Here is a 141,534-nt window from a genome sequence, read left to right as displayed (position 1 = left end):
GCTATTTTTTCTTACATTAAAATTTTTTTTAATTATTTTTGATATAAAAATATTCTTTTATTCATCAAAATAGAAAATAATGTTAATATTTTAACTGAAGAGAAGACTTCTTTGAACCAAAGATATAAGTTGAGGTTTAGTTTGTCTAAAAATACTTCTTTTAATTGTTCTTGATATTGGAAACAAGTTGGAGGGCCAAAAAGTTATAGAGCGTGCAATTCACGCAAGAAGATTGGAGAGGGGGAAAGGAATGAGGAGGTGTCAAAAACAGAAGAGGAAGTGATGCTATCGGGTGGCCTGCGCCTTTGGCGCTGCATCGTAGGCCCACCACATACATTCTTCTCTCTCTCACGCCTCGATTTCCCCGACCTTTTTAACCCTTATAGTTTACAATATTTACAAATCATACCCCTCCCTTAACATAATTTTATACTGACACATGCAATGCACGAGCATTTACAAAGCTGTCTCCTCTTCTACTTTACCCTTACTCCAGAAATCAGAGATGGAAAATCGGCAAAAAGAAAAGATAATAAATTGCTATTTTATCAGGAGAAAAACTATTATTTTGACAAATATTACTTTAAGAAAAAAAAAAAAAGAAATTTAAGAAAATATTTCACTGTAAAAAACCATATTTGAAAAATCACAGTGCCTATAAAAAAAAATAAGGTTAAAGTTTTCTTTTTTTCTGCCATTCCATTCTTATAATATTTCGTTTATATTAAAAATATATTATAATATTGCCCTATTTTTATAAGTGAATTATTATTATTTTTATTTTCTTTAAAAAATATTTCTGTTATGGAAATAGAAATCTAACGGACAAAAGGAATCAAAACAGTTGAAATAAAGATTTATATAAAGCAGTTAGAAATAAAATAAATTTTCTCCTTTTCTTTATCTTTTTTTTTTCTTTCAATATTATTATACATCTTACTGTAATTGTATTTCTTTCTTAATTTCTTTTAGCTTCCATTAAACAATACCGATAGTAGCCACTCTTGCTATTTATTTGTTCTATCTATTTTTACTATTTAATTTTATATATAAAAATAAGTATTAAGTGATTTTACTGTTTTATAATTTTTAATATATAATTTTTTAAAAAATAAAAAATTATTTATAGTTATAAATTATAATAAAAAAATTTTAATTTAACAATCTAGTAGCGAAATTAGAAATTGCTAAATTTTAAATTCACATTATCAAACATAAACCATATAATAATGGTAGCTGCTCGATAGTTAAGACATTGCGAATTAAATTTTTTAACAATTATATACTTTTTTATGTATCAAAATTTATAGTTATGTATTTTTTTTATCTAAAAAAAACATAGTAAAAATTTTATACAATAAAACTTTATATTACTTTTTATACTTATCCCAAAAATATATCTTAGGATATGTTTTATGGTTGATGGTTTTTATTAAATTGTTTATATTGAGCTTCTTTAACGGAGTATTTTCAACTCCAATATGAAATTATAAAAAAAAAAAATAATTTATTGATACATTTCATACATTTGGGCACATAAGAAAAAAGAAGTCAATTGAGTAGAGCTTGAAGAAAACTGGCAAGTATTTTTTTTTTTTTTTTTTGTATTTCTTGTAATTGTAGTTAGTAATGTTTATAAATATTGAAAACATATGATTTAATTTTTTTTTTATTTAAGAAGAATCTGTATTTTCTTCTAAAATACAGACAAAAGAAATCAATGAAGCAATTTGAGATTATAAATTAGAAAAACAATACTTTTAAACTATTCTAGAAACAAAAAGAATAGCAATTTCACTGTAACCATTGCCTTATGTTTATTTTTCTTTTGACGGTATATTCTAATAGCAATGAATCATTGAATCAATAGATTTTGTGGACACAAGAAAAAATAAAGTTAAAAAAATTTATGTAAATTGGTTTCTCAACAAACACTTTAGTTTGTCAATAAACTAGTTTTCTATTTAAATAATAATTAGTTTTCTAATTAGATAATAATTATTTTAAAAAATAGCATATTAATTATATTTTAATATTATAATTAACTAATAAATTAATTTTTAAAATTAGATAATATAAATATAGAAAATAATATTTTAAATATTATGTTTATTAATAAATTAATTATTAATTGTTATAATAATTTCTATTTTAAAAAATAGTAATATCAAATTATATTGGTACTATTAATTTATATAATATTAGAATTAATAAATAAATTTTTATATTATTGCTAATAAATTTTTTTAAAAATAAAAAATATTTAAAAATAGTTAGTTTGCTATTATTTTTTAAAATATTATAAATCAATTATTAAATATTAAAAAAATTATCGAATTGTATCTATAAACTTGATTTTATAATCGAAATAATAATAACGATCGTATAACACACGAGTAAACGACTAGTTAGATTTTTAAATCAGATAAGTGTTAAATTTGAATTTTTATCTATTATATATCAAGATTATTATTTGGTTTCACATGATATCAGTATTATAAAAAAAATTAATAAAAATAGAGTTGTTAACTTTTTTCAAAGAAAATTGTATAATTGTTAGAACAAAATATAAAATTTGTTAAATTTTACATTTATATTGTATGTAATCATTAAAAAATATTCTATTATTCTGTTAGAAAGTTTTTTTATCAAATGGTTATAATTAAATATAATAAATTTAATAACTTAAAATATATATAACACAGGTATCATGTGATACCGGATCAATTGCCCATATATCAATATTGATGGCAATTTATAATATTGATAAGTAATAAATGGTAGATTTATATAAAAGTCATCTACGATCTCGAATTCAAATATTTGATATACAACTTTTGAGATAATATTTTACTACTCGTAAGAATTCTATCAAATGCTCTATAAATTAACTCTAAATATAAATGATTTATATATATAATTTGACTTATCATTTTATATTATATTTTTATTTATTTTTTAAATAGAAAATATATTTATTAGAATTGTTTTTGTTTTATCTTTCCAAAACGTTTATAAACTATAAAATATAATTTTAATTTCCTATTTTTCTCTTCACATCCTTTTACATTTATCAATTTTTTTCATTTCGATTTTTTCTCCACTTCTTTCTCCCCACATTTTATATTCTTTTCTTATTCTTTTTTCTGTCTCATTACATTATATAAGATTAAATAAAATCTATTTCGAAAAGAATTAAACATTTCTTAATTTCTTATAAAAAAGAACAAAAGACTATTAGTTTAAAATTTTATGCTGCCGAATTTCTTTCTTTTGCATATGAACTGCAAAGATTAATTTGGACTGCTTATGCACAAGTGGTTGGTAATTTGTAAGCAAGATTCAGCTAAATTATTCTATTTATTTACTTTCTCTTTTGAATAGAAAATCTTTTTAACTTGCTTGAGGTCTAGTTTGCTGCCATTACATTATTAACTTCATCTTCTCAGTGATTTTTCTTGGTTGGCAAGACAAGTAAAAGGATTCAGATCTTCAAACTTTAAATTATAAAATGAAAGAGGTGTATTAAACAATTAGGTCTTTTTTTGTATAAATAGTATATTTTCTAAAAATTAGAAATTAAAAATATTTAGTTTATAATTTGACTTTATCGAAAATAAATTTTTTACTATTTTGTCATAACTTTTAAACAGATAGTGATATCTAAAATAAAATTAATATTAACTTTTTTTTTTAGATATTTAAATGATGATATATTAATCAATTGAGTTTTACGTAATTGAATTGTCTATTTTTCAAAAAATTATTTTGAATTTAATTGATTATATATCAGTCAATTAAAAGATATTTTTCACCTTAGCTCCACTAGATAAATAAACATGAAAAATATTTTCTAATCCAACTTCTGCTTTAGACGAGGAACTGCACAGAAATATTTCAAGCAATCTTCCACTCTTCAAGGTCGGTCAAGATCTAATCCTCTCTATTAGGTTTAAGTGAATGAAAGAAGTATAAAGCATACTAATTTAATTAAATTTGAGTCCAACTAATATCAAAATGACTATAAATAACTACTTAATTAATTAGATCTTAGCATTTATATATAATTTATATTTTTTATTCTTTAGTTACATAGAATTTTTGATAAAGTAAGAGTCTGTTTGATTCGATTGATCAATGCAACTGGTAACTGGTGGCTGTTGATAGCTGGTAACTGTTTGGTAAAATTTTACTAGTAATGGATATTAGTATGTTAAATGAGGGTATGATTTATTTTTATATATATTCTATTTTACTATACTTTTTCAATGATACAAATTAATAAAAATAGCTTATAAATATTTATAAATTTATTTTTAAAATAGAAATTAAAATTTAAATACAACTGATAAAAATGTATACTTTTAAATTTTATAATTATAAATATTATACTATTGAGTATAATCTTAAAATAATAATTTTATATTACGATTTATAAAAAGATTAATTATATAAAATTAATTCAAAATAAGTTATTATTAAAAAAAATTAATAAAAAAAATATTATTTAAATAAATTAATTAATTAGATGAGCTACCAACCAATAAAAAAAGACCATAAAATAGAACCGATATAGTCAATAAATAATTAAAAATAAATCATTAAATAAACAATTATTAGCGGAATAAAATCTATAATGTAGAAATCTTTGTCGATATCATTCAACTAGCAAAAGCTAAGAGGCAGTCACTGGCTCCTAGTTTTAGTGATATTCGTAACCTTGGCAAATACTTCTACAGGACAATTTTCTTTTCTTTAACATCCCTTAGAGCTTTTAATGAGCTTTGCATATAATGCTACTTTAGTCGCTTTCTTGTTCTATTTTTAGAGAAAAAAATGGACAAAATTATTAGAAAGACAAACAAATATTATTTAAAGAATTTGTCTTCCTCCAAATCTTCAAATGAAGAAGAACATCCCTCAGTTAAAATTAAATAGATTCAATCGCTTTATTTTAATTTTTCTTTAAAGTTATGATTGTTGCCCATTTTCTTCTTTACTGCCAATTATAACTCATTTTTCTTAGACAAAAAAAAACAATAACGATTGGATTTTCTTGCTTTGTCAAATTGATAATCAGTAGAAAACACAGCAAATAGAATCAGTGTTGATGTTAATGATCCACGACAATCTTGTAAAAGGAAAAAAGACTTGGAATCACCTCTCCCTTCACGAACGGCAGCGTGACTCCCAGTTTTCTCTTCCATTTTCAGTAGTCCTGGTACAAGGAGGAGTAAAAAGGAAATGGAAAATCACGAAAGCTTTTACTTTTAATTCCTTTTCTACAAATTTACATTAGAATGTTTTAACTATATATTTTTATATTTTAATTTTTTTTGAAATAAAATAGGTCTTACATTAAAAATGATTACTAAGTAAATTTGTAAGAGACGTATAAATAATGACCGTATTTAAGAACTACGTACTAATATTATTATAAAAAATGGGTTTATTATTAATCGTGTTGACAGAATAATTGTATAGAATATATTGACTGTGTTTGGCGCATCGACAGAAAACTTTGGAGAAAGTATAAAATTTATTTATGTGGTTTAATCTTTTGATATAAGGAGTTTGAGATTCTTTTGACACTTTAGTTACTATAGAGTTAAACCGTTAATAATTTACATCTAAATTTTCACTAACATCATTAATTTAATAGTTATATCTCATTCAATCTGTATCAATTACTTGTGAGTCCATCATTTCATTCCTTACAAGTTTAGATTTCATCTAAAATTATATATGTCAATTTTTATAGAGTTTAGAGATAAAAATCAAAGAGATAAAAAATAATCTGACAATTTAAAATACTTTTTTTAATTCTAATCATTTCCTACGAATTTTAGATGATTTAATAAAACTAAAAGAATACATTCATCATCTACACGACAATACTGATTATGGAGCAAACGAATTTTATCTCAAAACTCAATAGCCCAAACTATTAACAATATTAATAAATTTAGACACAAATTGTTATCCCAAGATACTAAAGTGTTATAAAAAAAAAATCATAATATTGCTTGCATAAAATGATAAAAATCATAAATTTTATATTTTTCCCTCAAATTTATCCATGCGATTAGATTCTACACCTTTATAAAATTATACAATTAAACTCTAATTACTAACACAGTTAAAATGTTCTTTTAGAATCACTTAAAATGAAGCTAAATGTTTTTAATTTTTCTCTTAAAACTAATAATTAAAACTATATCAAAATCATTAATTAATATTTAATTTAACCCACTACGATTAAAAAATTTAATTTAAAGATTGTATTATGATAAAAATATTACTAATTTAAATATCTTATTTATTGCCCTTCTTTTCCTTTCTTTCTTTTATCACTCTATAGCTATAACATAAAATTATTTATTGGAAATACATTTTAATTTTAATATAAAGCTTATTGAAATATCAAGAATTTATTTGCAAATTCATAGTAAATAAATGAATTTTATATAAATTTTAGACCAAACATAATCTTAGTACCTAAACGAGTGGTTATAAAAAATCAAGAACCAGATCAAGCGCCTTGCGAATAAGTAATTCGCTTTACAATAAGTGAACGAAGCTGTGCACTTTAAATTATAATAAGCATATTTTCCTATTACTAAAAATAATTTAAGATATTATAAATATTTCAATAGCGAGTCTTCACAGAAAGATATAAATTAGAATGTCACTATTTAATTTGAAATAAAGAAATTACTACATTAAATTAGGTCGATTAATTCTTGTTCATCTGATATGATATATAATATTTTTATACAATTATCTTTAATTTGAAGATATTAAGAGATAATTTAATAAAAGTGTTATATATTATATTAGATGAGTAAAAAATGAAATGTTTAACATTTTTTTTCTTTAACAGTCTTAATTATTAGCAAATAAAATCGTTATATTTTGACTATTATCAAAATCATTGTTAAGATATATATATAAAAAAATTATTAGCCCCTAAAAGTAGTAATTGTTTTTCTTTTTTAATCATCTTAGTTGTCTTATTAGTTTCTTTTGTCAAAAGGCTATCCTTTTATATAGATTATAGCTTTAAAGAGTAAAAGATTTAGTTGCCAATTTTTCCAAATGGAATTAAATTTTGCTAAGTGACCATCAATTGATTGTGATTACAAAACCTCAAGTGATAGCTAATGAGCAACCCAAGTCTAGCATAATTTTAGTTGCTAATTCTTTTTATATACAATAATTAAGAAAAAAGAACCCCAAAAAAAAGTATTTTATTATAATTCTTAATTTTCTTGATGAGTTAAATAATAGATTGTGGACGTTATGTAGAGTATTTAGCATAAATGGATTTAAAAATCATTTCGACCTTAAGGCTTTTACTGAGGTAAATTGGTTTGGGTCATCCTCACACTATTAACTTTTCTTCCTTATAGTAATAAAATACTAATTAACAAAATAATTATAAAAGGGGATAACTTTAAAAGAAGCACATTTCTCAACAAGAAACAAAAAAGAAAGTGGAATTATCTTAATTTCTCAGCAAAAGAAGGAATTATCATCTTTATCAAAAAACTAAAAAGAATGAATTATTTTAGTTTCTTAATTAATAATAACAAAAGAAAAGGGATCTTACTTTAAAAAAGAAGCACATTTATCGGCCAAGCCTGCATGTCATGGGAGTTAGGGGTGCGTGTGATTCCACGCCCTCCCGAGTGCACGTGGGGGTTTTGTAATATGATTATAAGATACTCTTTTTTATTTTTATTTTTCTGAGATGTCACACCACTGTTTGTCTCAAAATAAAAAAAAAAAAGCTTCAATATTAAAATATTACTTTTTCCCCTTATAAAAAAAGAAAAGAAAAAAACTCTTTGTTATATTAAAAAAACACTTTTTTTTTTTTTGTTTTTACTTTTTTAAAGCCACATGTGTCTGCTCCTGCAGAAAGCAAAGTACTGTTACTAGCTGAAACCATGCTGCTCTTCTCTTTTTAGAAGCAAAAAAAAAAAGAAAAGAAAACAAACTCTATTCTGAATACTCTTATCAAATCTTTTTAATCTATATAATATAATAATATTATTTTAATTAATAAATAATATTTCTGATAATTATTTATTAATTAATAATTAAATAAGTGAACTATAATTTAAGACCGATCTAAAAGACAAAAAACACAATTCTTTTGTATAAGTAAAACAAGTGCTATTTAATTGATTTTTTCCCTTGTCATTTATTACGGTATAAAAAATTAAAAGGTATTGAATCTTAAGATCCGATAAATTAGTCACTAATATTAACCAGTATGTGGTTAAGAAAATTTGATATTATTAAATATATTTGGACCGTTTAAATTAACTATTAATATTTGGGCTTTCAGTAGTGGCATAAGCAAATTCTCTATTTGTAAAACAATATTCTTTATTGTTTTTCATATGAGCATTTTGTCTTTATACATTTCTGTTTTGCTGTTTAATATTGGGTATTATTCTTTTGTTGTGTATAAGGTCATATATTTATTATCTGACTTATTAGCTTTTTATGATCATGATGATATTGTATCTGATCCTGTTGATGGACGATGATAAATTTGTGCATGTCTTCCTCTTTTTTCCTTTTTTCTTTTCTTGTGTTTTGGATGCTTTTATCGCCCGCATTTGTAGTACTCTTTCTCATCTGTCAATGTCTCCCTATCCCCAATGCCTTTTTCTACACTGACCTCTCCTCCCTCCCTCACTATATCCAATCCCTCTTCTCTTCTTTATTTCTGTTTTTCTATCCTAATTTGCCACTTTAATGTGTACCCATTAATTCAGTGTGTCTCTTCTGCTAATTAACCTCTTTTTTATTCGAATTTTGGGAAAATATTAAGAGGTTTTGTTTAATTTTTTATTGGACTTCAGTGTTAGCAATTTGTGTTTAAATTTATTAACATTGTTAATAATTTCGGTCATTGAATTTCAAATGAAGTCTGATTGCTGCAAAATCGATATTGTGGGAAAGACGAGGAAATATTGAATTTTCTAGTCTTGTCAAACTATCCAAAACTTGTAAGAATTAACTAAAATTAAAGAAAAAAATCTAACTATGAAACTATCTTTTCTCTGTTTGATTTTTCTCTCTAAACTTTATAAAAATTACATACCTAGTTTTTGATAAAAATTAAGTTGATAAAGAGTAAAATATATTGAATTAATAATATTAATAAGTTTGAATACAAATTGTTAACGTTTTATTCTCAAAATACTAAAATGTTACAAAAAAAAGTACATAAATTTTTAAGCCAAAAGGTTCAACCTAATTTTTCTATACAGAAATATATGCTAAACTCAAGCGAATCCTTTTATGCAGCAATATTAGTATGAAACTATCGAGAAAAGTTCTAATTAAGATAAGTAATAGGGGTTAAAAATAAAAGAATTATTTGTTGCTACCTCAAGTAGCAAAAGAATGATTGAATTTGAAAATGCTACAGCAGGAAGAAAGTGATAAATTTTATTGTAAGCATAGACAAAATCATAAACATTCACTACTATTTATTTAAAAAAATAAAATATTTTTTAAAATTTTTAAACTTTAAAATTTTATTTTATCTAGTCTTTTAATTAAAATAAAAATAAAAATATAAGCGCTCAACAGAACAAACAAAAGTCTAATGAAATATGTATAAGAAGTCTTCAATAAAATCAAAAACAAAAATACATAAGCTTAATAAAATAAATAAAATAAAATAATTCAAAAGTTTTATAACAAATTTTGCCTTTTAAAACAAGCTGGTAAATTATCCACATTTTTAAGGAAGAAAAAGAGAAGAATCTTTAGTCATGTAATATGGATTGTTTTCTTATTTATTTGAATATTGCATTGCATTTCACAAGCTGTCAAACAGACACAATTAGAGGATTATAGCTATAAAAAAAACAAAAACAAAAATAAAACAGAGCTTCAATGAAAAACAATAGAAACCCAGTTAAAACCCTAATATGAATCAATTTCAACTTCTAAAAGAATATAAGGGTATACCTCAATTGAACTCTTGGAAGAAATTGATATTCTAGGATATACTCCAACTAATAGGATTGACTTCAATTTCTAATTTGATTTTTTTCTTTTTAAGAAATGAGAAGAAAAAGCTTTAGATAAAACAGTTCTTTTAAGGTAGCATCATATTTGTTCTCCAAATAATATATACCGAGCATAATATATCGAAATAAATATATACTGAATATAATATTTTGGATAATTCAGATTTGACTCGAACACAATTATATTAGTACTATATATTTTATTGGAATAATTTTATTTGAACATTCTAACAAAATAAGTAAAAATCCTATAAATATAATATAATAATAATAAAAAAATCCAAGCAAGATTGAGAATTGCCTATTAAGAATTGTTCCATTTCGAATAGAATAAGGATGATCTCGAAGCCTATATAAAGACATGGTTATAAAATCACCGGATACCCAATTCTTATTATTAAGATCTCTTTGTTGGTTTAGTCATCAAAACGAGGAGCCAGAAACTCTTGTCTAATACTACTATTAATATTTTCATAAAAAATATCAAAATTAATTTATTTAAGAAATTGTCATTTATAACTGATCATTCATTAACCAATTATCACTATGATATACTCTATCTATCAAAATTCACTTTAAAATTTAATTTAATTATTATTATTTTTTTTTCAGAAAGAGAGATGGAAGAATTTTTAGATAAGGAAGTTCCTGTAAAGGTAGCATCATATCTATTATGTAAAGTCAACATAGAAGCCTAATTGGAGCTTCAACAGTATAACAGACTACTATTTTGTAAGCAATAGAACCTCTACAGTTTGAAGAAGGTGATGAAGTAGCAAATTCATCTACTATAAATAACAAAGGGAGAAGAACAAAAGACTCATAAAAGGGTACCCCCGGCCTCAGAAAATAGAACAAAGAAACCTTTCCTTTTCTTTTATCTTCAAGAAAAAAAGCACTGAGGAAGATAAGATTAACCAAAGCTTAGCAAAATAAACAAAAAAGAGAAGAACATAAATGGTTTCGAATTATGAGAGATAAATCTGGAAATAACATGTTTATTATTATTATTATTATTATAAAATGAACATGAATTTAGACTCAAAATTATATATAGATACTCCCAGTTGATAGTTGATAACAATTGACATATATATATTATATTTTCCTAATTAAGTGGCACCCTCAAAGATTCTAGACGGCTGTTCAAGATTTAAAAAGAAAATATAGCTACGATTAAAAGGTTTATACATCTTTCTTCTTTTTCTTTCTTTTTCTTTTTATATAGTTTAATTTTAAAACGTAAAGATTTGAAACAGTAATTAGATGAGCAGATTATAAAGATTTATAGATTAATTTAGATAAGCTTGAAAAGATTTATGGATTCTTTTTCAAGAGATTTATGGATTAACATGAATAAGCTTTTAACATTGTTGGCGATCATGTTGCAGTTTTGACACGATAAGCTCCCTCGTATCTCGGGAGCATGAACTGGTTCGAAATTGAAATTAAACGTAATTAAATTGGTAAATTATCAAACTGGATTAAAATAAAAGTTTTAAATTTAAATGGATATGGAATTGAAATTGTTACTTCATTCTGGTTTAAACCGGTAAAATTAAATATAAAATAATATATATTTTTTTATAATTTTTTACTTATTTTAATTTGTTTGTAATGGAGATAAGATCAGAATTGTTCTAATTCTAAACTGAAATAGGGCTAAATAATTTTTGGTAAATAAATGAAGATAGTTGCTTAATTATGGGTAGGAGAGATTAAAATTTATGCATAGGGCATTTGACATGATGCTATAGCTATACTGCAATTTGTGGCCTATCTATTTTGATTCTCAAAGGAGCCTTTTGTTTTTGTTTTTATATTATATTATTTATTATTTATTTAATTGATTCACAAAGGAAAGGAGCTCTCAATGCCTTGATTTAATCTGAAAATGGACAAAGTGGGTCCAATGTAGGGGACAAATGGTATCCCATAATTACAAACTTGCTGCTGGGCATCACAAAGCATGAATAGCTGCTTTTAACAAAGTTGGTAGTCATGAAATACCAAAAAAGTAAGGGTCACCTAAGTCAAGTAGCCATCATTTGTATTGGATGACACTAACCCTAAAAACATAATTATTATTGATTAGAGATTTTTAAGGTTTATCTTCAGAGGATTATTTATAACTTATCATAAGCACACACCCAATTATATAATTTTCTCTCTTTCAGGATTTATGCATCATATCTTGGAAAAGAAATTGGAATATAGTGATAAATTATATCCTTTTCATGCTTAAAAATATGATATATGTTAACCCAAAATATTAATAAATGTTGTTCTCACTAGTAATATGGCATGTTCAATAGCATTTTTCTTTTGATTATGACAATATCTATTATTGGACTAAATGACTAATACTTCTATCATGGAACCATTTTAATAAATGTAAATTTAGATTTCAGATTCAAACTTTACTAATCTCAAAAAAAATTGTCGATTTTATAGTACGAATAATTAAGAATTCGAAAATAAAAAAAAATTGGAAAACCTATTTTCCTAGGATGTCTCTGGAAGTACGAAAATGAATGTTTTAGTTTTTCTCCAGTATCATCTTGTAAAAGAGAAACACAAAAGTAGAAATAAGGACACCATTTATTTGTAAACCGACTTTTTCCATAAGTAAAAACAAAACTCAATTATTTGAAAGAAAATGGAAATGGGTATGAATGTTTGCAGATGAGGGATAAAGGGGGTTCTCTGCTATTTCAACTGAGGTAACCTGAGTGACTCAGGCCACCGGCAATGCAGAGCTGTGTTGGTTGATGTTGGGATAGTGATGGCCCTGTTATAAATTCCCAAGTCTTTTTCATCTTATTTTACCAAAAACAAATTTTTGTTCTTGTTTTGCATCCCAACATGGTGCCCAAAACCTAGAAAGTTTATGTGCTTGCCCCCTAACAAGTTACAATAATTTATATTCTTAGTCCCAGACATGTAGGAAACCTTTGACCCTTTTCATGTGACCATTGTTTGGTGTTACCGTATAATTCTTCCAAAAGATTAATTTCTCTCTTCTTATATTCATTCTTTTTTTTTTTTTAACCTTATGTTCATTCATTAATTTGGATTATAGAAATGAGAATAAAAAAGTTTTAATACATCATACTTGATGATGCAATGTATACATGAATTCTAATATACCATAATTTACAGTAGCTTAATTTCTTTTCAATACCTTTATGGATCTATTCAATAAAAATCTATAAAATGCATATCAAATTTACATAAAAAGTTTTCTTTAGCAATTTATATTAAAAAAATAATTAGTATTTAAAATTTATAAAGTTTTATATAAAAATTATATATTAATTTTATTTTATGAACTTGATCCGAATTTTATAAATTCTTATTGAATATATATAAAGAGATTAATCTATTTATACTATATAGTATTCAATTTGAAATTACTCCCAAAATATGGGATGGAATATTATGATGAACTTCTCTTCCATTTCTCCTCCTTCTAACCCAACCTCAAATCTCCTATATATTTCCTACTTTTCTAGCAAATGCAAAAGGATAAAAAGGAGACTAAGTTACTCCTAAAATAATTAACCCCAAATAGAATCAACCAAAAGCATTACTCACCATTCAGAAGTTACTTTAAGTAGTTCCATTTTCATCTCCCTTTTTATTGCCACCATGTATTCTGCCTTTCGCTTCTTATTGATAGTTATAAGAGTCCTAATTTTTTTTGAAATGAATAGACAAAAACCATTCATTCATTTTTCTATTGAACTATTTAATTTTTCTTTTTAAATTAAGAGCCGAGATAAGTCGAGTAAATTTGTGAGTTATTCAAAGTTCACTTGATAAATATTTTAATTAAGTCAAACTCAAATTTAAATTACTTGAATAAAGTTGAGTCGAGTCTGAACTTTTTATTCCTTTTCAACTTGAAAAATTTAAAAAATTAGTTGAATTTTACTATTTTACTTACTATATTATATATATTTAGAATTCGAATTCAATTGGATTTATTTAAAATTAGTTAAATGGATACTAAAATAGGATCAATCTCGTACATATATTCGAAAATAAGAGATTTCGGAATAAGTATAATCTTTCAGAAGGGATATTTAACGGTGGGATACTAGACTGTGTAGAGGAGCTTTCTGTAAATTTACTTATTTGATAGCTGGGCTCCGTTTGAGAGGGTGGTCGGGCAGTAGGGTCTCCGTTGCCGGAAAAAGGAAAATGGCTAGAAGGTGTAATTATTGTGTGTACGAAGGTGTGATTTGGATGCTAAGCAAAGAGAAGTGTAGACCCAGATTTAAACTATTTTTGTCCAATGTGACTGAACGGTTCATTTCTAACTACTCTTAATACCAATGGGCCGACATGTTTTTGAAAGATATCAGACTTGTGGGTCACCTAGTTTAACTGTGTTTTGTCGCATTTCACAACCAACTTGTTTCTGAATTTTGATGTGGCTTGGGCCTAACCTCTTTCTTTTCTTGAAAAATTTGTGGGTCTTTTGTCTTCTAAATGTCTCAATTTAGCATCACTTTTGTATTTGTCTCTTGTCTAGGGTTAGCCATTCTAACATGTTCCTTTGCTGCCACTAAATTTCCATCTTATTATTCATCCACGGACAACTTCCACCATGGAGATGACTGATTGTATCTTCATCATTAATTTTTTTTCCTTTTCTTTTATCTTTTTGTGTTTTCCATTTGGGAATGTCATTTTTGCTTATTTATGATTTATTCTTTTGTCTATATGGTTCAGGTGGTATGATGAGGCATTCTGTAGGGATGGGATATACATTCAATGTGCGAGGAAAACTTATTATTGGCTTCAAAGTTGAGAGAGTTACCCTATTTTGGTCAAAAGGAATTTATTCTTTTTATTTGACATCTCGATGTGTTGAAACTTTTAAGATAGTTCTTTACTATCTTAGATTAGTTAAACTAATCATGAATATATTACTTAGAAAAAAAAAACTAATTTTGAATATGTACACTAAACAAAATGCCTTGGTTGGATCGATGGGTAATATTTGCAAAAAGTAAATATTTTCAAATGTGCCGAGAGTTTGCTCTTAAGTCCAATTGATGATTAAAATAACCCAAAAAAATACTTCTACCATGTGAAAAGACAAGGAAAAGTTTTATTACATTCATTCTTAAAATTATGTGGAAGAAAGAAAACAAATATGGTTGTCAGAAGAATCCTTGATCTTCATGGACAGGGTTGAACCAATTGAATGCCGCTCTTGGGCCAACACGAAGGGCTTATTTAAGCAACAAAGCCACTCTCTGAACTAAAAGCTCAAATGTGGTTGAAGATACAGATTTTACAGATGTGGAAGTGTAAAATAAGTTCAGTCCAGTTATGCTTATTACCTAATGAAGGACATTTTAACTTCTGTTCTAATATCAAAAAAAGAAAGATGAGGCGATTCAAAGACAATGTAGTGTTACAAAAAAAGGCATATATTTTGATTAAAGAGTGTATTTTATTACTCAATTTAGTGTATAAAATAAAGAAGAGGTGGGCATGAATCATTTTACTTCTCTTGAAAAGAAAAGAATAATTTACATATTTTGGTTAAAAAGGGCTAGAAACCACACCTGCAATACTATTCTCATACACACTACTTTGACTACAATATAATAAGACAAAAGAAATAATGTATGAGAAGAATGGGATCTTGCTATTTGGATCCAATTATTATTCTTTACTTTATAATTGATTTTAATGTAACAAATGTTCGGCTGGGTTTTTTTCTTAATAAATTAATTCAGTGTGAGAACTTCAATTAAAATAAAATAAAATATCTAATAAATCAAATATTTAAAAGTCATAAAAGATCAAAATATAAAACAATAAAATTTTACGATTATTTTTTCATATGATAAACACTACATGCTAATCGATAATTATTAGATTTTAAAACATAGCTATCTATCATAAGTTAATAAAAGAATAACGTATAAAATAATAAAATACATGTAGTTATGAAATAGAAATATTAATATAATAAAAAGAATTGTATAAATAAAAAATTGAGAATTCTCTCTAAATAAGAAGCCAAAAAAATAAAAAATATATTATCTTCAAAAGAAAAGATAAAGGTATTTATCAAAATAGAAATCTAAATAAATAAATAAAAATTCTTTAAAAAGTTTCTCAAAATTTTTAAAACTAAATAAAAAAAAATATTTTTTTTTTCAGAAACTTTTCAATCAATGTTTCTAAAAGTTTTTTTAAAAAGTTGTAATGTTTGAAAAGTGTTCGACAGAGAAATATAAATCATTTTTAAAAATTCTGTTATACCATAAAATAGGTTTAGGAAGATCATTTACATAGTGTTTGGTTGAAATCCTTAAAATTTACGGAATTCATTTGTGAATTTAATATTTATATATTTTAGATGGAGTAAAAATTAATTTAGTATTCTACCTAATCAAATTTATATGGAACTGTTTATAGCTAATATAAACTAAATTCTAACAAAAAATTTAAAATTTCTAAATGAATTTCATATTATATATTCTATAATACATAAATATTTTGTTCAACTTTATTATTTTTATTTTATATTTTTTAATGTATTTTTCTCAAATAAAATGAATTTTATTATAAATTTCAACCAAATATAGTATTACCATGATTTCGTTTTTGGTCTAATCATAACCTCCTAATACATGGTTGGAAAATTGATGCTTTGGTCTTTGAACTCCTTGCAAGGCTCAAGTCTTGGAATCCATTTATTGGTTTATCATCATTCAACCATAAGCATCCAGCATTTATTTGCTTCCGACCACATTCTCTAGTATCTTGCTGTCAAATGATTATGTACTTATATTGATTGTGAATTTGCAAAAAAGAAAATTTAAAAGGTAACAGATCTTCTTAATTCTTCAAGAATGATTAGAAAATTTGAGCTATTAATGAACATTTGGTCTAATTCTAATTTACTAAATCTTTTGTAGGTCTTGAGTGCTGGTCATGTTAGGCATTTCTATTTCAACAACAGTGGATGGAAGAATCATGTCTTGGCTAATTTCTTGGTCATGTGGAACTATCTCAGTTTGAGATGGGAATCTGGGGATTTCTGAGAAAGTTGGTGATCTATTATAAGAAGAGAGATTTGGCGAGCTAAGTTGGTTCTTGGAATGGAACTCAGGGGAATCCATGGTTCTGTTGCTGGTTTTTGATATAGGAGATAATGGATAGAGGCTAATAGTTGGAGAGTATCCTTTCTTTTTCCTTTTCTGCTTTACTTCAGCATGCCAATGCCTTATTACTTTTGCTGTTTCCTCCTCTAGCACTGCACTCTTGTATTCTGATCCCATCTGCATGTAAAAGAAAAAAATATACATATATATTTCTTGTGTACTCACTAAGAGCTACTTGAGTAGCTGTGTTGAATGTATGCAATTTTAATAATCAAGTGAATTTAGATACTAATTTTTACCTAAAGTTCTATTTTTCTTTGTTCAAAATTTTTAGATTGTAAATATCCGTATTACTTAATTTTAATCAAAATTTAAAACAGATAGCTGAATCTTTTAGATGTAAAATCAAAATTTAGTATTTTTTAATAGATAAATTAAAACTTAGAAACATAATTAGAAAATGCATCAAAATTTAATGACTATAGATGAAATTATCTTTAATAATCGAATGCATAATTATGTCACTCTCTTATTTATTATGATATATGCACCAATACTGGCTAAAATTTTCCATTGGCATTCTACTTACCTGGGTTACTAAAGCATACAAGGGAAGAGTAATGTAGCTGCAGATAATTTGAACGGTCACCCTACAGAGATCGGCCACAGAAACCGTTTCATTAATGATAAAATGCAATCGAGATTTTATATTTATAAATATATACATAAGTAATTTAGAATAAATCATATATGCATGCACCCTTTGTATTCAATAAGTAAATCATTTTCTGTAGCAGATTCATGCATATTAATGAATATTTAGAAGATTAATGAAACTTACGCTAAAACCACCCTAACAGCAATGATTTCGGTGTGTTCATGGTAGCAAGAAGTTATCCCGAATTGGAACTGAAAGAGAATTCACAAAAAATACAATATAAAATATGGAGTCAGGATTAAATTAAATTAAAGTAAAAAAAAAAATGTATAAGGCCTTAATTAGGGTTTTAAGGATATGCATACCGTAACCCAAACAAAGAATGCGAGCTCAAACGCATTCTGAGAAGAATAAAAAACAAGAAGTTAAAAATTGCAGCAATGATAATTTTAAGTTTAGTTACTATATTTCAATTTGATTCTTGTCGGTCATTCAATATTTAATTTTATTAGTCGAATAAGATCGATAATTCAAAAAATAATTAAAAAAAAATGATGTATCAATAAATTAAAATAAAAATTGAAATTAAACAATTGAAATAAATAAAATTGAAATTCGGTAACCAAACAAAAATCAAATATGAAATTTAGTAATCATTAATAGAATTGCATCTTAATTGAGAAGGAGGGGAAGACTAATCGTACCATAAACAGAGTGTAATGAAGAAGCGTCAAGACGTATTTAGGGTGATGGAACCAAAAGAGATTGTCATTTGGTTGCACAAGTAATGCTCCCTTTATTACATTATTCTGATCTTGGAGTTGGAGTGCCATTTTTGCCACCACTACTTGTAGTTTTGTTCCAAGAACTAGCACTATCTACAACCACAGCAGAAGAATAAAAAATAAAAAATTAGAGCACTACAAGCTAATTAAGACAACATAAAAAGGTAAAGAAGAAGAAGAAGAAGAAGAAGAAGAAGCTTAAAACTCAGGTACTTACAGTCAATGGTAGAAATGATACCCAGAGATACACATGCCAACCTGTTTAAAAATCCGTGTATTTATCATTTAGCAAATGAAATGATTTAGCAAGATTGTGAATAGAAAATTGCACTTCATTTTATTTTATTTTTTTTACCTTCGTTTAACAAAATTCATTTAATTAGTTACTTACCATGCACATCCACAAGCATGAAGATAACAACCAAAAACCACATGAGAGGACTGTAAGGAAAAGAAAAAAAAAAACATTTTAATTAATTCATGCTAACCATGCTATTCGGTAAAAAGGAAAAAGAAATTATTAAAGAGCGCGTGCAGAGATTTCTTATTTTGCATATCGCAATGGAACTATTGAATTTTTTTATTGAAAACTATATACATTTATATATACAGGAATTAATTGGCAACCTTATGCCAACAACAGCTCTGAAATCATCATCTAGTGAACGTTGTATATACTTTTGGAAATTGAAAGAATTATTGTTGGACAAGTGAGCCTGCAAAATTAGCGACAATAATTTACTGTATTAGCGACATATGTATTATTGTCTATATGGTAGCCTTCTTCTTCTTCTTCTTTTTTTTTTTTTTTCCATCTACATAAAGCTAAATAACTTGCGATTATATATTGTCAGTAAGTAATAACTGATCATGAGAAATGATCACCGCAATGAAGCCATGGCGGAGGGTGAGATAGTCGACTTTCGCCACCGAGCTGAAGAATTGCCTGAAGAAGCATTTCTGTATAACAGATCAATCACAAAGCAAAAAATAAGATATTGTTCAAGCCAACAACTTTGCAAAGCTAAAAAGGGAAAATGGTATGTTGCAAAGTTATGTTTCGTTCAATACGAGAACTTACTCAAATTGATATATATGTATTTATCACCAGACTAAGACTGCAAGTGTAGTAGTGTATCTTTGTTTGTTGTTGGATGATATTGTTTTTTCTTTGGAATTTGTTATAATCTCCTTTAATGAAGTTTCTTTTCCACAAGTAAAAAAAAAAAGAAAAAGAAAAAGAAAAGCAAATTAAATGAAATGAACTACTCACAGTCCAAAGTTGGAAAGATGTTGTTGTGCAAGAAGTCATATGTCTGCGACCAAATGTGGTTTGCCTTGTGAATCTAAATCGATTTGGGTCTGCAAAAAATTGACTGAATTAGATATAATTATGACAGTAAAATGATACAGAGACCATGGAATTTGCAATAAGAAACTACTTATTTTAATCATTTGGTGAAATTTGAAGGCAGATGCCTCCTCTTAAAGTAGTATCACTTCACATTCATACTATGGTAATAGGAGTTCCTTTGGACACAAGGGAGTGCTTTTTTGTCCTATTTTTGTTAAAGCTCTTAGAAGAGTCAGTTCCCAATATATGGCCAAGACAAACTAATTGGACGCAGAATCGAGAATGTTCATACGCAATTATAGTATGGCTAGTGATGCAGTTGAATGAAATAGTCACGACAACACAGTTGGCAGGTATGAAAGTGCCAATATTAATTTAATAAACACTTAACTGCAAAAATGTCAAGTTATACAGTACCTTTTTTTTAAAAAAAATAAAATTACTTTCACTAAAATAAATAATTATTTTGTGCAAATTGACAGTTTACTTGAAGTGGTTTTTTAATTAAATGAATGGTTTTTGGAGATTAGGAGGGGAAGTAGTTAGATATAAGCCTATACCAGTTGCAGCTTGATATTCCACTGTCTGAGTCTCTTTCTCCCAAGTTTCCCAACGCCTCATCTACTTGCAATTAAACATATTAATATAGCCAACAATAATGATGTTAAATTCCAGCTTTTGAGGGAAGAATTCAAGAAAGACAATATTAATTTAATTTAGGTCATGCCAAAGTTCAGTATATAGACTTTGTTTCCTGTCAGTTTTTGTTAAGAGTAAACGTTTTGTTGCCAAGTTATTCAAGTTTGTATTAAACTTTTCATTTTTCCTTTTCTCTTCTTTTAAATTTTTTTTTTCCAGAGCATTTATAAGATCTTCTTTTCTTTTGTGACTTATGCATTCCAACATTACATTTTTATAATAATTAAAAAAAAGAGCTCTTTTTCGAATAAAAAAGATTCAAATTATTTATTATTTTTATATATCCAATATAACATTGATTTTTTTTTTAATTTTTATATTAGAATATGTGTAATAAATTTTGTAATATTTATAAAGAAATACTTTTACTAGTTTTTTTTAATAATTATATATTAATCTAAATTACTAAAAAGTGACTGTTAATGTGAAATAAAGAGAGTAATAAAGTACCTTTGCCCTTCCCAAGGCCATGGTAAGAACACTATACACAATTTGCATTACTGCCAATACAAATATGAAGTTGTTTAACTGATTCATCCCATCTTGTGAAATAACAGATGTCATTCCCTGAAAAGTGAAACCCATAAGAAAATCTCCACATTGCATTAAATTATAGAGAGGGCTGTTAATTTTAGCAGAAAAGAAATGGAATTAAACATAAACCTTAGAGGTACAGTAATCTGAGTATGCAGTGGCCTCAGCTGCCAGAATTCTTTCTTGTAATGATTTGGTGGTTTTTGTTTCACTGTGACGGCATGGTAACATTTTGAATGCTACTTTGTTGGGTATGCAGATTTTGATTATATATCTTGAAGTTACGTTCAGTGTAAGCGACATGAATCCTAGCACCATAAGCACTGCATCATAACACCAAACATGTTTTACTGATTTTATTTTCTAAATTAAACACTGTTTAATGTGCGTAATTAGCCTTGTTATGACCAATAAGGTTACAGAATGAGAAATCTTAAATTCGAATTTATTTAATTTAGCCTCTCCTATGAATGAATGAATGAAAAGAAGAATTCTTTTTTCTGAAAAAGTAAAATGTCAAATTTAATTACTAAAAAGAAACACCTCGAACCCACCAGATTTTAGCTTCTCCACAGCTTCATAAAGGGCATTCTTTCTACATTTCTTGAGCCACTGGACCCAGAATTTGCAAGCCAACAGAAATGGTTAAAAGCCGAAAAAGAATTCACTCTTTGAGAGCACTTTCCATTTGACATTAACTTGAAAAGCCATCTCAGTGTAAAAGGCCTGAGGCTTGAAAGACATATGCATATTTTTTGCTACTTACATGGCTAAGAAGATGGATCAACTGCTCGATACACAAGGAAAGAGAGATGAAAATGAAGCAAACTGTTGCCAAAGCCCAGGTGGGTGTTTCTTGAAGATTGCGTCCTGCAGCAGTAGTTGCTGTTCTACCAGCTGCCATTTTCTTGGAGACAAAATTGGACAGCACGGAGAGCAGAAGGAGAAGAAGGAGGCGAGACTAATTGTTTAATATATGTTATGCAAATTAAATAATCAAGAAACGAAGTATCTAAGAGATTATAATATTTAAAGAATTATAATACATACTTAAAGAAATACTAGAAGAAGAAGAAGAAAAGTTCAAATTTTCGGTTCTAGTGAGACTTTGGCCATTGAAAATCTTTGGTATATGCTTGGCTAGTGAAGGTCATATCTATATACTTTGACAAGGCATAAACAAACTGTTTTGCATAAAAATACATGGTCCAGGTACTAACTAACTTGAGGTAGGACTAGCAGTTTGTCTTTTCTCCATGAAAAAGTAAACAAGAATCATTGATCAATTTTGGGTAAAGAAATTCAGGACATAAAAAAAATGGGATCGTTGATCTTTCTTTTGTTTGTTTTGGCTACAGCCATTCTTTGACTTTCACTAGACTCATTCAAGACGCATAAGGTGCAATTTCCTTGTCTAGGGACACTCTTCCCGTTCAGTCCCCATCCGAGTTGAGTGCTTAGGGTTTCCTGTCTCTAATAACTCTTTTAAGACACGTACAGGCTTTCTAATTTTACTTTTACATTTTCTTATTTTCTAATTCTTAAAAATAATAATCTAATTACTTTCGTTTAAATCTCCTACTCTTTCATGTTCTGGATGGATGGAAGCTAATCTAAGAAGAAGGAAAGAAAATAAATTAAAAATTAGTTTCAGTACTTTTATATTTTTTAAAAATTAAAAGAAATTTGATTTAATTGGATTTCTTACCTTAAGAAGAACTTTCAACTTTTCTCTATTTATTTGTCTTTTTATTTATAGATGAAATATTTTTCATTTAATTTTATTATTTTTCTATTTATTTAGCTTCCTATTTATATTAATATATCTAATTCTTAATTATTTTACATTTAAAATCTCTCTCTATCATTCATTTGTTTATTAGATATTTATTTATTTATTTTTCCCTTAAAAATCATGAGCAGGCCAATAACAAAAGAGAAAAACACCAAAAAAATATGCTGAGAAGCAATTGATTAGAGAGTAATTGTGGCACGATTGGCTTCAATTGCTACCACACAAAGATTCTGAAAGCGGGCATAGCAAACCAAATAATTAAACAGCAAATTCAATTTTCACAATTAGTCCCCTATGGGACACTCTTAAGTTAAAGTTAAAAAAAAAAAGTTAGCAGGAGACGTGTTTACTGATTGTAAACTATTTCAATTTTCTAGTTCAAATGTGAACAAAAAATAAAAAATAAAAAATATTTTTTTATATTTTTAAATTCATTTATTTTTGGCGTAGTCTTTTTATTTAAAATATTATTTGATTAGAAAATAAACTTTTTAATAAAATAAATATTTCTAAAAAATTTTACATATTTTTTATGAAAATGAATTTTTTAAAAAAATTATAAAATAAAAATAGAAAATATTCTCTATAAGTAAACAAATCCAAAAGTTTCAAATTTAAATAATCTCTTCTACATTAGTAAGTTTTTAATTTTTATATCGAGTGTAATGAGCGAATAATTCAATGTTATGTAATCTATGATCTATTGCCCTCTTTTCTCGAATTATCCCCTTAATGGCAAATTATAATATGGATTTCGATGCATATAGGTATGTGGTCCAATCTAGAGATACATGTGTATAAGATGCTAATGCGACATGCATCAAAAGCTGATGCGTATTTTGAAAAAAAATTATATTCATTAAAATTATATTAAATATTTATTAACTTATGTTTATTAAATATGTGCTAAATGTTTATTTATTTAAACGTGATATGTTCATTTTTTGTTAACTTATTTTCGTTAAAAATATATATGTACTATAATATAAATATTTGTAGTATAACTTTAATATAATTTTCTTTTATTTACTATCTGAAAAGGCAATTTAGTTATGTTATGTTATATATATATATGTGTTTGAATGAATTCATTAATATAATTTTCATTAATGATGAATATCCATTAATAAACTAATGAATATTATACCTATAAATGATGAATGTTTATATCAATTATAAATAAATTTTAATATGCATCATAATAATAATAAAAACTTTCATATATAAAATATTAATGTATATTATATATACAAGCAATGAATGTGGCAATACCAGATAATGAATATTAATATTAACATTGATGAATAATACATGAAACAAAATGAACATGTACCTTAATCGTAATGAATATTAAGTTTCCAGATAATAAATATTTAAATATAAAAAATATTAATATTATAGAATATTACTTTAATGAACATTATATATATATATTGAAAATGAATACTTCAGTACATAAAAATGAATAAAAATTATTAATATATACTTGGTCTAATAAAAACTTTTTGATACATGTTACTATATTCAGACGCATAAAATTTTTATTTTAACACGTGTACTTATTATTTACATATAAAATTCAAATTTATATATAATTTCTAATTTTTCTATTAATTTATTGGTAATTTTTTTATTATATTAATAAGATCTTAAAATATTGAAAAACTAATAAAGACATTAAAGATACTTATTATTTTTAAATCTTATAATTAATTATAAAATATTAAAAATTCTATTTAATTATATATATATAAATTCAATGTATATAATTATTTATAATTAAAATAACTATGACTATTGCACAACATGCGGGTAAATGACTAGTTTTCATAAATATATAAATTTAATATAATATTAATTTATTAAATTATTTTATCATATAATTAAATTAATAAAAATTCCATATATTAAAAATAATACACATTAAAATAAAATCTTTCAAAATAGTAATACATGTTAAAATATTTTATTTCAGAATTTTTTGTATATATATAATTTAGAAATAATTATAGGATTTTATGAATCAAATCAAATTGAATTAAAATAGAAATAATAAAATAATGATATTAATTATTACTTATAATTAAAATAATTATGATAGTTATATAATTCGTAGATAGATAATTACTTTTTATGTCATATGTAAAAATTTATTTAATATATAAATTTTAAATATTTATGTTATTATAACATAAAAAATTAAATGAGCGGGATAAAAAGTCCCGCATGTATAATTCTTACAAGAAAAGTATAGAAACGGTGATAAAGTTTCCATTCGTGTATCATGACTTCTTGGTCTGCAATACACGTTATGAATGATATTAAATAATATATATAATTTAATTTATATATTTACTTTATATTAATATTTAAAATCAAAATAATTACGAATATACAGATAAAAACTTAACTTTTATAAATATAGAAAATTTTAGTTAACGCATATTTTTAGTATAATATTAATTTTATAATTTATTATATTATAATTAAAAAAATTTAAAATGAAACTGTTACCCAACCCGAATAAGCTGCATCCGGACCACATGAGAAAATGGTCCGGAATACACGTCATGAGAATTAAAAAAAAATAAATTTGGTATTCAACACCTTAAAGTGTCATCAAAACAAAATAAAAATAAAAATAAAAATAAGAATTCAGTAGTTGCTATTAATCCTATGCTAATTAATATAAATGGCTAATCCAAATTTGGAAGGTACACTAAATTAATTAAATAAAAAGGTCCCAATTGCTTATGTAGCTATTCTTTCCAAAAAATTGACCCTTTTTCTAGAAAAGAAAAAGAAAAGCTGGACCCTCCAAAATTGAAAGTCTAGAGCTTTCAAAACTTGGAGTATTCACTTGGGCTGAATTTATGTGGGGAAGTAATAGGGAGAAATTATATTTTAAGACCTGTTGAAAAAGCTGCCAGGAATTTAATGCCTCTGAAGAATTTCATGTGATTCACAGAGTTCATTTTTAAATTTTAATTCTAGTTTAATGGTTTTCAACAACTTTGAAAAGTTCTTGGAATGTTAATCCTGATTAGATACTATCCGGAGAAACAAATAAATTAATTGACTATGAACTATTCTATTTATAATGATATATAAAATATTGGATTACAATAAGGTTATATACATTGTGAAGATTAATGAATCATTATCAAGGACTTGAGGGAAAAAAGAGAAGAGAAAAAGATAGATAATTAAACAAGAGATGATGGGGCATATTTCTCTTTTCTTATGGGAATAAGATTCAGTTTGGCCCTTGAACTTTTTATTGAAGTTCATATCACTCCTTATGACATTTTTAGGTCAATTTAGCACACAACTTAGTAAGTTTAGCTCATTTAACTCTTTTTTTGGTCAAAAAATAAGAAAGTGAATTAGCAGTTTCCTAAAAAGTGCATGAATGCAATAAAAATAACAAACATTAATTAATCTTTATATCAAGTTTAATAAATTTATAATTGTTTCTATAATAAATTAATAAATTAATAAATAATAAATAATAAATTTTTAATATCATTACGCCACATTCAACATCATTACCCCATTAGCCATTGTTGCCAATCCATTCTGGTTGTTGACATCTCTGCATTGAACAAGGTCTTCTCATTAATATTACAATAAACAATAGCAACATCAACCACAACAATATCACCAGTAATAATAGTAATAACGAAATTTAGCAAAAGTAATAACAAAACCCAGCAAAAACACCATCATCAAGAAAACTGAATTTCACTTGGGCCTTTTGTCAAACACCTTGCTTACATTATTAAACTTTCAAATGGATAACTATTTGCAAGGCCCAATTACTTCCTATATTTTATTACTGCAGCAAGATGATAAACTCAAATCAGTACCACCTAAAATAAAGAAATAGAACAACGATACTTTGTACTTTTAGACAAAAAGAATCAATGATCGGTAGAAAACCAAACACTAAATTGTACTCAATAAGGGCTTTTATGACGCAATGAACAATTTTAACTTCTTCTACTAACAACAATGTTATGATTGGATTGATATATTTTTGCTATTGATTTCTTCATGCCATGCGAATCAGTTTGAGGCAAAAGTAATTGGACTCGTTCAATGCTGGTCCTCTTCGATCCTTTCATTGTGCTTGAATGGCATGGGAGTGGCGACGGAGACAAGTTAGATATTAGGTTCTTGTTGTTGATTGGTATTTGATTTTTTCTTTTTTAATTTGGATTTAATTTTGAGTGATGGAAATTTAGGAGAAAGAGATGACAAAAAAGGAATAAACTAATATAATTTTACTATTTTAGTAATTTTTATTGATTAATTAGGATTTGAAGCTCATTCTCTTCGCTTGGGTAAAAAAGGGGTAAAATGAGCTGAACTTGCTAAGTTGTGTGCTAAATTGGCCCAAAAAGGTTAAAAAGGGTGATTTGGACTTCCACAATAAGTCCAGGGGTCAAATTAAACCTTATTCCTTCCTTCCGCTTATCAAACCTCAGAATGACAAATATTTGCTCCAGCGCACACCAACTTTATCTTTGGCTGATTCCCTCCGCAAGCTTTCTTGCACTTAAATTTTTCGTTCACCTATTAACTATTATTATTATATTCGAGCTAAGCTAGATTAATCACTCGTTACTCTTTAGATAGTTTGATAAGGGCATTTCTAATGGTGAATCTGTTGTGTGACTCTCATGTTTTGTTTTTTAATAAACACCTATGCATTTCGATAATTAATATATTTTAATTCTATTTTTTATTGACAAAAAATTAAAATTAAAATAAATATTTTAATGCTTATGACAATAAATAAATAATTCGTAAGACTTACATAAATATTTTATTTTTAAATCTAAATATTCTTTAAAATAAAAAGTACTATTAGAAATGTTCTAATTGATTAATATATTAATCGTATTTATACACATTAATATTTAAAATTTAATAACAATGCTATTTCTTAGACATTATTTTGAATATGAATTGATGCAAATTTCATGGCATCTCAAAAATGTCTTAAGTGCAAATTCAAGAACTACTGAATATCTTGTTGGTTGAGGAAGTAAGCTTATATTAGCGGACTATTAAATATTATATTAGTTTAGGAAGTTAGGGTTATAAGTATCTAACTATCCTGATTCATATAGTATATGATTGTGAAGTGAGGGAAGTGTTGAAGTATGTCTGAGTTTCTTTTCATATAAAACAAAGGCAGACCATTAACTTGATTTAAATTATACTACTAATTAGGTCTAAATTAACTTGATTTGAGTATTACTTCCATCATGTAGATATCTCAATCTAACATTTCTTGTTTTCAGACTCTTTAAATGAGGACCCGACAAGACTAATGTTTCCATACGTAGGACCATCATTCAGTGTAACACTACACGAAGTTGAAACTTGAATCATCCTGTAATTTTCCCTGAACTCTTTCCATTCCTTGTTAGGTTCATTTCATACTACGCTCGTAGTTGGTAGAACAGTGAGAATCTGCTTTAGAGACCTACAAATCTCAATGTCATATTAATATCAATGAATAGATGTGTAATGGTCCTACTTATGGAACCAAGTATCATTCTCTTTTAATGATTGTTTTCTTTTCTTACGCACGTGTGAATTGAGAAGTTACAACCGGTGGTGGAGCCAAAAATACATTTAAACGGACCAAAGTTTTACAACATAATTTATAAAGAGTAATTTCAATGTACCGGGCTCTATAGTACCATGTAAATTTATAAATATTGATATTATTTTAATTTTAATAATTTATTAATATAATTAAATATGATATTAGTAAACTATATATGGTATTTAATTATTGATTAATTAAATATATAATTTTATTTATTAAAAGGTCTTATCTACTTTTATATTTTGAGATTTACCTATACAATTTTAGCTTGTATAAATAATTAAAAGTTAGATATGGATTCATTGATAATTTAAATTAGCAGAAAAACGTATAAAATTAATAAATTATTTGAAATACTTGTCTATAATTAAAAATAAACTTATAATAGTAGAGTGGCACAATAGTATTCTAGTAAAATCCTAAGCTATTTAATTTTCTTTTAATTGAGCAATTTCCTCCTATTTAAATTTTAGAAAGTATAAATTTTTCCTATTTAAAATATAAAAGGAGTAAACTCTTTGATTTATGGTTTCAGAAAAAATGTTATTTAACTTTGTTAAAATTAGAGTTTATTTGGTCAAATTAAAATAGTTCAATTCTATTTTAAGAAATTCCAACTCTAATGTATTTAGAATAAATACAATTTTATAAAATATACAATAGAAAACTATTTTTTAAATACCTAGGTGGGCCATGGCCCCTCTTGGTTTTCTTAGCTCCACCACTAGTTACAATTATCAAGTTTTAGTCTGATGACCAGAAATTTAGTGTCGGAAATTAAAGTCTCGAGTTCAAGATTTTTTCTTTTTAAATATAATAATTTAATTTATTTATTACTCTACAAAATAATTTCTCTCTCCTTAACATACTACTATATTAATCAGACGAGTGTCTATCTTACAGACCGTTTATTTTAATAATATTAAAATTATAAATTTACCATATAAAGTTGAATATCTTATATTCTATATAGGCGACTTGATAATATAAAAATTGCATCCTACATTCAATGATAAGAATATTATAATAGAACAATATCAAAACATCAAAAGAAAATAATATGCTACATATATAGATATTTAATTTCTCTAATTATTAATTTATTAATTTAAATATAATTAATATACAATTATTAATTAAAACAATTTAAATTAGTTAAATATTATTTGAAACTTTGATGAATAAGTAGTTTGAGATTCATACACATATCGAGTAATAAAATATAAATAAAAAAAGTGCATGAAAAATAATCAAATTTAATTAAAAAATTAAAATATTTTATTTAACTTATTAAAAATATAATAAAATATTATTTCACTTTGAATAGAAGTTTATATATATATATATATGTAATGGAAAAAACTTTATTCATCTTAAAGAAAAAAAAAAAAGCTTCACATGAAAAGTCATAGAAGATCAATACTGTAAGCCTTTTTCATAATTGTTGGAGCATGTAATAATAAAAGAATTAAAATATATTAAATTCATCACAATGCAAGAAAATTTATAAAAAATTAACAAGAAGTGAGAAAGCATGTTGAAATTTAAAGTTCGAACTTGAAATTTTAATTAAACTAAAAAATATTTTTACCATTCCATCTACACGCTTATGAGTGAGAATTTTGTATATAAATTGTTAGCATTGAACATTACACCTATTGCACCCAACATTATATCAAAAAACCCCCATCGAAGCTCAAACTTGCAGTAACCCTATATAGGGGACCATATCATCAATACAAAGCCTTTTCTGAACTCTCTTTTGTTCTCTATGGAAAATCAAGGCACATGGAACATAATTTCAGACTGAATCAACTTGGACCAGCAACTTGTGTATTATACATCTCAACATTAATGTCGAAAAGAGACAATTTCTTATTTTAAAACTATATATGTGCCATTTCAGACTCTTACACATGTAGATGGACCAATGGTAAGCATCACGGATGACTTTGCAGGAAAATTAAGGCTTCATTCTTCTTTCCTGGAAACTTCATCGAAGTTTAGGACATGTAAATGAGTCACATACGAATAGACCAGAAGACAATAATGGTTGACGATCTCTCTTTTAACAAACCACAATTATCTATCTTAATGTTGTAAATGATACAATTGTAAATTGAAATGGATGTGAAAAAGTATTGATACCTTTCTACATGCTTAGAGCACTTTCAATTAGTGGAAAATTAAATGAAATATAATTACTAGAAGATGGTGGGGGCGAACTTTGTCTGTCGCTATTTGATTTTAATTTGTATCTAACGAGTCAAATACTCTTCTAGCAAACTGATAGCAATTGGGATTGTAACATATTAATAGTAAAGGGGATTGTAAACATATTAAATAGAAAACCAAGTCTTTTAATTTAAAGATGTGATTAAATAATATGGAAGTAATTGGTATTTTCATTTATGAGAATTGAAAAAAAAAATTGAATTTAAACTTTCTTATTACTATTCACTGGTATCAGTAAGATATTATTATTTTTATAATGAAAAAAGAGCCTTTATGTCCCATCAAACTCCAACAAAAATGGTGAAAAAGATATTATTATTAAACCCTAAACATTACAATTAAGAAGATAGATGAATTGAAATAACCTCATGTATATAGAAACTTAAGACTAATTTACTTAAGACTAATTTGTTTGGATGGAGGTTTTTAAGATTTTCAAAGGTTTTAGAAAGTTTAGAAATTTTCAATTGCTATTCGGAGAGGAAATATTTTTAAAAATTTTTAAGAATCTTTCAAATCTCAGACCATCAAATCGGTGGATTAAAACAAAAATAAAATTATATTTTTCTTTCTAAAGTTTTACCCCAATTTACTTTATAAAACCTTATCTAACCTACTTTAATTATTACTTCATAAAAAGTCAAGTAGATGGTTCTATGAAGAAATAGAAAAAATAAAGATTAATTAATGTCTCAAAATTGGACTAAGTGTGTGGACTTGCAGTTAAAGCCTCCCCATTCTTTAAATTTATATAAAAAAAACTATATATTCATCCTTAATGTAAGTATTTTGTCATAATTCATCAACTTGGTTTTAGATAATTAAAGGCACGCCAGTACGAGAAGCCATAACTCAAGTTATTTAAGTTAACATGTGCAAGATTTATATCAGTGTCAAAAGTTTCAACACTCAAGTTGTTGGTATAATATGTGGAAACACAAAGGTTTTACAAGAAGACAGATTGGCTTACCAAAAGTTTTTGTTTGAACCTGACCATGACGATCCTCCATTCTGGGAATTTGAAGCTGTAGTAAAGAGACTTTTAGTCAAGCTCCCCAGATTTTCCTGTTGTTGCTATTTCTAGAAAGGAAGACCCATGCAGATTGAATTGCAAATCTTGTCTGTTTAAATTAATGTTTTAGCATGTACCTGAATTGTAAGCCCCTTCCTTTGAGAAACTCATTGTATTTGGATTTGTTTTTTAATGCAAGTTTTTCATATTAGGTTAACGTAAGGTTCTTTTAATGCTTTATTGCTAGTATTGAGTTTATCCACTTGCAATGCATTTAGATTTTGTTAATGAACCATAATAATAAAAAATATTATTTCAAAATTGCATAATCTTTAAATTAAAAATGGCTCGTCCAAATATTTATTTTTTTTTCTAAACAAATTGGCATATTCATGGTCCAAATCTAATTGTATCTAACCCTAACCATAATTTTGCTAGTTATATACAAAATTTTTAGTCAAATTAAACTAATTTAATTGAAAGTGTAAAATAAAATTTAAATACAACTCACAATTTGGTTTTAATTCTACAAAATTCTTAAAGTAAAAATACTTATATCATAATAAAGTAGCAATTCAAAGATACATATCAATACTACAGTTGACAATTTCTTTTTGTTTTTCTCTTCAGCTTTCTTTACTTTTTAATAGTAATCTTAACACCTATATGCAAATAAAGAACTAAAGTATTTAGGATATAGAATTATTGATCCTCTCCTTTTACAACACCTTATTATTTATAATCTTACTTATTCCTCTGTTTTTCATTTTTGTTTATAAACTTTATTAGAGAATCTTAATGTAAGAATATGAAGTAATAATTTCCTAGTATATATGTGAAAAAAGTGTAATTTATTTATTTAATTTATTAATAAATCTTGATTATGATTAGGTTTCGTGCTAGCATGCTTGTCTTTGTACTTTAATGATTGAGAATTCTAATATAGTTAGAGTTTTACCTAATGAGTTATTAATAAATTGAATTAGTTAAATGAAAATTATCTAATCTATATATATATTAATTTCTGAAATCTAATTTTTTTTGACACGTATGCTTAATTTTTGACATATATGATTTTTATTTTGACATGTGAACTTATTTTGACATATGTGATTCAAGCTTATGTGTAATTTTATAATTTTTTCTATTAATTTATTAATTATAAGTTACAATCCTAATTTAATATTATTCTAATCATAAGAAATAACATATTAATAATAAATTAATTTTGTAATTAGATAATAATTAATTTTCTAGATAATTATTTTTAAAAAATATCATATTAATTATATTTTAGTATTATATTAACTAATAAATTAATTTTGTAATTAGATAAAAATTCTAATTATAGAAAATAATACTTTTAAATATTATATTCACTAATAAATTAATATTTTTAATTATATAATAATATATAATTTTAAAAATAATAATAGTTATTATATTAATAGCATTAGTTTATAATATTAGAAGTAATTGAAAAATATTTTTAAAATAATTTTATGTACGGGTAAATGACTAATAAATTTTAAATCCAGAGTCATATTGAAATATAATATTTTTTCTTTTTGAATCATTAACCCGACCTATCATAATATTTATAAAAGTGCGAAGAGAAATGACAGATAACTCTACTAAACCGACCTTATGATTACTATTGTTAAGATTTGTTAATTTAGTCTTTTACTAATCTATATAATTTAATTAGTAAGTAATAAATGATAGTAGTATAAAAATAAAATTTGTATAAAGATAGGATACTAAAATATTGTAACTAATTTTTTTTTATTTCATCATAGGTAATAGAAAGATATTTAATATAAACCATATTAGGGTAAAAAAGAAAGACATGGATTAAATTAAAATAGAATAGTATTAAAAATACATTAAATTTTTTCAATGAAAGGGAATGGTTTTTTTTTTATTCTAAAAAGGGAAGGCATTGAGTTAAAAGAACATTGCACAGAATAACTAAGGTAATGCCACTCCCATGACATCTTGATGCTTAACAGCACTCAAACCATAGACGAGCACGATTTGCTTCTTTATAAGCATGTTGAAATTCAACTCAGTCCCCATAACAATACAATACAACTAGGTAGGAAAATCGGAGAAAGAGAATTGAAACGAGAGCCCAGTCTTGGAAGTGGAACCTGCAATCCCAAGCGGGTAGGGAAATCTGATTAAGTCTATTTTAACAGCAGGTCCTGCTTTTGCTATGGAACTCTTCAAATTCCCCAAGACATTTTGTAACAGGTCGAACAATATTCTTCCTAAGTCTTGGTGGGGTAGCGGTGGAGGTGAGAGTGGTGTTCATTGGGAAAGTTGGAAGAGGTTAACAACATCCAAGTTTAGTGGGGGTTATCGATAGAAAGACTTGGAGCTCCAAAATAAAGCCTCATTAGCCAGATTGGTGTGGAGAGCAGTTAGAGATCCTAGTGCGCTGTGGGTCAGTATTCTTTGGAGAAAGTATTTTCCCCATGATGATATTCTTACTGCTGGCAAGTGTCGAAGGGCATCTTGGGCATGGGACAACCTGTTCCACGGAAGGGAGGTCATATTGAAAGGAATGAGAGTGAACATTAGAGGTGAGGCCAACACTCTCATATGGCAGGATGCATGGGTGCTAGGGATTAAGGATTTCAAAGTTAGTCCTAGATTGACAAATAGGGGTAATGTTTTAGTGGTGAGTGACCTCTTTGTGGAACAACCTAGATCATGGAACGTAAACCTGGTGAATGAACTGTTTTTCATAGAATCGAGAGACGCCATCTTGAGAATTCCGATTGGTCCAAGAAAGATGACGGATAGGCTAGTTTGGCAGCCTGAAGCGAGGCGATAGTACTTTGTTAAAACAGGCTACAAATTGTTATCACAAGATCGGGAAGCTTTACTGTTCGAGAAATAGAGGTTAGTATCTTTACTGGATCACATAATGTACCTATGTTGGACAATTTGGAAGATGAGGAGTTCGATTGTTTTTAACCATGAGGAGCCGAACCCAGTTGATATTGCCTTATCAGCTGGCAGAAGCTACTGGAAGTTAGTTTGGTTAGAAACTCTTTGGGTAATCAAGCTATGAAGGAGTTATCTCAGCCTTCGTTATCAAAGTGGGTTCGCTGCATTTATTAATTGTAGTATTTTTACTTATTGGATTTTAAATTTGTTATTGCTAATAAATATATCAATCAATAAAAATATTATAATTAATAAATAAAACTACATGTCACTGTGTAATTAATTTAGTCTATAGATGACGTGGTAGACTGAATCTATCTAATAATTTCTCTTATTGCCCCTATAATTGGATTGTATCTCCTCCTCCTGAGTTGAGGAGTCTGTTGTATTATGATACCCAAGTCGGTATTCTTATGTAATACAAGTTTATTCTTTGATAAAACAAATACAACTAGGTTATTATTATAAATTTTGTAAATGGACAAATTCAAAATATTATTTTTAATGAGTTTGATAAGTGAAGAGTTGTATAATTTAAAAATTATATAATATACTTGTTATGTATGTTTAATTTAGAAAAGAACTTATTGTAATTAATATATTTATTAAATTTATTTAAATTAATTTTAAAATAAAATCATTGTCTAATTTGAATATTTGTAATATATTATTTATAAATAATTTATAATAGATTAATAAATTTTTAAAACAATAATTTTAATTTTAATAATTTAATTTGAAAGTTTTAAATGTAACGAGTCTCATGCAAATCTAATTTAAACTATAGATATTAAAATATCAAATAAGATGAAGATTTAAAATTATCAAAATCAAATCATGATCTAGAACTATGTAACTATTAAATATATTTTAGAATATTATTTTAATAAAGAGCTCATATTATTGAGGAAACATTTATTATCTTGAAATAGTAATCATGAATTATTATAACGAGTCATTTGTAAATTTTGCAATACATAATCACTAAATCTTGATACTATATTCTATTTAATTCTCATACAAATTTAATTAAATTGTATTATATGGCCATATACATTATATTTCATTTAATTATAAAAATATAATACTTATATACCATCTTTTTTACTTCTTAAATTTAGTATTTAATAATATAATTCTTAAATTTGATAAATATAACGAGCTTTCTACAATATTTAAAATATATATCTTTCATATTAAATAAATAATTTATTTTATTAGGTGAATAATAACGAGACTAGTTATAAAAATATGTTTTTATTATTTAAATAAAAAGACCAATAGTTATACAATGCACTAAAAGAAACTAAATTCAAGTCTATGAGAAAATGTACAATTAGGTAAAATATATTGATACAATCAGAATTGAGTTAAACTTATCAATTATTTAGTATGCGATTATTTAAACTATAATTTGATTATAATAATTAGAGTAACAAAAGAATAAGAAAAAATTAAACATAATTTTAAATTAATAATACTAAAAAGGAAATATAACTCAAGCTATTATAATTTTTGAGGTGTTGATATTGACAATAAATGTTAATAATATCAATAATTGTAAATGAGAATTTTAAGTATATCTCTTCATTTGATAAGGTAATTATTCTGAATTTTAATATTAGTAAAGATTAGTGATATAAAAAATATATATGCTAAATATATATTTATATTTTTAAATTTGTATTGAAAATATTTTTTATATAATATATATATATAGATATATTGAATGAAAATTATAAAAAAATTAAAAAATTAAATAAAAAATTAAAATATTTATTAAATTAAATAAAAAATTAAAATATTAAACTGATTAGATAATAGCGGAAGATATATATACTCACTTCTAAACCTGGAGAATTCACGTGATTTCAATTGTCAAACATTGCAGGTCGGTTGCAGGGAATAAAGAAAAGTCCTTGCAAAAAGAAAAAAAAAAATAAAAAAACAATTGTTTAGGACATGCATGTATGAAAACAAGAAGGTACAAAATATGCGATCAAGCTTATATAAGGCCCCTACTGCATTATATTATATGCATACGATATCATATCAGATTTTCAATTTATACACGTTACCTGATCCTCATACTACATTTCTGCCTGCCTGCCAATCTAATAATTATATCTTTGATAAGACTATCCAAATGCAACACAAACAACGAGAAAAATTAGGTCAAAAATTATTTGTTTGACAGAAATTATATCCTTCTTTGACAGAAATTTTCTTTTTCTTTTTCTATGCCCTAATTTCCCGAATTGGGTCATAACCAACGTACGGTTCGGCTTTAGGTGTGAACAGTCCTTTATACATTTTGCATTGCTCTCGCCATTCTTGATTAATCTCTATTTGAACTGTTTATATATATAATCTTCCATTTTGATGATGATAAGCGGAAATTATGTCATTTTGATGTGTAAAGTATCCATGTAATGATCACAAAATTAAGGAGACTTGAAAAGTAAAGATTGGTTTCAAAATATAGTCAAAATGTTTAATTAAAACGTTATACATAGACGAATGGATCATCATTCAATCTTCAACAATGTGTATTAAACTCTTAATTTTTCATAATACTTCCAGTTTAGGAGTTTGGTCAATGTTAACACAATCATCACTAGTTACGTACGGTGGTTTTTACATTTTGTCACTTGCGCCCTTAATCTTGGTCATGTCTAATTCACTAGATCAACAGCCTTTATAATTTGAGAAATTATTATATGATTATGATCCATTGCATTATTAAAAAAACTCTATAACAAAACTATAAAATTTTATTCTATTTTTTATATTAATCTTACTTCAAAAATTAATTAGAATTAATAAAATGATAGTTAATTTTTAGAGTGGGAATGATATAAAAAATAAAATAAAGTATCATTCTTTTATTAATTAGTTTTTTTAAATAATGCAGTAGTTCAAATTTAAATATTATAAATATTTTTTGGCTCTTTCTCTTCTGTTACCACGGCTCGGTTCTATAATTCTGCTAATACTTTATCTTTTTCATAGCTTAGAGCATTCCAATAGTGCTTTTTATTTTTTATTCTATATTTTACTTTTATTTCTATAAATATTAATAATTTTAATTTTTTTTAATTTTCTTTTTAACTTTTACTAATAGAAATACAAGAATTACAAATATCAATTAAATCAAATAAATAAAAACTTGCAGTGTATTTATTAAATATAGAATAGATGATGAATTTTTACTCTCCATATTTTGTGAACCAAATTAACTATTTACTTTATATTTAAAAAATAAAGAATGCATTGGAGTGTCGTTTTTATAGTATAACTCTTTAAAATAAAGAATCTGACGTATAAAAGAAGTACATTAGAAATATTCTTACTAACTTATTATAGTCGTATACCTAAAATTAAGGATATATTTAGGTGTAAAATTTTAATTAAAAAACATTCACTTGGTACTGTCTTAGAGGACTAGGAGTAACTAAATTCAAACTATACATGTATGCCATGCCAGTCTAATTAAGCTTATGGTTATATACAAAAAATAATTTATAAAATATCTATTCCTTCGATTTTTAGTGGTCGTGTATATTGTATAATGAAATATCGTTTTTAAGTAGGACAATATCTTAATGGTATAGTATAATCTTCTCATGTTATAATGCAGTCAGGCAATGGCATTTAACACCAATTGCATAAAATCATAGGTATCAATCTTCTCATGTTATTATTCTCTTATATGAGAATTGAGAATTGAAAAAGTTTTGTGCTTCAGTTTCTTCCTTTATTATCTATTAATATTAATAGGAGTCTATCATTTTATATAGTGAGAGATATGGATACTAGTGGCAGAGCCATACAAATTGTTTAAGAAATTCCTATTTTCATGATGTTTACGAAATTGCTCTCATTCAAAATTTGATTGTGACCCATTAAAAATTTAATTTTAACAATTTGATCTACTAAATTCTAGTCTAATTATTAGCATGTTGTAAAAGTTTGAGAAAGTCACCATATTTCATGAATATGTTTATAATTGTCAAATATTTCTAGCCTAAAGTTTAACATTTACAAAATATATATGTCATAATACATAGGCCAAATGATGGGAAAAACAGCCACAAACGGTAAATAAATAAATGCGGAATTAATCTCCGTTTGTCTAAACTTTCCCAACTTGAATGAACCCCTGAGGATGCAAACAAATAGGGTGTTCTTAATGCAATTAGAACACACACAATACCACTGCTATGCACCAAGATATTGAGCTAAAACAGTAAGCACACAACAACACAAAGACATCGAAATTTTAGCGTGGAAAATCCATAAACTAGGGAAAAACCACGGGACCATTTTGGCCGCTTAAATCTACTATCATCATCAAAGGAGCAATACAAAGTCTTCTCTAGATAATACTAGAGGCATACAAAATCATCATATCCTTGGAAGTAAGCACATCAAGATGTATGGAATCAAAATAGAGCCAAGATAAGAAATATATCACCAGAAAATTAGCTACTGTCCAGACCAATGAAACCCGACCTCCAGACCTCAAAACCCGATCTCCACCGTCCAAAATATTGGCCCAGATGCTGTGTAGTTGCTGTCCAAAAATCACGACGATCCAACGGTTCAATCTACGGGAAATGGAACTTTTCTACTGCTGTGTATTCTCTTCTCTTCTCCTCTCTCTTTTCTCTTTCTCTGTTATGTGTTTGTTATATACTTCTCCTCTCTTTTCTGTCCTTATATTTTAGATAGTGGCAGACCCGTTTTTTTAATAATATGCTCCCAAAATAGAAAGTCTAAATAAGACTTTAATGGGCTCAATAGTTGGGCTTTCCTCATGGGTCAAAAACAAAGAAAAAAAAAACCCAATTAACATGTATCTTCATATACATGTATCTTCATAGCAAAAGACTTGCTCAATTGTATCTTCAGCTGAGTAATTCTTCCTGCATTCTTGCCAACAATTAACATGTCATCAACATATAATAATAAAATGATGAAATCATCATCACCAAACCTCTGGAAGAAAACACAATGGTCTAAAGTAATCTTTCGGTAATTTTGCTCCCCCATAACTGACTCAAACTTCTTGTAACACTGTCTTGGTGCTTGCTTCAACCCATAAAGACTCTTTTGAAGTCTACACACATAGCCTTCTTTTCCCTTAACCTGAAAACCTTCAGGTTGCTCCATGTAGATTTCTTTATCCAAGTCACCATGAAGAAAAGCTGTTTTGACATCCATCTGTTCAACCTCAAGATCAAGGCTGGCTGCCAAACCAAGAACAACCCGAATAGATCCCATCTTCACGACCGGAGAGAAAATCTCATCAAAATCAATACCCTTTCTCTGACTGAACCCTTTGACCACCAATCTAGCCTTGTACCTAGGTTGTGTGGTGTGCTCTTCAGTCTTCACTTTGTAGACCCACTTGTTCTTCAAAGCTCTCTTGCCTTTAGGCAACTTCACCAACTCAAAAGTATTATTCTCATGTAAGGAATTCATCTCATCTTGCATGGCTTCAACCCACTCCCTTTTGTGCTCATCTTCCATGGCCTCTGCATAACACTCGTGCTCTCCCCATCGTTGAGTAAGACATACTCATTAGGCCGAAAAATGAGTGGAAGGATGACGATCTCTTGTAGACCGCCTAAGTGGGACAAATGGTGGCACGTCCGGTACCGGTATCTCCGAATGAAATTCTTCATCCACCTCTGGCTGTTCGGAGCATCAATATCATCGATCATGTTGTTCATCATTCGAACATCATCGTCAAGAGGTGGTTCTACATGCCGAGGAGGCACCGGATCCAAATCAAGAACATCATCATTATGTTGAGGAACTGTCTCTTTCTTCTCAACATCTTTCGTGGTCCGATCTTCAACAAACACAATATCTCGGCTTCAAATAAGTTTCTTGTGGACAGGGATCATATAATCATAACCAAACTCATCTTGGCCATAACCCAAGAAAACACATGGTTTTGACTTCACATCAAGCTTTGATCTTTCATCTTTAGGAATGTGCACAAAAGCTTTGCATCCAAAGACCCTTAAGTGACCGTAAGAAACATCTTTGCCACTCCAAACCCCCGCCGGTACATCAAAAGATAAAGGAACACAAGGAGTTAGATTAATAACATGTACCGTATTCAAAGCTTCTCCCGAATGAACTTGGCGTACCGCATGTGACAACAAACATCCCGACACGCTCCATCAAAGTTCTGTTCATCCGCTCGCTAATCCGTTCAACTGTGGTGTCTTGGGAGGACTCTTTTGATGTCGAATACCATGATCTCTACAATAAGCATCAAATGGGCCAATGTATTCACCTCCATTATCTGTCCGAATACACTTAAGCTTCTTTCCAGTCTGTCTCTCAATCAAGGCATGAAACTGCTTAAACACTTCAAATACTTGATCTTTAGATTTCAAGGTATAAACCCATACCTTTCTGGAGTGATCATCAATGAATGTGACAAAGTAGGAGCAACCACCAAGGGTCCTAGTCTTCATAGGACCACAAACATCAGAGTGCACCAGATCAAGTATACTCTCCTTCCTGGAAGGAGGATGGCTCTTAAAGGAAACCATGTTCTGTTTATCTGCCAAACAGTGAGAACACTTCTTTAGATGAATATCATGCACACCCGGTAACACATTTCTCTTCAACAAAAGAGATATCCCCTTTTCACTCATGTGACCAAGTCTCTTATGCCATAAATCAGTCATGTCAGTATTCACCACAACATTTACCCTATCCTTGAAGATCTTCGGATGTGTCATGTACAACTTTGAGCATCTTTTACCTCTAGCCACGATCAAAGAACCACGAGTGAGTTTCCATATTCCATTACCAAAGTTGTTGCTGTAACCATCATCATCAAGTAGGCCCACGGAGATCAAATTAAGTCTCATATCTGGAACATGTTTTACATTATGTAAAACCAACTCTATCCCAGTGTCAAACTTCAAACAAATATCTCCGATGCCTGCAATCTTTGATAGTCCATTATTACCCATCCTAACATTACCAAAGTTACCTGGAGTATAAGATGAATAAAATCATACTGTGATGTTACATGACATGTAGCACCACTATCAATAACCCAGCTCGAATCAACATGTGCAATGTTGATCATATCAAGATCAGAACAAATAAGGAACTCATCGGTAGTAGTGTTAACTTCAGCATTGCCATTACCACCCTCATCTTTCTTATGGTTCTTTTGATTGCTGTAATCGCTCTTCTTCTTCTCCTTTTCAATTGCACTGTATTGTGTGCCCTTTTCTACCACAATGATAGCACTCAAAATCAACAAACTTTCCTTTGGATTTACTTCGATGCTTCCCTTTGTTACCTGGACCTCTACTCTGACTTCTCCCCCTGCTTTCTGTAACTAAGACATCAGAATGTGAAGAAGAACTTTGTGACTTTCTTCTCATCTCTTCATTTAAAACACTGCCTTTAGCTAATTCCATGGTGATAATACCATCTACTGCAGAGTTGGACAATGATGTTCTAAAAGTTTCCCATGAGTCCGGTAAAGTGCCTAGGAGCCACAAGCCTTATATCTCATCTTCAAACTTGATACCCATTCCTGCAAGTTGATTTATGATTCCCTAAAAAGAATTCAAATGATCAGTGACAGGAGTTCCATCATGGTATTTCAAGCTCATCATCTGTTTTATTAAGAACAATTTATTGTTTCCGGTCTTTCTAGCATACAACTGTTCAAGCTTGTTCCACAAAGTGCGAGCATGAGTCTCTCCGCTGATATGGTTCAAAACATTATCATCAACCCATTGACGAGTATACCCACAAACCTGTCTATGCAAAATATTCCACTCTGCATCTGTTTTACTCTCAGGTTTATCAGTATTAAACACAGGCAAATAATAATCCTTCACATAAAGTAGGTCTTCCATCTTGCCTTTCCAAATATGATAATTAGAACCATTCAAATTGATCATCATACTTGTGTTAGCTTCCATCATTCAAACAAGTTTAACCCAATACAGAAGAACCAGGTTCTGATACCAATTTGATGGGAAAAACAGCCACAAACGGTAAACAAATAAATGCGGAATTAATCTCCGTTTGTCTAAACTTTCCCAACTTGAATGAACCCCTGAGGATGCAAACAAATAGGGTGTTCTTAATGCAATTAGAACACACACAATACCACTGCTATGCACCAAGATATTGAGCTAAAACAGTAAGCACACAACAACACAAAGACACCGAAATTTTAGCGTGAAAAACCCATAAACTAGGGAAAAACCACGGGACTATTTTGGCCGCTTAAATCCACTATCATCATCAAAGGAGCAATGCAAAGTCTTCTCTAGATAATACTAGAGGCATACAAAATCATCATATCATTGGAAGTAAGCACATCAAGGTGTATGGAATCAAAATAGAGCCAAGATAAGAAATATATCACCAGAAAATTAGCTACTGTCTAGACCAACGAAACCCGACCTCCGGACCTCAAAACCCGATCTCCACCGTCCAAAATATTGGCCCAGATGCTGTGTAGCTGCTGTCCAAAAATCACGACGATCCAACGGTTCAATCTACAGGAAACGAAACTTTTCTGCTGCTGTGTATTCTCTTCTCTTCTCCTCTCTCTTTTCTCTTTCTCTGTTATGTGTTTGTTATATACTTCTCATCTCTTTTCTGTCCTTATATTTTAGATAGTGGCAGACCCGTTTTTTTAATAATATGCTCCCAAAATAGAAAGTCTAAATAAGACTTTAATGGGCTCAATAGTTGGGCTTTCCTCATGGATCAAAAACAAAGAAAAAAAAAAACCAACAGCCAAATTCATATTTATGCCCCTTAATTTTTACCATTTAGTCAGTTTAACACTCCTAATTTTGATATAATCTAATAAATACCTTAACTTTTTTTTTGTGATATTTTAACACTTTTTGATGTGTGTTTTTATTTAATACATCCATGTATATTGTATTGAGGTGTTTAAATATTGTGAAAAAATAAAATTCAAGTGTAATTTAGGTTAAATTAAAAGTATTTAAATATTAAAAAAGAATAAAATTCAAGTGTCTATTATGTCAAACCGAAAATTGAAATGTTAAATTGACTAATCAATACAAATTCAGAGATATAAATATGCTATTATAAGAATTTTTAAAATTAATTAGGACTTTAAAAGTTATTAATTGACTGGGGGCCGTGACAACAATAGTAGTATGTCATATATTTATGAATTTAATTTAATTACTTTTTCAATTAATCAATTTTAGATTTTAATTGAATTTACTCATTTATATTATTTTTAATTAAAATTGATTAAATGAAATAAAATAAATTAAGAATTTAATAACTAAAATGAAAATTCAGTAATGCTGATTAAATTACCCGTCAAAATCTTGGCTTATATGATTCGTTAATTTGTACCAGTCAAGTCAATCAGCACTTCTGAAGCGTTCAAAGAAAGAAAAAAGAATCAGCAATTGTGCATTCTGATGGAGTGGCAATGTAATTAAAAGAAAATATTTATTCATAAAATTTGTTTTGTAATGAAAGCAATTAACAAGCCCAGTTTCTTCCACGTCCACAAATTAATGACAACCAATTAAAAGCTTAATGCGTATATAAATTGATGATAAATATTATATATATAATTTTTATTTTTTTTGGTAAGAATGGCATATATCAAATTTTGCCTACACAAAACACTTAAAATATAAAGGGTTGACTTGACATGAGCAACGAACGGCGATAAAATAATGATCAAGAAAATGGACCCTACTTTTCTATTTTCGATATCATTAGTCAAATTAATCTGTGCCTTTGAATTATTTGATCAAGTCAAGTGATCTCCTGTCAATTTTTTTTTATTTATTTCTTTTCTTTTTCTTTTTTGCCCTTTTTCTCTCTGTTTCTGTAACGCGTTCACAAAGTCAAAGTTTTCCACCTTTGCCCCTCTTATCTTTTCTCTTTTTCCTTTTCTTATTTTTCTTTCTTTCATGCTTCAAATAAATGATTTAATTTTTTGTTTCTTTCCTTAAATTCACCCACTTCCCTTTTCCTATATATCTCCAAACTGAAATGAATTTGCCTACTATACCTCTCTCTCTCTCTCTCTCTTAGTTAATTTTACGTAACTTCATCACTTCTTAGTGGACTCCTTGCACTAGCTCTTCTTGATAATACACAGAAGTGTTTGCTGGGTCTCTTGATCTTTTTCTTTCTGTCAAGAACGGGTAAAAAAGGTTGCTTCCATGGCAGGAGGTGGTGGAGGAAGATCTTTAGAGGAAACGCCAACATGGGCAGTTGCTATAGTTTGTTTTGTTTTAGTTTTAATCTCGATAATCATTGAATACATCATTCATCTTATAGGAAAGGTAAGATAATATATGTACATATATATATATAGTTCATGAATAGTATTTTAAATTAAAAGTCTTGGTATGAATTTTTGCAAAATTTTGCAGTGGTTAAAGAAGAAACACAAGAGAGCCCTTTATGAAGCACTTGAAAAGATCAAATCAGGTTAAAGAAAACAAAAAACAAAAAACAACTACATAATCTTTATGATCTTTTGAAATTTCGAAAACTATATATTAACTTGTTTGTTCTAACATCTTTTTGCTGTTTTTGGTGTGTAGAACTGATGTTATTAGGATTCATATCACTGCTCCTAACGGTGGGACAAGGTGTAATTTCGAAAATATGTATACCAGAAAGTGTTGGATCGACATGGCATCCATGCAGCAAGAAGGAAGAAGAAGAAATAGATAAGTCTGAAGAGACACAAACAAGTGAAGATTATGAAAACCGCAGGAGACTTCTCATGATATCGGATTCCGGCGGACGGTTTCGGCGGTTCTTGGCCGGTGAAACCACAGACCAATGTGGTGAGGTATGCATTTATACATTATTTATATACACACACACGCATATATCTTATCTAAAAATAAATGAATAGAAGATACATTGGAATCAAATTTTGCATAATGTGGAGGTAGAGTGGCACTAAAGAAATTCCCTTTTGCTTTGTATAGAAAAAGAGATGACTATAATCAAATTCAGTGGGCGAACAGTACATAACTATATACATATATAGGAATTTTCTTGAGTGAGAAGTAGAATTTTCTTGGCCAAGAAAATTATTGAAACGTAAGTGGAATTTTCTGGCTTACTAATTTTAATTATGAGTTTCTTTTCTATTTTTCCTTCTGGGGGATGCAGGGTAAAGTCCCGTTTATGTCGTCAGATGGGATTCATCAACTGCATATTTTCATATTCGTGTTGGCCGTCTTCCATGTGCTGTATTGTGTGTTCTCACAATGGCTTTGGGCAGAGCCAAGGTATCATCTTTATTTCCATCCAAATAATATATATATATTAATACTCATTATATGTCATCATTCATTGGAATTATTATTTTTGATTTTATTATCGGGGGAAATATTTTAGAAAATAAATTTTAAATGTACGTGTCGATTAATATGACATGTGAACGCATTCTTATTTTCTGATAAAGTGTATGTAGAACTAGAGTGGAAGTAATTAACATTTTTATAGAAATATATTAATGCTATTTGGGCACATTCATAGTGGATGAGAAATGGTAAGGCATTTGGTGTAGAAAAGGTTATTTTTAAAAATATTTTAAAATTAATAAAAGTATCATTTTTATTGTGTAGATTTTTTTTAAATACTGTTTTTTTTTTAATTTAGTTTTAAAATTTTCCTAGAAAATTTACAATATAATTATGTTTTAGTTATTTTTCAAAAACAACCAAAGAAAAACTATAATTAAAAAAAATAAAAAATATCATATAAATTTAATAAAAAAATATATATATTTTTAATATTTTTCTAATTTTTTCTTCTATTGAATCTGCTATGAATTATAGATGCGACGTTGGAAATCATGGGAAAAGGAAACAAGAACGGCTGAATACCAGTTCTCACACGGTAAGCTATAGGTCTAACCCAATTACTAACTATTTTATAGTCTTACAATCTCATAACTTCAAATTTATGTATTTTTTTTAAATAAAAATGGTATGATTACAAATAGTGCAATAAATAAAATAAATATTTCATCTTGAAAAGAGTTTATTTACTTTGATTAGTCATTATTATTGGATCACTTATTGTTTTGAAATTCGACGGTAAAATGATAAAATTTAAAATTGTTAAGGTCTAATATTATAAGCAGTATAATAATCGTAACAAAGACAATTGAATATTTGCAATTCTGACTTTTTAACGGTAAAATATTTTATTTTTGTGACGATTTATAATTATATATATTTTTACTTAAAATAAAAAAATTAAAAATTATGAAAGAACGAAACAATAGAGTATCTTTATACCTTTTGGCATATATACAGAGATGTGATTATGCTGATGATGTTTAATTATTGCATATGGAAATGTATGTATAACAGATCCAGAAAGATTCAGGTTTGCAAGAGAAACATCATTTGGGAGAAGGCACTTGAGCTTCTGGACCAAGACACCAGTCCTTATTTGGATAGTAAGACCACCTTTTCTAAGAATTTATATATTTTGAAAATGCACAAATTAATTAATTAATTAATTAATTAATAATAGGTCAATAAAGCAACTTAATAAAAAAAAAAAAAACTTTGATTGATTCTTTCTTTTGGTCCTTGCCTTTTAGCTGCGTGTCCACAATCATTGAACCGGTTTTCCTCAATCATTAAAGCCATTAATGTGCCTCAAGAAAAATAGAATTGAAAGACGAAAAATATCTTAGTTTAATTCTTTTTTTTTTTTTCTACACGAGTTTGCATTATTATTAGGCAGAAATTTAACCATGCCAACTTCAAATTGTAGCACTATTCAATCTTAAAACACTTTTTTTTCATATTCTAAGAATAATTTCCTCAAATATACATTAATTAATTAAATATTAATTATATAATATAATTATTTTAATATTAAGATAAAAAAAATTAATTTATTTATTGAAATGTATGGCAAGAGCAGGCAGAAATCACCCAATATAAAGTAGTCAATGCATATGTCAATTTGGTTGATTTCCTCCTTTTACATAACACGAAGGTTACACATGCATGCAAAGTAATTTCCACACTGTGAATCCATAAAATATTGAACAGACCCTAACAGTAATTAAGAAAATAATTCATATTTAGTAAATTAGATTAAAACATGAACTCCTAAATTTTATGGTCTAAAATAAATTTCAAACCTTAATCATATTATAAAAATCTTCTTTTAAATGGATTTAAAAATAAATAAATAAAATAAAGAAAAAAGAAAAATATAGACATGTAATATAATCTCGAAAAACAGAGGCAATGGTAATGGGTCGTTGTCGTTACCGGTAACACAAGAATCAGGTAACGGTCTTAAAATGCTAATCTAGAAAAAGACCGTGGCCGTCCTAAACGACATACACGTAACACAGAATCCTCTGTTTTGAGCTTTTCTGTTCAGATTGTTTTGACTTTTTCAATCCACATTTACTCTCTTTTCCTTTGTCGACTCAAAAGAAATTTAAATCTCACCATCATTTTAATTTATAAATATAAATACCTTATATTATTACTATTCTAAATTTTAATTTACTGTCTCTCCCCTCATTTTTGAATTATTATTACTTTATCTTTTAAGTTTTTTTTTTTTTAATATTGTGCCACCTATAGCACAATATAGTTACCGCTAGGTTAAATTTATTCATGCAACTATAATATTAAATTAATATGTTAATACATTGAAAATTTAATCAAACTTATTTAATAATAAAAATAACTGTTGATATACAAATGAAAATTGTTATTAATATATGGGTTTCGTTTACATTTAACTTCTTTTCAATCTTTCACACGATGACAATGTTCCTGCAGGTTTGTTTCTTTAGGCAATTTGTGAGGTCGGTTCCTAAAGTTGATTATTTGACCTTGAGACATGGTTTTATCATGGTAATTCTTTTACTTTTTCCCTCTTCAGAACTCATTTACATAATTCAAAATTCATACATTTCTTTCTTTTATTTTATTCTTTAGGGGTTTCTTTGTTTTGGGGTTCTTTTATATTTTTTTCTTCTTTTTTTCCAATTGGGTTCTAAATTTTTTGAAGCAGAGAAGTGTTTGCATATATATATATTTTTCTCCAATGGATTATACTAATGGGTTCATATATTTCCTTTGTGTTCATTTTAGGCACATTTGGCACCTCAAAGCCATATGAAATTTGATTTCCAAAAGTATATAAATAGGTCACTGGAAGAGGATTTCAAGGTTGTTGTTGGAATAAGGTTAGTCTTCAATCACTTAGTTTTCATTTGCTTTTATTTTAGATCCCATTTGTATACATTATTATTCTGTTTTATCTAATTATCATTCTTATTTTCTTTTCCATCCAGCCCACCAATCTGGTTCTTTGCTGTCTTTTTCTTACTCTTCAACACTCATGGTAGGTTACTATAGAATTACCCAATAACTCCATTTCTTATTTCTTTTAAGGTGATTTTATAAATTAAAATTCATCTGAAAATTAACATAAAGTCCCTCTTCCTTAAATTAATAATGCTAAATAGAGGGAGAATCAAGCAAATTGTTCTTATTTTCTTTTGCTTCAAAACTAGACATGGAAAAAACATGTCTACATAAAAAGAGAGAATTTTTATGGCTAAATATTGTTTGACCAAGCTCTGATATTTTCTTGACATTTCCATGTACAGGCTGGTATTCTTATCTATGGCTTCCATTTATTCCGCTAATTGTGAGTATAATTCACATGCTCAAACTTAAATTTTGACTTAGATATATATATATATATATATATATATATATATATATATATATATATATATATATATTAGATTAAAATTAATATTTAATTTAATTTTTAATGTAATAAAATATGTATAAATATATATTTTTAAAATTGGTCTTATCAGTAGATCTAATGGTGGATGATGCATGACAGATAATTCTGCTGGTGGGGACAAAGCTACAGGTGATTATAACAAAAATGGCACTTAGAATCCAAGAAAGAGGAGAGGTTGTGAAGGGAGTGCCAGTGGTTCAGCCTGGCGATGACCTCTTTTGGTTCAACCGTCCTCGCCTTATTCTTTACCTTATCAATTTTGTACTGTTTCAGGTAATTTTTCTTTTCTTTTTCTGGATTTCTTAAGTTAAGTTACGTATATAAATGTTAATGCATTGTTTGTCAATAATATGATGGATTTGATTATATGATTTTCCCACGAACTTACGGCCCTGATATTATTTTTGATATTTGCAGAATGCCTTTCAGCTTGCGTTCTTCGCATGGAGTTGGGTAAGCCAGCAAACCCCTTTGAGGCATAGTGTGAATTTAAACTTGTCTATATGAAATTATTTCTTAATTACTTCAATGGGTATAGCATAATCCACGAATTAACATCAGGTGTGGTCTAAATTTTTGAGTGGCACATTATCGACCAAGTTTGTTTTTCCACTTCTTTACAGAAGGAATTTGGGCTAAAATCCTGTTTCCATGAACATTCGGAGGATATAATCATCAGAATTTCAATGGGGTAAGTTTATTTTCTCATTTGCTGAACTAATTACAATTATAATCTTAATAAATTTCATTAACTTGTGGTGATATATTTCTCAGGGTCCTCATACAGATACTTTGCAGCTATGTCACCCTTCCTCTCTATGCCCTTGTGACACAGGTAAATAACAAATATAAACAATCAATAGATGTGCCAATAGGCAACGAATTAATTTTAAAATATTTTGCTTATGTCTTGCTCTGGATATTAACAGATGGGTTCATCAATGAAACCAACAATATTCAACGAAAGAGTAGCCGCAGCTCTAAGAAATTGGCACCACACTGCTAAGAAACACATTAAACAAAACAAAGGGTCCGTGACCCCTATGTCCAGTAGACCCGCCACACCATCTCATCACATGTCCCCGGTGCACCTACTCCGCCACTACCGGAGTGAAATGGATTCCCCTAGACGATCAAACTTTGGTTGGGAAACAGACTCCCCGTCTCCATCTCACCCAGTTTATGGTGATGGTTCGTCATCTCACAACCCAAATCACGGAGATGGTTCGTCATCATTTCGCCATCAAAACCAACAGCAAATCGAATTAGGTTACGTAGATTATGATAAGGATGATAATGAGCCAGGTCCAAGTCAAGTGGCACCAGCTCCTGAACCGGTTAGCACCCAGCATGAAATTAATATTGCGCCGACGTCGAAGGAATTCTCTTTCGATAAGAGACCGAGTATATAAGTAAAGGGGTAGAGCTATTTTCTTGGAGTAAAAAGCCACTTCCACGCATCAAAATACTCTTTGTTGATATGAACAATTTAGATGCGTTGAACTAAATTGCTATACAATTACAAGGGAGGATGAGGCCACAAATTTTGCATCGCCTTGTATATATATATATATTTCTTTTATTTATTTTATTTTATTTTCCTATTTGGAAAATATGGTAGGAACAAATATTAGATATAATGACAAAAATTTCCATTATTTTTTTATTAATTATATGCTAGCATACACTTTCTTGGATTGCAAAAAGAAAAATCTGTATTTGTACTCTAAAAAAGGGTTTGCTCTTGATTTTGAGCCTACTAAAAGGGTTTTTAAATTTGAACTATCAAGAATTTCAAAGGGTAAAGAAAGCTAAAGCTGGTGTCATATCAGTCATTGGCTTGGTTCCTTAATAACATATAGATTTACTTGCAAGCTTAGTGTGTGGAAACTGTAATTTCCATTTGTAGAAAGATTTGAGCCTTTTTCTTTTGTTTCTGGGTTGGTAGCAGAGAGGCAGTGTATATACCCATGATGTTTGGGATTGAGCTCTGTATTAATGGGACTCTTTTTGATGGTCGAAAATAAATCCATTTTGGCTGTCAATTTGACAATTTGTATAAAGCTTTTATTTTATATAAAGATTTAAATTTACATTTACATACAATTAAATTTTGGATATATATATATATATATATATATATATATATATATATAAAATGTTGAAAATTTCAGTTCTTCCATCTTTTCCCTATATATCTGATTTCCTCCTCTTTATGGATCAAGAGCTATCGTAATGGCTTTGGGCAGCTAAGCATCTAAATATCACAGTTTTTCGTTTTCCATTAAGAAAAATAATTATATATAAATAAAAGCAAATTTTAATATTATAAATAAAATGGCTGGAGTATCATTTAATTGGAATTATTGAATATTATAAGCTATTGGACCTCAAAAAAGAAATTAAATAGCTAATTCTCTGTGAAATTTTGATATTAAAAATTAAAAGTTACATTATATTATTTTTCTGTTGAAATATATGTGCAGTTTGGTTCGACTCGATTTGGAATACTGTTTAACTAACTAAATTTATATTCTAATCATTTATCCAAATTATATTGATTGATCATATTAGACATTTTTGACCGATTTTTCAAACACTTCAGTAGCTTTATATGAGAATGGAAAATGACTAACACAGCTAAGAGGCAGTTGTATATAATTAGAACTGTTCAGATTTCAGGTTGGGTTTGAAGTATTCAAGTTTAAGTTGGAACTCAGCCCGATTATATAGATTTAGATTTTTAATTAAATTTGACTTATTATAAAAAAAAAATATAATATATTTTTTAGAATTTTTAACCCTAGCAGATACCTAAATCTATAGACATGTATAAAGAAAATCTTTATATAAATAATAATAAGCTAAATTCATATTTGAGTTGGTTGTTAATTTTTTTTTATCCATAAAAAGTTTACACTTGCTATAAAAGTAAAATCTCAGTTAATGCAGAAATAGAGATTTGAACTCGAGACCTCCATCTTCAAAGAGTAATTACTTTTGCCACTTGTATTAGAACTGGCTTAGGTTTAGGGATTCGACAAATTATAAGACTTGGTATTGCTTGCAGCCACACAATTACAGCCACCTAGCCACCACCATCAGATTTCTCCAAATTCATATTTAATAATTTATATCAAAAGTTCAACAAATCATTAAGAGAACCACCACCACCGCTGCCACCGCACGCAGAGGCTATCAAATCGTGATTCAAATGAGTATGGAATGAGATTTAGCTAGCAAGGACAAAAAGAGCTAATGCAGATCATGATTTTAAGGAGAAGTGAGCCATTTGATAAGGAATTAAGTGAGGAGAAGGAAGAATGGGACTAAACAAAGTCATTTGCTGGTCTGAATGTTTGAAGTTGTTATCAAGGACAACAGAAAATAAAAAGATAATGGGGCAGTAAAACATAATAGAGTCAAATAAAAGGACATTTTTATATATTTTTGAAATATCAGGGGTGACTAGTGTAATATACCAAATCTTAAGGGTAATAAAAAAAAGATTGAAGGAGAGACGATGGTAGAAGGTAGGAAAAATTCTTGCCTATATGGTTGACAATTCTCGGGAGAACAGGATGTATTCAGCTTCTTCTGATTGCAACTTCTCAAAAATTCACAGTGAATTTTTACTGGAGCTTCTTGGTGTATATTTTCATTTATGCACAAGATCGGTAGATGATTAATATATATTTATTAGATTTAAATAATAAAATATATGTCAATCATCAAATACTAAAGTGTAAAACATTCATACATACGTGTCACTTTCTTATTATTTGTAATGTATACACCAAATCTAGATAAGAATTTTCTAAAAAAAGAGAATAATGGTTCAAATAAACCATAATTATAAGTATTATTTACATTATTGCCATTGATTTTAGTGCAGTGGATAACAAACGTCTTATTAAGAATTTAGATGAATTTTAAAGTGTTGTAATTTACGGTGAATATGTTTAATATTTTTATATATTTATTGAATAAATATTATAAAATTTTATATTTAATTATATAAAAAAAAATTTAACATGTAATTTTATATAAAAATTATATATTAAAATATTTTATATAAATTTGACTTAAATTTTATAAATTATTTTAAAATAAAAATATAAAAATATTATAAATTATTGTAATTAGGACATTTTAAAATTCACCAAGAACTTAATGTTTTTAAAGAAAAAAGCTTAAGAACTCCTTGAAATATAATGGATCATCAAGGACCAACAGAAACAAACTCAAATAATAGAGGGACCTAAATATGGGTGTTAAAATAATATTGCACTTATCGCATCTGTTGAGTTGCCATTTGCCAATCATCATTCTTACTCTGATTCTGGAGTGCTCGAGTAGGCATTCCAGTCTGTGCCTCCGATACTACATAAATATACTGCTTCCATCATTTATTCTCTTCATCTTCTTTTTATTTTTATTTCTTTTGGCGCCTAGCTCTTGTCTGAATTGATAAACCACCATTTTGAAGAAACACAGTTGTGTTTTAGGGTGAACCCGGGGAAGGAAAATTGGTCACATAGTAAGTTAACATTGGGCACATAGTTTTAATTTTTCTTTTCTAACATTGGGCACATGCCAATCCTTCATCAGTTTGAGGAAGACTATCAGCACCACCACCCAGCTCCAACAAAATTGGCACCACTAGTGAATTGTCGAGTACCAGGTTGCATTTTTCAAGCTCTAACGATAATCCTTGTCTCCAAAGTTATACTAATGTAGTCAACCAATTTTGTTTTTTTGTTTTTTATTTTTTTTTTTAAAATTGTCAATCAAATTCAGGCAATTAAAAGGGTATTAACCTTTTTTTTAGATGAATTAAAGAGGTATTTGATAGACAATAATGTTAATTGTTTACACTTCATTGCAAAGAACTTAACCTAAATAACTATACAAAATCAAGAAAAAGACTATATTACCCTTACGACTATTTACAGTGTTTAACATTCCCCCTCAAACTCACGATGCGATAGCAACAAGCATCGAGAGTTTGTCAGATAAAAAATGAAAACGTGAAGTAGTTAGACATTTTGTAAATAAGTCCGCAAGCTGTAAGGAAGAAGAAACAAAAGGCAAAGTCAATGTGCCATTCTGAAGATGATGACGGGTAATATGACAGTCGATTTCGATATGCTTGGTCCGTTCGTGAAAGACTGAATTGTGTGCAATCTGAATAGCGCTCTTATTATCACAATGTAAAGGAGTTGGTTGCCGTAGAAAGACACCCATATCAGCAAGCAACCATCGCAACCAAACTATTTCACAAGTAGTAGAAGCCATAGCGCGATATTCAGCCTCCGTTGAGGATCGAGAAATGACGTCTTGCTTCTTACTTTTCCAAGAGATAAGGGAATCACCTAAAAAGATACAAAATCCAGTAGTTGATTTGCGGTCGTTGGGATCACGACCAATCAAAGATCGTGAGTAAGCACATAACTCTAAAGATGAAGCAGATGAAAATAGAAGAGTCTCAAACCGAGTCCCGCGAGGTATCTCAAAATGCTAAGAACAAGAATGAATGAACTGCAGAGAACTGCAGGGAGAAGTAACAAACTGACCGACTATATGAATGATATGCAATATCGGGCGAGTGATAGTAAGATAAACTAAACTTCAACAACAACCGATATAAACTCTGATCCCGAGGTAGAGAACCATCGGGCAGAGTAACGAGCGCTGAGCTCAATTGGAGTAGCAGTCTTATTGTCGGGAAAGGCGAGCACGCTCAAAAATATCAGAAATGTACTTAGATTGAGAAAGAAGATACCCTTTTGGAGAAGAAGCGACTTCAATACCCAAGAAGTAACGAAGGGAACTCAAGTCCTTCATAGCAAAACAACGAGTCAGTTCGGACTTTAACAGACTAATTCCGACAACATCATCACCTGTAATAATCATATCATCAACATATAGAGAGAGCAAAATTCGACCAGTCGAAGTACATTTGATAAACAGTGCAGAGTCATGATAGCTAGGATGAAAACCAAGGGAAGTAATTACAGCAGAGAACTTCTCAAACCAAGCTCGAGGAGCTTGTTTGAGACCATAAAGAGCCTTCCTAAGTCTGCAGACTTCACCAGGATGATGATCAAGACCAGGAGGAGGGACCATATAAACTTCTTCATGAAGATCGCCATTCAAAAAGGCATTTTTGACATCCATTTGAGTTATATTCCAACCATGAATCCAAGCAACAAAGAATAAGAGTTCGAATCGTAGTCATTTTAGCAACGGAGAAAAAGTCTCTTCATAATCCATACCATATTCTTGAGAATAACCTTTAGCCACTAAACGAGCTTTATACCTTTCAATAGAACCATCAGACTTAGTTTTAATCTTGTAGACCCAACGAGAACCAATAGCACGTTTACCTGCAGGAAGGAAAACTAAATCCCAAGTATGGGTTTGGTGAAGAGCAGTTAACTCCTCGGCCATGGCAGCACGCCAAAGAGGATCAAGAATGGCTTCTTTGAAAGATGAAGGTTCAGAAAGACGATGAATAGAAGCGATAAAGGAAACAAATGAACTCGAATAACAAGAATAAGCAAAATCAGGTTGTTTAGTGGACTTACGATTGCGTACAGGATAGCGAGGTACAATAGTATCCGCAGTCTCAGAAGATGATTGGGCAGAGTGTGTAGTAGAGGAGCCAATAGAGGTGTCAGGAATGTCGGCAGAGGATAGCTCATCAACATCAGTAGTAAAAGGGTCAATATGGATAAGATCAGACATAGATATATGGTGAGGACGGTCAGGAATTGTAAAATAAGGAATATGTTCAAGAAAAATAACATGACGAGAAACATATAATTTATGACTGACTGGATCAAAACAACGATACCCTTTTTGACCTGCACCATAACCAAGAAAGACACATATAGTAGATCGAGATGATAGCCACTGCGTTCAACATGAGGGAAGAAGAACAAAACATGTAGAACCAAAAACACGAAGAGAAGTATAATCTGGCGGACGACCATACAATCTTTCATAGGGAGACAAGCCAGAATTATAAGAAATAGAAATTCTGTTAATTAAATGAACAGAAGTAAGAACTCCTTCCCCCTAAAATTCACTAGGAACACTAGCGGACAACAAGAGTGATCGTGCAGTCTCAAGAATGTGTCTATGTTTTCTCTCAGCAACTCCATTTTGTTTAGGAGTATCAGTGCAAGAAGTTTGGTAAATTGTACCATCTAAAGTAAGTAGATCCTTAAAAGCATGAGAAGTATACTATCCCCCCAAATCACATCTAAAGCATTTGATAACAGCTGAATGTTGGGTTTTTACAAGAGATCGGAACTCATTATATATGCCAAAAAAGTCTGAACGACGTTTCATAAGATAAACCCAATAATAACGAGTGCAATCATCAATAAAAGATACATAATAGCGAGAACCCCCTTTTGTAGAAACAGGAGAGGGTCCCCATACATCAGAATGAATAAGATCAAAAGGAGAGACATATATAGTAGTGCTTTTAGGAAAAGGCAATGCATTAAACTTGGCTAGTTTACAACCACTGCAATCAGAAATATCATGAGTTTTCAAATTTCCTAAAGCTCCTGTAGAAACTAAAAATTTTAAACGAGACACAGAAACATGACCAAGGCGAGAGTGCCATAAATAAAACACAGATGAAGAGGGATTCAAATGAAAGGATGACAAATTCACACCATGAACAACAGCCGCAGTGTGAGGGGTTTTGAGTTGATCCAATACATAAAGTCCTCATTCTCTATGGCCGATCCCAATCACTTTCTGAGACTGTGGATCCTGAACAAAACAAGCGGAAGAAGAAAATGAGACTGAGCATCCAGTATCACAAATCTGACCAACATAAGCAAGATTCAAAGCAAGACTAGGAATGTGATAGACATTAGATAAAGATAGAGAAGGCGTAATAACCGAACCAACACCTTGCAATGGCATAGGTGTACCACTAGCACTCATAACAGGAACTGAAACTTCAGGGGTTAGAGAAGTAAATGATGATAAATTAGGTGACATATGGTTTGAAGCACCAGAATCTAAAATCCAGGAGGAGGGGGATATACCTGAAGGACTAGATGACAGACCTACTTGAGAGGAAGTAGACATGGCATGAGAAGCAAGGAACTCGAAATCGCTTCAATCGAATGGGTCTAAGGAGGAGGTTGACAAGGCATTGTGAGGACAAGGTAAAAGAGGAGGTCCATTGTGGAGAGGCGGTGATCGATACGACCACTGATGAGACTGTTGCTGTTTTCCTCTGCCCAATTTCGGACACTGAGATTTCCAATGACCTTTTTGCTTGCAAAACCCGCATTCATCACGAGCAATGATCCATATAACAATCGAGATTTAGAATTTGATCGAGGAGGCATGGCAAAAACAGATGGAGTAAAAACTGGAGAAACCTCTTTTACGGTACCGAGAACTTCAAACGAATTTCTTGACCAAAAGTTCACTAACAATGAGAATCAAGGCGTTGGATGACGATGTAGAATAGACCCACGAAGTCCCTCAAACTCATCACAAAGGGCCATTAAAAACTGTACCAATCTCTGCTCCTCTCTTCGTACAATATAAGGCCCAAAGGCTCGTAATTCAGCAGGTTCTGTGAGAGCCAACTGATCCCACAAATTTGTCATAGCATCGTAGAATTCTTGAATACTCATACTTTTCTGCTGAAGAGCACGAATGTCAGACTCCAACTGGTATTGCTTTGCAAAATTAGACTGTGTATATAGTCGAGCTAGGTGATCCCAAACCTCCTTAGCCGTCTCATATTCTGCTAATTGGGTGCCTATCGAATGCTTAACAGAATTATTGATCCAAGTAATAATCGTTGAATTATCAACTTCCCATTTATCCAATAATGCCATATCATCTTGAGGCTTAATAAAAGCACCCGAAATATATCCTCACTTTTGTTTCCCTTTCAAGAAATTTTTCATCACGTAGCTCCAATATGCATAATTCTTACCATCCAACTGAACACTAACTGCTTGAAGCGAATCATCTCTAGCTTCCATACGAAGACAAACGAAGGAAAACCCAATGAAATCAACAACAATCAATTACTCTAAAGAAGGGACAACAAATCTACTTTCACAGATTGCTTATGTGCCATAACGATTTATCAATATAAAACCACAATGCATAATTTTCCACCAATTTTCTTTTAGTGCAATGGCTCGTGCAAAGCAAACAAAGCAAGAAAACAACAGGGAGGAAAGCAAACAAAGAAAGCAAAGTGGAGTAAAGAAGCTACATGATTCGTATCAGGAACTTAAAGCATTTTGTCGAGCAGGTGGTGTGCAATGCACACAGCAGCAAAATTTGGGCATCTCACGAACAGCAACGCACATATGCAAAGCCAACTGTTGTTGTTTTCTTCTGCTTCTACTCTTCGAGATGCGACTGTTGATGAGATCTGCTGAGGATGTGCTACTCGTCTGCGAGAAGCAAGGAACAAAGAGCAAGGAGCGAGTAAGAGCCCCAAGAGGAGCGAGGAGCGAAGAGTGAAGAGCGAGCAAAGAATACGTTTTCTCAACAAGAACAACAATGGCAAGATGCGCAGGAGGACCATCAACGTTTTCAACAACAACAGCAACAAGAGCGTCAACAACAGCTGGGTCTGCCGCTTTCTCAATTAGAACAGCAGGGGCAGCAGTTTTTTCAAGTAGAACGGCTTTGATACCATGATAGACAATAATGTTAATTGTTTACACTTCATTGCAAAGAATTTAACCTAAATAACTGTACAAAATCAAGGAAAAGACTATATTACCCTTACGACTATTTACAGTGTTTAACAGTATTAACGTGATACCTGTAATAATAAGTGAAATGCTTATATATAAGGAATTATGTGCTAATAGCAGCATCACTAAATCCAAAATTGGCACCACTAATGAATTTTTGACTACCAGAAATAGCAACACAGCGTTTTCTTTCGGCTCCCTGCTGCAATAATTGTCTGCCTGAGCATGGAGATGATATTAGAAGACAATTAAATAATAGATAGCAAATATACAAGAAAGCTTAGGTCGACATGATGACATTGATGATATAATATAGGTACAGAAGGGGAAGTGGCGGCACCAGTCGACAGTATATACATTGAATTAGTGTTAGATTTACCAATTTTGCGAGTCATATGTAAGAGTGACAAACGGTTCAGTTAATATCATATTTATAAAATAAGATTAAGCATTTAGTTTTGAATTTTTATTTTTAAACTGAAAAAGGACGTTAAATGTTTAGTTATTTATTAATTTAATTTAAAATATAAAAATTATAATTAAAACATTTTATATTATAATTTTTTAAATATATACGTATCAGATAAGAATTTAATAGGTGATAAATTGTTATTTTAAAATTTTTAAAATAATTTTATATTTAAATTAATTACTTCTACTATTTCACTTGGAGATTGAATGTTAAAGTTGCATCTAATTGTATTAGTGCTGATGATTTGATAAATGCCAAAATTTCCACAAGTGGAAAGGAAATACATTTCTTTTTTACCTTTAAGCAAAAATACAAATACCACAACTCCCACAGCAACAAGTGTAAACAAAATTTTGCTGTGGTGTTAGAAGTATAGCAAAAGTTCAAGAAAGAAAGGCTGACTGCAAAAAGATATACTAAACGACAATTACTGCCTTCAAGAAAAACACCACCCATCCCCTGGTTTTGCTACTTTTCCAGCAGCGCCCATTTCCTCTCATACTGCCCCTTGTTTCCTGTTCTGTAAACTACCCCATTAACACCCGGTCTTCTTTATATGCGGATGCCCTTGGAATCCTTTCTTGCATAAGAAATATCAGATATGGAGACAGTGCAAGGATTGTTAGGGAGGCTAGGCAGGCAGTGCTACGCAGTGCTGTGTTTGGGAATGATTCTTGTGATCGTTAGTATAGCTCGGTATGTTGGTGATGATGGAGGAGAGATGATAAGTGATCCTAAAGAACGCACTCGTCGTCGTCTTCGTGCCATTCATGGTCCTCCACTTCGTTATTGAATGATCTATCTAGCTAAAGCTGTAAGCTGTGATCATGGCTGACTGACTCAAGAATCTATGACTGGCTATATGGAATGTAAATGAGTATATATATATATATGCTTTGCTTACTTAGGCTGAAAGGTTGATCCTCTTTTTTCAATTTCCAAGGAAACAGAGAAAGATGTTTGTAAGATTAATGGCTGCTTTGTGCTTCAACCTTCTGTATTCTTCTTTCTTTCTTCTTAGAGGGCAGAAATTTGAAGATGGAGAATAATGGTGTAGTACGAATGTTCAATTAAGTTTGTGGTATGTATCTGCTGTAGAGTTTATGTTCTCTTTAACTATACAATTTGATTTCCTTTGCCCATTTTTAGGCACCGATACCATCATTGGATTCCAACTTTCAACTCTGGCAGCAAACAGTAACCGGTACATTACACTGTCGACGCATCATTGAACTGCTAATCAATTTCTTTTAGATTTTTTCTTTTTCTTTTCTAAGAAAAAAAAGGGTCTAATTTGCTCTATGAATTTGTCTTAAGAGATTGAGATACATCAAATTCTAACTTTTCGGTAAATAAGTCCAAATTTTCAATTTTAAGGTTAAATCAGTCCAAATTTGTCGATATTTTTGCGCTTCAAAAATTATATTCAAATAACTAAAATAAACTATAAAAATTATTTTAAATTTATATATCTATCTAATTTCATTTTAGTAATTAAAAATAAGAAAAATTAAACAATTACTCAACTAATAAAAGTTAAACTATCATTATTACCACTGCTACATCACTTTCACTATTTAGGGTAAATTTTTTTAAAAGAAATTCCAGATTACTCTTCAATATGTTAATAAAGAAACCTAAACGGCTAAACAGAACTTTTTGGATCTTATCCAGGTTGATATATATAATAAATTTAATAATCACTTGAACCACTTCCATAATTAATTATCGTCACAATCCCAATCAAAGGCCCCTTCCATTTTCACATATTTACACTTATACCTCTCCCACCTGCCATTTTACAAAGAGAAGCACTTCTCTTTCATTTCCTTATTCACTTCGCTCCCTCTCTTCCACGCTTCAAAAATGGTCAGGGGTTCTTCTCAGTCACAATCCGCTTCCTCCTCCACCTCCCGCCCTGGCGTGGCTGCTCCACGCGGCTCCGCCGCAGCCACAGCTGGCATGCGAAGACGCCGCCTTGGATCCTCCGCTTCCGGTGCTACATCGACCGCCGCAAGTGGAATCGGGAACAGCACCAACATGCTCCGATTCTACACCGATGATGCTCCTGGACTCAAGATTTCACCTACTGTTGTTCTCGTCATGAGCCTCTGCTTTATCGGCTTTGTCACCGCTCTTCACGTCTTTGGGAAGCTTTATCGCAGTAAGGTAGCTCCGGAGTCTTAGAATCCATGACCCGAACCCGAGTGCGGATGTTGCTTTTATTTCGGATCTTCGACTCGTAACTGATTGCCTTTTTTTCTTTTTCTTTTCCTTTTCTTCTTTTCTCCCTGATCCCTTCTGATGCGATGTAAACAATGACAGGCTTGTAATAAGTAGGAGCATTTGGAGTTCTGTGATGCTGTTGTTTCATTGAAGCTAATTATGGTTTTATTTTGATCCGAATTGATTATTACTTTAAGACTAAATTTAGATGCTCTTTTTGCATAGGCTAAAAGGAACCCAAATGTTGGGAAAAAGGTTCAGGTTCAAACAGCTTCCTGATTTGCTAAACTGAGGTTGTCTCTATTTAGGACATTTATATGTAGCCCATGTGCCCTGCACTAATGCCATGGTGGGTGAATGAGGTATCGATATCTGCTTGTCTGTATCTTGTAATTTAAGACTGAATTGAGAGCAAGATGTAATAGTGATCGCCTTGCCCCCAACTCATTGGGGAAATAGTAACTGAAGCGAGATTTTTTTTTTTTTGTTTTGGGTCGCCAAATCTGAAAGTAATGAAAATCTAAGGAATGAAAACAATATTCGGGAAAAACAAAATAAAAGAAGAAAACCATAACTTTCTGATTCTCTCCATAAACGTTGTAGCTGTTTTTTTTAGTGCTGCAGGGGAATTAGCCGAAGTAAAACTTACCAGATTCCTTTTGGTCCCTATGGAAGGGAAATGATGACTGAGCAAGTAATTGTGTTGGGTTTTATGGGGGGTTTGTAACACCATCATGGTTGCTTGCTTGCTGGAGTGAAAAAGAAAACAGATAATTGACTTGAGCTCTGTTGTGCACTTCCAACTATTGCTCTATAAGTTACTTTTGAGTCACCGTTTAATACAAGTATTGCAGAAAATCATTAACATCAAATAATAATAATAATAATAATAATAGTAATAGCAGCAGCAATGTTGAAGACTAACCGAGAAGAAAGCCTTACCCAGTTCAAAGGTCAGGGATCAAAGGATAAAGGAACTAGGAGCATGGCCTCAGGTCTGTACAGCTCTATCATCACAGGCCTGGCAGAAAAGAAAAAAGGAGCGGCCTTTCTTCCCTAGTCACGAAACTTCGGCTTAGCGGTTAGCCAAGTCGCGCGGCACTTAATTAACTTGCTTGACGAAGTCGAACTAAGTAAGCCTAGATGTGGATTGGGAGAGATTATAGATGAGCAAAGTAGGCAGCAGGGTTTAGGACTTGGGTAGGGTAGAGAGTTGAGAGCACTTGAGAGTATAGAGAGCTTTATTAAGTTTTCAACATTCCTCTTGTATGTTCTTGTTGTTCTTGTATATTACAAATGATGGATGGAGAGGGTATTTATAGGCTTCCCACCTCCTTAACTTGTGGCTAGAATTCATTCTTCTAGAATTCTCTACAAGTTACATATGTACAAGGCTTCCTTTAGAAGCTACTCTATGTACAAAGAAGGGAAGCTTCTAGGCAGCTCATTGGCTTGGCACAAAGCCTTGCATCCTCCAGCAATCTCTAGATCCTTCCCTTGGTTTCCTTGGCAGCCAACTTGAGCTAGGCGGCAGCATTTGGCTGGGCAAATGTTGGGCATATTTTTGCCCATGGACAAGCCTTGCCTTGCCCAAGATGAGGCGGGCTGTGACACCCTCTCCCACTCAATCTCGCGACGTCCTCGTCGCGCCTTGAGCTTTGTAGTTTTGGATATGCTCAGGGAATTGCCATAGCAAATCTTCACGTTCCCACATAACCTCGGTGTCGAGCAAATTTTTCCACTTCACCAAGTATTCGGTGTAGTTGGGAACTCCTCTTCTTCTTATCACTCCATCCGCAAGGATGCATTCAATCTCCTTGTCTAACTCGGTGACAACGGCTGTTGGAGCTCTTCTAGATTCGCCACGGCTGGGGTTTTCCTTGTTTTCATGGTATGGCTTAAGCATACTCACATGGAAGACATTATGGATTTTTAGTCTCGAGGGCAGTTGGAGTTGGTAGGCAGCAGCACCAACGCATTGACATAGAACATAAGAGCTAAACTGGTAGCTTAAGGACCGTTACAAGCTCAACCATGTATATAACAAAGCATACTCACACTGTAATACTTAGAATTCTTATTACTGTAAAGAATCATCATTGTTCAATAAAATTTCCACATGGTATCAGAGCAGGTATAACCTGTCATCATCTACCCCAACCAAAAACACAAAATCAAGCATTTAAAATGGCTCACAACTACACCACAAAAATAACCAATATTGTGCTGAAAGGCAGCCAAAATTATTTTGAGTGGTCAAAATCAATTTACATTGGTCTCAGCGGCAGAAAGAAACTGGGATTCAACACTGGAAGTAAACAAAGACCAAAACCAGTAAATCCAGAGGCTCCAACAGAGAAAGAATTGGAAAAGATGGAGGAGTGGCAAACGACTGACTATTTGGTCATGTCAATGATCACCAACACCATGAAAACACAAATTTCCCAACTTTGTATTCTAATGGAGTCATCACAAGCAATTTGGGAATGAAGGGACTCTACGGGCATCAAAATAATTTTGCTCATATTTTTAGACTCAAACAAGAGCTTTCGCAAATCACACAGGGAATCAAAAGTTCCTCAGAATATGCAACATAAATCTTAACGAGATGGGAAGAATTGCAGAGTTACTTACCACAAACAAACAACCCCGAAGAATTACAGAGAAGGGAGGAGCAAGACCTTGTTTATACTTACCTGGGGGTCTAGATTCCAGCTACGAAGGTTTGTGATCGCAAATCCTTCTGTCTAACAGCCTTCCAAGGATTGACGCGGTCATGGCCTCTATCCAACAGGAAGAGACCCGACGCGCTACCATGAACACCAGTTCTAGCCTCGAAGGCTCAGAAAATCGAGCGTTCCTTACTCAGCACTTAGACCAAATCGAAACACTGAGCATGAGGGGAGCGCCTGTCCCTGTCGAAAGGTGCAACCACTGCCGAAGGCAGGGTCACACCCACGACAGGTGCTGACACCTTCACCCTCACCTGCGACCGTCTCATGGTCGAGGAGACCGAGGAATTCACGCTAACAATAGAGATGGAGGCGGAGGCATAAGGGAAAGAAGGGAGAAAAGGTTTGGCGGCATCTGCCTCGCCAACCCTAAAAATGGAGAGAATAATGAGGAAGGGTTGCAGGGCGATGTATGTAGCCAATTTCGCGGGTCGAGTCCGTGGTTTGGAGCGGGTAATTTTAAGCAATTTGAGCCCACGGACTTCATCCGACCCAAGCTTAGCAATCCAACCTGACCCGACCTGACCCGCCCAACTGGCCAAATTCGGATCCAACCCGTTTTCATCAGCAGATCCGGCCCGATTCAACAGAAAATTTGCAACTCTCCCAGCTCATTTCCCAGCTCCAATCGCTTGTCAATCAACAAAAATCCCATGGGTTAGGTTCAGTTTCTAACTCTGAAAGTCACTCTACTATTTTTCACTCTCACGATTGGATTATTGATTCAGGAGCAACTGATCACATGATATGGGACCCACAAAACTTCACACTTTTTTTTCCAATTGAGTCTCAGCATGTGATTGTTGCAAATGGTGGTCAGGCTCAGATTTCTGGCTGTGGCACCTCTACTCTTCTTCATAAAACTATACCTAATATTTTATTATTACCTGATTTTAAATCCAATTTATTATCTGTTGGCAAAATTATTCGTCATTTAAATTGTAATGTCATATTCTCACCTACTTCAGTCATGTTTCAGGATCGCATCATAGGGATGATGATTGGTGAAGGATATTGTAAAAATGGCCTTTACTACCTCCAAGACTCCATCACCCAATGTCTTGCGTCGACGAACCCGGTAGATCAAGGGATGCTGATGCATCGGCGGTTTGGCCATCCATCCGACCAAGTTTTAAACAAGCTTTTTCCTTACAAATTAAATTCTAGTTGTGATATCTGCAAGTTTTTCAACCATACACGATTGCCTTTTCCTTTATCTTCAAGTACCTCTGAATTTTTTTTTTTGAATTAATTCACTCTGATGTTTGGGGACCGGCCCATGTCACTTCTTATAACCATTTCCATTATTTTGTCACATTTATTGATGATTATTCTCACATTAGTTGGCTCTACTTATTAAAATGAAAAAAATGAAGTCTTTACTTGCTTTCAAAATTTCTTCAATTTTATTCACAATCAATATAATGCCAACATTAAAATTTTTCGTTATGACAATAGCATTGAATACGTTAACAAATTTTTTTTTGAATTTCTTACAAACAAAAGTATTCTCCATCAAACTACTTGTGTTAATACTCCCGACAAAATGGAGTTTCAGAACAAAAAAACAGGCATCTTCTTAAAGTCACTCGGACTTTACTTTTCTAACACAATGTTCTCAATATTTTTTGATCGGATGCTCTCCTAACCGCCACATACCTCATCAATCGCCTACCTAGTGTCAAATTAAACAATCTCAGCCCACTAGAAATTCTCAAAGGTTGAAAAATCGATCTTGGTCATCTACGCGTCTTTGGCTGTACTAGCTTTGTTCACATCAAAAGGCAGCATAAACTCGACAAAAGCTCCGCTAAAGCTCTGTTCTTAGGGTACTACTCTGAAAAGAAGGGGTACAAGTGTTATGACCCTACCACTCACAAAACTTATTTTCTCAGGACATTTCCTTTGCTGAACATGAATCCTACTATCCCCATGATCCAATCAGCACCACTGAATCTCATAAATTGTTATTTTCGCATAATATTTCTTCTTTTGACAGCTCAGCACAGGACACTTATTCTGATAGGGAGTCTGCCTAAAACTCTTAGGCAATTCCTTCAGGGGGAGATATTGATAATGAGCCACAGGAAGAAATTGCCTTACGCAGATCTACTCGATCCACCAGGCCTCCTATCAGGTTAAGAGACTATGTGTCCCACGAGGTATCATATCCTATCCAACACTTTATTACTTACAAGTCCATATCAAGTCAGTATAAAGCTAGGAAGTCTCACTAAACATACCAAACCTACCTCCTTTTATGAAGCTAACACCAACTCCAATTGGTGTAAGGCTATGGAGGAGGAACTTCAGGCCCTAGAAAGAAATGGCACCTGGGAACTCATTCCCTTACTACCAAATAAAAAACCCGTAGGATGTAAGTTGGTATATAAAATAAAATATAGGCATGATGGAATAATAGACTGATATAAGGCTAGGTTAGTGGCAAAAGGGTTCACCCAAATCTATGGGGTTGACTACCAGAAAACTTTTGCTCCTGTAACAAAAATGAGTACAGTCCGTATTTTATTGTCTGTTGTCACTAATTCAGGATGGAGCCTATTCCAAATGGATGTTAAAAATGCATTTTTTCAAGGGTCTCTATAAGAAGAAGTCTACATGACACTTCCTCCCAGTCACAAGGCTACATCATATCATTCCCAGGTATGTAAGCTGAAAAAGGCAATCTACGGATTGAAACAATCTCCAAGAGCATGGTATGCCAAGCTAAGCCATTTTCTTCTAAAAATTAATTTCCATAAGTGCTCTTCTGATTCCTCTATATTTGTAAAGCACACTCACATAAGTACCATTATTATTCTAGTATATGTAGATGACATTATCATAACCGGCAACAACAATAAAGAGATTGAAGAAGTAAAATTGAAATTAAAAAGGGAATTTGATATTAAAGATCTCGATCAACTGTCTTACTTCCTTGGGATAGAAATAGTCAAATCATATAAAGGCATATTTCTGTCCTAAAGAAAGTACGTCCTTGACTTGCTAAGGGAAATAGGAAAAATAGGAGCCAAACCTATAAATACCCCTATGGAGGCAAAAACAAAGCTCAACTTAGAAGATGGTGACCCTCTAAGTAACATAGTCACTACCAACGTCTACTAGGAAAATTGATTTATCTGATTGTCACTAGACCGGATATTACCTATGCAGTAAGCATGGTTAGCCAGTTTATGCATGCTCCTCGTACCTCTCACTTAGATGTTATTGATAGAATTCTCAGATATATTAAGGGCACCCCCGGACAAGGTATTTGGATGAAAAATAATAATAATACTAATACTATTGTTGGTTTCTCCGACGCAGATTGGGTAGGAAGTTGTGACAGAAAGTCAACTTCAGGATTCTGCACCTTCATAGAAGGAAACCTAGTGACTTGGAGAAGCAAAAAACAGTTTGTGACCGCAAGATCCAGCGTAGAAGCAGAATATTGAGCCATGGCTTCAACCGCTAGTGAACTCATTTGGATCAAACAAGTACTAGCCAACATGAAAATAGAATGCAAAGGACTTATGAAAATATACTACGATAATCAGGCAACTAGACACATCGCATCAAATCCATTCTTTCATGAACGAATCAAACACATAGAGGTTAACTGTCATTTCATAAGAGAAAAGGTCCAATCTGGAGAAATTGAAACCCCATTTGTTAGAAGCAACGAACAATTAGCGGATATACTCACAAAAGTGCTTGACAAAGTACACTATCAAAATCTTCTTAGCAAGATGGGTTCTATCAACTTGTTCGAATCCATCTTGAGGGGGAGTGTTGAAGACCAACAGAAGAAAGCCTTACCCAGTCCAGAGGTCAGGGACTAAAGGATAAAGGAACTAGGAGCATGGCCTCAGGTCTGTACAGCTCTCAGCTGTACAGACAGATCATCACAAGCCTGGCAGAAAGAAAAAAGGAAGCAACCTTTCTTGCCTAAAGAAGAAAGGTCGCTTCAACCCATCCAAAATCAGAAAGTGAACGTTGATATAGAACATAGGAGTTAAACTGGTAGCTTAAGGACTGTTACAAGCTCAATCATGTATATAACAAAGCATACTCACATTGTAATACTCAGAATTCTTATTACTGTAAAGAATCATCATTGTTCAATAAAATTTCCACAAGCAGCAGCAACAACAATAATAATGGCACTGTTATAAGCATGTAATGCAAGAAATGTGCAATACAGTCATTCATACAACATCCTAATTAAGGAGTACATAGGAACATGCAACAGTGGCTGCTAATCACAAAAGTTTACTTATTCATCTTAGGAAACGAGGGCATTATTATTTTTATTTAATGATTGACGATTAGTTACACATAATCAACTGATTTCTTGGTGCTAGTTTCCTACAATGCAATAGCCTAGAGCATTTGGCTCCATTTTCTTTTTCTTCTTTTTGAGGGGCAACAGAATAGAAGAGCAGGCAGCGACTGAACCCAAAGCAGTTCACTATGATCTCGAATCTTTGCATGTCTACCATACGATTCGGAGGCAGCGCAACTTTTCTCGCTTTCTGGCTTATTGAGATTTTCAGGCTATCTCAAGTAACCAGGAGAAATCAATAAAGGTCAGGCTGAGATACAAGTTTGACAAAAGAGGAAAAGAAAAAGAGATATAGAACTTGATGAATTAGTTTAGTGTTGTTGCTAAGGTGACATAATTTATTAGAGATCAAACTCTAAATTTTTGTCGTACGAGGAAGCTAAGAAAGGGGAAGTTGCTGAATTTTCAAAGCTCCAAATTCCCCAAGTGGTAATAATGGGATCCCAATATTTCATCAATAAGATTCATCTAAATGAAAAGGTTTAATAAGAATTTGGTGAAAAATCTATAAAAGGAAAAGTAGTTTATAATGATGTAATTATATATTTTATTTTTAAATTAAATTTATAAAAAGATTTTAATATATTTTTTCTTAAATAAACACGTAAAAAATAAAAATAAAATTCACTAGAAAACTAAGCGACCCATATTTCACCAAAATAATAATATAATCGTATTTTAGAAATGGGTGAGGTGGCAAAATTATGATGGAAACAACGTGCCCGCCAAAAATAAGCGGCTGGTATTGGGCGCGCTGTATTCTCTGGGTTTTCTTTCTCCAAAACCGCATTCTACGCTCCACGCCTCCTTTGTCCTCACCAATCTTAGACCATGGCAAAATCAAAATTTAGAGAGAATATCCAAACGGAGCTGTGTGGAAGAAGATGAGCGTGATAGACATTCTGTTCAGAGTCGATGATATATGCAGAAAATATGAGAAATACGACATCGACAAGCAGCGTGACCTCAATTGTTACGGCGATGATGCCTTTGCTCGTCTCTATGCCTCTATTGAGTCCGACGTCGATGCTGCTCTTCATGTTTCAATCTTTTCCTTTTTATTTTCCTTTTGGTTTTTGTTTTTCGAAACAATAGAAATGTATATAATAAAAATGTTTTTGTTTTTGTGCAGAAATCTGAGGTGGCAGCAATGGAGAATAACAGGGCTTCTGCGGTTGCTATAAATGCAGAGGTTCGTAGGACTAAGGCTCGATTGGCTGAAGAAGTTGTTAAACTCAAGAAATTGGCTAACAAGAAGGTCAATTTTAATTCACTTTTCTCATTTTTATTTTTATTTAATGATCTTGATTGTATGTCTAATCCAAAATATAAGTTGCATTGCAGAGAATTTATTTTATGTATTGCATGTGATTGTTAGCAGGAATTTCTTAAAAACTACACTTCTTTTCCTTCTTTTCATGCATCTGTGTGTGCTTGTCTTAACGCAAAACTGTTAAGTTTGTATTTAAAAACCGGTATAAATTGCTATCTTTTAATCAGCTTGCAATTGTATTGGTGTTCTAATATATACAATAAAGTGTATTGTTAAATCTCTTTTTTTTGTAATTTGGTTAATGATACGGATGAAGATGGATTATGGATTTAGACAGGCCGGGGAAACAAGAATTTTCATAATGTGACAAATTGTCAGAAGTGAGGAAAATGATAGAGTGAAGGCGTCCAGAAGGACATGGTTGAAATTCAAGAGTTTCTACCAACAGTTGGTGTAAAAGACAAGAGGATGCAGCAAAGTATTATAAATGAAAACAAGAAGGAGACAAACAAGTGCCTTGGCCTTATAAATTAATGTTTATTAATTTAATTGATTATTATTCTCCGCATAGTCTGTGTTTCCTTTCCATTCGCAGACTGTCCTAAGTAGTTTGCATCGTGCAATGAAGTTTACAAGAAAGAACTTCAATTTCAAGCAGTCAAGTTATGCTTGTAGGAAAGGGAAGTGGAGAAGTTACGAATTTAGCAGTCAAAACAGTTTATGGTTTCTTTAATTCAATGATGAAATTGGTTTAGTTTCTCTTGCTTATATGTCACTTGTTCTTGCTGGGTTTAACTCTTTTCATCTTTTCCAAAGATTTTAATATTGAATTTTGATTTTAGCACATATTAGGGTATTAGATGTTGCCAGCTTTACAATATGCAAGTTATAATATCTCCCACTCATATATAACAGAACGTCCTGCTAAAGAGTTTCTTTTCAATTTTTTGTAGTCAATGCGTTGCAGATATCACACATATGCTTGTCATGATCGTCGCCTATATCAAGTCTTTGTAGCTTGTCTTGACAATCATAGACATTAATATTGTAGGAACTTGCCACATTATGATGGGGGGCACAATAGTGCTGATTCCTCTGTGGGCCATGTCCTTCATGTATGGCTATCATTGCCGTGAAATAGTAGACTCCAAATGAGTGAATTTCAATGTTTTTATTGGCATCAGCTCATGCAGTGAGAGGGTGAGAATAGGTCCTAGGTTTATATTTGATTAGAAGAAGGTTATGGGACCATATTTATTGGGCTGTTTGAAATTAAATTATTGGTAATCATTTGCATTCCAACCCGTAAAGAGAGAAGAAGTTGGTTGACCGATTAACAATGCTGCCCGCTAGCTGTAGTGGGACCGGCACTTCAGATACTAGACTATAGTGCTAGGCATAATTATATATTTTCTTTTTGATGTGCATCCAGATTCATGAGATTTATTTACACTCCTTCTTTATATATGTGCATATGGTTGAAGTTCTGCGGTAGATCATGTCAAAGGGATGATGAATAATTCTTATAGATATAATATTGGAGTCTCATATCTGGACTTCAATTCTCTTCAATCTGGGATAACCTTTATTTCTTAAGATTCTCGTTTTCATGTTCGAGCAAATGACAAAATTTATTGTTTTCTCACTTTTTACTTTGTTTTGCATCCTGTCTGAATACTACTTCCTTGAGGTGTATTGTGCAATGCCATAACTTAGCATGGTAACACCGAATTGTGTGATTACAGGTCAAAGGGCTTTCAACAGAAGAACAAGCCATCCGTCCTGACCTAGTTCTTGGACTGATCGAGAGGATTCAAGCCATACCAGATGGGACAGCAGGAGGAGCCAAACAAGCTGGAGGACGGGCAGGATCATTGACAAATCAAACTATCAAGTTTGATTCATCAGGTGTTCAATATTTCTAATGCCCTTTATAATGTTTACCTTTTAAAATGCGGGTTATATGAATAATTTGTTACACTTCTGGCAACAAACAGACGAACACCTTCATGGTGATTTTTTTCAACAAAGTGAAGAATCAAGTCAGTTTAGACAAGAGTATGAAATGCGGAAGTTAAAACAGGCATGTAAGATTCCTGATTAATTTAGTTTGCTGCATTTATTCTATGCCTGAAGGATTTTAGCAAGACAATTTAACTAGGGTAATAAACTTCATCACCTTCTCCGTTGCCTTTTCATTTACATAGGATCAAGGTCTTGATATCATATCAGAAGGACTGGACACATTGAAAAATTTGGCTCAAGATATGAATGAGGTTGGTTACACACATGATTTGGCTTTTTGGTGTTTTTATTTGGCAAAGAAAAGAAGATAGTGATTAATTCTTTGTTTTAAAATGATCAGGAATTGGACAGGCAAGTTCCTTTAATAGATGAAATTGATACAAAGGTGACATCCCTTTTCATAACATACTTTTCTTGTCAATCAGACCATGGAGGCAAAGACTTATTAAGTGCTTACTTTTGCTGATCTTGTAGGTGGACAAGGCAACTTCAGATCTTAAAAATACAAATGTTAGGCTGAAGCAGACACTTGTCCAGGTAAGTGATATGGATATGAATGTTTCAATTATACATTTCCTGCTATGCATTCTTGTAAGAATCCTGCTTCTGCTTTTTTTTTTTTTTTACCTGTATCCTACTAATAGCTTTCTTTTTCTTTCCCCTCACAGATAAGGTACAGTAGAAACTTCTGCATTGATATTATTCTGCTCTGCGTGATCCTGGGAGTGGCTTCATACATTTACAAGTAAGCTCCTTTTCTTTATTTTTAATCTGTATCATGCTTATTTCACTTGATTTCAAGTTCCCACTTTCCACGCTTGATTATGGAACAGTTCTTATTTAGTTATTTATTTTTTAATTTCTAATGAATGATTAAGACTATGTTGGCAAAACTAATGTTATGTGTCTGACTGCAAGCACACAGCCTGAAACGCATTTGTAGAAGTGGCTATTATATTCAGGTCATAATGAACTAACTGAGTTAAACTGCTCTCTGCAGTAAATTCTTGCTTTCTTTTCTAATTTTACTGAAATATAAAAGAGCAAAATTTCCAAGTCCACATATATACTTATATGATGAAAGAGTGTACACATTTCTCAAAGATACCCATTCTTTTAGATAATGAAAATAAAAAGACAATTCCCTTGTATATCTTCTTTTAACATCTGCTGAATGAATAACTAGACAGTTGCATATATTATATTCTGATTCTTTATGCCTTATTTTCTTTGTTCTTTCTGCTTGGAAATTTGGCTGACAAATTTTGGCTCTATTTCTTGCTTGCAGTATTTTGAGGTGAATGGACTTCATTGGCTTGTTATACTGCTGCTTGATCATAATGTTGTTTGGTTTAATAATTTTCATTATCTGAGGGCTTTTTGTATTCTTCCAATATCGCCAGCATATATTTGATTTATACTGCCCTCAAGGAGTTCATTTGCATTTACCTTTGCCTTCTGTATCAACCATTTGACAATAATCATATGGGCTTTATGCATATGAACAAAGATGTAATTGTACAACTGTAATATGTTACAGCTCTTTTGCCTGCCACTGACTTTATTGCATTCTTGACTGCATATAATACAAATATTATCTTGTATCTAGAAAGTACCTTAATTATATGGGAAATTTCATGTATCAGCACGAACATTTATGTTTGCATTGTCTGAAGAAGCAAATTATAGTAAACTTGCATATTTAGATACTTATCTACAGGCCCATGCTTCGATATAGAATTGGCTACAGACTATACTTATGAACAGAATGCTGCTTCAGTAGATCCATATCCCTTCCTCTGGAAGCATATCCACCTCGGCTGCTATATATACATTTTCAGTTGTACAACCTGAATTATGCAGAAAGTCTTGCAAAAGTTTCCCTTACTGTAAATATTTACCATTGAATCAATTCGTTAAGCTCAAGAAAGCCACTGATTTGATCACATGGATTAGGATTGTAGAAGCTGTCTTGAGATTGGTTTTGGCCATAGTACTTCACATCAGTACAGGGTATTGTGTCTCTAGGTAGAATATCCTCATTTCTGGTGCTGCTGACCTGGTTGTCAGACGGGAGGAAATTGTTGCACCTAGCGTCCTCGTTAGGGCTGGAACTGTCAAAGGAAGGAACTGTTATTGGAGAATTTAACTTGTTGCTACCATCTTCATGATAAACCAGAGTAAGACTGTTGTCCTTGTTACTCTCTTGATTGCTAACACATGAGATGGTATCAATGGGAGGTAAAGTTTGCCCGGCAAGTATGGAAGCTAATAGTCGACAATCTTTGTTCAAGCACTCGGTGATCATGTCAGTGTTATAATTTGTGTATGTACGACATGCTTCCTCCATCTTTGGTAAGTACCAAAACAAGTCTTTGTTGTGGCTGTCTTGAACTTCGGATGAGTTCTTTGACATGCTACCTTTCTGTCGAACTCGACATAGTACCCAGTCATCTAACTGTAGGATCAGGAGACATTGTTTCTTAATGCATTCTATGAAATATTTCATCAAATGGTTTCAGCCCATATTATAGAGATACATAACACAGATGCAGAAGGGAGAAAAGGTTGAAAAGAGAAAAGACCAAGTGGTGTTATGCCATTAAATAGAAAAAGCAGATTTATATGGCTACATTGATTCTCTCGGTTCCATTTGTTTGGACAGCATTAGATGCCCAATATCTTAGGAAAACTCTCGTGCATGTCCTGCAGATTCTCATTATTCCTGAATGTTTTGTACCATGTAATTTAGTTATGTTACATCTTAAGAAAAGTCTGTGGATGGAAGCCAGAGTTGAGCAACTCCCCAAAACTTGCAGCCTCTATCCTCAAATATTAGTTTGATGATCAGTTTAACTATTACTATGAAAATTGAGATGTCGGACGAATAAAATATTTGAAGTGGCAAATTTCAGTCCTACGAGCACGTCTTGTTCTGCCAACACACCTGATTGTTCAGGCATGGAGGCTTCGATATATAGGTCCTTTCCTTGGCTGTATGGGGCTCATAAACATGGCAAGAAGGAAAGAAGTTCAGGGTTTTGCAGGTTGTTTCTTGAAGGAAATACTTCTGTGAATACCTTATTAATCTGCCTATGATTCTTTATGATGTGTTCCTGATAAATTGTATACCTCTCAAGGTTTAAACTACAGTATTATAAAACTCAAATGACTGGTGTAGAACTTCTAAATAAAGTTTTTGTGCCATCATAGAACCAAAGAATACAGAATAGAGAGAAACAATATTGGTTTATATCAGAATATCAGTGATGTTTGACTTACCCTCATGGATCCTTTCAACCTTGAAGGTTTCGTTGTTGTGTCAAGCAGCCTATACTCATTCATGAGCCAGTCTGTCTTGATTCCTTTAGGAGGCCGACCAGAGTAGAAAACTAGAGCTTTTTTGACTCCAATGTTCTTTGATCCAGAAGTAAGAATAGGTCTATCAGTACCACTAGCCTTCCAGTAACCTGATCCAGCTGCTCTGTTAGGCCTTGCTCCATTCGGGTACTTCCTATCTCTCGGACTAAAGAAAAACCATTCATCTTCTCCAAACAAAGCCTTCTCTGCAGTTGCAGCAAAACAAGAAATATGAAGCTTAATTAGGTTATGATAATAAAGAAACTGAAAATTAAGAAAGCAGTAGTGATAAAAAAAAGATGAAGAGGACAGACTAGGTAGATCCCATGGGTTGTACTTGTACAGATCAATTTCAGCTATGATAGATGCTGGTAATGGACGTGAAGCAACCCTGTTGCGCAAGTAATGAATAATGAGCTCCTCATCAGATGGATGAAACCTGAATCCTGGAGGAAACTGGAAATCTGAAGATGGTCTCATTTCCGCTGAGGAAAAAAAAGTTTTTGTTTTCTTTATGTTGGCGATGATTCGGAGAGCAGGGAATCGAAGAAACTCCAATATTATCAACAAGAGAAAACCTAGCTGTGTAAGTTAGTAAGAGTACAGCATCCCAGGGATTATATGATGCAATTTCATGCAGAAATGGACGACATTTAAGATAGATAGACAGGAAAAAGCCAACTGAATTTACGTGGTATTTGTTTAAATTAAACAGACTAGAAAGCAACATTTTTGGCCTCATTTGATGAAATCAGCAGATGGGTTTGCGAGCTTCTTGAATCAGAATCTGGTTTCTAAATCATTTGGCTGCAACTCACTATTTGTTCATCGATTCTTGTACGACTAGTCGTTAAATGGGGCATGTTATTTTCTCATACGATAGTTTTTATGACATAATTAAGCAGATGGGGACGTTGGCTCATCAATTATATTATCCTGCCAACGATCTTTATTTATTTATTTGGTTATATAAAGCTGCAAAAGAGATGGCACTGGAGATAATCAATGGCAATTATGCTCTATATTGAAAAAGTTCTATTGCCAGCTCCAATGTGACCGGAATTGGTTATTACTGCTCTTTCTTTTTCATGGACTGTTTATAGTTATTGCTCAAAATTTATTGTCTCTTACCTTCGACTTTTGGGCATATTTGTATCAATTGCTTCTCTCACTTGCATTTCTAATGTGGAATTTGTTTTAGGTGTGTAGAGAATTTTGAAAAAGAAATATGATTGTCAAGAGTGGATTCTTGATCTTAATACATTTGGAGGCAAACAATATTTTTCTTTAATTAATGGGTATTAATATTTTTTTTTTCTATTTACATTTTGAACTCAAGTTCGTTCCAATTTGAAATTAGCAACTACATCAATTTCTTTCCTTAATTGGTTAATGCAACTTAGTTTAACTTGCTCGTCTCAACTTAGTTTAATTTGCTCGTCTCAGTTTGATCAATTTTTTTCTTTTTTAAGAAAAGAAATTGAAAATCTCTATGCCAACTTAAATATGCTTATACTTTTGAAACCAGAACATGTATGATCTATAATATACATAGATGATGCTTCATTTTGAGGAGAATGCATTCATATATATATATATATATCCTTTAGAACATTTAGTGAAAATAGCACGTACATTATTTTAATTCTTATGTTGTTTTCCACCGTTGGTCCTAATAATTGGCTCTATCTCAAACTGGCATGGGTTATGAGTTATATAATGCAATATTTACAAAAATTTTAATAACAATAATTAACTCTCCAAATTTTTAAATACTTTTCTATTATGTCATTTATAGAAAAAAATTAACCAACTTTATACTAGTATGTATCATTATTTATTAAATATTATATTTACTTTTCTTAGCTTTTAGTATTGGGTGGTAATAATAGTTATATATTAACTAATATAATAATATCACTTAATAAATACATGTGCATATAATTAGATTTATCTACACCAATTTGGTAGACAGAGTCCTCACAAGAATTTCTCATTCGGATGATGATATTGGCAACCAACTAAAAAGAAATTTCACTTGCTAATTAGATGAGGAGACCCATTGAGGTGAGTTGATCTAGTATTGTTGAATTTGCATTACGTACATACGTAAAGAAACTTGTACAGGTTTTTATACGACATGAGGGGTCAAACCCACCCTCATCAGTATGAGGACGTAGAATTACAATAATATCGGATGAAACAACACATAATCCTGAATATTTGGTGGAAGATTTGACGTAAAGAGCATGTAAAAAGATCCCATCCTTGGCATTACCTCTTTCCACAACCTAGTTATCTACGAAGCTCCAAGGTCTATGGTGAAGCCAAGAATGATGGATCAATACATAATGCCAAAAAGATACACGGTAAGCCAAGAAAACAACTGGGGAATCAGCCGCCTTGTTAAGTTTCCTTTACTCGAAGTTGGGTTTTCTGCGTCTTTCTTTCTAACGTTAAATCTACAGTCCAACTCCCAATTTTTCGATAGCTGAAATTTTGATAACATATTAAAAAAAAAACATTCCATCTGAAAATTCTAACAGTTAGATGAGCCTAGTTCATGTTTTAATACCATATTGTTTGATGGGGTAAACAGATTAGAGACTATTTGCTTCTCTGTTTGTGAAACTAAAAGCTATTTCATACCTTCATCAGGATATCACATAATTAGCATCCATATATTTAAATTACAAATTGTCTAATCCACTAATATGTGCATTAAAGAACTAATTAGCTATAAATTAATTAAAAAAAAAACCTAGACATCTCACCATAAAAAGGGGAATTAATATGCTGGGACCAATTTTTTTCATTCTCCCAATTTTTGTTTTCATGATAATGTAGTGCAAAAATAACTTTAAACTATGAAACCACATGGAGTTTTATTAGATTTATGGAATGAATTTAACTCCTATATCTAGTTTAGGTAAATATCCCTACATATATAATATGTTTTAGCTTATGATTAAAATGAACCTGAATAGGGTTATTTAAATTGATCAGAGAAAAAAAGAGGGTTATTCTAAAAAAGGAAAAAGAAAATTATTGTCAAGCTGGGAGGAGAAGGCAACTCCTGAAGCTAGTTCGATGGGAGTAAACCGATGATAACGAGGTGTCAACGTTGTTTGTGGATGGAGACAGCAGCAGATATTTATACATTTTTGGTCTTAATATATAACTAAAAGTAAGAATGGGTGTTAAGACCTTGTTTAGATCGATGTAGAGGGTTGTCTTTTATTGCTGCTAAGGTAGATATGGAATCCTAGGTGGTTTTGTCTTCCATGTGCAGATCCAAGTTAATTCAAAGCTTGTGCTGTTCTGAACGTGAGACATATGGCTGAAAAGTATACCATGCATCTTTCTGTGATCGATAATTTTAAGTTTCAGAATAAGATTTATAATTCTAGTCTACTGTATTATAGCTACAATTTTATTTCATTTCCCCCTTCCCCCCGAAGTTAAACTTATGTTTACAATTTAATACTTCAGCAAGTTGTTTTTTTATCTACTACTACTACTATTATTATTATTATTATTATTATTATTATAAAAAGTTTAACGAATTATAAATTACGTAATAAAAAATAATAATTTATTTATATTTACTATGATTTTACTTTCTCTTTTGAAAAAAGCTAATTTTAAACTAGACTTTAAATATATATTATTGACATGTTAGTAGCAAGAGACACTGAAAGTTCATAGTTCCAATAAGCTCTGATTTTAATGAGCTTATTATCACAGTGCAGCCTTTTCTCAGGTTGGTAAAGTTGGGTTTTCCGTTTACCCACAATGGAGTAGCTAACTAAGTAGCCAAATTAGGAGAAGGCAGAAATGATAGTTGTAATTGATCTAGTATCAGTAATATTGAGTGGTATTAGAAATATAAAAAAAAAGCACTAAGTAAGTCTTTCAGCCTCTAAATGAGTAATAATTAAAAGATAAAATCAAAAGGATCCAAAATGGAAAATATATATATAATAACCCAGCTTGATATAGCATTTCCTATTTATTTATGGCATGTTTACATAAATGCCACAAATACATCAAATATTTCCAAAAACACCCGCAATAAATTCTGATAATAAAAATGTTCTAACACTGAATTTGATTTACAAAAATATCCCATTTTGCTTTCTTCAAAAAAAACCAACAACAACATACACAAAAATCCAAAGTTAAATAAAAAAAAAGGAATATTCTAAGATTAAATATAAAAACAATTTGTAGATATCGATTAATACAAGAAGCTAACTAATAAAATTGATTTAAAAAGTGATTCAGTATCAAAAACATCATTATCGGAAAATAAATATTATAAAAAAAATTTAAATTTTTAAAAAAAGAAATTTAGATTCAACAATTGTCAAATTAGTTTTTATGAAAAATTGTTACATTTTGATCGTTTTTGAAACACCAAAAGTAAATAAACATAAATCTAAAAATTATTTTACTAATTTAAGATTTAGATATGTATTTTCAATATCAGTTCTAAAAAAATAAAAAAATCCAGAGAAGATGGAAAAAAGTATACGTTAGATATATTTTGAAAAAAATATATATATGTTCGATATACTTTTAATAAATACAGAATCTGAAACATATTAATTTTTTTAAAATATTGTTACATTTTGTGATTTTAGTAATAAATAGATAAATAAAAATTTCTAAAAGATATTTTGTTGATTTAAGAATTTGGAGATATATTGAAATATTATATCTAAAAAAGGAAACAAATTACTACGAAGTGAAGAAAAATATATATTCACTTTTGACATACACTAAATAAAATATATATTGATTTTTAATTATATTTATATTTAAATATTAATGATATGAAATACCAATTTATTCAATATTAAGATTAAGATGAATAATTTATTTTAAGAAAACTAAAATAATGTGAAACATTTATAAAACAAAAAAAAAACCATAAAATGTATATGTTTAACAAAATCTAGAATACATTAAATATGCGCTAGGTATTTTAATTCTTTTCGAATGAAACATAGTATAAACTCAAAAAAATTAAATAGAATTAAACAATAAAAGGTATATGTTTAACAAATAATAGTATATTTTAGATATCTAGAAATTATTTGGGTGAGTCGCAATAACATTTGATATCGCTATTTTACTGAAAACTCAATAGGAAAGATGAAAAAGATGAATAACAAATAATTTAAAATAATATTAGGTAATTTAAGAAATAATTAAAAAATAAAAATATTCTTATAATTATTTTAAGAGAATGAGTAAATGGCGAAAATAAAGAGAAATAGCCCAATTGAAAAGTCTAATTGTTAGAATCACTGGCCCACAGTGGACCAACTTGATGGATGTGATAACATTCTCTCCTACCATTAACATTCACTATTTCTTTTAGCCATTTGAATCTATAGTGAATCTAAAACTTTTACAAGGAGAAAAGGGTATCAGGGTTTCATTTATGATTTTCTATATTATGAGATAAATAGCTGATGATCAAACTATATATATATATATATATATATGTGTGTGTGTGTGTGTGTGATTCACTTTTCCTCTGAATAGTTAGAAGTAAGACAGACATATTGACAGGTATATAATAATTCAATACATGAATAATTTTGTAATAAATAATTAAATAATTACTTATTTTGAGGTATAATATTATTTTAATCACCTCTATTTTTAGGTCTGTAGTTACAAAACTGTCCATGCAATAGATGAATCCAGTTTATGCCCCCAGTTTGGCCCATTACCCTTTTAAAAATACACAGTTGAATGTGGGGGAAGGGAAATGTGCTTATATACTTCATCAAAAATTATTAAATGATAAGAAAAGAAAAAGAAATAGAGTGGGCTAGTTTCATAGTTTGGCATTTTGTTGGTACATGTTTTTGGCAGAAAGAACAAAAATAGGGAAAAAAGAAAAAGAAAAGAAAAGAAGAAAAGGCAAACCTATACCTAACACAATTATTTAGAAGTTCACATGTTGAAGTTCAACTATGCCATTCTGAGAATTTTGAAAGTTTCCCAATGCATTGGCAAAATGTGTAGTCAATTTTTGTCTGTCTTTTTATGCTTCTACAAAATGTAATTACATAAATATTCTTTTTCACAACTTGTTGTAATAGTGATGCAGTTCCTCAAACTAATTCATTATTATCTGATAGACTCAATCACTCAGAATTTTCATCAGTTGATACATTTAAATGTTATTTTGAGAAGATTTTAAGTGTTTAAAAATTTTAATTTGGAATATTAACCAAACTCTTTCCTTTGAAAATATTAACAAGATAAGGAAATGAAAATGATGATAAGAAGATCTAACTTAAAGCCCCACTTGGGATTAGGTTTTCAAAAGTACCTTTCAATTTTCTAAAAGAATTTAAAAATTTTGATGAAAATGATTTTTAAAAATTAGAAAATTGATCTATTAAAAAAAAATAGACTTAAGTTTTTTTTTTCAATATTTTTTTTCTTTTGACACTTGATAGCATTTCCAAAAGACTCTTAAGTACAACTTTATTTTGTACCTAAATTGGATGTTTCACATATTGGCAATTTGTTGAGACATGTTTTGCCAAAAAGAATTTGAGACTTTTATATCTAAACCCAATTAAGGAGTCTGCTCAAAGTAAATTTCCTAATGTCTTGGAGAACAAATAAATTGTGTGAACAATCACATATATTACTTTTGGTCTGAATATATACAACTGAAACAGAAAGGTTATATAATGTCAAACCCATCAAATTAGTCTCCTTAGGGCTGATAATGAATCGATTACACTTGAGAACTTTTGGAGATAAACCCAATTTAGCAAAGCTGTAAACATAATTTAAGAAGTCATAAAGGCAATTATGAAGAAAAGAAATGTCAATCTATTGATTTCCAATAAATATATTGAATTAGAATATGTATAATCTTTCAAGAAAGCACATGAAGTATCCATTTTCTTATGGTCGCCATGCACATCAATTAACTCTAATTAAAATGGTTGTTGGCGTGGGACCTTAATCATCTAATTTCATGTGAGTCTCACATGAATTTATATTATATTCTAAATAACTCTATTATCATCTAATGAAACCTGTCTGTGCACGTGCACTTGTCTATCTTCTTTTTCTCAAGGAGGAAAAGAAAAGTATTTTTCCACTATAACTTCATATCCCTAGTAGATTGCATAATATCAATGTCTTTTTTTTTTTTTCTTTTCTTACTTTCTTCCTTTGTTTTTGTATAGCTATTTGTTGACATAAAGAAGAACAATTATTCCTTTTTCTGCCATGTATTTTTAACTTGCACGTACTAAATGTGGCTGCATATGATTCCCATTTTGAATTTGATATGATTTTTTTTTTTTTTTTAATTTCTGCAATCAAGAAAGAACCATGTTAGGATTTCTGGGTATATGATGTTAAATAATTATTTTGTATCTGGATTTCAGGAAAGGAGAATTAGCCAATAGCTTTTGGAATATTTTCTTGGTGACCATATTAATAGAATTTGCATGTTAATTTGATTTTGTTTTTGTTACATGAATAATTGAATAATATTTCTCTAAGTATAATTTACCTCATATTCTAAAATTTTGGGCATCTGAGATTAATATTTTTCTCAAGTCTTGAGTATATATGGGTAAGACATGTTTGGTCATTATTGGTTAGACATGTTTGATTGCAACAAGTACAATGAAACCAAATAAACTCTTTATATATATCAAATTTCTTTAATATAATTAGTGTTCCATAAAATAAAATAAAATAAAATAAGAGTTTAGTAGATTATTTATTTTTTAAATCTAAAATATTAAAAAAAATGGTTAATCTCTCTACATAGACATATATAGATTTTACGGTTCTTATAAGGATATATTATTTGAGGGGAGCCCTTCAGTTTTTTCCTTCTAATTCTACCTCAACAAGCCGGATGCCAGCCTGAGGTCTTGAAGAACCTTTTGGGATGCTGCGAAAACCGGTCTTATTTCGGTACTTGGATAAGCAATCTATGTCGATAATGGGAGTATGGGGGTCGATCAGTACACTCGCAGTCTTTTAATGGTGTTTGTTATTGTAAAAGGTATCGATTGTGATAAATCATCTAGTTAGATGGATGAACACCTGCCATGGTGATCTTCCAAGATGCAATATTTATAAACAAGTATACAATGGAATCATTAGAAACGGAATTTTTGAATGTATTTCGATGCTTAAGTCAAAAATTTAAAAAACAATTGAACAAATATAAATTTGTAAGTCGAATGTAAGATATTAATGATTTTAATGTTTTAATATCTTGGTAATACAATAAATAAATAAAATTATTATAAAAATAATTATTAATCAATTTCTTAATTGTATTTTAAAACTAATACCTCATGCTACTTTTAGAATTAGAAATTATTATATAATTGTGAGACTATTATATTAGTTAATAAAATGTTAAATATATAGTTAAATGTTAATTTCTAGTACTAGAATTATTATTTATAAATATTGTTAAATAAATTAATGTAATAAATACAAAAATTACACATCACTTTTATATTAAAAATAAATACACATAAAAAATTGTATATGTTAAAAATAAATAGAATTATATTTTAATTTATTAATTATATATTTAGTTAATATTAAATATAATTAAAATAATATTTTTCAAAATTAGAATCATGGTTTAATGAAAAATGACTTTTTAACAATTATATAATAAATATAAAATTATAATTAGTATAATTTCTACGACATCAAAAGAAATTTATATTTGTTAAAACTATACACATATCAAAAGTTCTTTTTATGTCTTAGTATATATATATAAAAGAAATCTATTGTCTTAGTATATATATAAAAGAAATCTATTGCCTCATACATGCCGAATTCATATATATATATATAAAAATCTATATTTTTTTAAAAAAGTAACACATAGAAAGTTATCAAAATCAATTTGAACAAGTTGTTAGAAGAAAATTGTTAGATAAAATAATAAAGATGGTCTCCTTTTCAGACAAGGTAGGCAAGGAGAAGAAACATATACATAGGTTCTAGCTGGCGTACATACATACATCAAAATGAATGATTGGATAATAGACCAATTAGACTCTAGAAACTGTGAATAATGCTAACTTTTCTCTAGGATTGCTTTAGTTACCAATACTCTTCTTTTTATTATTATTATTATTATTTTTCTATATTCAGATTTCAAAATTTCAACCATCCTTTTCATATAGAATTTAAAAGAAATTTCATTGGATCTAAACTCACTATAAAATAGATATTTAATTTTATTTTTTAACTATTTAAAAATCTAATTCATATTTTGAGATTCGTATAAATTCGAAAGAAAATAAAAGAAATTTATATTTTTAATCTAAATTAGATTGAAATTTAGAATTCTTAAAAACAAAAACTACAAAAATAAATAAATAATTATAAATCAAACATGACATGCTTATTTTATATCTAGATTACCCCTACTTAGATTAGCATATACATTTTGTTCTTCTCCTTCAACGCACCAAGTCAAGTGACATGCAGCTGCATGTCATGTAAGGGTCAATCAGAGGCCAAGTCCATTACTTCCAGAAGAAATCCGGGTAATATTAATTATGTACCCAATTATTGAACTTCTAATTATTTAGTTAAGTTTTATAAATAAGATCTACTGAGCTTCTAAAATTAATATATCATTTAATAATGAAAACTCCGATGATGATGATGATGATGATGATGATCCATTGGAGTGGTGATTGATTGGTAAGAAAATAAAGCAATGGGGTGATAGGGCGGCGTTGATATGATAGTGAGGTGGTGGTATAGGATGTTTGTAGGGGTGAATTGTAAAGTTAGGAATTAAAGAGGACAGTGATGATGATGATCAATTGGAGGATGAAGGGGATGAGTTGGAAGGCAATTTAGGATTGTGATGGATCTGAGTACTATGTGATATAGGGTGTTTTGCTGAGTTAACTTGCTGACTCTGCTTTTTCTTAATTGATTGTTCAAATAAGTTTTGGTGTGTCATCTTAATAAATAGTCAGCATTTTGGTTCAATTTCACTAAAATATATAAATTTGAATAAAGGTAGTCTGTTACTGATTTTGAAAATTGAGTGAATTACAGAAATTAGGCAATAAATATATTATCTATGATATAATGTATAAAAATAGAGATATCCATTTAGAGTACTAAGAAAATCTATGCATTTAGAAATTGATATTATATTGTTATTAAACATTAGCAATGGCGCGGCACTTATCATTATAGTGCGTTCTTTGTTAAAACTAAAATAATTATTATTAAATATATAATTTTTTTTATTGCTCGCCCTGAATTATGGCAACGGTAAACCGTCATTGAGATAAAAGACTTAACAACGGAAAGGTTGTTGCTAAATACCGTCACCAAAAGTTTTATTTTTTAATTGATTGATATATCGTTAGTAATGCATCGCTAGAAATATAAAATATTTCTTAACTATTTAATTATTTTGTCGCTAATCTCTTAGTAATTGGATTTTTATTTTCTTTTAAAAAATAAAATGCATATCCGTCGTATCGATCACATTCTTAAAAAATATTGTGATACCAGCCTGTATATAAAAAATAAACATTAGAAAGTAATATAATTGGTTCTTTCTTCAAATATAAACATAAGTTATACCTTTCATTCTTAATCCAAATGCGGGGCCTAGAATTGGCAGATGAGGATCCAACTGCACTTAGAAGATGATGATGATGCAGTACAAGCAGTAGTAGGTGGTGGTGGCAAATTATGCCCTCCATCACGGACTATTTTACATTGTATGGTCCGGGAAGATAGGTCATACGTGCAGGGACTGTTCTCCCTGTTCCTTTATACTTTTCTTTCCTTATGATAAAATGAATCATAAAAACTAATATTATATTAAAAATTATATATTATATAATTTTTTTATATATTTAGAAAAATTATTCTTTTATCCGTGTGTCGTAATTATTTTAATTATAAATAATTATATAAATTGAATTTATAAATAAATTAAATAAAATATTTAATATTTTGTAATTGTTTATAATATTTTTAGAAATAATAATAAATAAATATTTTTTAATATTTTTATATAAATTGGAAGTTTATGTATTAAAAATAAGTTCATGTATCAAAATTAAAATTTTATGCATCAAAAGTTACACATGTCAAAAATATTTTATGTTCCAAAATTTAATATTATATATATATATATATATATTAGGCAAATAAAATCTAAAAATTAATATAATTGTTAATCCATTTTTTTAGTTTTTCAATTAATTTTACTCTAAAAATTAAAAATTGATATACTTTTAATAGATGATAAAATAAATTATTTATTAAAACTAATATAATATAATTTTAGAAAGTCTTCATATACTAAAAAATTATATTATTGGTAAATGGAACTAATATTTTACATATTTGATAAATTAAGAACTTTATCAATATGTAATTAATAATTCGATGCCAAAAGTATTATATTTTTATGATAGATATCAATTTTCATCATATATAGACACAATATTCATTATTTATTATAATGATGTTTATTTTGCATTCCGTTAATTTTTAGATGCTGGTTGATTTAGTAAATGATATTCATCATTTATAATATACGTGTTTATTAATTTATTCTTGTTAGATATAACTTTATATATGTTCCTCATATCATAATGAGATTTTATTTTCAGTTGAAAATAATATTAATTTTTTTATGAAAGTTAGATTTGTTGCTTTTTTATTCATATTAACCTATTTTTATGATTGATAGAAGCATTCATCATTTATAGACATAATATTCATTAGTTTGTTAATGGATATTTATCATTAATGAATAGCATGTTCATTAATTGATTTAAATAAATATATATAACACATATTTAATATAAATCATACTTATAGTTAGTAAATAAAAAAAACGTCAAGCTAAAATTATATTATAAATATTGATCTTGTGGTACAAATATCTTTTTAATAAAATAAATTAGCAAACAATGAACAGTTAATATTGATAGAATAAATACTCAGTATATGCTTAATAAATATAATTTATTTGAAAAAATACGTGTCGGAACGCTAACGCATGCATAAAAAATCTAATGGACATATTAAAGCTAGGTCAGATAACAATACGTTATGGTACGAAGATGTCATAATTATATTAATGGTCATTTAACTTTATACTAAGTTTTATTTTGGTCATACATCTTTTTATTTTATTTTATTACAATCATTTTATTTTAAATTAGGTATTAATATTAGTTACTTATCTAAAATCTATAGTTTAACTCGCTAGAATAATAACATATCTAAAGCATCCAATGTTATTATCCTAGTCATCAAACCATTTAACCAAACTATTAACTTAACCCAAAACCAAATCCAACTTTAGACTTCAGAAATCCTTTAGGTTTTATAAATACATCTTGGTTGTTGTTTTTTTTTTCCTTTTTTTCTCATTTTCTATCCTTTTTTATTGTTAAAATAATGTTCTCATTTTCTAGCTTAATTAATCCAGATCAATTACTTTTTTATTTATATTTATTAAAATATTATTTTCAAATTCAAAAAATAATAATAATAAAAATAAATAAGAAAGCAAGAAAGTGAAGAAAGAAAGAAAGAAAGAGTGTCCAACCACCAGACTAGTCATATTTTTGCACTTGTTTGTATTTAAGCTATTATTTTCTTTTTATTTTTAACATGTTCACATGTTTGTTCGAGAATGTGCGATTAGTTTCTATTTGGTGTAACAACTTTAGTTTTAAACGAGTGTCTAACCAGCAAATCAATTAAATCTTAATGTTAATTGTCAAGTAACGAGTATGTAGAACTTGCAATATATAAGTGTATTTTTTCTCTAGTTTTCTATGACGCAGTCCATTGAGATCGATTTTGGTGAATTAGGATTCAATGTTTCGCTTTAAAGCTTTAAAATTAAGAATTTTATTTTATATCATTAAAGATTTTATGTTAGATTTAGAAGGTTTAGATTATTTTTTCTGATGAATAAACCATCAGATTTTAAACGAGTGACCGATTTATTATTTAATTTAAAATTAAATAATCGTAATAAAATAAAAGAAAAGTTATATAATCAAAATGAAATTTGATGTAAATTAAATGATTATTGATATAATTATTTGATAGAGACCATGATATAAGATTTCAGCAGTGGTGTCATAGGTGACAATGTGGGGTTTGTTGGCCCATGAGGGGATAGAAAAACCAATGGTGCAGTAAATATATTTACCCCTAGAGTCTATTTTTAGTTTAAAAAAGCTTTAATAATGCAATAAATTCTAAACATGCAGTTATCCTAACAATCTCTATTTTGGTTACTAACTATTTATTCATCACTAATCTTTAAAAATCTAATCATTAAATTTCCAATACAAAACATAATAATACATAATTAAACTAAAAGAATACAGAATTTTAAAAATTACAAAAGACTAACATATGATTAAAACCGTAAAAAGAACTAACATAAAATTAAACACATACTAAAAATTAAAACGGAAAATAAACTAACATAAAATCCAATCCATATCTAGAGAAAAAACCTTAAATATAGAGATAAAAAGTTCTGTCCAAAGAAAACAGTAACATATAATGAAAGAATTAAAATTTGTTTAATATATAAAAAACTAAAATTTCTATCAAAAGACAGTAACATATAAAAGAAATTAAGAAAGACTTCAAAACAAAAAAGAGGTTACCAATTTAAAATTTATATAAAAACAATATCTATATTATTCTACCAAAATAGAAAAATATTACCAACTAAAAAATTACATATAAAAATTATATATATATTCTATTCAAACATCTATTATTAACAAATAAAAGTTTTTAAATCTGTCGATAAATAGCTGTTGCTAATCTGTAAGAAAAGTTTTTTCTTTTTATTCCGTGGTTTAACTATCAATATACTGTCCTAATTTAGTGATGAACACGTGTTAGTCGCTAAGCCTCGTTGCTAAATGTTATTCTTCTTATTGGGTAGTATTTATCTGGAGTCGATAAATATTTTTTAACACTCGATTTATTTGGATAACTTCTAGCTAAAGTACACTTAGTGTATAGATGCACCTTTCAAATGATATATTATTAGAGACCATTAATTAAATTAATTTTTGTTTATTTTTTAAATTAGTAGGTTCAATTGTTTTTTAACATGTGATAAATTTTAATAATTACAACTCGATTGCAGAACAAGCTATCAACAAGATCTCTAAAGATTGACCCGATTTTTGAAGTATCTATAAAGATGGTTAGAAAGTGCTGAACGAGGTTATCTAACCACTTATTTTGATGATTAAGTCAGTAATCGTTCTACCATCGTTCCTTATATAGACATTGAAGGTCTCCTTATCTTATCAGGAGAGGAACTCTGTACATGTAGATCATCCTAATTACAATATGACTAATTTTTTTGATTGTCACTAGAATTTCAGGTTGGGTCAGACTTCTCAATTAGAATTCGACATGACACGCTTTCTAAGGTTCCAGGTCGCTAATGCAATTTAGATTTTTGGCCAACCTTGTCTTTCTGAGTGGTGACTAATTGACTTATGATATTTGATTATTAATAGCAAAACTAGACTGAGACAAAATTTTAAAAAATAATTAGTATGAAGTGATTAGAGTAATTTATATAAATTGTTTTATTTTTAAAATGAACCAATAAGATGAATCTAAAATTTTTCATATCTAAATAAAAGTTTTCATTCAAATTGTATCTCATCACAAGTAAGTTAACATATTACAAAAGATTTTTATCTTACAAATATATCTACTTCAAATGATTCATGTATCTATTCTAAATTTTGATACATCAAAAACCATGATCCAACAAAAAAAATAGCCAATTATTTCAATTAAAAGTCGGAATTAAGAAAAGATAATCTAATGATAAAGATATTTAAATGAATGTAATGACTTAATAATTTTTGTGGTATTTGGAGAAAAGTCAGAGAAAAAAGAAAAAAAATTCAAAACTTTCTAAAATGTGCAGCTCAATTAATATTTTAAATTCCACCATTCATTAAACAGTTCATTAAACCTTTTAAATTGACATTTTAACACCCAACAAGATTTTAATCCCTTTATATAACTTTATTTTACTAATAAAAAAATAGAAAAGAATCTCAGAAATTGTGTATAGGGGCCACGAATTTCAAGAGAAATGTGATAGCAAGGAGTGAGTAGTGAGTGTCTCGTGGGTTGGGTGGTCGACAAATCAAGCGGTAGCAGTCATCCCCTTGTCTTTCTTCTTTCTTTCTCACTGTCAGTCTTTTTGTGGGTCCATTCTTGTAGCCACTCAGCTCTCACGGACGGCATTCCTATCCCTCTTTTTCCTTTTAATTTTGAAATTCTCACACACAAATCTTTGAATCTTTTGATAAGAGTCTTTAAAACAATTATGGCATAATCATTTTAACCTTATTGATTCTTTGATCTTTTTGCTGCTGGCTGTAAAGCTCACACCCTTTTCTCCACCTCTCTCTCCTACACATCACATGCTCCTCCTCCCTTTTCCATATCTATTTTGATCCCATCTTTTTCTTTCTCTTTTCTTTCAATATAAAATAAAAAAATTCTTCTCTAAAATGTTCTGTTTTCTCACATCAAAAACAATATTTTGTTCTTTTCAGCTTTTATTGGATACAATACAAGCTTGAGCTCATCCTTTTCCCTTCTTCTATTTCAATTATCACTATCAAAAGACAGTCGGACCATTATTTTACTTGTACATGCATGTACCACCACATCTGCTAGTATTTTGCATGAGGGTTATTAATTAATTAGTTGTTTCCCATTTTTCTTTAAAGAGTTTCTTAGATTTTATTTATAAATTCCAAGTGTGACCACTTTTATATTAGTTAGTTGAATTTCTTTTATTCTGGGAAACAACTTTTTATTATTGACTACAAGACTAAAAGGTTCATTATTGATTCTTTTCTCTTATATGCTGTAACTTGCTCTATCATCTGCATTTATTTATTCTTCCCATAATATATGCTTTTCTTTTTTGAAAATGTTATTATATATGCGTAAACATATATAGATTAGATTAGTCCTGATAGATCGTACGTGGTGGTCCAGTTGAGTCTATGGCTGACTGACCTTTGAGAGGAGCCGTGAAAGATAAGGAGAGAGAGAGAGAGAGAGAAATATTCTTGTAATAGTTAGCACTGTCTTTTTGTTTGGTGTATTTTGTCTTGGCCTCAAACAAAGCAAACACAAGAGTTTTGAATTAAGGTAAGGATGCAATTTATGGAATTGGAGACAAGTTTAAATTAGAATTATTTTCTTTTTGAAGGGGAGATAAATTCAGGTGAGATTTTTTTTTTTTTCTTCTGCTTCTTTTTTTTTTTTTTGAGAGATTTGTTGGGATTATGTTGAGCAGTGACTGAAGCTCTTTTTCTTTTATCTTTTTCTTTTTCTTTTTGATTTCCTTTTTTTTTTTTGTTGGTTTAATTTGGTAGGTATACAGTGCTATTCTCTCTTATTGAGTTCTTTCCTTTTAGTTAGTTTTAGGACACAACTCAGTTACTCTCTCAACTTCATTACCAAAATGATGCCTGAAGATGGATTCTCTATCCCTTCTACGATTATAGGGTTTGTTCAAGAACCAACCACAAACCCTAACCCTAACCCTACTTCAAATCCAGTGATGAAGAAGAAGAGAAATTTACCAGGAACACCAGGCAAGGATATATTTCCTCACTTTTTTTTTTTAGCTTCTTTTAAGTTATTTCCTTTCTGGGTTTTATTTCTTTTGATTGTTTTCAAGCAGATCCGGATGCAGAAGTTGTAGCTTTATCACCAAAATCTCTCATGGCAACAAACAGATTCCTTTGCGAAATCTGCAACAAGGGTTTTCAAAGAGACCAAAACCTTCAACTCCATAGAAGAGGACACAATCTTCCATGGAAGTTGAAGCAGAGATCGACTAAAGAGGTTAAAAAGAAAGTATATATCTGCCCTGAAAAGAGCTGTGTACACCATGATCCATCAAGAGCTTTAGGTGACCTGACAGGAATAAAGAAGCATTTTAGCAGAAAACATGGAGAAAAGAAGTGGAAGTGTGAGAAATGTTCAAAGAAATATGCAGTTCAATCAGATTGGAAAGCTCATAGTAAGATCTGTGGAACCAGAGAGTATAGATGTGACTGTGGCACTCTCTTTTCCCGGTACGCATATAAATTTATAGCTATACATCTCTCTCTTTCTCGATTTTCTTTGTTAAATATTCTTTACTTTACATGATTAGTTTGTCGAAAAATTCAATGCTATCTCAGGTAGACTTTCTTGGGGTTTTTAATTAAATATATATACATTAATATAGATTAGAATTTAATGCAGTCAGCCCGAAAAGGAAAAAGGCTGTTATATATTGATAAGAGTTTTGTGTGTGTATCAAACAGGAAGGATAGCTTTATCACCCACAGAGCTTTTTGTGATGCTTTAGCAGAAGAAAGTGGAAGATTCACTCCAGTTTCAGCAGCCATTAATGCAAACTTGAGAAATGACTTGATCAACGGAGCTAATAGTATTAATCTTCCTCCTCCTCATCATCAAACAACTGTGATATCCCAATTTTCATCTGTATTTAGACCAGAGTTTGGCACTACTACTGCATCTGAGCTGCTGGGCAGTAATAATCTAGGGGTCGATGTGCAAAAGCCAAGGCTGCCAATATGGTTAGATAATGCCAATCCTCAACTGAACCCAATTGGAGTTGGAAGTAATGCTAATTCTTTCTTGCCTCATGAATTGGTTCAAACACAACAGATAAATATGTTCGGTTCAGGTTCATCCCAACTCCAGTGGCTCAGTAAGTATCAAGAAGGATTATTTACAGGTTCATTGCCAAGAGGACTAAAAGAAGAAGAAGGAAGCAAAGGAGATCTAACTGAATCTATAACTTCATTGTATTCGAGTAATCATCATCATCAACAACAAAGAAGCTCATTATCATCATCGTCATCAGCTCACATGTCAGCTACTGCACTCTTACAAAAAGCTGCTCAGATGGGATCTACACGAAGCAATAACAGCATTTCATTGATGAGTTCATCTCTTTCAAATGTGTCAAACTTCAATTCTTATAACCAGAGAAAGAATAATGATGAAACTCTTAAGTTTTTAAGTAGCAGGCAACCGATTAACCAAGCTGAGAATTTGAATGAATTGGCAAATTCTATTTCTCCTTCAGGTACAACTCCTGCAGCAACGTTTACAAAAGAATCAACTTTGCTGGGCGATTCGAATTCGAGCTCAGTTTTGACGAGTACTAGAAACAACACCACCAAGCATTGGAATCATTTAATAATGCAACAACAAGCAAATGGGGATCAACAAAACCATGGATTTATTAGCTCAGATGAAGTGGTAGAAGGAGGTTTAACGAGAGATTTCCTTGGTGTAGGAGCTGCTGAAGCCGCAAGCAGAGCGCCATTCTTGCAACACGAGCTAGTAAAGTTTGCATCTATAGGTTCAGGTAGCCATGAATTTGAGCCAATATAGTACACTACCGGGCAGCATTGAGAGTTTTACAATAGCCAGAAGAGGTAAGATTTTTGATGTACTATATATATATGTGAATTATGAAGGCCAGCTTAAGCTAGTTTTTGTTATAGCACACATATATACACTGAGAAAGTAGAACATATGTTAGGTGAAACAAAACAAGTAAACTACTAAAGCCTGTTAGTGTACTGACCGAATTGCTGCAACCCTTGGGAGCAACTGAGTCGACTCGGAGAGGTGAGGGGGCCACTGCATGTTGGAAGAGACTCAGAGAAAGACAGATATGGCAATCAAATGGAAGAGGAGAAAGTGATGGGACCCTCCATGCATGTAGTTTCTGTAGCTTCCTCTTTTTTTTTTTTTTTTGTACTTCTAAACTTTGGAAAAAAAAAAAAACCCTTTAACTATTACGGATAGGTTGTGACTACAGAGTAGAAGTCACAGCCACACTTTTAGACGACTGGAGGGGACGGCAGTATCAGCTAAACTTTCCTGTAATCACAGTTGTAACAATTTTCAGCAGTCGAAAATAAAAGGGTTTTTTCATGCATGTGTTCACATTGTAATATACAATCACCATTAATTTCGGGTTTAAGCTTGTCTAATCTTATCCTGACAGTCTCGTCTAATGTTTGAAACATAAACTAATCCAAGAAGTTGAAATTCAAGAACATATAAGAAATTCATCTATGAATCACAAAAAATATATAATTATGACAACAGTTGGGGAAAGGAATGGAGGCTTAGCTAATTTTTGTCTCTTTCATGGAATGTGTTGCCGCAGATGAATAGAGAGGACTCTCTTTCAAGCAACATCGTGTGTCTAGTTTTTGCATTATTGTTATCTTGTATAATTATGTATGGGAATGTCGCAATAATTTAAGATAAATAATTTGTGCCAGAGTTATAATTAGCAAGTGTGTGCAATAATTCTAAAAGTAGAATATTACCTTTTGGAATATTGGTACAATCATATGGCTTTTGCATGCAGGAAACATTCATAAATGTAAATTATAAAATGAGTAGCCTCCTCTTGGCTTCTAATGGACTGTTTGATTCAATTATATGAGGCGATGGCAATGGTAGTTTTGTATTCGGCATGAGCCAACGTTAAACACATAAAACAATAGGTAAATTATCAACATATAACAGTATTTTCATATGGTTGACTTTCTAACTAGGGCTACATCTACCATCATTCACTATTAACCTTCAAATATACCGATGGAAAAGGGTATTATCTCTTTTAGTTTAGTTAAGATTTTATTTACGAGTTTTGGATATATAATTATAATAAAAAATTTAAAATAGTGTCTTATCATTCGCAATATATTTTAAATTAGCTGGATTCTAACTAACGGACAAACAAAATTAATTAAAAAAAGAAATTTATGTAAAAAAAAAAAAAAAAAAGGTTTTCGGAATGGTTCTTTAGAAATTATATATTTAATTGGATATTATCTCTTTTACTAAAGTATTATTTTATAAATATGATAGGCCAAAATAATTAAGACCCAAAGGAAATATCAATTATGATTAAAAGAAATGATAATAGAATATGAAGCCAAAGAAGGCATGTGCATAATTACTTAGTGCGTCTGACACTTTGCTTTGCTACAGAATCAACAAAGAAATTCGTTCCCTAAGCTCATGGGCGATTGACACCTCTTGAAGTTGTTCAATCAGCATGTCGATTTCATTTTAATCATTCCTCCACTTCTAAAGCCTGCTTTCTTCATAATTTCTAACCCAAGATAATTAATTCTTTCTTCTTTAATTAAAATAATCCTTTTTCTTTTTAAGGAATTAGAAATAATTCTATAATAGGACTTTAGACAACATAAGACTTTATTTGAGGAATGTGTTTTCCACTCAAACTAAAAACTTACCTTCCCAAATCCCAGTATAGGACTGAGTCATACTTTAATGGTCTCTATCTTGACTCAAGATTCTACAATTAAGTAATCTTTATTTCATGGGTGTCTTCGATCTTCAAACATTCATGCTTGACCTTTAACCTTTTAAGACTTTTATCTACAATTCATCTTTCTTCTTCCTTCTAAACAATCTTGCAATTAACTAGAATCAAGAACACCACCTTCATATAAATCTCTACAAAATCTTAGTCAACCTCTTCATGGCGAACTTAGTATTTTTGGTTCAATCTCCCATCATCATTCATCAATGTATGTGGATTATTAATTGGATGTTATTGTGAGGGAGCTATAGTCCATTATTATATATGTATATAGATTATAGAAAGTCTAAATCGCTCACATATTTACTAATCCAAATTTGGGGCCAGAATGATTATCTGAAGATAAAAGTCATTGCCTTTTATGATGTATGGTGGGTTCTAATTTATTCAATAATGAGGGTGCCATTATTAGATTTCTTGCACAGTTAAAATTAATAAGAACTATATAAAGGAAATATGAAAGAAAAGAAGGTTCCCTATATACAAGAGGACATGTAGAACAAGACAAAATGGAGCACTGGTCGAACTTGATTCCCAACGAATTATGTGCACAGGCTTGTCAACGATACACATAAGAACGTGGAAAAAAAGAAAAGAAAAGAAAAAAGAAGAGCAACTAATATATGATTTTTTTTAGCAGCATTGGGAATTTTACAGTTGGCCAATTCCTTGTGATTTTGGAGATTTAACTTTTATTTTAAAAGGGAAGTTCAGTTTTTTCCACGAAATTTCTTATTTTTATTGATGAATTGGTCAGTATCTTTTAAACCCAATAAAGTTCTAACAACATTTTCTATGAAACAAACAATCAGTGATTATTCTCTATTTTTATTTTCCACCCTTTTCTTCTTGTCTAGATTTTATTTTTAATCCACTGTTGATTATTTTCTAGATAGTTGGTGATCTTTTATTTTTTTATTTCATATTATTTTTTAATTCAATAAATATAAATTCTTAAGATCTATTTATTTTATTTTTTATTATCAAGACTTTGAATATTTTCGAGGAGTATTATTTTTTTTTTGTGAAGTTTATAGAATATTTGATTCTCTTTATGGAGTTGATAGTAAATTAACTTTTTTTATTAATAATTTTTGTAATTATACTCGTATAAAAATCAATGTGATGGTTTATAATTTCATATAAACACTAAATGAATTGTGTAAAAACCGAGTTGCATATTAAAAGAAATTTGTCGATAAATATAAATTCTTACTAATTCATTTAAAAATTCTTGTTTACTTCTTGATTAGTTATACTTTTACTTTTCAACAAATGAAAGATATGTGATCTTTATATTGAAGAAAAAATAGTAACTAATTGTTTCAAGCACATAATCCAACACAGCATCTGGAAATTGAATTAATGAAGTAGAGATGCTTCAATTTTTTAAAAGTTTTGAAAAACAATGGCAATATGAAACTTATCTTCAAATAAGGAATAGAGTTGCAATTACTTATTAGGTAGGTAAGGCTGTGATATCATTTTCAATCCTATTTGTACACCATGACTTGTGCTCAATGAGATCAATGAAAGCTTCGTTTTTTCTGTATAGAATCAATAAATAATTATGATCCATCCATTTCGATGAATACACATAGTACCAATGTGGAAAGCACCTTCCTACTTCAAAATTAATGTCTTATTCCAAGCAAGACCACACCCATCTTTTTCTTCAGGATTCAATTTCTTCTTCATTATATTTCCAGAAATAAAGTATTCATAATGTAATTAGAGGAAAATATGTATTTTTGTATTAGACAAAAGATAATTTTTTATTTTTTTAATTAATATTATTTCAGAACTAAATAAATTAACTGAGTCCTAATAAATGGTGTATGCATAATGTTTATATGTTATTTATTTATTTATTATATCTTGTGAAACCAGCATTGCTCTTTGGGTTCTAGAGGAGTTTGCCTAGTCGGCTAGTTTCAAGGTTATTTTGCTTTTATTTAATTGCATTACCAGTAATACCCTCGAGTGCTTAAGGTTATTTTGCTTTCATTTATCTGCATGCCAATAATACCCCCTCAGGTGTTCCTGACGAAATCTCAGAATGTACTGTTTGCAAGTTTAGCTGACAGTCCACATTTCAAAAGGGCAGGAATTCTTTACATTATTGGATTGCAAAAAAATCTCATATCTTCCAAGCTTCACTTTACTTTTATTTTTCAACTCATTTATTTTAATTTTATTTACTTGATACTTTTAATTTTTAGTTCAATTAAATAGTAAATAATTGGAAGGAAATAAATTAAAATTTTATAATAGAATAAAATTAAGTTAAATGAGCTGTCAACTAAGGGTCAAATGGAACAGAAAGCTTGGTTTTACCAATGTGTAGTTAAAACCCATTTTTAATCTCACTTCAGCTTCAGTAAATTCCTCCAACTCCAACTAATGACCAGAGGGGTTGGTAATTCCCAAGAAACTCACATCTTTTTAACTTTATCTCTAGTAATTAGTAACCCATTGAGCACAAGTACATGCTCAAGCTCCTATTTTATTCTAAAACCCAATCTCCTTAACTCCTAACCCACCTTTACTGCTCATCTTACAAACTTCACCCTGCGCCTACTAAATTCAATTCTTATAACGGGCACAGCTAACTTAAGCGAACATATTTATTTTTCTAAGTAGAACAAGTGTTTTAAAATATAATATTGCGCTCAGTCCCGTAAGAATGCATTATGGCATTTCACTGTTAGGCATGCATAAATTCATTTTAGGACATGCATCATACATCGTGCATTGCAACCCTTGGTGATAGGGGCATCATCACCCTGACGCGCGATATTGTAGAATTTTATATAAAGAAATGGCTAGAGGTTTTACAATTTTATTAAAGTATTTTTTTTCAAGATAATAAAGCCTTTATCAATGATGATTATAAAGTAAATAAATAAGTAAATTTTTCAAGCGAATGGTGTTAGCTTGAGAATTCTCTGGATGACGAGCTGAGTTGCTGTGAGAATGAATCTGTGGCGTAGTAGGCCCCATGTTAGATAATAAAGGACGCTTTTGGATTTTAGTCAAAGAGGAATCTTGTGTCAGGATGGCATGGTTTATATCGGTTGATGCGATCAGATGGATATTATGTCGTTGATGATATGATGTGGATGTTAAGAATTTTCTACGTATGTAAGGGCATGTCATTTGGAAGGAAGTTGGAGAGTAGATTGTAGGCAAGACTAGAGTTGGTCCAGGTCTATAAAAGGAGGTTCTTTTTCTTGCGAGCAGCTGAAGACAGCTTTTTAGAAGCAGAAGGGTTGTGCGAACCCGAGTGGGGGCACGTGGAGATTGGTGTTAGAGAGTATGTATTAATAAGATGACTTTTATGTCATAAGTGATATGGTTTGGTAAGAAAATAAAGTTGTGAGGATCCTTTGTTTTTGTCGGCAGTTTGGTGAGGTGGTATGTAAGTTGGACTTGCCGCCAAGTATTAGTAATATTTTCTGAGGTCAAATCCAGTTGTTTGTAAGTCTGAGTTGAGGAAGTGTATTTTCGATCTTTTGCTCGTGTTGGACCCTTAGTGTGTGGAAGCAAGTAAAGATTTGGTTTCCGAGAAGTAGTAAGTGAGGATCGCGGATTTTCAGGTTCGCCAGTTTTGTTTAAGGGTTTTATCGATGAGTCTTGTGGTTTAGTTTAGTTTCTGCCGAGGAAAGTTCCCGAGAAGCCGAGTGGAGATGAGAGGTTCCTAATTAGTTTCAGTCTTAAGTGAAGCCCCTTTTCTTTTAAAATTCGAGGGCGAATTTTTTTTAAGGGGGGGAGAATGTAATACCCCGAATTTTTATATATTTAATAATGAGTTTTTATTTAAGTTAATTTTAGCTTTATTTTTATTCGGTTTAATTGGAATGATTTAAATACAAATTTTGAATGTTCATGTTAGATAAATAAATGAGTTATTTTCCATATCCAATTAGTTTGATTTTTAAGGAGTTAATTAAATAAATTATTTGAGGAATAAATTATATTTTTATTTGGTTATTCAAAATTTTTCCAAATGCATATTTATATAAGTAAAATTATATATTGAAAAATTTTGGAAAAAATTATAAAGGATGTTTTTATAAAAGAATTTTGGGAAAATTGGTATTATAATTGATTAGTAGTATTAAATTTTAAGTTGGAAATTGATTATTTAATTTAATTGTGTGTTAGGACTAAATTGGAAATTTATTTTGGAATAAAGCTAAAGGAAAGTTTAGGGGTTAAATTGAAATTCTGCAGGATGAGATTGTAAGTAATTAAGGAAGTTGAGGGACCAAATTGTAATAAGGAAAAGTTCGGAGGCCTAATGTCGATATTGAAAGGAAAGAAAATCGGGGAAGAAGAGAGAGGGAGAGAGAGTCGTGGCGTGAAGAAGGAGGAGTCGGATCGTCGATCCGGCCGGTCTTGGGCATCAAGCATGAGGTGGCGTAATCGCAAAGAGTGAGGCGGCCTTCCGGCCGATCTTGGTGGCGATCGGCTCCCCTCGAAGAGAGCTTTCTTTTAGCTGGTGGGGAGAGATCCGGTGGAGAGAAAGTAGAGCCGTGTTTTTCAGCTATGGAAGATCGGAGGACATATCCCGACTCTCCTCAGCTCAAGCTTCGAAATGGCACCAGTTTCGTGGCGATCGGACTTCGTTTGCGAATCGACGGCCGAGATCGTCCGTAAATCTCTCCGGACGATCGGGTGTCAGATTGGAAAATCGGAAGCGGAAATCATCGTCAGCGCGTCGTTGTGAGTCTGATGGTTTGTCCGGATCGTCGATCGGACTCCGGCGGCCGGAGGCGAGTCGACCGAGCGATCGAGTGTCTCGGTAATTATCTCTGGCCCGTTAATTTTAGAAATTCTTTGATTTAATTTGTGTATCTATTGATTGTATTGAGTATTTGATGATATTTGTGAGTCATAAATAATTGTCAGTTTGCCTGCCATAGTCGTGTTTTTGTGCTGTGTGGCGGAGTCGGGAAATAGTGAAGTTTGGGGACTTGACTCCCGTTGTTTGAATTGTTGGATATTTGCAGTGTTTTTCCGGCAGTCGGACCCGCTTTTACGGGGGGGGGGGGGGGGGGGGGGGGGGGGTAATGTCCATGTTGTAGGGAGGTTTTGGGATTTTGGTAGAATTCTTTTCGGTCGAGATTTTTAGACAGTCGATCCTAGGAGTCTAGACCTAGGATTAATGATTGATTGTTTCAGTTTTGATAAATTGTTTTCCGTGACTAGATTGTCCGTTTGTTCCCAACCGAGGAGGGCTAGGAGGTCGCCCGTGAGTTAAAGTCATTTAATCATTGCACTATTGATAAGTCTGATTTTAATATGCTATTTTGGAAGTTTATGCTTAATATGGTTATTAGTATCGCAACGTAAATAATTTTACTGGATTATTAATTATTGAAGATAATATAAGTATTATTATAGTAATGTTATAATAATACCAAATATAATCGATTTTCCACATGAGTTGCACGATGTCTTACTCTTAATTGTTAATCGTTATTTTGATATGGTTGAATGATTTCATTATACAATGATATTTATTAAATGGATGATTGCGTTTTTGGGAGATGTGGCTTTCGTAGAACATGCCACTGGTAATGATCAAAGACAGGTAATAAGGTTATTATGGATTTGTTTGCCCTGATCGAGCATTGCTCTCTGGTCTGAGTTCAGTTGATTGCCGGAGTTAAGGTCCCTGATCGAGCAACGCTCTTATTTGGAATTCAAGTGTTCAGGCTGGAGGTAAGGACCCTGATCGAGCTTGCTCTCTGGGCGCCAGACTTGTTGGATTAAGAGAGCCGAAAGGCTACTAGAATTTGGGGTTAGGGTTCTATTGAGCCACTCGTCCCGTAAAAGTAAATATATATTTTTATTTATTTATTTATTATGGTATTTGATTATAATATGATTTGTATTTACGTGCATGGTTTGATATACTGATTTGAATAATCTATATTTTCTGAGAAGAATGCAATAGTCCCCAGATTATTTGATTTTAACTCACTCTCGAGACTGACAGTCTCATTTTTACTGTTTTTCAGATTCGTGACTGTTAGTCCTCTCGCGACTCTTATTCAGTAACCCGACTCCTTCATCATCGGGTGGTGTATTTGATTTGGTATGTAAATTGGTAAATCTTAGATTCTCCGCAGTAGTAATTAGTAGATGTATCAGTTGTAAATTTTATGAGTTTCGGGTCTCGCCTAATTTTTCTGGCAGACCGAAGTATTTATGTAGAATGTAGCTATTAAGATAATTTGTGGCTTTAATAATATAAATTTAAGAAGAGATTTGTTTAAGTCAGTGAGTGTCAGGCTTACTACGGGTTTCGGTGGCCTTACGCCTACCCATTCCCTAGTGCCGGTCACGGGCCCACGGGTGGGGTCGTGCCCGTGGGCCCGTGACAAAGAACGTTCATTAATATTTTTAAATTATTTCTAAAAATTGTCATTATTTTTGTTATGCATATTGAAAATTTTATAATTCATATAAACATTCATCATCTATAAACATAATATTCATTAATTTGTTAATAGATATTTGTAATTAACAAAAATCATATTTATTAATTCATTCAAACATATATATATAATGTCAACATAACGTAACGTAAATCGTCCTTACACAGTTAGTAAACAAAAAAAGAAATTAAGTTAAAATTATACTACAAATATTTATATAGTAGTACACATATATTTTTTACAAAATTAAGTTAATAAACAATCAAGATTTAATGTTTGCACAATAAATATTTAACACATGTTTAATAAAAATAAATTAATAAACATCTAGTACAAACTTAATGAATATAATTTTTTTTTAAATACACATCAATATCTGACGCGCGTCAGCATCTTATACATATATATATCTAGATTAGATAACATAGCTTTATGAACTGAGTCCCATATTGTAATTTACCTACTAAATTAGCATACTATATAAAATTCTACATAAATTAGCATATTTCTATTATGATCCACAACTTAATTGTTATACAATACCTAAATATATCCCAACTCGCATAAATCTTTGTTATTAATCAATTGCCAACCATCCATTCTTTTTGGTAACTGTTTGTGCACTATCATCTACAACTGTTTCTTAGGGCCAATCAAGATTTAACAATTAGAAATTTAGCCTCTAATTGTTTAAGGGGATCATTAAGATCTCCAATGTTCTAAGAGCATGTCATTTCCCCTAGTCAGAGGATTATGACTAATTCTCTGGGACCTTTTCTCCCCCTATTACTCAAACGATAACACTAGAAGGTTCGAGTCTAGTAGCTTAATGTACAAATGATGTGCTTGATTTAGACCAATCTTTAACCACATGAGAAAATGTAATTATTATATAATGGCCAGAATCCGACATATAATACCACTGCCAAAAGAGAAGAAAAATGAAAAACCTTTTCCCCTGAAGATTGATGTGGAGATTTTATTCTTTTTCTCTGAACTGAAAGAGAGAGAGAGAGAGAGAGAGATAGTAAGAGAGAGAGAGAGAGAGATAGTAACTGTACAAATTATCCCTTTTTCAGCGTTCTATTCTTTTTTACTTTAATAAATACAGTGCATATTTTTTCATGAAATGTTGGCTTTAGAATTACTGTTTTATTAACTCAAAAATTGTAAAACACTTTCGCATTATCACTTTATTTAATTGAGATTCGTAAAATTTATAGATTCAACTAAATATAATATAAATATTATATCAATAAAATTTATTTTATTGGTCATAAATAATATATATTGGTGATATATTTATAAGAATATTTTTATCTTTTAATGCATACAAGTTCTATAAGTAATATATAAAAACTGTAAAATTATTAACATATATTATATAAGTATATGTATTACCTTTACATATCATTGCCTTTATATTTATTTCATTTTATTCTTTAAAGAAATGTGGAATCACTTATTTACTCTTGTTTTAATGGTTTTTTAATTTTTTTTATCAAATATCTTAATATCTTTTCTATTGTCATTTTATGTTTTTTACTTTTTTTTATAGATATTATAAAATTTATTATACCTATTTTAATATAATGATAAAATAAAAAAATAATATTACATTAAATACATAAAAGTTACAAATAATTAAAAAAAATTTAATTTAAAGAAAAGACAATTAGTATAGAATAAGAGAATTACAAATCCGGTGCATCAAATGGTGCATTAGACAAGTGCCATATAGAAAGCAATGATCATTGACCTTAAATGTACATAATGGGTTGACCATGTAAAAAGCAATAATGATCGACCTTATATGTACATTATCAACCCATTAACACTGAAATAATACAAAAGAATAGAAATAATTATAAAAAAAAAACACAAAAGAATAGAAATTAACTTTAAAGATTTAATCTTAACCCACAAAAATTTAAGGATTTAATTAATAACAATACATATGACGATTCTTGAAAAACACTCACCATCTTCCCATCACCACCATCCCAATCCAATTGATTTAATTAAGAAAAATCATACACAATTGACCTCACAACCCACCTTACATGATATACAGCATCAACAAAATTGTCACAATGAAAACGTCACAGCAACTATACCAATCACCCCAAATAACACCAAATTATAATCCGTTGCCAAACTCACTGCGCCAGATTTATCCTTTTTAACATCACTGTCGTCATCATCATCGTTAGCAGCAGCACTCTCCTCTTTAGTCTTTGTTACTGCTGGTGCTGGGGCGGCTGCCGGAGGCTGAGTAGTAAATATATCCAACGGAAGCAACACTTTATCGACCTTATATATAGCAAGATGACCATCTGTGTATACGGTGTCGGATATAGTAGTATTAGTAAGCCCTGTAGTTATATTCACTAAATTACCATTTGTGGTGACATTAAACTGGAACCGATTGCCTGATCCAGCATGTGTTCTCAAAGGGTTAGTGACAGTATCGAATTGGGTAGCTGGGATAAATGTTGGGACGATATGAAACTGAGCCAACTCGACCTTTTCTTGTCTGCTAAGAGTACGTGTCTTTAGGCTTGCAAATGCAGCATCACTAGGTGCGAAGATTGTCAAGCCATTGTTTGTATTGCCAAGCTGAGAATTCAAGTTGCTATCTAACTGGGTAGTCTTCAAGAGACGGATAAAGACCTTGAACTCGCCGGCCTTTTTCAAGATCTTGATAACATTAGTAGGACCTCGAGGCGAAGGAGCAGGAGCAGGTGATTGAGCTAGAGATATGATGCACTGAATGAGAAAGAAGAAGATAAAAAGTGACAATGAAAAGGGACAATTTTGTTGCTTCATCTTTGCAGTGACACATTTGTTGGTAGTGTGAAGAGGGTTTTTATTATGGTTTGGGGATGATGAATTAGGTATAATGTTCATATAAGTTGGTACAAACGGTGGTTAGCGACTTAATTTTAATTCAGCAAAACAAAAAAGAAAAGTAAGAAAAGGAGTAAATCAGTGGGGAGAGATGTAATAGCAACTAGTTTGCTTAGAGTAGCAGCAATAAAAAGTGTGAAGGATTTTAAAATGTGAGGGTTACCATAATTGACAAAATTTTCAATGATACTCTTACAAATCTTACCAACATGCTCGCCTTTGTGAAAAACTTTCAATGATCACATGCCAATACGTATGGGAGTTTTAGAATATGATTGAACAAGCAATTGAATCAGTAGATATGATGGATCCAACGCCACAATTAATCCTTTACATTATGATTAATTTAAGAATTTTCTTTCTCATTTGTATAAACACAAGTACAAACATTTGATTACGTGGGTCTTTGATCTTCTTTTGTGGTTATCATTTTATTAGGACATTTTATACTTTGATCACTCAGTTGGAGATTTGATTCTTTTCTTTTTTTTCTGTCTAAGAAATTATCCAATGTTCAATTTACTTTTTTTCTTTGTCATGTTCAGCTTGTGCTTGTTGGATTAGTAAAATCGAACCATCAAAATGTACTAACCTACCAGGTAGTTTAGATGATGAACTTTTGTTTTGAGCAACATGGGGCTAGATATAATTTTGAACTTCATGATATTTATGCTATTATTTCGAATTTTCATGATGTTATTCAATTGAAAGTGAAGTTACATTGCACTGTCTAGCTAGCCCTGGTAACCACGTGGTGGTAAGATTTCACCATTATAATGAAGATGGCAGTCTACTTTTCACATGCGGTCACTGGTCAGGGCAGGTTTTCGTTTTGTCTTCAAGAAAAAAAATAATATTAAGAAATAAAAAGGGGTCCCAGGCTGCCTGCCTGCCAAATGCCAATTTCTTGAGTTTACTGCTAAAACATCATCCATTAAGTAAACCTTTAATGGCCCATCTTCAATTATTTTGGTACTCTTAAAAGTCACACCACACTAGCAAAGTAATTCCATGAAGCAACTAAAATATGGGCCTTTTTGCCAATTATTCATTTCAGTTCACTAGCTAATAATACCAAGTAGCAAAATACATGGGCCTGCTAAAATATCATAAAGATATCCTTCATATTCTAATCATTTAGCCTTACAAATAAAATTTTAAAATTTTGGTCTTTGGGCCTTCTCTAAAGAAAAAAAGGAAAAATAACATAAGTAATCTTCTTTGTTTTTTTTTTATCAAATTTATGATTTTTTTTTTATTTTCACTATATTAAAATATTAAAAAAAATGATTTTTAACAATTTTTTTTAATTATGATTTTTATTATTTTTAGTTGTTTTTGAAAAAGCAATCTAAAAACAACTAAAAAAATAAGAAAAAAAATAACTAAAAGACAACTACATTATATATTAAAAAAATTAAAAAAATAGTATATTTTAAGAAAAATATTACACAGTGAAAATGATATTTTTTATTAATTTTAAAATATTATTAAAAATTTTCCAATAAAAACTAAGATCTAAAGTGTGAAATTGAATTTTTTTTTTCTTTTTGTGATTTTTTGTCTTTGCTTCATGTATATGCTTACCTACCATTAAAAATTTAGATCTTCTATAGGATTAAACTTTAGATGCATGTCTCATAGTTCAGCTTTTTTAGATGTTACCTGCATTTTGTTTGAAAATAAAAGATATTGCCCGTATTAAAATTTTGTATGGCTAAAGAAACCAAATCAGTGGGTTTGCCTTGCAAGCACTAGTTTGCCAAGAATAAGTGTTTTCTTTATCTGAAAATTGTAATAGAAATTAAAATGATGAATTTCACCCAAATATTCCATTTGAAACTGATTTTCATAGCATCCTTTCCTGAGAAAAACAAAAGGACCTTTTTCTATTTTCTGGCAAAAAGCAAAGAAGACTTGTTATAGTACTTTGGAGATCACATCTAATAAGTATTATTCCACTTACATTCAAAATTATCAACTAAAAGGAGTATCATAAATCATTTACATTGTAATATATGTTATAGTATTGAAGAAAATCAAACAAGGTGGCCTCTTCTGCGACCATGAAATAGCTAATACAAAATATAATATATATACTCTATCAATCAAATTATTGGAATTTATCAAACAAATAACTGAAATCTAAGCTGTCTATAAAGTGAGAACACTTTTAAAATGAATGTCAACTTATGTATATTAATGTTAAATTCTTTTGATAAATAGTTTTAGGACCGTACCATATAAATAGTGTGACTTTAATGGAAGTAGAGGGAATAATTTATTTGGATTTTTATCTTATTTTTCTTGTTATAGTTCTTAAAGTGAACAAAAGAAATCTTAGAAGAGGAAAAAGAAATAGAATCTGAAAATTTCCAATTCAATCTTAATCACAAAACAGTAGTGGTGACATATATATATATAAGAAATTATTTCAAAACAACTCACCTTGTTGCTGATAAACACTGCTCAATGCGACCCCCCAAAAATCATATAAAGAACCATAGAAGAAAACAGACACTTTTGGTGTCATAAACAAAAGATTACAGCAAAAATGCCAACTCCAAGTACCACAGAATTGTATTGCAAAACAGACCTGATTGCACCAGAAGCCTCTTTAGCAATTTCAGGACTCTCTGCTGATGCATTGGCTGCCGCTGCCGGCGCTGCAGCAGGTGGAAAGAGGTATTTAGGGAGTAGAACCTTGTCAATCTCATAGACAACAACTGTTCTATTATCACTGTATACAGTGTTAGCAATACTTGTTTCTGTAAGTCCTGTACTTATATTTACTGAACTATCAGTTGTTGTTATAGTCATTGGATATCGACTATCTGACCCTGCCAACGTTTTTATCGGATTACTCAGAGTTTGGAAATCAGAAGTTGAGAGAAATCTCGGTAATATATGAAACTGAACAAATGCAACCTTTTCTTTGTCATTTAAAGAGCTGAGAGCGCTTTCTCTAAGATTCGAAAAGGCAGCATCTGTTGGGGCAAACATGGTTATACCATCACTAGAGCTGTTAAGTTGGGCAGTTAACTGGTAATCAACATGAGTCGCCTTTATAAGCCGAGCAAAGGAGGTGAAATGGCTAGCCTTTAGGAGGACTTGAATGATGTCTGCAGGTTCTGGTGGCGGGGGAGAGCTGTGAGGATGGTGTGGTGGGTGTTTTGCTGGTGCCTGGGCCGGTGACTGTGCTGGAGGTGCTGCTACTGGTGATGGGGCTGGCGGCTGAGAAAGTGTGATGGTACACTGGAGGAAGAGAAAAAGAAGTAACAGTGTGAAAAATGTTGGTTGCATTTTTGGGCAGTGTTGGAGAAGTGAAGCAAGAATGTTAATGCACAATTAAGTGTTTGATATCTGTAAAGAGGGGTTAAGGAGGGTTTTTATGATGGTAGAGAGGAAACGAAATTAGGTGCCATGTGCAATTTTTAGTTACAATATATAATTGGATTGCTAGTAAATAAACAAAGTCATTTTGACATATCTATATGTAAAACGCAAGTGTCTAGCTACAAAGAAAAAAAAAAAAAAACTATAGTTGCTAGTTACCTTGTCTTGCCTCAAAAGGTGGAGGATGTCAATGGAGAAGGGTAAAATGCTGTTGCAGCAAGTCACTAGTTTGCTTTGGAAAGCAGGAAAAAGATGTAAATGATTGTCGAAATGATGTTTGTGAATCATTTAGGACGTATTGCTGTATTACTCGAGAGTGTCTCATATTCATCAGTGACATTTCAGCTGAAGAAAACGCATAATTCGGTTCACTACTTTCAGCTGCCATTTTCCTCAATTGATCAATGGCATTGGCAGCACTTGCTATTTAGTGTTAAATTTTAAATAACATACAAAATTAATACGTGCTTTATTATATAAAACATAAATATTAAATATAAAAATATTATCCAAAAAACATGAATTTTTAAGAGATATATCTAAAAAATATAACTCTTTTAGAAAATAAACTAAAATTATATCTTAATATAATTTTTCGTTCAATCTAAATAAAGTAATATTATTTTCAAACAGTAGTCCTCAAAGCTTGCTGTATCAAAGTGTTGTCGAGGACATATATAGGAAAGCTCTCAATACAGAATTATATTATACACTAAAAATTGTAAACAGCATATTGGATGCTAGTTAACTAGACTTATCTCATTGTATTTTGAAGATTAATATGTGAAGATTTCTGTAATTGAATGTTTATATTTGGATTAGATTTATAAATCTTGAGAAATTATTATGTGTAGTAAATAATATATAAATCTATATATAATTACAAACACATAAATTGGGTTCACTAATTTTGTGTATAGCAGCTTAATCCCATAATTTCTCATGACTTTAAGGGGTTACCTATAAGTGATACATGAAGAGACTCCCTCTAATGTATCACTATCACTTATATAAGTGGAAAAGCCACTTATTAAGATATGTTAGAGTTGTGATGTTACCTTTTACTTTGTGCAAATGATTGAACTTGTTGGGAAGATAGTGAATTAGTGATTGGATTTTATGATATCTAGTAGCAAAATAAAATATTTAATTGTCAAAATATATAGACCTTGAGTCTCTCTCTCTCTCTCTCTCCTTTTTTCTTTTTTCTTTTAAAAGTCCATAAGTTTCTCTTTTTGATATTCGATATTCTTGTTAGGGCCTGATTGGATTGAATTAATAAATGGAGTTATCACTATTAAGTTATTAATTTTATTTGGTAATATTTATGAAAAGACAAAATAATCAGTATACTAATGATTAAATAATAATTGATATAAACAAATATTAAAAGTACAATAAAAATAATTTATTAATAAAGTAAAATTCTTAAATTAATTAATAATAAATAAATTAGACATTTTTCTTACTTTTAGTCTTAAGGTTAATAAAAAGAAAAAAAATAACAAAATACCCATGGTTTTTATTTTTTATAAAAAAGACGGTGTTGAGTTTTTTCATTTTTACTATGTTAAAACTTCAAGAATATGGTTTTGATTTTTCTTCAGTTGTTTTTTGATAAAACAACCAAAAAATAATTAAAGAATAACAAAAAAATAGTTAAAAGACAACCACACCATTTTTCTAAAACAAAGTTAAAAAACAGTGTTTTAAAAAAAAAATTACACACTAAAAATAATATTTTTTATTGATTTTAGAATATTTGTAAAGAATTCTCTATAAAAAATATACTATGAGAAGATAGCTAGTGACTCCTTAAATAGTTAATCGCTAAATTGGTATAATAAATAAAAATAAAGAAGGTTAAATTAGAAAAAATAAATTATCTGCTTTAATGTATATCTCTATTTATACACTAAATCGTTCGATGAGTAATATATATTCATTAGTTTTAAATAATTGAGTTTATATTAATTTTTTAATATCTAAATATAAAAGAACTATATATACATATAGTTCACCTGTTAATTAGGATACATACACCTTTAGTTTCATTGCTTATGGATGTAAATATGGATAATCTATCTCTAACTAGGAGGAAGCTTTTTATGAAATTAAAGGTGATGTTAAAGAAACAGTAAATGAGTTGTGGTCAGGGGTGAAATGTCAAGAATTACTGATCACTTATGTCCTAAACCATTTTAATGAGCAATATTTTACTGAATAACATTGTTCTCTTTATTAAATAATTAAGGAACTGATATTTAATTATTTTTTTAATATATTAAGTATATATATACTGCAATTAGTTGAAGATTCAATGCAACAAGCAGATTGATATCATCACCATATATTTGACAACTGACAGGATTGGCAATTATTCAGGGAAAGCAGTGATAATTACCCCTCTTCAATCTAAATCAAAAAGATCATGCACCAATAAGAAACTTGAACCCAAGTCTAGTGCAGATCATCCAAACTCTTTAATGTCACGAAAGGATCATTACAGCAAATATACCGAAGCCTTGTTGGACTGACACTTTAAAATTTATGGACTTGTCAAAATTTATGAAATTGGAAAAATTGAAAAAATTTGTGATTTAGCAAAATCTATGAAATAGATTTTACAAAATCCTCAAATAACACTGCATTGTAATGCAAAACCAAAGTTGTTAGCACTAGAATCATCCTCAGAAGCAACTATCATCAGGACCTTCCGCTGGCTTTGCCGGAATAGGAGCAAAAGGTTCAAAAGGAAGTAAAATCTTGTCAATCTGATAAATAGCAACTTGATTATCCGTATATATAGCGTTAAGCATTGTTTCCAAGTCCAGTCCTGCAGTTATGTTCACTATATTTCCATTGACCGATATGCTCAGTAGTAAACTTCTACCTGATCCTGCCGATATCATTACAGGATTACATACAGTATCAAACTGGGGACACAGTGGAAACTGTGTTAGCACATGAAACTGTCCGCACCAGCTCCACATTTTCCTTATCTGATAGGCCTAAAAAAGCTTTAAAACTTGGCGTGATGCCGTCGCTTGAGCTTTTAGGTTGAGAGGACAATTGGATATAGGCAAGAGTGGCTTTTATAAAGGTATTGGTGGTCGTCTTGCTTGATGCTTAAAGAGACGATCCAAAGGATGTTATTTCGGTTGGAAGAGAATTGAGTTAGGTGTCATGTGCAATTTTAGTTGCTGAGAACTTGATCAATTATATTTCTTTCTTTCACAAGGTGGAGGGTACCCATGGAGAGAAATATATGATAATATCGCCGCAACTAGCCAATTAGTTCACTTGGAAAAGCAGGGAAAACAGAGGTTTAATTTGAATTTAATGATGTTATGATTGAAATAAGGTTTGTAACAATAAACTTTGAAGCAACTAGATTCTTGTCACTTGTGCTAAGAAAGTACAACATTCTTTGCATTGTTAACAGCAGCTAATATAATCCTTAGAAATGATTTAATTTTAGGACAACAAATAGTGCTCAAGCCATTGGACATATTTCAACAGGTGTTTCTGCCTGAATAGTATTTTACTGGAAGTCATATTTGTTCGTTTCCAAATCAAGTTGCCATGGGGAAGCAAAACAATTTTCATTTTGGTACTCTGGGAATTAGGTGCTGAATACTGCAGTAATCAACCACTAGATTATACTAGCTCAGTGACGAAGAGACAGCCACTAGATTTACTAAATTGGTTTACACCATTTGACTAACCAGACATATTTGTTTGCTAACATGTTATTTTTGCTGATATATTGTCGGCGTGAAATATTTGTTTTTACTATTATTATTATGTATCGTTTTGTTTTGCGAGATAAGCACAGTTTAGTAAATCTAATAATACTATGACGTGAAACAAGCTTCTTCCCTTTTCCTTTTCCTAGTGATTTTATAATGCAAATCAAGAATGTACTGGCAATATATGCATGATTTATTACTTCAATTATAACATCAACGATTAATAATCTAATGGAATGTCAACCCCTATATGAAAGGACTAATGAAAAACAATTTACAAAGAACATCAACACAAAATCTTTTTTTTCTTTTTTTCTTTTTTGATATTCATCACAAAATTCACAAGTTACATGGACGACAAAGAGGAAAGAAATTAGAAAAATGTACAAGAGGAGAACTCCTCAAAATTATTCACAAACTTACTTTACAAGTATACAATGAAAACTACCACCAGCATTCACCTATCCCAAATCAGCAATATCATAGACCATTGAAGAACTCAACCTGATCAATAGTACTGTTTATGTCACAAAGAAAATATTGCAATCCCCATTCCAATTATACCAACAATCACCAATTTATGATGCTGGCTTAGTACTGCGCCAGAAATGTCCTCAGGAACATCAGGAGTCTCTTCTCCTTCATCCGTCTTAGGCTTTGGTGGAGTTGGCGCTGGAGCAGGGGCTTTAGGTGAAAACAGGTCTACAGGAAGCAGAACCTTATCAACCTGATAAATGCCGACCTTTCCGTCTGTGTAGACAATTCCTGAAACATATGTATGGGTAAGTCCTGAACTTACATTCACTAAACTCTCAGTTGTTGTTACGTTGAGGGCAAATCCACTTCCCGATCCTGCCAGTGTTTTTAAGGGATTGCTCACAGTTTGGAACTGGGAAGTTGACAGGAATCTTGGAAGTATATGAAACTGCACTAACTCAATCTTTTGCTGATCGGATAAAGAGTTAAGAGTGCCTGACTTGATGATGGTTGAAAATGCGCCATCTGTTGGAGCAAAGATTGTCACTCCATCACTTGAGTCGTTGAGTTGGGAGAATAATTGGATATCTTCCTGGGTGGTTTTTATGAGTCGGACAAAGAATGTGAAGTGGCCAGCCTTCTGTAGGACTTTGACAACATTGAGAGGGCCTTTTGATGGCTGTACTGGTACCATAACTGGTGCCGGTGCAGTAGCTGCAGGAGGCGGTGGAGGGGCTGCAGCTGGTGCCTTGGCTGGGGCCGGAGAGGCAGCAGGTGACTGGGCTAGGATTTTTGTAAAGTGAAGGAAGAGAACAAGAAGAGAAAATGAGAAGAGAGATTGCTTTTTCATCATTGTAGTGTGTTTTGGGCAGTGATTAAAGCTATTGATAAACGTAATTGCAATTGCTGCTTGAAAGTATTTTTGATGTAGGAAAGTGGAGACAAGGGTAGGTTTTATATACTTTAGAGAATTGGATGAAGTTGGTGGAATGCGCAATTTTAGTTACAGAAACTTGGTTGCTAGTAAGATAAAGGTGGGGTGTCAATGGAGAGATGGAGGGATGATACTACAGCAGCAACTAGATTGCTTGAACAGGCAGGAAAAACCATAGGAGATTTGATTCTGGGACAACTAATAATCCTGAAGCCACTGAATCTGTCAATTCTGACGGGAGTTTCAACCTGAATATGTTGCCACGGCTAATGGCAGTGCTAAAGGTCATTTAAATCCTCAACTGTATTTATCATTGTCTAAAAGTAATTTAAATAGTAAGCCTGTCAAAATGAGCATTATAATTATTTGTAGTATACTTGTCTGCATCGATTAGCATCCGAAATTTGAATTCAATATACAACATTGCGGGGACCATAACCTCGCTTTCTTGTCTTGGCCTCAGAATCAGCCGCCTCATTTGAATGTGTTTAATTGGAAAATCATCAAAGTCATTTATACAGGACTCGATCTCTATATACCATTTCCAGAGGTGATGATATATTACCATTTTATTATTATTCCTCCATTTTGTGTTTCTGATCGTTATTAGCATTTTGGAACCAATCAAAAGCAGAATTTGACCAATTAACGAACCAGTTAGCTAATTGGTTTGTTATTCCAATAGGTTTCTCCCTAAAAGAAAGAAGCAAAGTTCGTTTATTTTGAAAATTTAAAAGTTAAATTAGTATGTTAATTGTTTGAACAAAATGGTGAAAGGAAAAAGTAAATTTGAAAGAAAAACAGTCTTCACTTATTGTTATCAACCACATCACTAAAAGACTCATGCAATAATAATATTTTATTCCATTTTCTTATGTCAATCTTATTTCTAAGATTAATAAGACAGTTGAAATAAAAATGATATAAAAAAAATTAACAATTTATTATTTTTAGAGATAAGAATGATATAGAAAAAAATTAACACTTAAACATTTAAAGATTTATCACTTAGATATTTTGATTTATTTTTTTGCCACTTAAACACTTGAATTAGTATTTTTTTACCATACACTTTCAACCATTCAATAAGTGAACATATATTTAACTCTCATAAAAATTCTTATAATCTTAAAAATTACTTTTTAACCCTTATAATTTTTAAATACATTATAGATATTGTAAAATATCTTTTGACACTTCATCCAATTTTAAAATTTACAATAATATAAAATATTTTTTATAATATTAAATTCAGAGGGCATTGAATTCGAAAGTATTTAAAAGTAAACTCAAATTAAATTAGTTTTTTTAGAATTAATCAAATAAAATTTCTAAATTAAAAGGATGATGGTAGATGTGGTTATCGTAGGTGTGATAACTGTTTGAAAATATATATTTAATTCTTTTAGTAATTTGAAGTATAGAGAATATTATTTTATTATTTTATAAAAAAAATTATTGGAAGTACTTAGTAAGATACTTGAAAACTAAAGTCAAAGAAAATGTATGGCTCGAGTTTGAAAAAAAATGAAAAGCAAATTTAAGTGTTTAAGAGGCAATTAAATAATTATTTAAACGTTTAAGGAGTAAAAGGAAAAGTTAAGAATAGCCAAGTGATAAATCATTAAGAATCAGGTGCCTATATTAATTTGTTAAGGCCATTTTATTTATCTATATGTTATGTCAATAGTTCCTTTCGACGTGACATTATTAAAGGTACGTAATCTTTTCATTATGTTATTTTGCTTTATGATGATATTAAATTTTTAGAAATATGATCGTGTTATTATATAATAATAGAAATAATATATATTTCAAAAATAATAATTATTTAATTAATTATAACTTAAACTATGTAATTAGTTATTATATTTATATGATCATAATTTTTATCCTATTTCATGTCGTAATAATATCCATATAATTGAACATATGATGCACAAATGCCCACCTTATCTTTCAAATTAAATTGTTATGAAAAAGATAATCATGTATATTAATTGCAGAATACATAAAAACAGAAGTTTCTATTTGTATTACAAAATTCACAAAATACATAACTCAACAAGGAAGAAGAAAAAAGAAAACGAAAAAGAAAAAGAAAAGCCCCTCAAAATTATTCACAAGCTTAAGGATACAAATGTGACAGAGAGGGAATAAGAAATGGCAATAATTCAAACCACACTCACCCAGTTGATCACCACCACCGTGCATCCCAACCCACCAAAATCATATACCATTGAAGAATCGAACCTGTTCCATAATACCTCACAAGAATTCTTTTGTGTCACAAAGAAAACATCATACCAACCATACCAATCACTCCTAAAATCACCAGATTGTCATGCACTGCACATCTTAGTATCGCACCAGAAATATCCTTAGGGACCACTGGAGTCTCTGCTGCTTCTTCCTTTTTAGGCTTTAATGGCGCTGGTGCTGGAGCAGGTGGCTTAGGAGCGAAAAGGTCTAAGGGAAGCAGAACCTTATCAACTTGATAAATGCCGACTTTTGCATCTGTGTAGACAATACCTGACACATATGTCCGGGTAAGTCCTGAACTCACATTTACTAAACTCTCACTTGTGGTAACATTGAGGCCGAATCCACTTCCTGATCCTGCCAGTGTTTTAAGAGGATTGCTTACAGTTTGGAACTGGGAAGTTGACAGAAACCTTGGAATTATATGGTACTGCACTAACTCAATCTTTTGTTGATCGGATAAAGAGTTAAGAGTGCCTGATTTGATGATGGTTGAAAATGCCCCATCAGTTGGTGCAAATATTGTTACTCCATCACTCGAGTCATTGAGTTGGGAGAATAACTGGATGTCCTCTTGAGTTGTTTTTATGAGTCGGACAAAGAATGTGAAGTGGCCAGCTTTCTGGAGAACTTTTACAACATTGAGAGGCCCTTTTGATGGCTGTACTGGGACCATAACTGGTGCGGGTGCTGTAGCTGCAGGAGGCGGTGGGGAGGCTGCTTTTGGTGCTTGTGCATGTGCTGGTGCTGGAGCTGCAGCCGGTGACTGAGCCAGGATTTTGGTAAAATGGAGGAAAAGAACAAGTAGAAGAGAACAAGACAAAAGGGACTGTTGCTTCATGCTTGTGGTGTTTTTGGGCTGTGATATATTTCCCTAAATCTAGTAAGAATAATGTACAATGCAATTGCTGCTTGTAAGTGTTTGATGTGGATAAACTGGATGAGGAGGTTCTTATAAAGGATAGGGAAGATGATGAAGTTAGATGTAATGTAAATATTTTGCTACAGAAATTTAGTGGCTAGTACCTTGTGATCTTACTGCAATAGGTGGGGAATCAATTAATGGAGAGAGATGGAGGAGGCCTATTTGACATTGCTAATTAGGACCCAATTTTTGAAACTTCAAATTTTGATTTTTTTTTTCCTTACTTTTACTACTTCTATCTTTTGAATCTATTTTTAGACAAAATATGATTTAAATATTTTTTCAAAACAAAATTCCAATTCTAAAAAGAAATTATAAGAAGAATAAAAAAGAAACTAAAAACAGCTTGCAAAAAGGCAGCAACTAGCTAGTTTGCTTAAAGGAGCAGGAAAAGAAACAGAGGAGAGATTTGAAATGGTTGTCTCTGTCAAATAGAAATCATAGTTTGTCAATCATGAAGCCTTGTGTGATGCCTTAACTAAAGAAAGTGCAAGATTCACTTCAAACGTCAACTTCCATACATCTAATAGATTATTGGATATCCTTAGCAATGATTCCTTAATATCCCCAACCCAAATTGGGGGAACTTAAAATCTTAATTATTTGTGACTAAGGCTTAATTAAAAGGAGTTTTGGCTTTAGCAGTTGACATTAATTTTATGAGGTGAAGTTGTGAGTTTGAATGTAATTAGAGTCGATTAATTTCAGTAAAACTTCTAAATTTACACTTTATTCTGAATTCGATGGGCCAAATTCGTGGCAATTAAAAAAAATAAATGAATGAAAAGGAGATCTAACTTAATTTTGAATTGTAATATCTGCATTGATATATTATAATTTACACTTTTTCTTTGTTTTGTTTATTTTCCTGTATACTTAGATACCTTTATTTCAGAAATTATAATCTTGGGTTGTTTTTCTTTATAGATTAATGAATTATATTCGCATTTCTGAAATTATATTCCATATGGTCCAAAACACAATTTAGAGAATTTTTCTTTTTGAACTTACAATTTAGAGAATTTAGTAAAAGAAAAAAAAATAGAAAATTTTGATAATCTATAGTTATTTTTTAAAAAATACATGGCAAAGAATAACTATCCATTCTTATATCTTTTATTCCATTTAATTGAATCAAAATTTTGAGATCTCCTAATAGAGATCCTAAGCCTTTTACAGGCTTATATGGATAACTGGAATATTTCTTTAAATAGAAATTTTAGATATATTTAATTTATCACGCCATCTATAGGTAATCGGAATATTTCTAACTTTGGATTTTCACATCTATACTTTGAACCTTAGGCACCTGAGCTACCGATGGTGGGTACCTTTTAAGTTCTTTTTGAATAGTCCTTTTTTTTCTTGTCTATTAGAGGAATTGCTTATCACATTCTGCAGCTCGGACTTTGTTATCTATTACATAGTGCCACCATTAGAGGGATAAATATATTTTTCATGAAGATGATGAAACCATTATGATGCCAATCATATGATGTGAGAGAGACAGAGCCGTCATAGCTTGATTGAGTTTGCTACGGCTACCATATCGCCGTCTCACTTTTATCCATCAAATTAATGAAGTCAACCTTTTGCTATAAACATCCATGTTTTTTGTAAGTCTTAGTTTTAATTAATTCAACCAACAAATTTATATATCCTATTTATCATGTTATTTATAAATAAAAATAATTATATAATAATATATAATATTATTTATTAATTATTATATTTATACCAGTTGGTTTTTAATTATGATTAATTACGAGGGATAATAAATCAATTTATACAAATATATTATTTAATAAATAATTCACATATTAACATTTAATTTAATTTATTTATAAATGACTAGAGAGATTTAATTTATTTATTTATTTTTATAAATTTAACTCATTTTTTCTTCTCCGACCATACATTAATTAAAATATCAATCATTATTGTTACAACTAAAACAAAAAATACAACAAATATTCAAAATACTCATTCGATCACCACGGAATAATTAATTAAACTCCCCAAAATCATAAAAGATAGAAGATATAAAATCCACCTCAGGCCAGCATCAGAACAAAAACATGGCAGTCACCACACCAACTGTAAGAAATTCCAGCACTACATAATCCTGCACCAGTAAACTTACTGCTTTAGAAACATCCTTAGGGGCAACAGGACTCTCTACAATGGGAGCCTTCGTAGGCTTTTCTGGTGCTTGAGCCGCCGGAGATGGAGCTGGGGCAGGAGCCTTAGGAGTGAACATGTCCAGAGGGAGTAGCACCTTGTCGACTTGATAAATAGCAAGCCTGGTGTCCGTGTATACCGTTCCAGAAATTGTTGTGTTGGTTAGTCCTGTAGTTATGTTCACTGTACTGCCTCCGGTAGTCACATTAAGCGCAAACCTATTACCTGCTCCTGCCAATGTCCTGACAGGATTACTCACAGTCTGGAACTGGGAAGTTGATATAAATGTTGGAACTATATGAAACTTCACTAGTTCTATCTTCTCTCCATCGCTTAAGGAATTGAGCGTGCCTACTTTGAGTCCTGAAAATGCACCATCAGTTGGCGCTAAGATGGTTGCTCCATTGTTGGTGTTGTTGAGTTGCAAGAATAATTCCGTATCAACCTGTGTAGCTTTCAATAGGCGAACAAACACCGTAAAGTGGCTTGCCTTCCCGAGGATTTTAACTACATCGAGAGGACCAGTTGATGGTTGTACTTGTACTCCTGATGGTGCTTGTGCAGCTGGCGCAGGGGGTGCCTGTAGTGGAGCTGCTGGTGGTGGCTGTACTACAGGAGCTGCAGCTGGTGTCTGAGCTAAGATTTTGGTGCAGCAGTGGAGAAAGAGAAGGAAAAGTGAAAATGAAAAGAGTGATTGTTGCTTCATTTTTCTAGTGCTTTTAAGCAAACGAAGCTCGAATCGCTCTGAAATGAATTGAAGATGTAAATGTATTCTTAGTACTTGCACAAGTGTTTGATGTGTGAAGAGGGCGGGTTGAAGAGGATTTTTATAGTGACTGAGAGACAATGTAGCAGGTACAAAAAAAAAAAAAAAGCAAGTTTATTAATTTAACGGAAATTATTTTCCATTACCTTATCTGCCCGAAAAAGGTAGAATGAATCAATAATTTCTGGCCACTGCATCTAATTATTCGCTTCAAAAGCAGGGAAAAAAAAAAACAGATATTTGTTTGCAGAAATAGAAATGAAATTTGTCCGCATCAAATAGGAAATAGACTTCTATCAATGATAGAGCCTTGTGTGACATTGTAGCTGAAGTGTATATATATGATTCACTTTTGTTTCAGTAGTCATAATCAAATCCCATTTCTCTGAAATAAAATGTGGTAACATTTTTTTTTTTAAAAGGTGTTAGCAGTTAATCCAAATGCTGATTGGAAGGAGGGATTGAAATACCCAGAAGTTTTCCAACTTTATAATTTGTAGAATTTGAATTTCTTTTTCTTCTTTGGAAGAAATAAAGAAAACTGCTACTAAATTGTGTTCTAGGGTATACTATAGATAGTAAGGGTAACTTAGCCTTTTCAATTTTTTTTTCTTTTTATACCAAAATTTTAATTTTGATTATAGAGGATGATGTCTATCGAAAATTTATTCAATTTGTAATAACATGGAAGATAGAGTTCCGTATGAGTATACTACTCATGATCCACGTCATGTTTGATTTTGGATAAATTGGTCCATGGATATTAAAACTTTTCCACTATATCCAAATGGTATCAATTTAATAATTTATTTGTTTTTAGTACATCCATTAATTTTATTTCGATTGATGGTACCTAATAGAGATAATTCGCTAATACTCAAAAGTCCACCTAGACCACTAACATACTCGATAAACAAACCACCTGAACGGGTTGTCGAAGCTCTTCAAAATAAATTACTGATTTTTTTAAACTAATTTATAGAAAAAGTGAAACCAGGAAAGGATAAGATCCTTATCAAAAAGAAATAAGCTTCCTATTTAATCTTATCCCTACAAGAAATGATAAGATTAAAAGTGATATACATAAATTAAAACCCTAAATACATGGAAGAAAGTTCTATTAATCCAACACTTCCCAAAATAGAGGAGATTAACTAGGGATAGGTCCACCACAATGAAAACTCTGAAAATTTCGAAGCTCTCCTTAGCATCTTTTAACAGCTCATGGGGTGCAAGGCGTGGTCACGCCTTGTTGACAGTAGTCTTCTGCACAGATTTCTGCGGAGCTTATGGGCTGTAAGGCGTGGTCACGCCTTGTCGACAGTGATCTTCTGTGCAGATTTCTGCACTTCCTCCAAAAGACTTGGTTTCTGATAAATGACGACTTAAAACACGTCTTTAGGCTGGATTTTGCTCCATCCTTGATATTTCATCACCTAAGTCAGAATAAACATAATTTCCATAATTAAGTACATTATTCAACCAAATCGCAAGGAAATTAAATACAATAAATATAACTATTTGTGACCTATCAAATTCCCCCACACCTAATTTATGCTTGTCCTCAAGCATACCTCAATTCAACATACCAATTCTCCTTTTAACCTTCCTTTCATCTCTTTCAATCTCCTCAAATACCAAATAAATTAAACATACATTAATGAGCTGAATAATAATGACAATCAAGAGATTAGCATTCATAGGATAAATTTTGTAAAAAGAACAAGTATCTCAATAATTTATCAAAATCAAAGCAACAAGACTTAACACCCTCACATGGTTTCACTCAATACTCTCAAAGTGTTTAGGGTGCATTTACTCTCGGAATCAAAACAAAGCATGTTATTACCATAAGCTTGCTAATGAATCAAGTCTCCACCACTACACATGAATTAGATGCAAAAATCAAAGGGACTTTACAAGGGTTGTAATGGGGCTTAGGAAAGGGTGTGATAAAGGAAGAGCTGAGATGTTTCATAATCAAGACAAAAAGATTAGATTCTTGCATGATAACTTATGCCACATCCATGAAACATACTACAAAAACTTTGAGATTTATTCCCACATTTTATATTAGCACTAAAAATCTTGGAGAAATAACATGTAATAATTCAATTCAATATATTTGATGAATACTTCTCCAATTATCCTCTTTCATGAAAGGAATAAATATCAACTTTCTTTTCTCACTTTTTTTTCTTTTCTTTCCCTTTTTTTTTCATTTTCTCTTTTTTTTTTTTTTTTTGTTTTGTCTCTTCTTTTTTGTTTCATTTGTACCATGCAACACTTCCCTTCTTGTCTTGACAAGGGTAGAAAAATAGAGATAGCAAATGAAAGGTCTTGGGTTAAACATGTGTTAAAAAAAGAAAAAAAAGAAAATGGAAAATAGGCTCAAAGTGGCTAACTAAAAGGGAAATCAACAGGGTTGGTATTTTAATGTCTAAGAATAGGTTAATCCTAATTGCCCCTATCATATTAAAGCATCAATCCAAAAATGTGGTCTCAACAAGAATTCAGAAGCAAGTTCTAGAATAATCATACTAGTTTGATAACACTCATAAAAAACAATCAGAGCAAAATATAATGAACTACTCTAAGGCTCAAAAGCTCACTTGAATGTTTACATTTGTATCAAGTTTTGTGCATTTTTCAATCAATAAACTAATGAGATACCTTCGGATGGTTTTAAAGAAACACTAATCATGCTTATCCCCTTTCATGCATTGAAATTCAAATCAAAAATGTATTTCTAACTTACATGGTATTCCAGGTTATCAAAATAAAACTCAAGGTTGTAAAAGAAGAATTAGAACATGTGATACCTAATTATAAGCATAAAAAAAATATTTTCAAAAAGAAAAGGAAATCATGTAATTATCATATTCCTCCCCCACACCTAAACTATACATTATCCTCAATGTATCAAAAAGAAAATGGCTCATAAAAGAAATGAAAAGAAATATGAAACTCCCCTGATTTGCGAGCCACTTAGGTGGAGTAGTCTATGGTGATGGATGGCAGGGGGGTTGAACTCCCCAGTGTTTCATTAAGGCATCTAAATTTCTCTCCATCTTTGAAATTTGTCGTTCCATCTTGTCCAATCGAGCTTCAAAATCTGGTTCAGTGGAACCCTATGGATTGCGAGGACTGCTTGCTGGGCAAGATCGTTTCCTAGATCTTGAAGGATCGCCTTGACCGTGCGAAGAAGGCCGTTGGAAAGAGTACGCCCCATTATGCTCCACAAGCACGTGCATCTTTATCAAGCAGGCGATGTCCATTGGTTCCATTTCGCAAGCAATATGTAAGTTAGTATTATCTAGATCAAGCAATTGAAGGCGAACAACCAAATGAGTAATTAAAAATCCTAAGCATAAATGCTTTTTACGAGTTAGCACAAATTTGAACTGTGAAGCCAACCAAAAACCCAAATTGATTGCGTTATTATGCAACATGGACCAAATAAAATAAAGTTCAGCTTTTGTACATATATTGGCTGTGTCTTTTCTACCATAAAAGCTGAATGCTAGGATCGTAATGCATTGGGTCAGAAGACATGGTCTTCCAAAGTTTTGACTAATCAAAGTTATCGACAAAATCTATGGCAGAGCTCTTGTATTGACTGGTTAGAGAAAATGCAGTGTCAATAAATCCTAGGGCCAAATTGAATTCAGTAATGGATTGCTTAAATTCTTTGTCTAGGAGTCTATATCGCACAACCCCAGGAGTATCAAATGTGAAATTCTCTGGTGTCTTGAACTGAAAGGTTGTGTAAAATTCTTTAATCAATTCAACAAATGTGGGGTATCTAACAGTCACTAAGGCTTTCCACCACATACTAGCTATCAATGTATCAAAATCCTGTTTAATATCCAGTGTCTCAAGAGAATGGGTGTCGACATACTTACCTGGGTAAACCACTCGCGTTCGTACATTGGCGTACCTGTCCTTTCTCGCTTTAGTAGTGAATTTTAAAAATCCAGTCAGTTCGTCTTCCGATGGTGGTAGGACAGCTTTCCCTTTCCCTAGGCGAGTTCGCCTAAATGAGATTTTTCTGTTGTTTCGAGCGGCTGCCGTTGCTTTTTCTGGACGAACTCTCGCGTCGGCAGTGGGTGGGACTGTGGTTTTGCTGATGTCGGGCGAGACTGTCGCGTTAGGCTCTCGAGGTGTCGTCTCCGTAGGTGGATCTGCGTTGTTAGGGTTTGGTTGAGGGACAGCGGTCGCGTCTAAAGGGTGGTCTGCTTCGCTATGTTTTGTTTGAGGAGCTGCAGTCGTGTCGCCGGAATTGGAGGATGTCGCTTTACTTCGCCGGTGAGTGGAGGTTCTCTTTCGGGCGGTGGTCTTAAGGCGTACCATGATCGGTTTGTGAGTAGTCGTTTTTACTGCACAAAGGAAGAAAAGAAAACAAAGGGAAGCAATACGACTTGTTGGGGACTCTTCGCACTGTTTCTTTCTTTTTCTTCATTTTTTTTCTTTTTTTTTTGGAAATAAATAAAAATATTAATGAAAATATAAAAGTAATAATAATAATGAAAAAAAATAAAATAAATAAAATAAATAATAAAATAAATAATAAAATAAAAATAAAATAAAAATAAAATAAAAAATTGGATAGAAGATTATGTGAAGTAAGGCGTGGTCACGCCTTACAAGAAGCGAGCTTCTGTAATTTTTTGGTGCAGTTTTTCAAAACAAAACAGAAGACAACTTGGAACAAGGCGTGGTCACGCCTTGTAAGAAGCGAGCTTCTGTAATTTTTTAGTGCAGTTTTTCAAAACAAAACAGAAGACAGCTTGGAACAAGGCGTGGTCACGCCTTGTAAGAAGCGAGCTTCTGTAATTTTTTTTTGTGGAAACAAGGCGTGGTTACGCCTTATCCAAATTTTTGCCTCCTGCAAAAAAAAGTTAGAAAATAAAATAAAATAAATGAATGAAAATAAAAAGTAAATAAATAAATAAAGAAGACATTTGGGTTGCCTCCCAATAGCGCAATTCTTTAACGTCGTTTTGCTCGACGGAGTGAGGGAACGTCTTAGTCATCTGGATAAGTAGAGTAATCCAGGGGAAAATTATCGAGACATGGAACAATTTCGCCCTCTTGGAATATTTTCAATCTATTACTATTTACTTTGAAAATTTTGTTCAAATCCAAGCTTCTAATTTCCACTGCACCATAGGGAAACACATTAGTAACAACAAATGGACCGAGCCATCGAGAACGAAACTTACCAGGCATAAGCTTCAATCGAGAATTATATAACAATACTTTTTGACCAATCTTAAATTGTTTCCTTATAAGAGTATTATCATGGAGTAATTTGGACTTCTCTTTGTAAATTCTCGAATTCTCATATGCATCTAATCGCAACTCCTCTAATTCTTGCAATTGTAGTAGCCTTGACATTCCTGCTTTATCCATGTTCATGTTGCATTGCCGAACTGCCCAATAGGCCTTATGCTCAATTTTTACCGGTAAGTGATATGCTTTTCTGAAGACTAACCGATAAGGGGACATTCCTATGGGAGTTTTATAAGCTGTACGGTATGCCCAAAGAGCATCATCTAAACGAAGGCTCCAATCCTTTCTTCCTGGATTCACCATTTTTTCCAAGATGGATTTGACTTCTCTATTGGAAACTTCGGCTTGTCCATTGGTTTGAGGATGATATGCGGTGGCTGTTCTATGATTTACTCCATACTTCTTCATCAAAACTGCAACCGATCTATTGCAAAAATGAGTTCCCTGGTCACTGACGATTGCTCTTGGAATTCCAAACATGTTAAAGATGTTAGCCTTGATAAAACCTACAACAGTTTGAGAATCATCAGTTCTGGTGGCTTTAGCTTCCACCCATTTTGATACATAATCTACCGCCAAAAGTATATATGAAAAACCATAAGAAGAGGGTTGAGGACCCATAAAATCGATCCCCCACACATCAAATATTTCACAGATGAGAATCAGAACTTGAGGCATTTCATTCTTTCGAGTTAGTGCTCCTACTTTTTGACATCTCTCACAACTTTTGCAAAATTGATATGCATCTTTAAACAAAGTTTCCCAATATAAACCACAATCTAAGATTTTTCTCGCAGTCCATCTAGGTCCAAAGTGTCTGCCACATGCATAATCATGGTTAAAGGTTAAAATAGATTGGAATTCATTTTCAGGCACACATCTCCTAATCACTTGATCGGAATAAAATTTCCATAAGAAGGGTTCATCCCAAACATAATACTTAGATTCACTCTTTATCTTTACCTTCCTAGACTTTCTAAGACAATGAGGTAGATTTCTTATGACTAAGTAATTTACCATGTCTGCGTACCAAGGAATCATACCTTTGAGTTGGAACAAATGTTCATCAGGAAAATTGTCATTGAAGGGTAGGTCATCTTCTTCCCTTATCAACCTACTCAAATGGTCTGCAACAGAATTTTCAACTCCTTTTCTATCTTTGATGTTTAAGTGAAATTCTTGATGAAGCAAAATCCATCGAATTAGCCTTGGTTTTGATTCTTTCTTTGCTAAAAGATACTTCAAAGCTGCATGATCAGAATACACAATAACTTTAGAACCAAGCACATAAGATCGAAATTTATCTAAAGCAAAGACAATTGATAAAAGCTCATTTTCTGTCGTGGAGTAATTGCATTGTGCGGAATTTAACGTCCTGGAAGCATAATAGATGACATGACTTTTCTTCTCAATCCGTTGCCCTAGAACTGCTCTCACTGCATAATTGCTTGTGTTGCACATGATTTCAAAAGGCAAATCCCATCTAGGTGGTTCAATAATAGGCGTGCTTGTCAATAAATCCTTGAGTTTTACGAATGCCTCTCTGCATTCTTTCCCAAACTCGAATTGAACTTCTTTTTGCAGTAAATTTGTCAATGGTAAAGCGATCTTGGAAAAATCCTTAATAAATCTGCAATAAAATCTTGCATGTCCTAGAAAAGAACGTACTTCCCTAACATTGGTAGGGTATGGTAAGTTTGCAATTATGTCTACTTTTGCCTTATCAACTTCTATACCCTTAGAGGAGACCACATGCCTTAATACAATGCCTTGGGTGACCATAAAATGACATTTCTCATAATTTAAAATCAAGTTTGTTTCTATACATCTCCTTAAAACTTTCGTTAAATTTTCTAAGCATTCATCAAATGAATCCCCATACACAGTAAAGTCATCCATAAACACTTTGATGCATTTCTCAATATATTCAGAAAAAATACTCATCATGCATCTTTGAAACGTACTGGAGCATTACAGAGACCAAAAGGCATTCGCCTATAAGCATAGGTTCCGATAGGACAAGTGAATGTTGTTTTTTCTTGATCTTCTTGTGCGATAGGAATTTGATAGAATCCTGAAAAACCATCAAGAAAACAGAAGAAAGATTTTCCCGCCAATCGTTCTAACATTTGATTAATGAAAGGTAGGGGAAAATGATCTTTTCTAGTTACTTGATTAAGCTTCCTGAAATCTATACACATTCTCCAACCATTTTGCACACGCATTGGTACAAGTTCATTATCTGAATTCCTTACCACAGTCATTCCAGTTTTCTTAGGGACAACATGAATTGGACTTACCCATTTACTGTATGAGATTGGGTAGATTATACCTACATCTAATAGCTTGAGTATCTCTTTCATGACAACTTCTTTCATGGCTGGGTTTAGTCTCCTTTGTGGTTCCCTTGATGGTTTAGCATTATCTTCTAGCAAAATCCAGTGAATGCAAATTGATAGACTAATGCCTTTTATGTCAGCCAACGTCCAACCAATTGCAACCTTGTATTCCTTCAAAGCTTCAATCAATCTTCTTTCCTGTTTCATTGTTAGTCCTTTTGAGATGATAACATGCAATGTTTCCTTATCGCCTAAATACACGTATTTTAAGTGATCCGGCAAGGTTTTCAGCTCTAGTTTTGGTGCCTGCACAATAGAAGGTAACATCTTGTCATTAGTATTAGAGATTTCAATATTGAGATTTGTGGGTTTAGATATTGTTGCTGAGAATAGTTCTTCTACACCAATCTCATAATCATTTTCTTCAAAGTTGGAATTTTCATCTAATTCCTGTTCGTGACCAACACTTTCTTCTGCAAAACTTCCTGCACAATTGGGTCAATTACATCGATATGACAAAGAGAATGTACGTCATTAGGGTATTTAATTGCATCGAAAATATTAAATTTAACAATCTCTCCATCAAACTCTACGGAGAGAGTACCCTCATCTACATTAATCTTTGTCTTGGCAGTTTTCATGAATGGTCGTCCTAACAAAATCGAAGCTGATTTTGATGAAGAATTACCATCCATTTTCAAAATGTAGAAGTCGACAGGAAATATGAGCTTATTAACCTGCACCAAAATATCTTCAACAACTCCAAGGGGATGAATGAAAGAACGATCAGCTAATTGAATCACTACACCAGTTTTTTGCAAGTCATTTAGTTTTAAATCTTGATAAATAGAAAATGGCATGACATTAATGGAAGCTCCCAAATCTAATATGGCACGCTCAATTTTCGTATTACCAATTACACAAGGTCATGAAAACATACATGGATCTTTGCATTTCTCCAGTATATTCTTTTGCAACATTGCCGACACGTTCCTATTTACCACTACTTTCTCCTTTTCCTTCATTCTTCTTTTGTTGGTGCACAATTCCTTCAAGAATTTTGCATATTTAGGAATTTGTTTGATAGCATCCAATAGTGGGATATTTATCTCCACCTTTCTAAATGTATCCAATATCTCCTTTTCTTGCTCATCTTCTTTTGGTTTCGCTAATCTGCTAGGAAAAGGAAGCAATGGAGTGTGAGATGAAAGAGATAGGGGATGATCAAATTTTACCCTACATGATGCCTTAGATGAAAGAGATAGGGGATGATCAAAACTTCTGAAGGAATCTTTTTTTCACTTCTTAGAGAAATTGCACTAACGTTCTCCTTTGGATTTATTTCTGGTTGCGAAGGTAGTTTTTCAGAATTTTGGGCTTCCAATTTACTAACTGACGTAGCCAATTGAGTTATTTGATTGCCTAAATTCTGAATGTTTGACCTTGTTTCTTGTTGAAATTGAAGATTATTGTTAGCAAGATTTTTAACAATATCTTCCAAAGACATACCTGAATTTGGAGCTTGAGATTGTCTATTGAAATTCTGTGGAGGATATTTCTGTTGTCCTCCTTGGTTCCCATAGCTCAAATTCGGGTGATCTCTCCATCCAGGATTGTAATGATTGGAAAATGGGTCATACTTCCTTTGAGGTTGACCAGTAAATCTGCCTAGAGCATTAGCTTCTTGCATGGAGTCTTGTTGCAATATTGGACACATATCGGTGGGATGTCCTTGCAGCGAACATATTCCACAGACTTTTGCCATTTGCAATTGCCCTATAGCCATTTGATGAATCAAAGCAGTTAAATCAAAAATTTAATTTTCAAGATTTTTAGTACTTACCTCATTAACTCGCCTTGTAGCTCCATCAGCCCTTGTACCAAATTGCTGAGAATTTTCGGCCATGTTTGAAATTAATTGCTTGGCTTCTTCAGGCGTTTTATCTACTAAAGCTCCCCCACTTGCTGCATCAATCATGCTCCTATCCATTGGCAATAATCCTTCATAGAAATATTGGATTAGGAGTTGCAAAGAGATTTGATGATGTGGGCATTTAGCACACAGTTGCTTAAACCTTTCCCAATATTCATACAACGTTTCTCCAGTGAACTGTGTTATGCCACAAATTTCTTTTCTGATGTTGGCAGCTCTTGTTGTAGGGAAGAACTTGTCTAAGAACAATCTTTTCATCTCATTCCATGTTGTTATTGATCCGGAGGGTAGATAATAGAGCCAATCTTTTGCTTTATCCTTCAAGGAAAAGGGAAAAGCTCTAAGATTTATTTGCTCTTCGGTTACACCATGTGGCTTCATTCTGGAGCATACAATATGGAATTCTTTCAAGTGTTTATGAGGATCTTCACCTGCACATCCACGAAAAGAAGGTAGTAAATGAATTAAACCAGATTTTAATTCAAAATCAACTGCAATATTAGGAAATGTAATGCATAAAGGTTGTTGATTTAAATCTGGTGCAGCTAGCTCTTTGAGAGTTTTGTTCGCCATGTTTTCTTTAACTTCTTGAAAAATAGATGTGTCGCCAATAGCTAAATCTATTTCCAACTCCTCTATGAGACAACTTTTTCTTTGCTTAGTCTCATTTCTTAATCAGCGCGTTGTCTTCTCAATTTCAGGATTAAACTGCAAATCAATATCTTGAGAAGAACGAGTCATAAACAAATAATTTAAACAATGAGAAACTAAAATAGGCTCCCCGACAATGGCGCCAAATTTAAACAGGTTGTCGAAGTCCTTCAAAATAAATTACTGATTTTCTTAAACTAATTTGTAGAAAAAGTGAAACCAGGTCGAATCCCAAGAGAACCAATGTGAATAGCTTCTCAAAGTAAAATAAAAGGGGGGGTTTTTGAATGTTTAAATCAAAATTATAAATAGACAGAAAATAATGAAGGTTGAATATTAAAGTAAATAAAAATCAATCTTAACAAATTTCCAATTCAAGAGTGTTAATTCCATCCAATTGTAATCATGATCATAGGCTAAAATATCAATTCTTCTATTCAAGTACTTAGTCTACTTATTCGAAAAAGCCGCAACAAGTGTAATTCTCCTAATATAATTGACTCGAACCCAACATCCAAATCAAAACTTACCATTAATCAACTGGGCACGATATCATTCCATATCAACTTAATGATAGCATTAAGAATAATGAGAATGACTAAACCAATATTAATTTAATTGAGATAACTGCAATTGAAATAACATTGTTCCTTTATTTCCCTAGAGCCTATCATGCAAGCTATGTAATTCGAATAAGCCGTAATCACACACACATGAGCCAACTCCTTGCTACTTGTGTCAATCGTTCATGACAATTACAGATCACAAACTCAAAGTTTAGCAATAGAAAAATCAATATCAAAGTTGAGTCGTCAGTTCAATCAATATCAATAATTCATAAATAATAAGAACAAGAAATAAAGAATACTTGAATTAAAGAAGAATTCTGTTAAGCTCAAAGCCTCACAAAATCACAATTGGAATTTATTCACTCTTGAATTAGAAACTAAAAACTTAGCCACTCATGGTGGAGTAAGAATTCACAAGAATTGTAGAGAGTAGAAGAAGAATAAGAATATGAATGAATTAAAGGTACTTCCAGCCGTCCTTATATAGGAAGTAAAACCCTAAACCCTAATAGAATCCTTATAAAAAAGAAATAAGCTTCTTATTTAATCTTATCCCTACAAGAAAGGATAAGATTAAAAGTGATCTAAATAAATTAAAACCCTAAATACATGGAAGAAAGTTCTATTAATCCAACACTTCCAAAAATAGAGGAGATTAACTAGGGATAGGTCCACCACAATGAAAACTCTGAAAATTTCAAAGCTCTCCTTAGCATCTTTTAACAGCTCATGGGGTGCAAGGCGTGGTCACGCCTTGTCGATGAGTCTTCGCGGGAGCTTATGGGTCAAGGCGTGGTCACGCCTTGTCAGCAGTGATCTTCTATGCAGATTTCTGCACTTCCTCCAAAAGACTTGGTTTCTGATAAATGATGACTTAAAACATGTCTTTAGGCTGGATTTTGCTCCATCCTTGATATTTCATCACCTAAGTCAGAATAAACATAATTTCCATAATTAAGTACATTATTCAACCAAATCGTAAGGAAATTAAATACAATAAATATAACTATTTGTGACCTATCACCACCATTCCACGCAGTCACAAAACACCACTCTTGAAAAGCCGAAATCCACATTCCTTCTAACCTTGAGGACCATGCCAAACATGGAAATAAATAGCACTTTTCTATAAATACCAATCTAAAACACCATTGGAAGACTAACGCTAATACAATCTTCAAACAATATTCCTTAAGCCCTTATTTAAAATGAATCAAACTACACTCTTGGTGATACTAATACCAATTTAGATAGCAGTGATTTTTTACTGACGTGGTAGCAGAAAGTTCACCTAAATATGAAACTAATTTAATACATCAATAAAAAATCATTGAGATCCTAATAGATACCATTGATTGAAACAAAAATAATGAATGTAGTACCAAATAGAAACAAATTAAAGAATCGGTATCATTTGAATATAAGTGGTAAAATTTTGGTAGCAATGGAACAATTTACCTAAAGTCAAGCATGACATGGACGAAAAGTGGAATGCTAGTATAGAACTTCGTCCTTCACATTATCGAAAATCCAACAGATTTTCAATAGGTATCATCGTCTGTAATGGAAATTAAAGTTTTAGCACCAAAAAGAAAAAAATTAAGATATTGATACCAATTAAAAATATATGTCAAAGTTTTAATGTCAACGAGACTATTTACTCACCTATTTGTGAAATGATTCATGAGATTAGGGAGTTAAATCATTGAGAAAGGGAAATTAAAGTAGTCAAAAAGAAAAAAGAAAAGAAGAGGATACATTTCTTTTGCATTCCTAACCCTTGCATGGACATGCTCTACCTTAGCCTCATTTTCATTTATGCTCAGACAAATCTATACACACCAAATACTCTGTTAAACCTTTTATTCTTTTTGCATGTCTTAAGCCACAACAAATCAAAAAGTAAAAAGAAAATACATCAACATATCAAGCTTTAATCAAGAAAAAAAAGAGTGGTGAGCAGTTGTAACCATGAAGGACACAATCCTTTTGTTGATCTAAGTTGAAGCTTCACTATCGATAACTGACCAAAATATAGGTCGAGCATGAAGAATATGGGGAGCATGACAGAATAGGCGACTATGAGAGAATAGACTGACCATGAAAGAATAGGCTGAGCAAACAAGAGTAAGCCGAGCATTACATGCCGAGTTTTCATAACCAAGAAATACGGGGTTGACTAAGTTCAAATTTAAGTACAACAAGAAGTCTTAAAGACCAAGTTTTAATCGGACTTTAGTTAGAAATCCGATGTAACGTAAGATTCTGTTGTATGACTAAATTAACTAATCCTAATAAGACTGAGAGAATTAACATTCACAAAGTCTTACTCCTTATAGGACTAGGAGACCTTCAGTCTCTATAGAAAGGACTATGACACAACATGTCAAGGAAAATCATTATTCTATAATTAATATATACTTTACAACTTAAAACCATTACTGACTTAACCATTGGAGAGAGTGGTCGGACAACCCCGCTCAATAATTTTTAACCATTATTTGAGGTACATCAGAGCTCGAATCAGACTTGAAGACTTTGTTGATAGCTTATCTTTCTTGACCAAGTTATCAATTATGATCTAATTCTATTTCTCATTCATTCTGAATAAGTATGAATTCAGGTTTTAAGGGTCCTTAGGAAGTTTTGAGAAATTTGATTTTTGTGTAAATGAAAGGGAAAGACTGAAGTTTCTGGTTAGCCGATTTTATAAGGTAATATGGACGGTTACTAAATTTTGTACTTTGTAATACCAAATTTCTTATTTATAACAAAGTAGTTACTAAATTTTACTTATACTAACACTAGTAATTTTTTCAGATAATATGTAGGTAAACTATATGAATGGTCATCAAATTTTACACTTTGTAATTAAAGGTATAAAATTTTAATTTATAAATGGTTATTAAACTTTATTTTAATAGAAGCAGTTCTTAGGCAAATTGGACAATGAATATTACTGTAGAACCTTAAAATTAATTTACTCCCTTTTTTTTTAATTTTCAAGCAAGGTCATAGTTTCTCTCTTATAAATATAGTACAATTGAGTAAAAAAAAAGGAGAGTTATTTAATTTTAGAATTTACAATAATATTCTTATCCTTCTATGCTTACTAAATTTAATAATATAAGTTATTTCTTCCATGTGTTGTTGATGATGTGAAGATAGAGAAAGAATATAATTAGAAAATTTATTTTCAAATGTCACAATTATGCTAAAAATATTTTTGGTGTCAAAAAGTAAAGTTTAATAATTAGTTAGTTATAAAACAAAAGTTTGATATCTTTTAGTTATAAAATATAAAGTTTGGTAACTATCCATATAATTTACCCTCTAAGATGTTAGAAATATTTATCGATTTTATTAACTTAAAATTCAATAATCACTTAGTTATAAATCAAAAGATTTGACATTTATGCTATGTTTGGTCGAAACCCATAAAAGAATTTATTTTATTTAAGAAAAAAATATGAGAGAAAAAATAAAATAAAATAGATAAAATTGAAAGATATATTTTGGTGTCATAGAATGCGTTGACTTACTAATATAGAATTCATTTGAAAATTCTACCATTTTTATTAGAAGTTAGTTTAACTATAATCAATTCCATACAAATTTGATTATGTCAAGTACTAAATTAATTTTTATTCCAATTTAAAGTATATAAATTTTAGATTCACAAATAAATTCTATAATGTTATGAATTTTAACCAAACACTTACATTAGTTAAAATTGATTACCACTCCTATAATTTATTCGGATTGCATGCTTAGAAATTGGAGTTGCTCACTCGAGCTCCAGGCGAAATTTTTGAGTGTTTCAGCCTCTAGTCTGGTATGTTAATAAATTTTCATTTTACTTGTACTTGTTGTATTGTGTCGATAATGAATAGTGCATGCAGGTTTTTCTTTCTCTTAAAAAGAATACCAAAATTGATAGTGACGAACTAAGATTGGTTGCTTAAAAAGACATATATATAATTAATCCGGGTAGAGTTTTTAATGAATTATAATATGCTATTGGAATTGATATTTAGTAAAAAATTGTACAATTGAAGCCCTAAAACAGGGTAGGTAATTCATGTTAGCACTCGTACATAATTAAATTTGAGAGCTTAAAGTGTTCTTCGCTTGAGATATAAATTCTGATTCAATCTATAACCTTATTAATTTTAATTTTGATTCAATCTATGACCTTATTAATTTGAGTGTGTAAATAGTTGTGCTTTATACTGAATTAGAGTATATATGTGGTAAAAGAATAGGTGTATTTCGTGTTATGAAAATAGAATCTAGAAGTGAATAAAAAGTAGGACTAAAATTGTGACAGCCTGGTTCAGATAAACAGTCTGATGAGAGCGAAAAATTGACGTCGAGCAATAATAGGATGCCTGAATAAAAAGCGGCTTTTATTATGTTAGCACTCTAGGATACAAGGGTGCATGAATAAATCAAATTGTAAATCGAAATGAGAAAATGAATAATTAATAACATATATGTAAAGAGTTGAAACTAATCGCATCAGGTATTTTTTAGGTGTTTTAATGTGGAGTTGTAAGAATTTCAGAGTTCAATATGCTAGGTTCAGAGAAATTTCAGAATAGTAACCTCTTGAAAAATTCTCGAATTCATTAAATGAGTCAAACTATAAGGCCATCAGAGGCCGAAGCGGATAATATCTAATATGATATGGTTTTGGGTTATTGCAAATGGTATCAGTGATTGATGACCACCTAGAAAATACTCAAAGACAAAGTGAAGTCAGCAAGGGCTTCTCAAAGATAAAACCGTAAGATCATAATACATCATGTGATTTAGTTTCAGATCGTTATAAGAATTTTAAAAGGACCTTTGAATGTGTATTGGAGTTGATATGCAAATATTTTTTGTGAACGTGTATTTGAGTTGATTTACAAATCTTTTTTGTATTAGGTTTCTGAATTCTGAAAAACGACCGTTGGGTTCATGAGCTTTTGGTGTGTCGTTGAGGATTAGATGTACTCGAGTGCATGTGTTAAAAAACTTAGTTGTTAAGAAAGAAGTCGCATTTTCAATTTCTGATATATACTGCGAAATCAACCACTAAATTATGGGCTCAATGGCAGAAATTAATTTGATTTTCAGTCCAGAAAGTGAACTCACATGCTTGATCAAATTGTTGCTTGTTTATAAACATAATTTTCGTAGATACCGTGTAAGAAGCAACATTTATGGCTGCTCTCGTATTTAAGTGGCCACAAGGACTAGAAAGATAAGAAAATAGAAACCATGGTAAATTTACTGAATTATTCACTTCTATTTAATTATTTAAGAAAGAAGAATCAGCAAGAACAATTAACTCAAAATCTCTATCTTTTGGTGATAACATGAACTTATATTGTACACATAACCAGAAACAATAATGATTACGAATATAGATTCGAAAAAAAATGGTGATTATTCAAGATCACTGACCATCTCTATAAATACCGTTCAAGAATCCAAAGCTGCCGCAATTTATAGAACAACAACAAAAGGGCTCCCAATGCAACATACCTCACAAGGGAAGCAATGCACAAACTATACCAGCTGCAAGAAACACCACATTATTCTGCACAAATAAACTCATTGACCCAGAGAGATCCTTAGGGGCAACAGGATTCTCTACAATGGGAGCCTTCGTAGGCTTTTCTGGTGCCTGTGCCGCCGGAGATGGAGCTGGAGCAGGAGGCTTAGGAGTGAACATATCCAGAGAAAGTAGAACCCTGTCAACCTGATAAATAGCAAGCCTGGTATCGGTGTATACAGTGCCAGAAATTGTGGTATTGGTCAGTCCTGTAGTTATGTTCACTGTACTGCCTCCGGTAGTCACATTAAGCGCAAACCTGTGACCTGCTCCTGCCAATGTCCTGACAGGATTGCTCACAGTCTGGAACTGTGAAGATTATATAAACGTAGGCACTATATGAAACTTCACTAACTCAATCTTTTCTCCATCGCTCAAGGAATTCAGAGTGCCTACTTTGAGGCCTGAAAATGCACCATCAGTTGGTACAAAGATGGTTGCTCCATTGTTGGTGTTGTTGAGTTGCAAGAATAATTCTGTATCAACTTGTGTAGCTTTCAGTAGGCGAACAAACACTGTGAAATGGCTAGCCTTTCCAAGGATTTTAACCACATCGAGAGGGCCAGGTGCTGGTTGTACTTGTACTCCTGATGGTGCTTGTGCAGGTGGTGCAGGCGGTGCCTTTACTGGAGCTGCTGGTGGTGGCTGTATGACTGGAGCTGCAGCTGGTGCCTGAGCAAAAATTTCGGTGCTGCAGTGGAGGAAGAGAAGGAGAAGTGAAAATGAAAACAGAGATTGTTGCTTCATTTTAGGTAAACCAAGCTCGAACTACTTTGAAATGAGGTGAAAATGTAAATGCAGTCTTAGTACTTGCTCAAGTGTTTGATGTCTGAAGAGGGATTGAAGAGAAATTTTTATAGTGATTAAGGGACAAGTATTAGGTAAACATATGCAAGTTTAATTAGTTCAGCAGAAATTGTTATCCTACGTACCTTATCTGCCCTGAAATGGTGGAAAGTATCAATAAATTCTGGCTGCTGCAACTAATTATTAGCTTCAAAAGCAGGGAAAAGAAAAACAGACATTTCATCTGCGAATAATCAGAAATGAGATTTATCTGCATCAAAGAGGAAATAGAGATCTATCACTGATAGAGCCTTGTGTGACATTTAGCTGAACTGTATTTATATAGTTCACTTTTGTTTCAATAATTATTGTCTAATCCTTTTTATTTCTTTAATATATATATATATCCAGAGTTAATCTAGAACATGTCGAGTAGGACTCTTACAGCTATCAAAACACTTCCTCAATTGCATACCTAAAGTTCAAACTCGAGATCTTGTTTGAATAAAAAAGAGACCCTTATTATTTCATATCTACTCTTAGATTCAAATTTTATTTTTCAGAAATAGAATGCTACAACGTTTTCCTTAAAAGAAAAGGGTGTTAGCGGGCAATCCTAATGCTGATGGGAAGGAGGCATGGCTGGAAATTAAGTAGGACCTGTGCCACTGTATATTAGCTTTTGAACTAAGCTCAATTATATAGTTGTTGCAAATAGTTTCATGCTTTTTGGTTTGCATCAGTCTCAGATGGCCTGTCAGATTTGATCCGTACCAAACTATCATAAGCTAATGATGTTCATATTCACAGTGACAGAATTATTTTTTTCTTTTGTCAAGACCAAAATAACAATTTTATTAACTATCAACCCCTTCCAAAAACTAAATAAAATCTAATTAATATATTAACTATCAACAATCATACTCTTTGATAGGTCCAGTGAGTAGCTCAATAAAATTTAATATTCTTTTAGGGTAAGAATGCACCACAAAGTTTATTTGGTTGTTTTTTCCCCTTTCTCATTAACTTCAATAAGTTAAAATACAGAAGGAATTAACAACTTAGCCTACTTTCTAGGACACAAGATAACAAAGAGATCATGACTTTAACAGTCATATCCATCAATGTCCACCAGAGAATTTTTAGGAAATACTACCTGCTCTAATAAAAGGAAATAACAAAAGTAAATATACTAGGCAATAGAAAAGTCCACGTTGGCAGATCCACTTATTCCATATATCTAAGATTCTTCTTAGGCACTCTTTGTGATCTTCGAATCCTAACATTATCCTCCCCATGAAGAGCAACCTTGTCCTCAAGGTTAGTAGCAGCAAATTTATCAAGTAATTCCTGGGTATTTTCCCAAGTGGCCTCTTCTACAGGTAACCCTCTCCATTGTACAAGGTTTTCCTCTATAGTAGTTGTTCTGCTCCCCTTCCAACGCGTTTTAATGATTGTTGCAGGCTCAGGCATTATTTCTCCTTCCACTGTCATCTTCGGAATTATTGGGCTAGTTGTCATATGATCACCGACAAATTTCCTAAGCAATGACACATGGAAAACATTGTGGATGTGGGGTCCTGCAGGCAGCTTGAGTCGGTATGCGACAGTTCCAATTTTTCTTCAATCTGGAACGGTCCATAATAAATACTTGGTAATTTGTGACAAGCTTGTTTGTAGACTGAAGTTTGGCGAAAAGGCTGTAACTTCAAAAATACGTACTCGCTAGGTTGGAATTCAATGTCTCGTCATTCACTCCTTCACTTTTGATTCGCGTTGGAGAGCCCATTGTATCCTCCGATTCAGCTCCCTTATCTGCAAATATAACATTGGACAGCTTAGTGATTGTCGACTCCAGCCTTTGCATCCTCTCTCCAAGACTGCTTTCCATGGAATCGAACCCTTGTTGTAAGAGCTCAATTCTTTCTTCTACTCTCTCGATTCTTTCTTTGTTTGTTGACATAGTAGTCCGAGCTCTGATACCAATGATAGGTCTCAATCAGTAGCTCAATAAAATTCAATATTCTTTTAGGGTAAGAATGCACCACAAAGTTTATTTGGTTGTTTTTCCTCCTTTTCCATTAACTTCAACAAGTTTAAATACAGAAGGAATTAACAACTTAGCCTACTTTCTAAGACACAAGATAACAAAGAGATCATGACTTTAACAGCCATATCCATCAACGTCCACTAGAGGATTTTTAGGAAATACTACCTGCTCTAGTAAAAGGAAATAACAAAAGTAAATATACTAGGCAATAGAAAAGTCTATGTTGGCAGATCCACTTATTCCATATATCTAGGATTCTTCTTAGGCACTCTTTGTGATCTTCGAATCCTAACATTACCCTCCCCATGAAGAGCAACCTTGTCCTCAAGGTTAGTAGCAGCAAATTTGTCAAGTAATTCCTGGGTATTTTCCCAAGTGGCCTCTTCTACAGGTAACCCTTTCCATTGTACAAGGCTTTCCTCTATAGTAGTTGTTCTGCTCCTCTTCCAACGCGTTTTAATGATTGCTGCAGGCTCGGGCATTATTTCTCCTTCCACTGTCATCTTTGAAATTATTGGGCTAGTTGGCATATGATCACTGACAAATTTCCTAAGCAATGACACATGGAAAACATTGTGGATGCGGGATTCCGCAGGCAGCTTGAGTCGGTATGCTACAGTTCCAATTTTTTCTTCAATCTGGAACGGTCCATAATAAATACTTGCTAATTTGTGACAAGCTCGTTTGTAGACTGAAGTTTGGCGAAAAGGCTGTAACTTCAAAAACACGTACTCGCCAGGTTGGATTTAAATGTCTCTACACTTTAAATCAGCCTGCTGTTTCATCTGATTTTGAGCATTATGTAAGTTCATTTTTAGTTGTTGAAGAATCGCATCCCGATTGGCTAACATGTGATCAACCTCATCCACATTCGAAGAGCCAAGTTCATAAGATGGTATACCTGGAGGTAAGCGTCCGTATAAGGCTTAAAATGGTGTCATCTTAATGGAAGCATGAAAAGAAGTATTGTACCAATATTCTGCCCATGGAAGGAAGGTGGCCCACTTGCGAGGTTGTTGAGCAGTGAAACATCTAAGGTACTGTTACAGACATCGATTTGTTATCTCAGTTTAGCCGTCGGTTTAACGATGGTAAAAAGAGCTCATATTCAGGCTGGTGCCGGACAAATTGAAGAATTCCCGCCAGAATTTACTTATAAAAGTGGCATCACGATCACTGATAATTGAACATGGTAGACCATGTGATTTGACCACATTCTCAACAAACTTCATAGCAATGACCTTAGCTGTATAAGGGTGGGATATGGGGATGAAATGGCTGTATTTGGTAAGGCAATCAATGACCACTAGAATTGTATTGTAACCATGGGAAGGGGGTAGGCCTTCAATGAAATCCATGGCAATGTCTTCCCACACTTGACAAGGAATAGGTAAAGGTTGTAATAGGTCGGCAAGGTGCTGGGTAAGAACTTTATTTCTTTGGCAAGTTTCACGAGAGGCAATGTATTTTTTTATGCTTTGATGCATGGATGGCCAATAGAACTGACATGCCATTCGCTTGTACGTTCGCAATGTGCCTGAATGCCCCTCCAAAGGTGAGTCATGGAATTCCTTCAGTAAAAGGTCTACAATTAGAGACTTAGGTGGGATGACAACACGATTTTTATAATAAACTAGGCCATTCCACCACACATATGGTTCTCCAGGTTTGTCATGTGCCTGCTTCATAATAGCTACCATATATGGATTTGTCTCCACTTCTTTCTTCAACATGTCCCATAGAGATGCCATTGGTATAGACAAATTGTGCAAGCATGCACTTCCGGTCATTCGTGATAGTGCATTAGCGGCTTTATTTTCTGTCTCGGAC

The 141,534-nt window shown here is 31.1% G+C and overlaps 13 protein-coding genes, 1 long non-coding RNA gene and 1 other non-coding gene across 22 annotated transcripts; 5 read left to right on the top strand and 10 right to left on the bottom strand.

Annotated features, from left to right (window-relative positions):
* Positions 1–16,764: 16,764 nt before the first annotated feature.
* Positions 16,765–22,357, bottom strand: LOC8286028 (MLO-like protein 3). 2 transcript variants are annotated; one of them, XM_048377577.1, is made up of 15 exons: positions 21,994–22,356; positions 21,782–21,839; positions 21,357–21,550; positions 21,144–21,260; positions 20,555–20,615; positions 19,914–20,002; positions 19,526–19,600; positions 19,268–19,356; positions 19,032–19,081; positions 18,858–18,898; positions 18,560–18,733; positions 18,221–18,256; positions 18,039–18,106; positions 17,787–17,847; positions 16,765–17,374 (listed from the first exon to the last, which is right to left on the bottom strand). In XM_048377577.1, exons 1-15 carry the CDS (start codon positions 22,129–22,131, stop codon positions 16,997–16,999), a joined length of 1,629 nt encoding a protein of 542 aa, XP_048233534.1. In that variant the 5' UTR covers positions 22,132–22,356; the 3' UTR covers positions 16,765–16,996. The 2 variants fall into 2 exon arrangements, with proteins under 2 accessions (XP_048233534.1, XP_048233535.1); XM_048377578.1 differs by lacking the exon at positions 19,268–19,356 and having other exon boundaries at positions 18,560–18,729; positions 21,994–22,357.
* Positions 22,358–44,580: 22,223 nt separating this feature from the next.
* On the top strand, positions 44,581–51,373 carry LOC8286030 (MLO-like protein 6). The gene is given in 16 exon segments (XM_002526326.4): positions 44,581–45,211; positions 45,302–45,359; positions 45,476–45,729; positions 46,059–46,142; positions 46,145–46,177; positions 46,730–46,790; positions 47,270–47,358; positions 48,716–48,790; positions 49,031–49,125; positions 49,234–49,283; positions 49,552–49,592; positions 49,800–49,973; positions 50,118–50,153; positions 50,324–50,391; positions 50,475–50,535; positions 50,630–51,373. Coding segments are annotated over 16 exon segments (1,785 nt in total). The 5' UTR covers positions 44,581–45,088; the 3' UTR covers positions 51,113–51,373.
* A 5,823-nt stretch (positions 51,374–57,196) lies between these two features.
* Positions 57,197–57,816, bottom strand: LOC125370977. The gene is made up of 2 exons (XR_007217106.1): positions 57,776–57,816; positions 57,197–57,494 (listed from the first exon to the last, which is right to left on the bottom strand). It is a non-coding gene; the product is annotated as an uncharacterized LOC125370977 (long non-coding RNA).
* Positions 57,817–61,606: 3,790 nt separating this feature from the next.
* Positions 61,607–62,345, top strand: LOC8286033 (protein transport protein Sec61 subunit beta). The gene has a single exon (XM_025158640.2). The coding sequence runs from the start codon at positions 61,806–61,808 to the stop codon at positions 62,124–62,126; it is 321 nt and encodes a 106-aa protein (XP_025014408.1). The 5' UTR covers positions 61,607–61,805; the 3' UTR covers positions 62,127–62,345.
* A 7,621-nt stretch (positions 62,346–69,966) lies between these two features.
* On the top strand, positions 69,967–74,095 carry LOC8286034 (syntaxin-72). The gene is made up of 9 exons (XM_002526330.4): positions 69,967–70,282; positions 70,375–70,500; positions 72,261–72,423; positions 72,513–72,598; positions 72,723–72,791; positions 72,881–72,925; positions 73,015–73,077; positions 73,209–73,285; positions 73,829–74,095. Exons 1-9 carry the CDS (start codon positions 70,127–70,129, stop codon positions 73,839–73,841), a joined length of 798 nt encoding a protein of 265 aa, XP_002526376.3. The 5' UTR covers positions 69,967–70,126; the 3' UTR covers positions 73,842–74,095.
* Positions 74,096–74,361: 266 nt separating this feature from the next.
* LOC8286035 (NAC transcription factor 29) lies at positions 74,362–76,380 on the bottom strand. The gene is made up of 3 exons (XM_002526331.4): positions 76,215–76,380; positions 75,823–76,106; positions 74,362–74,998 (listed from the first exon to the last, which is right to left on the bottom strand). The coding sequence occupies exons 1-3, from the start codon at positions 76,378–76,380 to the stop codon at positions 74,438–74,440; spliced, it is 1,011 nt and encodes a 336-aa protein (XP_002526377.1). The 3' UTR covers positions 74,362–74,437.
* Positions 76,381–91,880: 15,500 nt separating this feature from the next.
* On the top strand, positions 91,881–94,996 carry LOC8279905 (zinc finger protein BALDIBIS). Of its 7 annotated transcripts, none has more exons than XM_048378123.1 (4): positions 91,881–92,172; positions 92,446–92,621; positions 92,711–93,107; positions 93,342–94,996. In XM_048378123.1, the coding sequence occupies exons 2-4, from the start codon at positions 92,489–92,491 to the stop codon at positions 94,441–94,443; spliced, it is 1,632 nt and encodes a 543-aa protein (XP_048234080.1). In that variant the 5' UTR covers positions 91,881–92,172; positions 92,446–92,488; the 3' UTR covers positions 94,444–94,996. The 7 variants fall into 7 exon arrangements, with proteins under 7 accessions (XP_048234080.1, XP_048234077.1, XP_048234079.1 ...); XM_048378120.1 differs by having other exon boundaries at positions 92,442–92,621; XM_048378122.1 differs by having other exon boundaries at positions 91,881–92,248.
* A 9,766-nt stretch (positions 94,997–104,762) lies between these two features.
* On the bottom strand, positions 104,763–105,761 carry LOC8279886 (fasciclin-like arabinogalactan protein 12). The gene has a single exon (XM_002532554.4). The coding sequence runs from the start codon at positions 105,700–105,702 to the stop codon at positions 104,962–104,964; it is 741 nt and encodes a 246-aa protein (XP_002532600.2). The 5' UTR covers positions 105,703–105,761; the 3' UTR covers positions 104,763–104,961.
* A 2,373-nt stretch (positions 105,762–108,134) lies between these two features.
* LOC8279887 (fasciclin-like arabinogalactan protein 12) lies at positions 108,135–109,559 on the bottom strand. Its single transcript, XM_025159717.2, has one exon. It carries the CDS (start codon positions 109,084–109,086, stop codon positions 108,313–108,315), a length of 774 nt encoding a protein of 257 aa, XP_025015485.1. The 5' UTR covers positions 109,087–109,559; the 3' UTR covers positions 108,135–108,312.
* Positions 109,560–113,217: 3,658 nt separating this feature from the next.
* On the bottom strand, positions 113,218–114,626 carry LOC8279889 (fasciclin-like arabinogalactan protein 12). The gene has a single exon (XM_002532557.3). It carries the CDS (start codon positions 114,259–114,261, stop codon positions 113,458–113,460), a length of 804 nt encoding a protein of 267 aa, XP_002532603.2. The 5' UTR covers positions 114,262–114,626; the 3' UTR covers positions 113,218–113,457.
* A 1,708-nt stretch (positions 114,627–116,334) lies between these two features.
* Positions 116,335–117,788, bottom strand: LOC8279890 (fasciclin-like arabinogalactan protein 12). The gene has a single exon (XM_002532558.4). The coding sequence runs from the start codon at positions 117,443–117,445 to the stop codon at positions 116,630–116,632; it is 816 nt and encodes a 271-aa protein (XP_002532604.1). The 5' UTR covers positions 117,446–117,788; the 3' UTR covers positions 116,335–116,629.
* A 1,634-nt stretch (positions 117,789–119,422) lies between these two features.
* On the bottom strand, positions 119,423–120,534 carry LOC8279891 (fasciclin-like arabinogalactan protein 12). The gene has a single exon (XM_002532559.4). The coding sequence runs from the start codon at positions 120,414–120,416 to the stop codon at positions 119,595–119,597; it is 822 nt and encodes a 273-aa protein (XP_002532605.1). The 5' UTR covers positions 120,417–120,534; the 3' UTR covers positions 119,423–119,594.
* A 4,732-nt stretch (positions 120,535–125,266) lies between these two features.
* Positions 125,267–136,988, bottom strand: LOC125370928. Its single transcript, XM_048378386.1, is given in 9 exon segments — positions 125,267–126,130; positions 126,635–127,735; positions 127,738–128,199; positions 128,263–128,272; positions 129,112–129,283; positions 129,346–129,886; positions 129,950–130,361; positions 130,437–130,474; positions 136,829–136,988. Coding segments are annotated over 9 exon segments (3,522 nt in total). The 3' UTR covers positions 125,267–125,504.
* Positions 130,147–130,253, top strand: LOC112536823. Its single transcript, XR_003080760.1, has one exon. It is a non-coding gene; the product is annotated as a small nucleolar RNA R71 (small nucleolar RNA).
* LOC8279892 (fasciclin-like arabinogalactan protein 12) lies at positions 136,639–137,677 on the bottom strand. The gene has a single exon (XM_048378302.1). It carries the CDS (start codon positions 137,613–137,615, stop codon positions 137,187–137,189), a length of 429 nt encoding a protein of 142 aa, XP_048234259.1. The 5' UTR covers positions 137,616–137,677; the 3' UTR covers positions 136,639–137,186.
* Positions 137,678–141,534: the final 3,857 nt, after the last annotated feature.

This window comes from Ricinus communis, chromosome 8 (assembly GCF_019578655.1).
Source record: "Ricinus communis isolate WT05 ecotype wild-type chromosome 8, ASM1957865v1, whole genome shotgun sequence".
NCBI classification, from domain to species: domain Eukaryota; kingdom Viridiplantae; phylum Streptophyta; class Magnoliopsida; order Malpighiales; family Euphorbiaceae; genus Ricinus; species Ricinus communis.
This window is presented reverse-complemented; position numbering and strand designations above follow the sequence as displayed.

Excerpts from the sequence above, each read along its gene's own strand:
- LOC8286035 (XM_002526331.4), bottom strand. The coding sequence starts at position 76,380 with ATGAGACCATCTTCAGATTTCCAGTTTCCTCCAGGATTCAGGTTTCAT. Across the intron at positions 76,107-76,214 it reads CAACCCATGGGATCTACCTA|AGAAGGCTTTGTTTGGAGAA; the intron begins GTCTGTCCTCTT and ends CTGCAACTGCAG. Across the intron at positions 74,999-75,822 it reads GGTTGAAAGGATCCATGAGG|TTAGATGACTGGGTACTATG; the intron begins GTAAGTCAAACA and ends CTGATCCTACAG.
- LOC8279892 (XM_048378302.1), bottom strand. The coding sequence starts at position 137,615 with ATGAAGCAACAATCTCTGTTTTCATTTTCACTTCTCCTTCTCTTCCTC.
- LOC8279886 (XM_002532554.4), bottom strand. The coding sequence starts at position 105,702 with ATGAAGCAACAAAATTGTCCCTTTTCATTGTCACTTTTTATCTTCTTC.
- LOC8279887 (XM_025159717.2), bottom strand. The coding sequence starts at position 109,086 with ATGCAACCAACATTTTTCACACTGTTACTTCTTTTTCTCTTCCTCCAG.
- LOC8286033 (XM_025158640.2), top strand. The coding sequence starts at position 61,806 with ATGGTCAGGGGTTCTTCTCAGTCACAATCCGCTTCCTCCTCCACCTCC.
- LOC8279905 (XM_048378123.1), top strand. The coding sequence starts at position 92,489 with ATGATGCCTGAAGATGGATTCTCTATCCCTTCTACGATTATAGGGTTT. Across the intron at positions 92,622-92,710 it reads AAATTTACCAGGAACACCAG|ATCCGGATGCAGAAGTTGTA; the intron begins GCAAGGATATAT and ends GTTTTCAAGCAG. Across the intron at positions 93,108-93,341 it reads TGTGGCACTCTCTTTTCCCG|GAAGGATAGCTTTATCACCC; the intron begins GTACGCATATAA and ends TGTATCAAACAG.
- LOC8279890 (XM_002532558.4), bottom strand. The coding sequence starts at position 117,445 with ATGAAGCAACAGTCCCTTTTGTCTTGTTCTCTTCTACTTGTTCTTTTC.
- LOC8279889 (XM_002532557.3), bottom strand. The coding sequence starts at position 114,261 with ATGATGAAAAAGCAATCTCTCTTCTCATTTTCTCTTCTTGTTCTCTTC.
- LOC8279891 (XM_002532559.4), bottom strand. The coding sequence starts at position 120,416 with ATGAAGCAACAATCACTCTTTTCATTTTCACTTTTCCTTCTCTTTCTC.
- LOC8286028 (XM_048377577.1), bottom strand. The coding sequence starts at position 22,131 with ATGGCAGCTGGTAGAACAGCAACTACTGCTGCAGGACGCAATCTTCAA. Across the intron at positions 21,551-21,781 it reads TGTGGAGAAGCTAAAATCTG|TGCTTATGGTGCTAGGATTC; the intron begins GTGGGTTCGAGG and ends GTTATGATGCAG. Across the intron at positions 18,107-18,220 it reads CATTCTTTGTTTGGGTTACG|TTCCAATTCGGGATAACTTC; the intron begins GTATGCATATCC and ends ATTCTCTTTCAG.
- LOC8286034 (XM_002526330.4), top strand. The coding sequence starts at position 70,127 with ATGAGCGTGATAGACATTCTGTTCAGAGTCGATGATATATGCAGAAAA. Across the intron at positions 70,283-70,374 it reads ACGTCGATGCTGCTCTTCAT|AAATCTGAGGTGGCAGCAAT; the intron begins GTTTCAATCTTT and ends GTTTTTGTGCAG. Across the intron at positions 72,792-72,880 it reads TGGCTCAAGATATGAATGAG|GAATTGGACAGGCAAGTTCC; the intron begins GTTGGTTACACA and ends TAAAATGATCAG.